Source organism: Heloderma suspectum, chromosome 4, assembly GCF_057233095.1.
Source record: "Heloderma suspectum isolate Gila_16-S chromosome 4, 16-S_ref, whole genome shotgun sequence".
Lineage (NCBI taxonomy): Eukaryota > Metazoa > Chordata > Lepidosauria > Squamata > Helodermatidae > Heloderma > Heloderma suspectum.
Window position 1 is genome coordinate 116,391,636 of NC_139461.1, and position 139,347 is coordinate 116,530,982.

A 139,347-nucleotide genomic window follows, 5' to 3' on the forward strand; every position below is an offset into this window, starting at 1 on the left:
AGCCAGCCGGGCAGGATTCCGGAGGGGAGGAATGGATCGCCTCCCCCCCGTTGAGGATTCTGGGGGGAGGAACAGATCGCCTCCCCACAACTGCGGACCCCAGTGGAGCCAGGTAAGCAGGGTTTCGTACACCCCTAACCCTCCCCCACTCCTTTCCCTCCTTTTCTGAGTCTTCCATATGTTTATACAGCCGCTAGATGGCGCTGTAGTCTAGCTTATTGCAGGTTTTCCTCTTTTCACAGAGGGAACTCAAGCAGAACTCAAGCGCAGTAATTTGATAATTCATTATCTCCGATCTTTTTAAAAATGGAATAAAGGTCATTTAGCATGGGAGACACCCTGGAGGTTGACAACGTCATCTAAAGGACCTGCAAACGTCCATGAGTTGCATGAATCTCAACAGCAGGATAAAAGCTCCATGTGAAGAAGAAGCCCTCAGTCCCAACTCCAGGTGCCATAACTATTTTGTGTCAATCATATGATGCTTTTCACTTCAGCATGGATGTGTATCCCACTCTGTAGCACTTTGCTACCGTTTGTTTAAAAAAAATGGAACAAAAAACTCAAAAGCAGTAAGCTTATGGAAGTGTCCCAGCATTCAAGTGAAATCAGGACTATCCCCAGTCACATCAAGCTTGCCCTCACCAGCAGCAAGGCTACGCCCATCCCCGGCATCCATTACATGTAGAGAGACAGCCCGTTTACGCATGCAGCAGAATCATGCAATACCGCTTTTCCCAGACTGGAACATTCAGACTGCAGGTGGGGGATTGCATGTTTAAATGTACCCCACTAAAAAAAGAAAAGAAAAGTTATCTACACACTGAAAACGTGCATGTTAGGAAGAAAGCAGTGGGGGCTGGGGGCTCTGATTTCAGCACAGCTGTGAATCCATTCTGGGTTTGTCATAACCAGCCAGAACTCTAGAGGAGCTATCCAAAGTGCTGAATCCCATCCCCAAAATGGGATCTGCACCTTGGATAGCTCCTTTAGAGATCTGGTTGGTTCTGACTGAAACCCAGAATGGATTTATGGCCCCGCCAAAATCAGAGCCACCCGCCTCCACTTGAGGAACACTAGCCAAGAAAGACACTTTCTCTCTGTAGAATAAGCTTTCTTTGTGCAAGGAGGGCTTTTTAAGTGGAGGGGGCATTCAAATGTGTCACCTCCTGCAGTCTAAATGGTATAGTCTGGGAGAATCACACTGTATAATTGTACTGCATGTGCAACTTAGTGGTGAATAATGAGCTAGAGGCGCTGCCTGGATCTGGCACAAGCACAGCACCGTGTGAAAACATGCGTTTTTATTGTCTCCAAAGGCCCAAAGATCAATGAACCCAAGACGGAAGAAAGAATTTATTGTTGATAGATACCCACCATTTTACCACTGGTCTGCAGAGTTCCCTCTTGCGCTGAAGAGCAGAAGTGTGGCAGCTGAAAGGTTCAAAGGCGAAACAAGATATTTTCATTGGCCTGATCATTTCTCAGCAGATGAAAGAGATCGAGGCAAATTTTGGCATGAGCTTCACTGGAGAAGGCCATTGTGCAATCTAGAAATAAGCAGAAATCTAATCAGCACATCTTTAGCTATTTGCCAAAGTCAGCAGATTGCGAAAGATACAAAGCAAACTAGATAGACAGATTGTGTGTGTCTGTGTGTGTGTGTGTGTGTGTGTGAGAGAGAGAGAGAGAGAGAGAATTCAAATTTCACAGGTGAATTTCTAAAGGACATTGAATTATAAAGAAAATATGTGGATAAAAACATCAGAAGTAATGTCATTCCTTGGATCAAGTATAAATCAACCTACCCAAAACTGACTGGAACCAATAGACTAAGGGTGCAAGCCTATGCTGGTTTAGACAGAATAAAGTCCTACAACTCCCAGCATTCCCCAGCCAGATATGCTGGCTGGGGAATGCTGGGAGTTGTAGGACTTTTTTCTGTCTGCATAGGTCTGTGCCCTTAAAGAGTTCTTTAAAAAAAAAAATAGTCATCTCTAAATAATATTGACAGTTCAAAGAAAATTGCCAACTAAATCCCCTAATCCACCCCCATTGTACAACAACTTTTTATCCATATTTGGTCCAGCTAGTGCATGCTAGTAAACCAGTTGAAAAGAATCATAGTCAGAGTATATGCAGCAGCTACAACAGGCAACTTTCTGCTTCCACTAGAAGCCACATCTCTGCAATCTGGAGCCCATTCCAGATAATTGCTTTCATCATATACACCTGGAACAGTTGACTCACAATCCAGAAACATACATTGAAATCCATGGTACATCTGGGAGATAATAGCCATTATGACTTTCCTAAGATAACACGGAAAGTGTGGGTCCAAGTTAAGACTAAAGTCACCCAACCCACACACACCCACTCAAGATCTACCATCACCAAACAGCACCATTGCCAGACTGTGCGCAGCAGCCTCAAAACAGGCCTCCCTTTATCTCCAAATCCATCTTCTGTTTGTAGCATCACCAAGAAATGTTCTTCAAATGCATTTGCCCTTCCCTTTACAATGAAGTTCAGAAGTAGCCAGCCGGATCTGCTTGTCTAGGCTATATAGAGAGCCTTCTCTACCTTCAACATCATTTGAATGTTAGAGTTCAGTGGTGATTTTATTAAAGATCATTTACATAAATGAAATGAAATACAATACAAATGATAGTTCTGTCGCTGGAATGTGGTTGCCCTGTTGGTCTGAAGTGATCATTTCATGGCCTACCTTCTGTGATGAAGGCAGCCACCCCTGAAGGTGCTTCATTACAAGTCAGCTCCTGTTCTCACTAAGGGTGGGGTTAAAGTAAGTAGGAAGTAGAAATATGTGTTTTTTAGAAAACAGAAGTATATACCCATCCTCCTGGTAGACCCGTATGGTCTATTATAAATGACCAGCAAGCTGCACTTGTCTTGGTGGGCTGCAAGTTGTTCAGGCCCAATATAAGCAGGTATGATAAGGTTGGATAATGAGGACAGGCTGAGTGAGAAGGCATCTGGTTAACTGAGCCAATTGAATAATTTAAGTACAACCACTCTGCCCCATTTCTTGCTTGCCTGGTCAGCTTCCTACTTGTAGCATGGGCACTGCTATCTGGTTCAAACACAGCAGTTGTGTGTAGAATTAGAATTCTGATGAGTGGGAGCTGTGCTTTTTTTGCCATAATGGAGTGTTCGTCTTCAGGGTTCCAGCCAGACAGACATGCCCTCTTCCAAGATACTCCATTCCATTTTCCCTCCCCAGTTTTCCATTCCTTCCCCCCCCCCCGGAAGACACTTAGCATTCTGTGGCCACTGAGCATGCTCAGTTCTAATTGGGTTGTTTTAGGGTTTCCCTCTTCCTTAGTGTGTGTTTTTCCTGAAGTATTTTTTATACTTCTGCAGAACTTGGGGTCCCCCCAAGCCTCCTGATACCTTGCTGTTATGTGTGGATGTTACAGTTTGGGCTATGTGAAGTTTGGCACTCAAAGAATGAGTTGGTTATTAGTATGTAGGATGTCTGTTCTAGTTCATAGGTGGGGTTTTGGAAATGCACATCATTTCTAAGGTACAAGCTAAATAAATGAATAAATAAATGAATGAAAATAATACAAAGAAAATAGCATGTTTAATCAATAGGTTTGCTTTCTGTGTGTCTCCAATATTGTGAGAAGAACTATATTCATCTCTAGCCCTATTTCATACATTAGACTATATAATCAAGGCAGATGTTTCTGAAAAACAAACTTCACAGACGTTTTGGAGACAGCCAGATAAGCAGCATCTCTCCAGCCCAAGGTGTAACCCTCAGCCTAAAGAGGCAGGGCATATGAGTCAGAGCCTAGTCTACCGCACGTAGTCTGCCGCACGTAACGACCACCCACAAAGAATAAGGCAAACAGTATGCAGATGGACAGAAGCTGATGAACTGTAAGAGTGGTAGGCAAAGTATACTAGCTCATTAAAAAGAGGCAGTGTGTTGTAGTGGTTAGAGTGTTGGACTAGGATTGGGGAAACCCAGGTTCAAATCTCCATTGTTAGCTTAGAAGCTCAAAATCCCCCAGACAAACACACTTCCCAGGGTTGTTGTGATGATAAAACTGGGGAGGGGGAGAACCTTATAAACCGCCCTGAGCTTTTTTTGGAGGAGGAGCAGAATATTAATAAAACAACATGCTTACCTCAAACTCATGGGACATATGCTGGCCATCACCAGTGCCAAAGGCCAAGATGCTGGATCTATTTCTGAAGGATAAGAGAGAAGTGGAGAAGTTGGACAACCAATTCTTTTGCATACCATACACCCCCAAGTGATTTTTGCACTCCCTCCCTCTGAGTGTCTGCTTGGTACCTGGAGGATACCTCCATGTTTTCTCCAGCAAAGTCAGAGAGATTTACCACTAAAAGTTGGCAAATCTTGCCAGACCTGTTGGAAGACTTGCTGGTCAGTCAGTTGTGGGTCAGTAAGAGACAAATGATAGCGGTGTGTGACCTGGCAAAACAGCTTCCCTGCATCTGTCATTTTGTGCAGTCATTAGCCTCTCCTGCCATTTCCCCAAACCATACCATGCCTGTGTTGCCTCATGGCCTGAGTCAGTGTATAGTGGATCCTTCAGGTGACTTAGTTCCATGCCCTTATGAACTAAAGGGATAGAGGCCGTTTACTTGCTGGAAACAACCTCTTGTCTGGTGGGTGGGGTTTGAAAGAGTGATCCCATCTCCGAGGGAAGGGGTAGGCAGAAGGTGGCTCTCCAGATGTTTTGCACTTCAACTCCTAGGAGCCCCTGCCAGCATGGCCAATCGTCAGGAAAGCTGGGCATTGACATCCAAAACATCTGGAGAACTACTTTCTGCCTGCCCCTGTCTTAAGGTACATGGAAAGCAGAATTGATAAAGGATATTCCAAGCCTCATCCCTGAATGTTTTTAATCATAACAAGTTGGACCTGCAACAAATATTGCAGTGTGCAATGCTCTTTTGGGGGTTCCAGCCAGCCAGGCAGTCCCTTTCCCGGATACTCCATTCCAGTCTTCTCTCCCCAGGCAGTAAAATGTCTTGGGCCTGCCTTCACACTGTGCTTTACACAAAAAGCTCTAGCAGCTTATATTAACGTATATATTTGAAACAGAAGTGTCAAATCCCCCACTCTTTTTTAAGTCATAGACATAGTGTTGTGGATAGTTATGGTGACTGAATATGGTTTTTTGTCGTTATTATGTTCTATTTGTTGGTGTGGTTTGCTGTAGTCACCCCCCCGCCATTTTTTTGTTTGGTTGGTTGGTTGGTTTTGTTATAATTGCAAACTAAATTAAATTAAAACGAGAGAGCTCTAGCGGCAGGCTCTGCTGTGAACCCTGGTGAAAACTAGTAAAAGACAGTGGGAGACTGGTAAGGTTTTCGTGAACAAAGAGCCCAAGAGGATGGGCATGTAATCCTGTTATTGTTGTTTTTAAATGCATATTTCTACTTCCTACTCAATCTAATTCCACCTGTAGTGAGAACAAGAATTAACTCGCATTATGCATTTGTTAACTTGTAATGAAACACCTTCAGGGGTGGCTGCCTTCGCCACAGAAGGCAGGTCGAGTGAAATGATCACCTCAGACCAACAGGGCAACAGAAATTCCAGAGATGGAACTAGTATTTGTATTGTACATCATTTCCTTTATGTAAATGTTCTTTAATAAATTCATCACTAAACTCTAAAATTAAAATGATGTTGAAGGTAGAAAGGGCTCTCTCTAATGCCTACCATGTCATAGGCAAGCAGACCCAGCTGGCTAGTTCTCAATTGTAAAAGGAAAGGGGAATACATTTGAAGAACATTTCTTGGAGATTCTGTAAAACAGAGGATGGGTTTGGGGGGAAGGGAGCTCTGCTGATAATCCATTGGTAGACCTTGAGAAGGTGTTAAACCCCACCTCCAAGACTGGTGTTTTCCCACCACTAGTATTGGCAGAGAAATGGCAATTTTGTCGGCTTTTGGCTCTCCCGGTACCCAGTGTTCCCTAGTTCTCAAGGTCAAACAACATGCCACATTATTTGCACAGCATGTAGCTGAGCCTTATATTGTTCCTTACAGTAACTGCGTGCAGCTCTGATTCAGACTGGGACCAGCGCACACCAGGGGAGGAGGATTAAATCTTGTCCCCTTCACCTGTTTGTGTCTCGAAATCCTGCTGCCCCCTCCAAGAATTAATCAAGACTTTTTTGTGTTTTTTAATCCCCATGCAAGGCAGCGGTGGGGGGGGGGGAGATTTGGGGAAGCAGACGGATTAGTGATAGGTTTGTTTGCTTGTTTATTGCATTTCTATACTGCTCAATGGCCAAGGCTCTTGGGGTGATTCACAAAAATTAAAACCTGAAGATACAACTGCGAGCACCTGGCAAAACAGCGCACAGCCACACGTTCCCTCAGCGATCCACCATTTTGCATAAAACAGGAGTTCATTCTTTTATGTCAAGGGCCTTTTATGCAAGTGGTGGGCATAAAGTGGCCATTTATGCAAGATTATAGGTTTAAGTGGCACATTTATGCCTGTAATCTTGCGTAGATGGCTGCTTTAGGGCTGTCATTTGCGTAAAAGGCCCTTTACATAAAAGAACAAGCTGCCATTTTTACTCAGAATGACAGCTTGGCAGAGCAGTGAGGGATCTCTGCACTTGCCCAGCTCAGTGCTTGCAGGGTCTGGCAAGCATGACGGTCCACAGAATGGAGTCTGGGAGGCTGAGCGGGGGGGATCTGCTGGACTCCACCCCCCTCTGTACTCCCATGACATCCCTAGTTTAAACCCCCTGATCCCTGCGCAAGCTGATCCCTGTGCATTCTGAGATCTGGGTGGGGGGAGCGTGTGTCTGTGCCTGTGGGGGAGGGAGTGTGCCTGTGTGTATGGAGGGTAAGTGTGTGTGTGTGTGTGTGTGTGTGTGTACAGAGGGCACTGTAGTGGCAAATCAGGCAAATTTTCCATATTTGGACCACCTTGCCCCTGCTTTATCATTAGGAAGTTCAATAATTAGAAGCTCCCAAGAGAATTCTGGATTAAAATATGCAATTCTGAAAACCAATGTAACTCAACTCAGGCTTCTGGCACAGGAGTGATTAAATCTGTCTTATGTTTGCGGCGTTCCAGATGGGAGACAGAGATGCTAGGCAATAAGTAATTGATGATTAGCTCATTGGTACTTTTTACTGATAAGAAAGGAATCCAGACAATAGGTGCCAGTTTTTGTGTTTGGGGCACCAAGCAGTCCATGATAGATAGGCACTCTGTCAACGCCCACGTTAGATTTACAGTGACCTAGCACTCCCAGAAATGTAAATAGCCAAATAAAGCAATTAAGTGGATCATAAAAACAATAATACAATCAGATAAGGTAACAAGAGGGAATGTCTCAAATCGTAAATATAAGGGATATCTTTTTAGAACACATACTCACAAGACAAGATGGAGTCAGAGAAAGAATTCTTGAGTCACAAACACACCTGTAACATATCATGAGATTCCAGAATGTTTTTGTATGTATGTGGTTGTAAATATCAATCTTATTAGGAATTTAAAGTTTAGCAAGGTTGGACATAAGTTATTTAGGAATGAAAATGTATCCTTGGGAATGTATTTTAGTGGGACATAAATCAATGAAGTAAATTAAGCTAGACATGTTTATGACCAGGCAAAGAGTATACAAAGAAGATTTTCAAAATGCAATATTCTTTTGGATCAGCTACCCCCAACTTCTTGCTTATAGACAAGCCTGATAAGCCTAAAGCTAAAAATTGTGTTTCACACAGCTTGAAGCCTTGACCTAAGATAATTCTGAATGTATCTCAATCTATGGAAGTATACACTTTGTTATGTATCAACTTTAATATTGTTATGCTCATACTTTTATAGTAAAGAAACAAAAGGCAGATCTTGTCTGAGACAGTGATTTCTAGAAAATAGAAAACTCTGGAAGTCCTCTAGAGTGAAGAATTTAACCTTATTCTAAGAGGGCATCTTGTTATGTGAGGTATCTGGATATGTATAGTTAAACAGGTAACCTAGAGTTGCATACATACTGATAACACATTTTGAGAAAACCTCTGAACATGCCACAAAGTATGCATGCATATGTAGAGGGGGGGCATGGAGCGTGTGTGTATGCATGTGTGTATGTGTAGGGGGAAGTGTGTATGTTTCTCACACCCGCACATGAGCAGTCTCCTGCCCTGCATCTGACACCGGATGCAGCCCTCTGGGGCAAAAAAAAAGTTTTGCATTCCTATTGTAGACATAGAGCCAATCTACACTACAACTTTAAACTGGTTTCAAACCTGTTTTTAGTGATTACAGCTACCAAATACAAGAATTCTGGGAATTGCAGCTCTAGGAAGAGGGGCCGCTTGGGCAGGGGACAGGGGTCTCTAGCAAAGAATTCTCAGTACCCTCATGAAACTGCAGGATCCCTTTAGATAAACCGGTTTGATCTGGGGTAATGTAGATTGCCCCAGACGTCTGACTAGATATAGACATAGTAATGCAGGTGAGAAGATCTATAATTTAAAGTGAAATATCTTTGTTTCAATTTTGTAGAATATTTAAAAATGGGAGTAATACTTAATGACTAAAATTTCTCATTGGTAACCCAACCTGTGGTGGGTACATACGTTAGAAATTAATGGACGTATGTCCATGACCATCTATTTGGTTGCAAAAGAATATTAAAGAGCATGAGTGATATAGCTATTACAATAACTTTACGTGTTGAAGAGAATTGGGATTGCAATCTTTTGCCAGCTGTATGAACAGATTCAGTTCATTATCTTGACAGGGGACATCAAGCACCTATATACCTGTACCTGACACCCTTCAGTTGTGTTCATTTTATACTGGCCTCCCCAATGCATCAGCTCCATGGTTTTGTAGTTTCTTTGTAAGAAACTGAAAATCAATAAAGAATCAAGCAACACTTTATTGTTTAGCCACAGGCTCTAACAGTATTAAGAAGTGAACTACTGTTAAAAGACGTCTCATGATTTATTTGGGGGGTTAATTGTTTAATGTTGTTTGTGTAAGTCTTGTTCAGGGTTGTTTCCACTTAAAATGGGGAAATAGCCAGAGGGGAAATCTGTTTCAACTGTACTACAAATATTCATCTGCATCCTAATCTTGCAGACATTTTAACTATATCCTAGTCACGTATGACTATAAGGTTTTGTTTTTTAAATCTATAAATGTGGTGAAAGATGGAGGAATCCTGAATAGGGTTCTTCCAGACAAGGCTTTTATCATGCAATCTCATTCATGGAATTTTATGTCATCTTCAATTAGTCATCCTCCTGTGTGTTTTCCCTCCACTTTCCCCATCTTTTTTTTTTCTTTTCACACAAAAATCCATTAAGGAGGAAAAGGTGAAATAGCTGCACAATGAGGTTCATCACACAAGGCTGAAATCCTGCATTCTTACCAGGGCTTCCTGGTTTTGGTTTCTTTGTGGGATTATGATGGACTCCTTTACATGGGGGACACGTGATTTGAATTTAAAAGTTCCTTTCTCGGCAATGTTCTATATGTTTCATGATACAGCACCATCTAGTGGCTACATTATACTGCAATGCCATCATTACACACTGCCAATATCTTGCATTAATGTTTGTTATTTCCTTAACTCCAATCTTTTAAAAAGCGGGATAAAGCTCAAAAAGCACGCAAGATGCTCTGGAGGTTGGCAGCGTTATGTAAAGGACCCGCAAGTGTCCATGAATGACCAATCATGAGCGTGCAATAAAAGCCTCATGTAGAAATGCTCAATGTCTTTCTATTGGTAGTGCTAGGACTAGCAGCCATCCATGTGGAAACGCCCTAAATTTAGTGCACTGGCTTACAATATATTTCAAACAAAGTAATTGTACAATTGCCAAGATGCTTTTTGTATTGGGGGAGGGAGCCATTGATGCCATCCTGAGTTTCTTGGAGGGAAGGTGGAATATAAATGTGATAAATCATGATGTAATAAATCATGATGCCAGACTTAGAAGGATGGATGTGCCATGTGGCAAGTTTTACAAGCTATTCCAGTTGCAAGTGCATTCTTTTTCTGTTTAATTATAAATGCGAATGTTCTTGCAACACTTAGCATCTCTGGCATGTAGCTCAGTAGCATTTTGCTAACTGTGTTAGCAACATGTTTCCACAAAGACTTTAATAATAAACCCTACATACATTAGGGATACTGGAGAACTCTGCAATGGATTCAAATGAGTTCGGATTTCTATGACTCCATCCTGCAGGTTCCACAGTGGAACGGCTTTTTCCAAGTCTTGTGGATTTTGTAGACTTGCAGACCATTTAACGTTTAGGGAGGATTTGCAGAAGTTCACATTAGTGCTAATGCACATTAGTATGCATTTGTGCAAGTGCAAACAGAAACAAAATTTTCATTCATCTCTGAAAAAAAATCCAATTCCATAAATGCACACATGATGAAACAAAAGACTCTTGACAATCCACGAAACACAGAATAGATTTAACAAAATCTGTACATCCCTAGTCTACACTGTATGCAAATTCATCAATATAACAAGTTCACCCCTCAGTCAGAGAGCGACCATCCCTCACTGGTACAGTGTCACTAAAGTTCATAAACGGAAATTCTGAAACATACTGGATGTCCTCTCATTGATCCACTGCTTTTCATGTTCATGACAGCACAGCACACCCATTGAAGGTAAGGGACAAACTCAGGTTTAGGTCAAGGGACAGAGATCCAGTGAGGGCATGGGGCTGGGGCAGGAATGAGCGCACTGGTACCTGGCGAGACCGCTGACTGGGGCAAGAGGGTCCTTGGCAGTGGGTGGGCTTCCCCTCTCAAGCTATTTTTGGCCAGGACACACTTTCCCCCACATCTGTTAAAGTCAATGGAGTGATATCATCAAAGTGTTGATCTTAAAGAGGAGCATTTTTCTGCGATCGAAGAGAATGATTATCTATTTTAGCATATCCTACGGACAGCAGAATTGTAACTTAGGTTTTTACACTGTAACCCTAAACAGGTTTACTCAGATGTACCCCAATCCAATACGCAAAGCACCCTTTTCATTATAAGACTAGCCTAGGGGAAGATATTCTGGTCTGAACAGGGTGCAAGGGGCATGGGTTTGGGGTCCCGATGAACTCCTTCACATTACTCTCAAATCCCTTTCCCCACAGTGCTTCGCAGAGCCTTCGCCTGTATTATTATGAAACAAGAGTTTCAATATTGTAAGCTAAGGCTAGGGAAGTTAGAGAATTTTGTTTGGTCTGCATTTTTAAGCAAAACAACTTAACTGGCACTTCCTGAACCAAAATGTGGATCAATACAGTTATCCTTTGGACTGCGTGCTTCTAGGCATTTTGCAATGCACTTCTTGGCTTAAAAAATGGATACAAAAGTATGTTTGGGGGCGGAATGCATACAAAAATGCATTTTTAGGGAATACAAAAGTGTGTATTTTAAGGAAACATGCATATGATTTAAAACAAAATGTTATGCATTCTTTTTAAAAAATCGCAGAAAATGGGACAAAATGGACTTCTGATTGAAGACATGCAAAATTTACTCAGACTGATCTGCCCATCCCTTCATAAGCCTCAGTTCAAAAGTCTTCACATGCAATAGCAGGTGGCACAAGCACAGCTCCACAGGAGAATCTCCCGTAAGTGCTCCTTTCCTGCCAAAAATATGCTCAACTATCAGCTCTAATTTCCATGGCATGGATATTAGGGAAGGAAGTGTCAGGATGATTTGGTTCCCCTCGAATCCTATCAGAGATGACAACACTAAACTCCTCCTGAGTGGTTCCCATCTACTGCAAGAACTGGATCCTTTTTGCAATACCATGCTGTGTCACACAACCCTCTCCCAAACTAGGGTGATAAGGCCATGGCAGAAAATGTTGACCCAGATTTTTTTTCCCCCTCTTTTGCCTGGTGGCTAAAAGAAGACAAGAAGAGACTCCTAGCTACGTGATTCATTTTTAAGAGTCACTTTTCAGAGTGAAGTAGCACAGTAATGTGCCTTGAGGCCTTTAGGCATGGGCATTTCACCTGCACACTTCTGGCCAAACTAAGCATTGCAAGGGAAATGCGAGATTTCCCTTGCAACACTAACACGCAAGTCAAACACAAGAGAGACTTGGCAGGAAGGAGGTACCCACAATCCTTCACCTACCTGTTGATTCTCTCCTGCAAATGTTTACTAGGTCATTTATTTATTTATTATTTATTTATTTATTTATTTATCTATCTATCTCCCATTTGGCTGGTCACCCAGCCACTCTGGGCGATGTACAATAATAACAACAGTTTAAAACAATAAAATTCTACATTAAAAACATATTTCTAAAAATACCCTAACCCAACCCAAATGCCTGCCTGAACAACCACGTTTTTAATGTATGGCAGAAGCTCATTAAAGAGGTTTAAACAAAAGAAGATTTAAACAGGGATGGGGGAGAAATTCACTTGCTCTGCATTTGAATGCAAACTTACCTAATACACACTTCCCAAACCAACTCGTGAACCGAAATGCAGGTATATGTTGATAGTCACACTTTTGCAAATTTTGTGATGCAGTTCACCCCAAAAATGCACATTAGGGAGAAGTGTCTGCCAAAATGCAGAAATCAGTGAAAATAGCACACAAAAACACATTTTATGAGAGAAAATTGCTTGCCAAAAAAAATCCCACTTCTGTTAGGGAACATCGAGCAGTAGTGCACTGGTTAATCACTTTTTTAAAAAAAAATTACATTTTTATACTGTCCAATAGCTGAGGCTCTCTGGGTAGCTCACAGTTAAAACCATAAAATACAACTTAACAGGACATAATATAAAACTTTTAAATTTTTGAAGTACCACATAAACCAAAGTAAAACGCAGCAGCAGTTACAGCCCAGGGAAAGCCTGTGTGAAAAGATATGTCTTTGGGAGGTGTTTAAAACAGGCCAGATCTACCTTGTGTCACATCATTACAATCCCATCATGGTAACGCTATATCTCTCTTGCACATTTATACCTTGTAGGACACACAGTGACATTTGTTGTGGTATTTTGGATAATGTGGAATAAAAGGCAGGAAATAACACTACAATAGTGGTATATAGAATGTGTAACGTGCCCCAACAGTTATCAGAGCACTTCAATGCCGCTATAAAACAGTAGTTTAGATCTAGCTGACTGTCAGGGTGGACACTGAGCCCATAGAATCCCAGAGTAGTTCTGATTCTGAGGAAGAGCAGTCGCTCCTGGGAGAGGAGCGCGCTCCTTTTTCCCAGGGCCAACAGCTGATGGAGATTCCTCCCACCGGCATTCCTAGCTTAGATAGCAGTCCTGGGAGTGACAGAGCACGGGAAGCAGACTTGATGGACGCGCGACGCCGATGCAGAGAGCGGCGCCAAATGGAGGGCGCAGAAAGGAGGCGAAGTGCCCAGTTGGCGCGCAAACAATGGCTGCGCCCAGAGGATCCAAGGAAAAAGGGGAGGGACTCTCCCTAGTCCTTAAGTTCAGGGGTCTGCCAGTAATTCCCTTTCAAACGGGGACCAACTGTTCCAACTTAGGGCATAGGTATTCTGCTGCTCATATCTAGTTGCTAACGGTAGAGTTGTTAAATTGTAAAAGAGGAATAAAGCTTTGAAAAGAATCCCTTTGTCTGTGTCCGGACTTGGCTACTGGATTAGACTGAGAGAGGCCGCCGAGGAGCCCTTGACACTGACGTTACATTTTCTGCCTCGTGAACTGCATAAGGGAGGGTTTTCCAGAGGGTGGGTACCACTGCAGACCCTAATGAGGCTCCAAAAATTCAAGCAGCTGTGTTGATCCAGATCAAAAAAACAGTTCCAGCAGTTTTCATCTCCACCAGGAGCAGGTCTTTGGTAAAGCTAATGGGTCTTAATTGCCCATTCAAGACCAAGCCTCCGCAAAATATTTTGCATTACAACAGGGAAATTTATCCCCCCCCCCGCACCCCGCACTCAGCTACTATCAGAATTGCAGCTAACTAAGCTCAGAGGGAACAGGGAATTCTGAGGAGGGATGATGTCATCACCCCGCTAATAAAGACGTGCCGGTGCAGCATCCCTGCAAGTCCTGGCCACACTGCACCTCTGAGTTAATTTGTTCTGCTAAAATCGAGCCTTTGGTGTGTGAAGTCAGTGAATATTATTTGGCTGTGACAATGTAATCTATGACAGTGTGACACCATTTTTGACAATGTAATCTAAACCGTTTGTGACAGCATATGTAATCTAAAATCCAAGCTCCCTTTAATTAAGTAAGGAATGGAGATGGATGACGTTTACCGGTCATTCAATTTGTTTGAAATTCTAGATTTTTAATGCTTAATTTTATTTTTGCAATGGAGTGCATGCAGGAGAACTTCCTGGTAAATTGTGCTCATATGTAATAAACTTCTCCAAATCTGCCATTAGTGTAAACTCTGGAATCCCAGTTTATGTACTTCATCATTTTACTGCTACAAATCAAAGTGTCTGTTCTTAATATGATAGTTGGGTGTATGTGAAAGGTGGGGCTGTATGTTTCAAGGAACCTTGGAGGAGTACAATCCATCACCAGAGACAGAGGACACGTTTTGTTCTCTTCACAATAGCATCCCCAAAAGCAGGACCTTAGTTTCCCCTATAAGAGTGAATGGCAATCCTTTTCTCTGATTTATATGAAGAAAAGTAAACGGGTGTTCTCATCAACCCCATTGGAGTAGGATCTAAATCTGCTCCCTGCCCTTGCAACTCCAGCCAATGAGGATCAAGCATTCTATCTGCATAACCCCACCTTTTCATTGACATCGCCCTATCCTGGATTCTGCTTCTTGGTCACACTGGAGTATGACAAAGTACTGGGAATGTATCAGTTTAAAAATGAGTAAGTAAAAAAATATACAGATGAGACACAGCACAGTATCAGAGGCACTGCTAGGCACAAGAGATTTGGAGCCCAGTCTTCCCACTGGCATGTAAACCCTTCCGCATGTGGGGAGGGGCTAACCGTTCTCTCTCCAGCTTCAATCCCCCTTGAAAATTGCCTCTTGCCTGGCAGTTACGTTGAGGAAAAACACCTTCCATTGGCACCAGTGGACATGCAGGACTCTGTGGAATAGATCCAGGGCCCTGTGACATAGATTCGGGGCTGAGGGCCCATTGATCCAGGCCTAGCAACACCCCGGCGCAGCTCCTGAGTGAGCACTAGCAACTTGGGCCAGCACAGTTATGAAACAGCGATCATAGCGGGAGAATGGTTTCGTGCAAAGCTATAGCACGAGACAAGACTGAATGGAGAATGGCAGGATATTCCAGTGGGCGGGGATTTACCTATACCATCTTAAAGGCATTTCGGCCGTCATGAAGGCAGCCATTAAATGCATTTTATAACTGGATTACAGCTCCCTGCCAGCATAACAGGATGGACCTGTCCCACCTTGTTCAGTCACAGACAACACAAGATGCCTGAGGCAGAAAATCTAAACGGCAACCCCGTAGTCATAAAAACATAACGATCAACTACATAAATGTCAATTTGCTGCTCTTTGATGGATCCCCATAATCTATTGCCTGAAGTAGGCTGCCTTGCCCTGCCTAATGGCCGGGCCACTGGCCCAGTGTTTGGGCTTGGGATACTAATGGCCAGGCCACTGGCCCAGTGTTTGGGCCTGGGATACTGCTGCGGTTACCTTGGCTCAAACCACTGTGCAGCTCTGCATAACTATGGGATCAGAATTTAAAGGGAACTCACTAACACCGAAATCAGTCAGGGTTCATGGCTCACATATGCGTCTCACAGCCTCAACCCAGAGAGCAGATCCTTTTTGTGACACAGTCCCCACAAAAATTTAGCCATTTCAGCAAACCACCCACAAGGTGGAGTCTCACTGATAGGCTATGAGACTCTATGAGAATCGCTGCTCTGCAATGACATGGAAACAGGATGCGAGGCAGGAAAATTATAACCAAGCAGAATCCCACACGCCCTTTGCTTCCTACCTCCTGTGAACCAAACACAATCACAAGAGAAGATGGAGAAGGACAAATCAGGGCCAGCTCAGGTCTGAGAAGGTCCCTGGCAAAGTGTGTTCTTTTGAGCCCCTTGCTGTATCAACCCGCCCAAAGCAGAAGGCAGCAGAAATGCTGTGAGCCACCTGCCATTTTAATTACCCACAATGCCTTACATAGCAGTGCTCTGAGGCATTGTGGGAAATTTAAAATGATGAATGGCTTGCTATTGCTCATCACTACCACTAAGAAAGCCCAAAGACGAGAGAGGCCGTGGGCAGACCCGATTCCAGAACAAGTGCCAGTCCTGCTGGAGTGCTGCTGATGCTCCTGGGGTTCTGGGTACCAACACTGGCCCTGGGAAGAATGAAAGTCAATTATTATTTTTTTGTGAACCGCCCAGAGAGCTTCGGCTGTTGGGCAGTATAGAAATGAAATGAAATGAATAAATAAATAAATAAAATCCACCCATTAGAAATGGGAGCAGGAAGTCTGAGAGAGGATGGAGCTGAACCATTCTTAGACCTCATTTTTATGTATGTGCATAGATATACAAGTAAATGTGTGCTATACATTAACATGCTGCATCATATGTACAACGCATATTCATGTAAAGACTGCGTATGCAATATGCATAGCATTCTGAGATAGCATTTCTTATGCTCACTGCTGCCCTCTCTCACTTCCTGTTTCCCAGTCGCTTGATATTTTAGAATATGCAAAGGGGGAATATTTTTGAAGAGTCAGAGTTGATTTTCTTAGCTGAGGTTGAGCCATGGTTGGCTAAGCAGCAATAGGGCAGCTTAGCCAACCATGGGGCAAAGGTTGCCTCCAAGAATGTGATGTCTTTATACTCAAACTGGACCATTTATTGTACCAGCAGTGGTCCCCCAGGCATGGGTCAATGTTTGGAGCTGGAGTATGGCTCTATGAACCCGTCTGTTGCTGCTATTCCTACTTGCCAGTAAATCTTAGCAGGAGACATTATTACAGGAATTTCTGGAGACATTTTTATAACCCCTTGAAGAAGGCCTTAAAATAAAAATAGGCCAAAACGCATTGCACTTTTTTTACAAATAAGATCTTTGTTCTGGCATCTTGAGATGTTTCTCTTCCATGCATAGGTCTATTTTGAATGCTCTCCCACTTTTGCAGCTTTTGGGTTTTTTGCTACTCCCATGGGCAGCTTGAGTCAGAATGCAGGAGAGTGCTGCAATGGACCTAGAGGGATGTGGGTTTCCAGATAAAGAGTGCTGATCAATGGATCCCTAAAGCATAACACACCATCAGTGTAAAGATGCAGGAGGCAGTTTGGTACATGGAGATTTTTCTTTTCTTTTTTAAACAGTGCGGATTTACACGCACAAATGTTCTGTCATTATTCTTTAAGAAAATAAAGTTACCACAATTTGTGTTATATATTAATTGCAAGAGAGATGGTTGGTGGCTTTCTGAAAGAATTAGAGACAGATCTATCAACAGCAGTTAGACATGACTGCTACTAAATGGAACCATAGCTTGGTGGGCAGAGCACATGCCCACCTAGTCCAGTATTGTCTGTCTTGGCTGCCAGCAGGTTTCCATGGTCTCAGGCAAAAGATGTCTTCTCCATCTTCTGCCACCTGATCCTCTTAGCGCTTTTCTACACCAGGCATTTAATGCGAACTCATCATTCCTTAGTCACAGTTGTTTACAGGTTCTTTAGACAACATTGTGACCTTCCAGCTTCAGTTTTAAAGAGGGTTTTCTTAGAGTGGGGGAATGGAGTATTATTTCTGAAAGTGAAAGAAAATGTATTTTCCTACTTGTGTAGTTTTTTATTCTGATATAGCACAATGCGAACTAGAGGTTATGTAGTGGTAAAGCAGGAACGTGAAATCTCTTTGTGTAGAGCTCAGATCTCAATTCTGTGACAAAACTGAAAGTACAACGGGATTAACAGCCTTGTGTAAAAAAAAGCTCTTAACTGCCTTGTGTAAAAAAAGCTCTACATTAGAGCACATGCTTTGCATGCAGAAGTCCCAGCTTCAATCCCTGGCATCCCCAGTTAAGAGCTTTTTTTACACAAGGCTGTTAATCCCGTTGTACTTTCAGTACAACTGGACTAGGTGGGCATGTGATCTTACCTGGTACAAGGCAGCTTATCCATGTTCTGAGTTGTCCACGTACAAAGGCAATATACCTCTGAACCCCAGGTGCAAAGGACAAATAATAAGGGCCTTGATTATCCTGCTTGCTAGTGCCCAGAGGCATCTGTCTGGCAGAAACAGAATGCTAAATATGGACCTTGAGCTGATCCAGCAACGCCATTCCCAAGTATAGTGCAAAAGCAAAGCACCTACAGGCTCTTTTAGCCATCAGCTGCCTCAGCAATGGAAGGACTTTCCAGGACAGCTTTCTCCAACCTGGCAACCACTGGACGTCTTGGACCACCTCTCCCATTATCCCCAGGCAGCGTGGCCTTGCTGGCTGGGGTGATGGGAGTTGTAGCCTAACACATCTGTAGGGTGCTGGGTTGTCGGCATGGTAGTTTGGGCCTGATGCCTCCAGCTTTGCAGGATAGTTGCTTCTCCTCTCCTGCAGCCCAGCCCACCTCAGCACTGGTCCTGCTCATTTGTTGGACTTGGCACTGACCAGCCTCGGGCATTGCCAAACATGTGTAGTCCTTCTGCAAAACCACTTTGAGCACCGGAAATACCTTATGTGGCTCCATAACTGCTGCTCTACAACTGCTGCTCATTGAGTGTGTTTTCACCATTACCCCCAATCGCTTTAACCACTATGTTTGGTTTCTGGCTCATTTGGAGGCATATTGAACACTTACCGCACCCTTCCCCAACTTGATACCCACTAGATGTGTTGGACTACAACTCTCATAGTTTCTATCCAGTGTGGCCATTGGCCAACACATCTGGAGGGCACCAGGTTGGGAGAAGGCTGACCTAGCACTTTACTTGGGTAGGACATCAACCCCATGCTCAGTCCCCAATGGAACTCCTTCTTGGTTTGACCCACATCCTTTAGCCCAGGGGTGGGCAAAAATTAGCTCTCCAGATGTCTTGGACTTCAACTCCGAGCATTCCTGACTATTGGCCATGCCGGCAGGGGCTTCTGTGAGTGGAAGTCTAGAACATCTGGAGATCTACCTTCTGCCCACCCCCGCTTTAGCCTACAAGTCACACAGTGCTCCTGCACCATCATAGCCTGCAGGGGTCACAAAGCCAGCCTACGTGGCACAGCCACACCATTCTTTCTCCAAGGACTGTAGGCAACAGCAGGCTTCGCCACAGTCATGTGGGCAGCTGACCCAGACACAATTGCCGACAAGATTACAGTCTAAAATTAGACTGTAGATGGAAGACGATAGAAGAGAAAGATTGGCCTCATGGTTACATAATAGGGTTGCACATGTATGAGGTTGCTGATTCACTTCATTTCATTAAGGCTGTGGGGCTGGAGAGAAACTTTAAAGGGGCTTTGAAGAAAAACTGGGATCCGAGGATGGATCTATAGAACAGCAGAATGGAGGGGAGAAAATGTTTAATTTAATGTATTTATGTAAAATATTTTAGGCTGCTTTAAAGGCTATTTAAAAAAAAAAAAACCTTTCATGTGAACCATTTTTTTTTACCTCTGAGTAACCATGAAAGTTAATGAAAGCTAATTGCGTCATGATCCCTAAATTATCACTAATGCAGATTAGCACATGATCTGTCAGTCTCTTCTGCAACTGCCTTGTTGGCACAAAATGCAATGGAAGCAAGAAGTGTGTTTCTAGAAATACCTTGCCCTGTAGGGAGTAAAGCAGCCTGGGCAATCAGGCATTTAAATCAAGTCACCAGCCTCATCTGTTGCAGCAATTATTTGTTCATTGCACATGTGATGAGTCATCATATCAGCACAGATCTTGCCTTGGAAGATAATTCTGACTTTGTTCCAAACAAGAAAATCTCTGGATGTATAAAAAAAAACATTTATCAGGTGCCTTTTAGCTGAAGATCTCATAAATTAAAAATATAAAATCTGGTTCAGTCAAAAAGCTTGTGTCAAATTCCCTGAGACAGCTCAATACAACTCCACAGAAATATCCAAGTTTATGTCAGTAGAATTGTGTCAGAGAACTGTTTGGCTACGTATTGCTCTGAGATCCTTGAAATGTGTCTCTGTGCCAGAAATTCATGGGAGGGGGGAAATTCTGAAAAAAACATTTGTTTGGACTCCCCCCCCCCGGAATTTTCTTCCCCCAAAATCCTTCTTTCAGGATGGTTCATCTCTACCATTCCTCCCCTCTTGGCCCTCTGTGTCATCCCCCTTCCAGCAGTTAATATCCTGTATTCACAGGGCATGCTCAGCTCTCATTGGGCTGGGGGGGGGGGCTTCCCCCACTTTAGGATTTTTTTTCCTGATGATTTTTGTGCAACTACAAATCTTAAGATTTCCCCAAGCCTGCTGATACCCCCTTCTTGTGTGTGGATGCTGTGAAGGAATGCCATCATTCTAGAATCCCTTAAAAAGAATGCCTCAAAGATTTCCAGATGTAGAAAGAGCCAATGCCATCTGGGAGGATAACCCGATAAGTCATCTGTCCTTGTGCACAAGATCCTTATAATGGGTGCTAAAGATTGTATATCTGATCTGATTGAGACATCCTTAATCTTCAAGCAGCCGCAGACAGTATGTCAAAGCAATCCATAATGAGGATGCTTCTGAATGTATTTTTAAACAAGCCACGGCCTCACGCGACGGAGGATGCAATTCTGCCTTCTATTGCAACATCATCTCAGAGAGAAAACTTTGCGGCAAAGATTGCAAATGGGCTCAAACATGTGAGCATATTTTCCAGTTGTACTTCATAGAGGAGGATGCAACAGTTTCTTTTCTTTTCTTTTTCTCTTTGAGGAAGTGATGGGTGAAACTCCCCCTGGCTCAATTCAGAATGGGGTTCAGCAAATAGCTGTTTTCCAAAGAAATCAGAAAATAAATAGCTTGGTTAATTCTGAGCCCACGTCAGACTCTGTTGCACTTCCAATGGATCATCTTGAGGTCCAAATGGCTCCCCTCAACTTCCCCGTGAGCCCCGGAGCCGGCTGGCTGTTGCTGTGGCAGCAGTGACAGCAAGAAAGCCCTCCCCCCAGCTCTCTTTCTCTGTCCCCCTCCCCTCCCCTCCCTGGCAACTGGGAAGTACCCATAGTAGTGGATCAAAGCACCAGGAAGGAGGGAGAGGGAAAGCTCCTTGCCTCCCTCTCTGCTGTCACCATCACCACCGCCACAACAATCAGGTAAGGGGGCAGTTGTTCTCAGGCTTGAATTATAGTCCAAGCTAGAGAAGAACTATTGAGGGACTGGTCTGGTTTGGAATACAATAGGGATGTACAAGAATTTCAGTTTAGTTCACAACCCCATATGCGAATGTAAATTGAAGCAAGGTTTTTTGAAAAATGTTCACACATTCCCGAAGTTGCAATCATGTTTTTTTTTAAGTGTTTTTTTTTAAATGCACACTTTGAAATGCACACATTTTTCAAAAAATGCATATTTTCATGCTTTAGTCAATGGGAGGAAGTGCACACTTTTGAAAAATGTGCACAGAAATGCACACTACCAATACAGTTGCTTTTACTGCCACTTGGAGGGACAAAAATGACAACAACAACAGACTTGGAGGGGGGAAGAAGCTATGGTTCTGCCACTGCTAATGCTGGGCCCCATCCCCCCCCCCCCAGAAACGATTGGAACATTTATCTGTCCTCTGGAGAAATTCAGTGAATTTGTCCATCCAGTTTCCTCACCCACAAATCAAAATGAAATTTTTGAGCAGCCATTTGCACAGCTCTACATTCAAGTCTTTTATAAGACAGCTGAATCTTAAACTTACTCAGAAGTCAGTACCGCTGCATTCAGGAGGATTTACTCCCTAGTGATTACTTGGGGCAGTGGGGGGGATGTCACACCAAACAACACTGCTCTTATCATGCACTCATTTTCCCTCCAAAGTAGTTCAGCTTGCCCTCACTCTTAGACAAGCAAGTGCCCTTGACCAGGAAATCCCCTACACTACCTATCAGGTGCAAATGCTCTCATGCAATATAAAAAAGATGTTCTCATTTTCCTCCCTTGGGGGCCATGGAGTAGACCTGACTAAGGCAAGGCAAGGCAAGGCAAGGCAAGGCAAGGCAAGGCAAGGCAAGGCAAGGCATAATGGGGAACGAACGAGATGTGTTGGACAGGACTGCGCTTGTACTGATATAAGTGTTGCCAAACGTTCCCTAGCACCTTACATGCCCTGTAATGGAAACTGACTCAGGCAAAGTGTGGGCATTAGGGAGTGGAGACATGGACTGAGGGCTGGAGCAGGAGGCTGGTCTGTGGGATGCCTGCTGGTATCAAAGGCTACCACAGCGAAAAGGGAACAATTGTTCTCCAACACGTGCCATCAAGCAGGAAGCACAGATGACGTCTCACCTTGAGCTATAACCCCAGGTTGGCTAATTCAGCCAATGGCAAAATTGCTTTTTTTAAAAAAAAAAATGCAACTTATCACACTTACCAGTTTTGCTGACTTGCATTTCCAGTCTTTACCATTGCAATAAGGCTCTTCTGCGTGACAGCTTGATATGGGCGAGCAGAAAGAAAATTAATTGAAAATTAATTAAAATTAAAATTTAAAATTTAAATTAACTGAAAAAAATTCAAACATTTAAAATTTAAAAAAAAATAAAATTTAAAATTTAAAATTAAAATTAACTGAAAATTAATTGGGGCCGTTTGAGCAGCCCGGCCCCGCGAAAGGGGGGTTTGAGGGTTTGGTCAGGCCACTGGATGGGTTTGTGGCTCCTGGCCCCCAAGGGGGAAATGCTTCTCTCGGAGGCCAGGATAGGACAGCAGGCTTCAGCAGGGGCTCCAGCCACAACACGTCACGTAGCATGGCCATGCACCCTCCTTCACAGAGGGCAGTCCTCTGTCTGAGGCTGTCGTCTCTTTGTAGGGCAGACCAAGCGTAGTATAAACATAAAGAACCTGTTAGCACCTGAGCCATCAGAGGGCGCAGGCAGGCACACTGGTTGCCCGGTCACAGTCTTCCCCACTATCATGAGGGATATTGTAGCTCTATTTAAATTACAGTAGTTCTTCCTAAATGGGTGTCTATATGTACCCATTAGCATATGCACCTTTGATGCAAATCAGTGCCCTCTTTTGTCCTCTTTTGGGGAGATGCACAAGTCGTGTGTCCCCGCCCCCCATTTTTGAGGCAGGATAAGCCTGTCTGGGCCTGTCCTCCTTTCTGCGTACTTCTTTGAAAGCTTCTGGAAGTACATGCAGCATTTTAACGTCACAGCACCCTCTTCTGCCTGGCATCGTGGCGATTGAATGACAGTTCCCATCATCCCCAGACATTGATGTGATGTGTTAAGCCTTTGTGAAGCCCCCCCTATTCGGTCTCTTGTGAGACTCCTAATAATGTCTGAAAGGTCCTTGAGATATCAGATCTGTACGTATACAGGATACTACAATGCAGCCAGAGAGATGAAACTGGACGTCAACGTTATATCAGCAAAGGAGATTATATTGGGCAGCTGTTGTTGTACTACAACATTAGAAAGAAGTAATACTTTTATGCTGTAGTTTTCATGCTTTCATATTTTAGATTGTTTTTATGCTGTACTTGTGGTTTTAATTTTTGTGAACCACTCAGAGAGCTTTGGCTATTGGGCCATATAGAAATGTAATAAATAAACAAATAAATAAATAAATATGGACTGTGCAGAGGGTGCAAGCCTTGGTACTCAAACATGCTATGACGGCTGGGATTGAACATGCTGGCTCTACCCACACTTCCTACCCATGTTCAGCATGACTTCTGAAAGGGTTATCATTTCTACACAGGCCTCTAATCTCTTACCAAAGGCTCAGTAACCTTTCATGCCCGCCAGTGATGCAAGTAGGTAATTTTGGGGCCTAAAGATTTTACCTCGGTGTGGGTTTGTGGGGGGGCTTTAGGTGCCCATGTCTATCATTTCAGTTGTGAAGCCCACTTCTCTTCTCCAATGGTGTATTGGTAAATTTTGAAGTGCAGGCACTTATTATGACAGCCCCTATAGCCAGGCCCTCAAGGAGAGTCCAAAAATTCAAGCAGTTGTGTTGACCCATATCAACAAACCTGTTCTAGCAGGTTTCATCTCCACCAGAAGCAGGTCTTGGGTAAAGCTTAATTGCCCATTCGAGACCAAGCCACCCCAAAATACTTTGCCTTACAACAGGGAACAACATATTGTTGCTGGGAAAATTCATCCCCACCACCACCACCACCATTACTGTGGGGATTGTAACTAAGCTCAGAAGGAACAGAGAATTCTGAGGAGGGTGGCAGATGGCCTCAGCATCCCTGGTAATCAAAAACCAGGTGCTGTGTCCCAGTGAGCCCTGGCTGCACCACACCACTGCCTGGATCTCAGTCCTGAGGTCTACCCAAGATGCATCACTGCTGCCCCCTATACCCCAGCCCTGCCAATCCACATATGCAGCAGACCACAGTGTCCCACAAAGAAGGAGCAGGTCCCCTGCAGAAAGGAGCCTGTAGAGATCCATGCAGAAGCTGGACTAATCTAAGCACTATAGTGTAGGCATATTATACAATTTATTTTATTGTATTTTATTTGTACCCCACCTTTCTACCAAAAAAAAATGGCACTCAAAAACAATTAAAATTCATTAAAACAATAAAACAGTACATTCAAATAGAATGAAAGCATAACAATTACAGGGGGAAAAAGTATTATTAAAAACAGAGCCCAACCCAACAGACCCACTTACAGGCTAAAGGCCTCCTTAAATAAAGTTTGACTGTGGATATTGAATAAACTCCATCGTCAGATCCAAAGCAGCAAGTAAAGTTGTGCAATCGTTCCACATAGTGCAGATGCATAAAGTCTGAAAAGAGTTTTGGGGATTCCTCAAGCATCCCTCCCTGGCAGGCCACAATATATGCCTGACAAGCTGCATTTGGCATGGCGAGTCCCAAATTGTGCTGGCCCGGATTAAAATGTGCAGCTGTCTGTTTTCCTAGTCCCAGGAAAGCATAGCTGTGATATAGCACTAACTGAATAGAACGCTACCACCACGGCAAAAAGCCTTGGTATAAACCCCGCGCCCATCCCCATTGCAAAGGAAATAAAAATAGATCATCCGTAGGTGAATCTTTACTAAGGCTGAAGAAGGAAGTGGAGTTGAGTCTTAAGGAGAGCAGAGTTTGCCAAGGAAAAGGATGGTATTGGTAGGATTATGTCGGATGCAGAAGAGGAATGGGTGATCAGCCAGAAACAGATCATAGGATACTAAGGATCTGTTGGAGACCACAGCACCTGTTGCAGCTGCCGCTTCAGTGCCTACTTCATTGACCTCCACATAGGCTTTGTGAACAACTTTGGACAAGAAGAGTAGGCGGGAGGGAGACATTCCAGAAAGGTTGGCTTTTGATTTGTCAAACACGTCAATCATCCCCAGGGACTGCAAAGTCAAGTTGAGGTCAAAGGTGTCCTCGAGCTTGAACCGGGGTATATACATCTCCACATGATTCCCTCCCATATTTTCAGAGGCAGTCCAGCGGGATAAATTCTCATAGGTCATTGTGTTCTCAACCTGCAGGATAAAAACAGAATTCACAATTAGTGCAAATGGTTGGGAGCTGCCCCTTTTCAGCATGTAACTCCTTTGCTGAGGGAACTGCGCTGGCTGCCTATTCGCCAGCGGGCCAGGTTTAAGGCATTAGCACTAGTGTACAAAGCCCTAAACAACTTGGGACCAGCATACCTGAGGGAGCGCCTTCTCCCTTACCAGCCTGCCCGGTCACTGAGGTCATCGGAGGACATGTTCCTGGTGGCTCCACATGGACCTATGGCCCCCTTCCTTTGGAACTCCCTGCCCCTGGAGGTCAGGCAGGCACCAACACTGCACTGTTTCCGGCGCCTCCTGAAAATAGCATTTTTCCAGGGGGCATTCCTTAGTTGGCCAGTCATGGTTTCTATTGGTATTCTGTTTTTAAAACAGCATCATTTTAATCTGGTGTTTAAATCTTTTTATCCTTTTACTGTTTTATCTCTTGTGTTCACCGCTCCAAAATCTGTTCTAGACCTGGAGCAGTATACAAACATTGTAAGTAAACAAATAAATAAATCATATCAGAGAAGCTCAGAGCTAATAGATTATTTTTAAAAAAAATGTCAGGTAGGGGTGGGGCAATTTTTCAAAAAGGGAAGAGCTCAAAAATGCGAGCCCTCTACTTGAAAAACACCTTTGGTTGGATCTAGATGTAGCGATACTTAGAGATACAGTCCTCTATTTGAAGGGCTATTAGAGGACCGTCTTCTCTTTGAAGGGTTGTCCCATCCAAGTCCAGTTTAAAGATGAAGAGCCATAAGAAAGGGGAACAGGGATCTTGATGTTGCACATCAACTGCAGACTAAGCAAACATGCCAGCTAACTGCTCACTATCTTCCCATATGGTAAGATGTTCGTGGTTCTATTTAAATTAGATTAATTATTCTTAAGTTTGCATATAAATATATAAATTAACATATACAAATTATATGCAATTCTGTGTCCTCTTTCATCCGTTTTTGATGAAGCATTTCTTGGGTTTTTTTGGGTTTTTTGGTTTGTTTGTTTGTTCTTGTTTTTGGCAATGCACAACACTAGAAGAGCACTAGTTATCCAATATAGTTTCTTGCCATCTCGAAGTTACTTGTCTGGCATGCAGAGAAATACTGGTGGATCTTTATGTTTGGTGTTAAAGAGTTGTAAGATCATTTTCTGTGTTAGTTTTAGTAGTAAGGTTAAAATGCCAGTGCCAATGTACCCTGAAAATGATGTACAGGTCATATTTCTTCAATAATGTGTTCATCCGCATTAACACACTTAGATACCTCTGTAATATGGAACAGGAAATTGGTCAGGCCAGTGGAAGGGTTTTTTTTTCCAGTTAAACTCTGATTGATTTCATCTGACCTGAATCCTTGAATTAAATGTGCTACATATTAAATGACAGGCGGTAAATAGAGATAAATTGGCATTCCATATGAAACAAATGCAGAGGTGTTTCTTTCAATTCTGTCATCAGGCCCCACTTCTTCTCTCCATACTATGTTCCATCAGCACCCTCTAGTGTCTGTAAAGGTGCACAGCTTTTAATCATTATCACTGCAAGCACACTATTAAGGTGCTAACCAGCACACTCCTATGGTCCAGTTCAGACATAATGACAACCCATGAGTTCCCCAGGCTGTGCAGGAGCACATGTTTTTGCTTTGTTTCCAGTTTACAAAAAAAAACAACAGATGTGCAAACCCAGAACTCTGGATTGTTCAAGGAGAAACAACCCAGAGTTTTATCCCATGGTTTGCTTGGGAGTTAAAACTCTGGGTTGTTTCTCCCTGAACAACCCAGAGTACTGAGTTGGCACTTCACACAAACAACCCAGGAACAGGCATTCCTGGGTTGTTTTATTAACAGGAAACAAAGCGGAAATGGTAAGTGGTTGGGAGGCAGCACTTACTTGCTCCTTCCCATGCGGCCCCAGCTAATCATGGGTTGGTTAAACATGGTTGGTCATTACATGCAAACCAGGTCTATATCTACCCTGAAGTAAGCCCCACTGAGTTCAATGGAGCCAGGTAAGTGGGACTGCAGCCTACGTCCCATTTTTCTCAGTGGAATTTAAGCAACCTAATGGGGTATAGGAGTGGAGCCTTGACGTAAAGTTGAGCCACAATAAAAGAGAGTTTTCATTGGCTTTCAGGGATTAATTTAATACTTATTCTCCTAACCATAGATGAGATCAAGTGCGTTTTGATTAACAGAGAAAAGGCTGTTGTTCTGATAGAAATCAAGAAAGTGAGGAAAGATATTTTATTTTATTGTCTGAATTAATTAATTCATTTATAATATAATCATTTAAATAAATCAGTTGGATTAAATTATTGTACAGTTGCTTTCATATTTCAAAAAGTAGGTCATTTTCTTTTCTGTCCCAGGTAGATTCTAACAAAGATATTGCCCTGGTTTGGATATACATATCTTGGCTTGTTAAGTTGAGATATGCATAAGCCTGGGTCTGTGCATGCCATCTCTTCCTTCCTTCCTCCTTTCTCTATGTGGCATGATGGGATGCTTCCTGCTTTAATTAACCTTAGTTTCTCATTGTGTCTGAACCAGGAGACCACGGTTACCAGGAACATGACAAACTAGGATCCAAAACCATGGTTTGAAGTTGGTTTCAGAATTTGGTTTGTTCTGATACTGGGATGTGTAATCTCCTGGTTTGGATGTAATGGGTTAATTAAATTGGGAAGTCTGTGGTTAATTGAACCAGGAAGTTTCCAATCATAGCACACCAAGAAAGGAGGAGGGAAGAAGTGGGCACATGATTACTAAGTTACGGCACCCAAACCTGCAGTGTATAGACTTTTCATATGCAAAATTTGAATTTTATCTAAAATTTTATCTAAAATTTGATTTATGCTTTGGGTTGGCATATGCAAGCCATTGGTTGGCATATGCAAGCCATATGAGACAGAAGGGAATATGTTCCTCCCTTCTCTTCCTGTTGCATCCAGTAACCAACCGAAGTAGACGAAACGGACAAGGTATACAAGAGTGATTTTCTGGTCCAATTTTGAAAATTAATTTAACATAACTGAATGTTCAGAGGTTATAGTTATGGTAATATTTTTTATCCCACTGACGAAGACCCTTGGGGTTGAAACGAGTCTGGAACAGGTTGATGTCTATTAGTATAACCTATTATATGATTATTTCAAATCAGGAATGTTAAATAACCTTTGGGACTGTTGATTTTCCATTTTGGGACAATTTTATATGACTTGCCATATAATTAAATTTTTATAACTACTTTTTACACTTTGTATTACAGATTTGTTATTTTATCTAATTTGATTAAAATGTATTTCATGGTAGCTCCATCCTAATCTTGCACTTTATAAGTTCTCTTAAACCCATTTTGCTTTGTGTTTTAATGGATAAACATGGTGGCTTGCTTTTGATTTACCTGTTCCAGATCACCGATGTCATTCGGCAGCATAATGAGCATGGACAGCACTTCGCCAACATATGGGAGGCAAAGGATCTGTGCGTTCATCTCCCCTGTGTATCCCATCTTAAAAATACCTTTCTGATGCATCATGTGCACAGGTTTGCTTTCATTCTGTTTTGAAAGTTAAGACATAAAGACACACATTTAGCAAATGTGCACATATTCTCATGCTGCGATTCATCAAGCAAGAAGACTGCATGCTGTCAACATTCATTTATTTTATAAGTTGATGGTATGAAGTCTATGCTACTATTTAGTCACACTGTTCAAGCCAATTTCTCAAGTGGTTGCAGCTGGTAGAACAGAAGGGCTCAACTAAGGATATAATCTATTAACCTTGATTTTAAAAATCCCACTTCAACCACAAATTAGGTGGTGTTATGCTACCTCACAGGGTTGTTGTTGGATTACTGAGCTAATGTGTGTGACATGCTTTGAACATGTGATATGCACTCAATGTCTGCTCCAGCTGTCCCTCTTTGCCAGAGGCAACCCTTATTTTCTGTTTCCTATCTGTGGTCAAAACACTGTCCCTGTTATTCTTTTTGGTGAGATTTGGGGGATGTCACTCTGCAACTTTGGTAAATATTGCTGAATTTTTTTGAGTTACGTGTGCTCTGTGATACATTCAGCCAGATTCATGCTGAGATTCAAATCAACACTTCATTCATGCTAATTTGTAACATACTTGAATCCGCCTTGAAAGGCCACATGTTCCTAAAAATTCATTTTCTCGGTTCTGCTGCAATACCTCATTCAGCCTAAAAGCTCTTTCTACGGTGTCATTCGGATCAAACTGGTGTTGCCAAGTTGCTTTAAAGTAGATGGCATTTGCCAGCACCAACACAGTTTCTGGCCCAATCACACCTGGTGCAAAAAGTTTGTTGATGTGTCCTTAGAGAAAAAGAATTTTGAAGTTAATGTGGAAAAATTAAAGAAGACGTTTCACACCTTTTGTGGGTTTCATTGCTTGAATGCTGAGCATTGCAAAGATATGCTCTCTGTTTTGCAATGCGCACAGTATGTAGGGATGCACCATAGGCATCTCTACATGAATTTGCCTCTTGTTCCATTGCCATCTAAGGTGCACCTGGTGGGCACATGTGAATCAGGATAGGGCCTTCCCAGGGGGCAGTTTTCGCAGCATAACAGCAAGAAAGGGCTGACTTCTCCTGTTTTGCTGTTTCATCACTGTATTTTGGCAGCAAACCGCAGCTTGTTTTCCCTTAACAGGGAAAATCTGTCCTTTCTGGCTGCCTTCAAGGGAAAGCAACGGAAAAAAATGGAACGGGGTAGGGGGGCCCTGGTTTTGTCCAGGCCTTCACATATCTCCAGGCCTTCATATATTCTCACACATTTTAAGAACAGAAGAGCCCTGCTGGATCAGACCAAGGTCCATCTAGTCCAGCATTCTGTTCACTCAGTGACCACCCAGCTGCCTGTGGGAAGCCCACAAGCAGGACATGAGAGCAATAGCACCCTCCCACTCTTGTTCCCCAGCAACCGATGTACACAGACATACTGCCTCTGCTACTGGAGGTAGCACATAGCCATCAGGACTAGTAGCCATCAATAGCCTTCTCCTCCATGAATTTGTCCAATCCCCATTTAAAGCCATCCAAATTGGTGGCCATCACTGCTTCTTGTGGTAGGGAATTGTATAGTTTAACTACATGCTGTGTGAAGAAATATTTCTCCAGCCCCTACAATTGTTGCAGCTAGGACAGGATGGAAGAATCTGGCCAAAACTCAGAATGTTGACCCATACATGCACTTTCAAGCTCTGACGTGGGAAACTGTCACCCTATTGGTGGCCTGCCACCCATCAGTTTTCATGGAAGTGCTCAGTGCCCAGGGAGATGAAGAAATTGGGTGGCTTCATGAGCCCACAGGGTATCCTACATGAATTCTCAAAATTGCAGCAGAAGTTTTCCCTACCTAAGACAGCTAGGTGACAATATCTACATATAGGCACAATCCTAGGGCGATAGGTGGCCTCCTCCGAACTCGGAGGCGACCGCCTATCCAATGCAGGGCAGGAGAAGCACAGAGGGGATCGTTCCCTCCATGCTTCTCCTGCCCTGCATTTGTGGCTAGACAGCCAATTTCAGTTGTCTAGCCACAGGAAGGTGGAGTGGAGGGGAGGCTGCCAGACGACACATAGGATGTGTCATACCAGCATTTCCGCATTGCCTGCCCCAGAATGCCCCCTAGAACACCCCGTTTTGGCCACTTCGCACTCCTCTTCTGAGCGCAGAGTGCGAGGCCATTCCATGTACATTTGTATCCAGATATTTAGAAACATCATCCTCTTTTCATAGATGCAGCATACTAGTCAGTACTTCATGTATAACATGAATTATGTTGCTAGGGCATGGAAAAGTGATAGTGGATGTGTAGAAAGGAATGAGTGGACAGGTGGGATATGGGCAGGAGGGAGTGTCCACTAAGACTGCAATTTCTTGACACCTATACATTGAATGTTTCATTAGACTACTAGATGTTTCGTTATGTACTGATTTTTTAAAAATATATTCATAGAACAAGTTAATTATGCCTGTAATATGTTTTCTGTCATCCATTCTAAAATGTTGGTTGTCATGCAAAATGTTGTTAAAAGGCATAGGAACACTGCCCCTCCACACACAAATAGGCCTACAGAATCATGTGAGTTGGAGGGTTCCTTGGAGGCCATCTAGTCCAACCCCCCGCTCGATGCAGGGCATCCAGAACTGGAGCATCCCCAACATATGGCTACCCAGCCTCTGCTTGAAGACCTCCAGCAAGGTAGAGCCTGTAACCCCTCTCAGTAATGGGTTCCAGTTTTGCCTGAAGTCTCTGATTTGTTACTATCGTGTCATGAACCTCAAATCCAGCCCCCTGAGCAGCCTCATTGAAGACCTAGATGAGGAAGAGATCCAGCCTGGTCTACTCAGGGGAGAATCTTCAGCATCTCCTCCCGTGCCTTCTGCCTTCCTCAGATTCTGAGGTTGAGGCTCTCTTTGGGTACCATCTCATGCTCCTCTCCCTGGTTGAATCCAGCAGCTGCGAAGCCATACAAGGCCGGGCCCATTGGGAGCTATCTGTGGTCCTGACTTCTGCTTCAAGTGCTTTGCCTTTGCCTGGCTCCACCTGCCTGGAAGAGTCCCTGTTTGCCTGTTTCCACTTCCACGGCAAGCCCCAGACCCCAAGCCCCAAGCCCCAGCAAGGCAATGTACCCTCAGGCGTTCTTACCCTGGGTCTGTCTGTCGACCTCAAGGTTAATGGTCTCCCTTGCTTCTTCGGCAGCATTAAAAAAGTCAACTGTCTGCAATATGGCTCGGTACATTTCCTTAGTGCACCTGAGATATTCCTGTAGAAAAATAGAAAAATAAATAAATGAGAAATAGTATGTATTTTCTAGATGAGGGGTTGTTGTTGTTGTTGTTTTTAACATTTTACAGCAGGGATGGGAAACTCTGGGCCACAGGCCAAATTTGGCCTGCGAGGCCATTCCATCCAGTTGACGGAAACCTTGGGGAGGGCCTTGCCCCCTCTGAGGAGGGAAAGGGATGGGAGAGCCACTGTGCTGTGGCACCAAGGAACGTTCCTCAAGACTGTGGCTCAGTCAGCTTCATTCCCCCCTCACCTTCCCCGATTAGGGAAGAGAAAGGGGTACGAAGCTGGCTCAGGACTCAGCCAGCACCTCAAGGAGCGGGCTGAGCCTACTTTGCTCCTCCCTCACCTTCCCCAATTGAGCACGGTGAGGGAGGAGCAAAGCCAGCTGCACACTCAGCTGACACCTGGGGCATCTCTACACCAGCCTAAAGTCCTGCATGTAAAACAGGGCTTTCTGCTTCCCTTTTAAAGGCAGGATCACAATTACTCCCTTTTTCACATGCTTCCTTTTCCCCCACCCCCTTCCCCCTCCTTCTCCCTGTATCTGAGTCTTCCATTATCTGTCATTGATCTTGCTCTTCTTCTTGCCACTTTTCCTCACAGAGGGAACTCAAGTGAAACACAATGGGGTAATTTGATAGCTCATTATCTGTGATCTCCTTAAAAACAGAACAAAGGGCATTTAATGCAGGAGATGCCCTGGAGGGTCACGGCGTCATGTAATGAGCCCACAAGCTTCTGTGAGGGAGCAATCTCAATTGCAGGATAAAAGCTCCATGTGAAGAAAGCCCTGGACTCCAGGCGCTGGTTGTCCCTTCGTCCATGCAGAGAGAGGTATGGAGCAGTCATTCTATGTTTCTCTCTGCATGGAAAAGGGGGCAGAGAAAGGCACAGAGTGATCGGAGAAAGGGAAAGAGGAGCGGATGACATCAGGGGTGGCGCTTCAGGAGGGAGGGGGAGGTTCCCAGAAGGCAATCTGGCCTTCAGGGCCAATCTGATTCCCCACCCCTGGTTTAGAGGTACCAAGCACTTGGCATGGGTCCTGTTTCCCAGTGCCCTGCTGAAGTCAGTTTACCTGGAGAAGATTCAATCCATCAGGCCTTCCCATAGAAAAGAAACCTTCAGCACTTGTAATGTGGTGTTGACCTGAGCCTCCTCTTCTGGGGCATTGGGGGGGGGGGGTGCTAAACACTAAACCAGCCTTTCCCACCTGGAGCCCTCCAGATGTGTTGGACTAAAAGTCCCAGGATCCCAGCATTCTGGGAGTTGTAGTCCAACATATCTGGAGGGCAACTGGCTGGGAAAAGCTGCACTAATGCAAGGCAAAGGTACACAGCTGATTTACTGAACCATTAAAGATGCTTCAGGCAATACAGTTCTCCTTTGTGGCCATAGTGGACTCTTTTTTTATCTAAGGCATACATAGGAAGCTGCTTTTTACTGAGCTAGACCCTTGGTCCATCTTATTATCGACACTGACTGAAAACAGGGATTGAGCCTGGAGCCTTTTGTGTACAGGGTGTGTGCTCTACCAGTGAGCTGCAGCCTTCTTCTGAGAGTCAGACAGCACTTACCTGAAGAAATGTATATCCTTTTTGTATGAACAAATTGTTGGCCAGGCTCAGCTGATAACCGTGACTGAGGTTATTCAGCTGAAACAGGAGTTTCTTGAACTCTGAGGAGGTTCCTCCTTCCTAGTCACATTATGAAGGAAAGGTTACAGACATTTAAACACACACACACACACACACACAAATACATGAATGTCTCCTCAGATGTAAAAAAAAAATGTTTGGCATAAATAGTTCATTAAAAAGCTCCATTTACTTCACACCGATGGCTAGTAGATGTTTCTAATTCTATATTCCATTTATGGCTTGTATGGGCCTGAAAGGGGTCACTCATCAGCAATAATTTCCCAGTCAGGCATCTAGTAGCTACTAGGTTGGATGGAGATTTAGTTATCCTAAGAGTGGATGCATTTATTTGTTCGTTTGTTTATGTATATTACATCCCACCTTTCTGCCAGAAATGGTGTTCTAGGCAGCTAACAATAATAAAATACAGGTCAAAAACAAAGTCTTAATTTAAAAAATAACATAAAAATAGATCCATAAAAATACACAGCAATAAAAGAAATAGACAATACCCAACCAATTAAAAAACCCTTCAGCAACAGACCAGCTTACATGCCAAAAGCCTGCCTGAATAGAAATGTCTTTGCCTGACAGCAGAAGGACAACAGACAGGGAAAAAGCCTAGCCTCTCCTGGCTGGGAGTTCCAGATCCTGGGAGCAGCCACCAAGGAGGCCCTTCCTTCTTTCCATACCAGACACACCTCCAGTGGTGGCAGGACCCATAAAAGGGCCTACCCTGAAACTCTTAAAACCCAGGCAGGCTCACATTGGAAAATGCCGTCTTTCAGGTAGCCTGGTTCCAAGTCATATTAGTCATGACTAATTCAATCCCCATTGATTTCAATAGGCCTACCTTAGGTTTGACTAGATCTGGATCCAACCCACTGAATTTAGGGTTGCCTATGTTGTGAGCCACTGGAGATTGCTGCTGCTGTCCATGTTGGTCTGTGTGGCGCCCCTTGCTGTGTGTCCTGGTCCCTCCCTTTGGCTGCTTGGCACAAGGGTCTTTCCCTTCCCCTGTGGGTCTTGGACCCAGTGGAGCTGTGTGTGTGCTCCCTGCAGGCCTCCTGCCCAGGAAGGTATGTGGGCTCTCTTTAAGAACATAAGAAGAGCCATACTGGATCAGACCAAGGGTCTATCTAGTCCAGCATTCTGTTCACACAGTGACCAACCAGCTGTCGACTGGGAACCCACAAGCAGAGCATGAGCACAACAGCACCCTCCCACCCATGTTCCCCAGCAACTGGTGTACACAGGCTCACTGCCTCTGGTACTGGAGGTAGCACATAGCCATCAAAACTAGTAGCCATTGATAGCCTTCTCCAGGAATTTGTCCAACCCCCTTTTAAAGCCATCCAAATTGGTGGCCATCACCACATCCTGTGGTAGCAAATTCCATAGTTTAACTACGTGCTGTGTGAAGAAGTCCTTCCTTTTATCTGTCCTGAATCTCCTTCCTTCCCATTGTGTGTTGCCTTCCAGAATGCTCCTTGTGAGCAGCATAAGGAGATTTGAACCCCTGCCTGGCAGAATGCCTGGGAACTTTACCGGGGTCAGTGCTGTCTGTGCCGCTGAGGCTGATGAACTGAGGGTACGGGGGGTCTTTCTGTGTGTTGCGCATGTCGTAACACAACTGGCGTGTCCCTGTGAGTGTGACTTCATTGACTCCCTCCATGTGTGAGTGGCATATGGGCATTGTTACTGGCACAACCCCTCATTGGTGGGCTTGGGCAATGTTTCCAGAGATGCTCATGGGCATGTCTGCCATTTTTATGCCCATTTCTGATGTCCTGTGTAGTGTGTTTTCCCTCCCCTTCCTAGGCTGAGCAGATATAAAACATGGCAGCCATTCTGCTGGCATAGTGGCAGTGTTTCTCCCTGTTCCCCCTATGTAATTGGCAGGGATGTTGTACCTCAGGCCCATGGGGCAAATTTGGACCGCCTGTGGGCCAAATCCAGCCCGCCGGTGTTTCTCCCAATGGCCATGTCTCCTTACGCTGGCCCCATTCCTTTTCCCCAGACCACTGATGGTTTAGTCATGTCCTAGCTTTTGTGTGTTTTCTTCCCATTCTAAAATGTTGAAATACTTCTTCTAAGGCTTTGTTACTGGCAGTAAGAACGTTAAGCTAAAATATGTTGGTGTTTGGGGCCTGCCCCCTTTTGCCCTTGGCTCCACTCACCACTGGAATGTGTGTTTCCACACACACACACACACACACCAGATAGCTTTTCCGGAAGTGAATGTGGCCCTCAGCCTGAAAGAGATTCAACTGCATATAGGATTGCTCATCCTGACTTGCTCAACACAAAATGTCTGGCTATGGGTTTGGATGACACAAAAAGATTTCACCCACAACTTAATCCTACGGATGTTTAAACAAAAAGTACCTGTGGATTTTCCACTGGAAAGTGATGTGCACCCTCCAACCCATGTTCTGACACAGCTTTTGGCTTTCTTCTCTCAGAAGCAGGTGGTAGCCTAGTACGTCCTAGAGTTCTATCAAAGTGTAGGGCCTATGAACAAAAATCGGGCGTAAGCAATGTAAAGCAGGACATGGAGGGTTGGGGGAATCCCATTTCTGGCAATTTAATGCAGACAAATGACACCCAATAAAAAGATTATTACAGCCAAGATTATTACAGCTAAATAACACCACCAACCAATTACAGCATTGGTTGGTGGTGGTCACTGTTGTTTTTAAAATAAGACATGATATAAATATGAGAAATAAACAATTTACAGGATCACAACCACTGGCCTCAGCAGGTTGTTACAAATGCTTTAAATATAGCATCTAGGGTGCAGTCCTATCAATTGCGCCCTCAATGATTGGAAGCCCCCTGAACTCGGAGGCTTCTGATCATCTAAAACAGGGAGGCAGGAGTGGTGGAGGCGATCTTCTGATCGTGGCATTTTTTGCTAGATGGGCTTTTTTGCCCATCTTGAAACAGCGCTTCAGAGGGAGAGGGAAGGAGTCTGGGAGAGGCTCAGGATAGCTTGTATCCTGGCCTCTCTGGTCTCCTCCCCTCCCCGCCCTCCAGATCACCCCCATTTCCCCCTCTCCAAGGTCGATTTTACAAACCCGGAGGACAGCTATCATGGCTCTTTCCAGGCCAGCTGCAAGGAGGAGTGGGGCAGATCTCTGACTACCCCTTCCAAGGTTCGAGCACTGTCTCCGACTTCGGAGGGAGTAATTCTCACTATCCCATGATCCCACAGACAATGCCTAGAGGCCGTAGGATTGCTCCCTTAAACACTGACTTGGGGCGCAATCCTATCGGGATTTGTGTCAGCCTCCAAACTCAGAGGCTAACAGAAATCCTATGCAGAGAAACAGGAGTGCGGTGGCAATCTTCACCTCCGTGCTCCCCCCACTCACATTTTAGTTAGATGGGCGTTTTTGCCTGTCTAACTAGGGCTCTACAGAGGGGGAGGGACAGATCCCCTCTGCAGCTCGTATCCTCACATCCCCAGTCCACTCCCCTCCCTGCCCACAGAACGGCCCCCTTTCCCTTTCCTCCAAGGTCTCTGGTTGCGAGGGGGAGGGGGCGGGGAGCTTGGACTCCAGGGTCCAAGGTTGGAGCGGTGGGTCCAACCTCAGATCCAGGATTCAAAAAAATCCTATGGCTCCCCAGATGCTATCTAGGGGTCATAGGATTACTCTTTTGGTTAGAAAGCGGTTTTCCACTGTCCAAAACACATTTAAAAGTTCATATCTTCAGGGAAAGTACTTTTAGAAAAGTATATTTTGAGAGAAAGTATATTTAAAAATACACATGATTTTTTTTTTAGATCCATGTGAAATGTTGTCTTTGACTATGTATTCAAATTTGTATTTACAGATTTAAATGTGTATTCAAAGGCAAAATTTCATTTGTGTGTGTGTGTTTTTAAAGAAAATTCATGGATTAATGCAGAAATAGGACAGAACTGACTTATGAGTGAACACATGCAAACATGACAGAGACTGGAAACAGATTCACTTGCCCATCTCTAATCCCACCCTCCACCCCCAGTATAGGGAACAAAGAGCTTCAGCTATTGGACGGTACAGAAATGAAATGAATGAATGAACTGGCAATGACCCAGTTCTGACCCCTGGGACTGCTACCCATCCTGTCTGGTCTGGCTCTGTAAGGGCACAATCCTATGCATGCTTAGACCGAAAACTGCCCTATGATGCCCAGTATTCCCCAGCCAGCCATGATGGGAGGTGTAGGACTTTTTTCTGAGTAAACATGCATAGCATTGTGCCCTAACCCATTGAATTCAATATGCGAGTAAACGTGGCTAGGATGATCCATCTCGTAAGTACATCTTTTTGAATGTACAGAAGCGGTTGGGTTTGCATGCAGGTGAAAAAAGTTGCAAGAATCATGTCTCCAGGTGGTATTCAGTTCTTTATAAAGTCCACTTTACATCTTTCTCTTTTCTTTTATTTTTTACAAACATCTACTGGGTTGTTTTGTTTTTAACAAACTAGCATCCATTAAAACAAGAGTGGCGTGAAGCCTCACTCTTCCAGCTGCACCAGTGACACACTGGCCCTGAAAATACTTCGGTCAGGAATAGTTCCTCGGAACAGCACTGTGGGAAGTGAAGCCTTGTGTGGCCAAGTGAGTGTTCCGCTTTCTGAAGTGGGCTTCACTGCCATCTCTTTACTTTGGGTACAGGGAGGGAGGGGGAGCAAAGGCAGTGGGCAATGGTTCCCCGGATTCCAAGGGTGGGGCTTCCTCCTCCAAGCCTGCTGTCTAGGGTTTCTCCCTAGGGTGTGCTCACTCCCCTTAGGGCTTCTCCACACGGAGCTTTTATCCTGCTATTGAGATTGCTCACTCACGGAAGATTGCAGGTCCTTTAGATGACGTCATCAACCTCCAGGGCATCTCCCGCACTAAATGACCTCGATTCCATTTTTTTAAAGACAGGAGATAATGAGCTATCAAATTACAGTGCTTGAGTTCCGCTTCAGTTCCCTCATGAAAAGAGGAAAACCTGGAATAAGAGGAGCTAGACCACTGAGGCTATATAATGAAACATATGGGAGGGGGGAAGGGAGGGGGGAAAGGGAGCAAGTGTAAAGGGAGTCCGTTGTGATCCTGTATTTAAAACAGAAGCAGAAAGCCCTGTGTTAAATGTTGGATTTCAGGCTAGTGTTGCGATGCTTCTAGTCTCTGGATGTTCGGGGTCCTCCTCTCCTAGGCCAGTGGTCTTAAGTGGGGTGCGCACACCCCAGGGGGTGTGTAAGACGATCCATTGGGGGGTGAGCCGACTGATAATTGAGCAGCCTCCCACTGCCCTGACGAGCTGCCATTGTGTGCAATGATGGTGGTGGCGGCAGCAGCAGGATGGGACCAGAGCTGAGAAGGAAGTTCCATGGCGGTTTTCTCTCTGCTCCAGTCCTATCCAGCTATGACAGCCATCAAAACCAAGTATCGAAATAAACTGAACTTAGAACCAGACCTTCGAACTCCTGTTTCACAGTGTTACACCAAGATTTTTAAAAATTATGGAGCATTAATGTATCACATTACATACATCACGTCACATGTATCACAATGTAATGAATCACATTGCTTTCACTTTTTTTAGTGAGAGCAAAGAGGTTTATTGTACCATTAATACATAAAATAAAAAAATATTTTTAAAATATTGTTTATTTCATCTTTATCTCATCCTTTTTGAATTTCTATTTTTTGTGTATGTTTCATAATGTACATAATATATTAGTACAGTAGTACATGTATATCATTTATAAATAAATATACCTATATTGGGGGTGCATGCTCAAAACCTTTTACTGACAGGGTGCACGATCAAAAAGGTTTGGAGACCACTGTCCTAGGCTATCCCATCCAAAACCAGCTCCAGGAGCTGTCAGGTCCTTACAGCTCTGGAATTTGCTTGGAAAGATTAGAAGCAGCCTTCCCAGACCTGGTGCCACCAGATGTTTTGGGCAACACCTCCCAGCATTCCAAACTATTGGCCATGCTGGCTGGGAATGATGGGAGTTGAATAGGGTGGCTATTCATGAATCACCCCCAAAAGAGGAAATGCATCACACACACACACACACACACACACACACACGAGGGCACCAGTCTGCACATGTTAATTTCTATGTATAGGTGTTAGGAACAATTATTATAATCTTAAAAAGAAATACAGTAAATTTCACCATAGCGTGGAAGACCGGGACCAAATGACCTGTGTGCCTGCCTGTTCAGTCTGTGAGTATCTCCACACCAGCCTAAAATCCCGCATTTAAAACGGGGCTTTCTGCTTCCGTTTTAAATGCAGGATCACAATGAACTCCCTTTTCACGTGCTTCTTTCCCTGCTCCTTTCCCCCGTTATCTGAGTCTTCCTTATGTTTCATTATACAGCCACTAGATGGGGCTGTGATCTAGCACCTCTTATTGTGGGGTTTCCTCTTTTCACAGGGAACTCAAGTGGAACTCAAGCACTTGTAATTTGATAGCTTATTATGTCTGATCTTTTAAAAAAATGGAATAAAGGTCATCTTGTGCGGGAGACACCCTGGAGGTTAATATCATCATCTAAAGGACCCACAAATGTCCGTGAGAAACCAATCTCAATAGCAGGATAAAAGCTCTGTGTGAAGAGGCCCTGTTCAGCAGTTGCTGATGTGCAACAGTTCTTGCAGTTCATTATCTTTAAACTGGAATTGGACAGGACAGACCTTTAAATAGAGGACTCACTTCTATAAAGGAGGACACAATGGGCAGTATCCAAGATTAGTCTAACTTAAGTCCCATTCATTGCAGTGGGTCTACTCTAAGTAGGACTAACATTGGATACAACCCATGGCCACCCTAGAGTTGAAATCCAAAACATCTGGAGGTCACCAATTAGGGAAGGCTGGATTGGAGGCTGTAAAGCAGCCTTCCCCATCCTGGTTCCCTCCAGATGCGTTGGACTACACCTCCCAGCATGCTTCAGCCAGGAGGGCACCAGGGAGGGGAAGGTGTTGTAAGGCATATGCAAGGGTCAGGAGTTCTGCTCACTGATAATCAGCACCAGATATCAGAAAGGAGGCAACCTGGGAAAAAGTTATAGGAAGAATGCAAAGGTACATTTTTGTTGATGCTTACCTTTTCCATCTGAGTTTCAGTGTTTCCCCTGGCACCTTGTAGAAACATGCTCAGGGCCACTGAGATACTCAAAGGAGAGAAGAAGATGTTTTTAGAAACATCACTTTTATTCAGTTCATTGTAAAGATCAAGGCCAAATGCAGTAATTGCTTTAGGAAGGGAATCACTGGCGAAACTAAAATCCATGACTAGCTAGGATAAAAAGAAAGAGAAAAAAATGTATGAGTAGATATGAAAGGAACTGGATGCTCAGGTTAGTTGTTGAACTAGTTTTGTGATACTGCAAATATAGGCTTGGAAAGACCCACCCAAACGTCTTTTTTCCAGGCAAGAGATTTTCCAAACCTTCCAGGTACTGGGTGTGGTGTAATATAGTTTGGACCATCTTTGCACAGCAATTAAAAGATAAACAGGCTGAAACATATCTGCTACAGCTTTTCACAGCAGACCTGCAAGATAGTGTGTATTCCAATTCAAACGTGCAATTGTTATTGTTTTGGAACTACTATGCAATTGAATTGCCAGGGCGGCGAGCGGGGGGGAGGGAGCGGGGTACTACAATGCAAAATCAAAAGTGTAATTGATGTTTTAAAAAACCGCTTTTCTTGGAAATGACTTCAAGCAAAATAATACTAAAAGATATGAAATGGCAGTCCATTGCTCCAGGAGTTAAAATAAGCACTAATGAAATCATGTAACCAGTTGTTGCTTTTACTGAGTTTTTGGGGTTAGTAACTGGAGGGGGCGGGCAGATCGCTACCTTATGCTTACAATCTAACATTGTAACTGAGCTCAACTGGCCATGGACTTACTGTCTGGCTTTTATTAAATTACTGTCCTTCAATTATCCATCTGTAAAAACAACAACAACAGTGACCTACCTCACATGGTTGTTTAAAAGGCAAAAAACAAAAAACATTTTTAGAGCAATTGGGCCATTTCAAAAGCATCCTGGATGCATCAAATACAAATTAACTTTTTCTCCTCCAGGATGAGTTCTGAAAAAGCAGCAAGTTTCCAGCATGGGCAGTTTGAAGCAGAAAAAAAGAAATTATACAGAGGGCCTATTGTCTAGCGCCTGTGACATCACTAACACAGCCCCCACTGCCCCAGTCCCAGAACAGTTCTGCAACTGTTTTTTAAAATGTTTTTGTGTGATTTTTAAGAAAAGTGAAATTAACATTAAATGTGCTAATTTAATTTAAAAAATAAGATACTGACAGCCTCTCTGATGGATGAAGGGAGGAGCTAAACTGAGTCCTGATCCAGCATCAAGTTCTTGGAAAATACAACTATAATGCAAATGGCAAAGCCAAGCTTGCGCCATAAGTGAAAAATCTGCTGTTCAAATCCTGTATCTGTCTTCACCCAAATAAATCTTCTTCTGTACCCTTGACTTTAAGAATAGGTTGTGTTATCAGTCTAAAGGCACATTCCTATGCACATTTAGACCAAAAAAAAAAAAAAAGTCCTATGACTCCCATGGCTGGTTGGGACATGCTTGGGATTGTAGGACTTTGTTCTGTCTATACATGCATAGAATTGCACCCTAAACCAGGTTTCCCTGACCCGGTGCCCTGCAGGTGTGGTGGACTATGGGCTTCTCTACACGAGGCTTTTATCATGTGCTTGTTTGGCCACTCACAGATAGGCAAAGTGTCTTGGAAAATCAGCAAAATGAGTAGGTGTAACTTCTTTGTGTTTTAATATAAGGACATGAGGACATGGCGGTAGCCCCTTCAGAGGTAGTTGATGACCCTGCCAAGTTTCACAGGTAGGTCCAGTGGCTTTTGCCGCAGGTAAATGTTTCCCAGTATTTCTCCAGCTGCTGCTGCCCAAGAAAAGGATACACCATCTGGACAGGGAGTGAGCCAGCCTGGCTATTGGTGCTGCTGCTCCCACCAGCACCTCGCCCACCTCTGCCCATGCCAAGAGTAGCACCATGGGAGGTGGTACCCCTAAGATGCTTCATATGTATTGTGTGTAGTGCTTTGCTCCACAGTATATATTGGACTGTGTATGTGCTGCTTTGGCCACACACAGTTGGCTTGTGCACAATAATGTGTATGCTGCACTCACACAGCACACACACACACACACACACACACACAAAAGAAAAGCAGATACAGAAAGAAAAACTACCTCCACAAGCTAAGGGGTGGGCGGAAAGGGAAATAACACTATCTAAAGCCTAATAAAAGAGAAAAGGGGTGAGGGTGCTTTTTTTTGTTTTTTTAGGAGAATATAGATGAAGAGATGAAAAATGGGAAGGAATAGCAATTGAGAAGGGCGGGGGGAGCCAAAGAACAAGCAGTAAACAAAGCAAGGAAACAAACTGAAGCCTAACAACTGGAAGAGAAAGGTTTTTTAACTTATTTTTTGTTTTTAAAAAAGAATCTAGAAGAAGGATTGAAGGGAAAGGGAAGACTAAGAAATTTAAGGGAACGGACGGAGCAATCCTATGGCCGCTAGACAGTGGCGAGACAGCCATAGGATATGGTGTGTTCTGGGAACTGACCTCAGAGCCTGTGCTCCGAGGTTGGTTCCCAGAGAACTGACCTCCCCCCATGTCCGCGCTGCCTCTGAGACAGCCCCATCCTCCACGCTCGCAAGACGAGAGCGGAACGGCCAGAAAGGGGCGTGTCTGGGGGCATGGAGAGCGTAGGTGCCTGTACGACACATCCTATGTATCGTACAGCAGCCTCTTTCCCCACTCCGTGCTCCCATGGCTCGACAGCGGCAATCGGCTATCTATCTTAAAAAGCAGGGCAGGAGGAGCACGGAGGGAACGATCCTTTCCGTGTTTCTCCTGCCCTGCTTTGGATAGGCAGACGCCTCTGAGTTTGGAGGCAGCCGCCTATCTCAATAGGATTGCGCCCTTACAGAATCTAGAAGAAGGATTTAAAGGGAAGGGAAGACTAAGAAATGGAACTGAGAAGGGCTGCTGAGTAGGCACTGGGAACTGCTGCACAAGCACAATCCAGTAATAAAGACCTCTCCACCTTCTACCAACTCTCTGTCTCTCACTGGGAAACAAAAGCAGAATCTCCTGTTCTATACAACTCCTCCTCCACCACTGTGATTGGAGACTGCTGGGTTCAAAGTTCAGCCCTATTGGCACCTAAAGATTCACTTGCCAAGGCCAAGTTCCTTCTTCCCTAATCTTAAGCAAATTGTTATATTTCCCAGACAGACTGTCTGGCCTTCAGAATCATCCGGATTGGTCCAAAGTGATCCAAAGCAACTCGGATAGATCCAACCCATTTTGGACTGATCCGGATCTGATCCAGATCCTGACCAATTTGGATCCTGACCAATTTGGTCCGAATCAGCCTGCTTCGGTTTGGAATTCGGATCTGGAACCAAAGTGGTGCACAGCCGTAATAAAATGCTCATTTGAAATTGTTATACGTAACAGTTGTGTGCTTTGTAGCATATCTCACCTTCCCCCAGGGTAGGGAAGTTTCCGCCAGATCCTAAGGCCACAAAGCCACCAAAATTTCAGTATAGGTTTGCATTCTTTACAAAATACTCAGATGGAATGGACCGTTTGGTCATTGTATCCCTTTCTTCTTTGCTTTGAGTCATAGGCATTTTCCACCAGAGTAGGAATTCTTAGCAGAGTGCACAGACATCTCAGCACAGACCCTGCTTGTCTTTTTCCTCAAGTAGGCTTCCTTCCCAATGCAAATCGCACCTTCAGGGGGACGATTTTCATCAGGACCACAACAGGGCAGGGGAGCTCTCCTGCTCTATTCCCTGCAGTCCCACTGCTGTTCTAGCTCCCCTGAGGCTCCTATTTACTTTTTTAAAACATGTGCATTAATTGTGTCCACTCAGATAACATCATGTCTTATTGGGCCATGTGGCTGCAGGCATAAACACCTTTCATACCTTTGCTTCCAACATTATAGACCTTGCATCTTGCCCTGAATTTATAAGTTGGCATTTGCTTTGTACCCCCTCAACTGTCTTTAGGCTGCAGTCCTAGAGACCAGCCTTCCCCAACTTGGTGCCCTCCAGATGTTTTGGACTACAGCTCCCAGGATTCCTGGCCAATGGCCATGCTGGCTAGGGCTGATGGGAGTTGAAGTCCAAAACATCTGGAGGGCATGAGGTTGCGGGAGGCTGCTATATCTAGAAGTAAGTTCCATTGAACTCAGTGGGCTCATTTCCAAGTAGACAAGTACAGGATCACACTGTTAGCATGTTCTAAAAGAGTTTGCTTTGGAAAAGCAAAATCATTAGGCATATCAATACTCAGACAATTAAAATAATATTTACCTCCTTGTCTGCTGGAGTTAAGAGATCAGCTTTACTCAGTGCTCTCTCTTCAGCTTTCTGGGGGAACTGGAATATAAAAGTGATTGTCACACCTAGTAATTACTATTCCATCTGCAGATGACCTCATGATGCTTTCATCCTCTTGCCACACCCATTACATTTTTGAAATTTAGATTTGATTGCCCACCCATATATGTGTGGTGAATTCTCTTTATTCTAAAATATCATGAATCTGTCTTACAGTCAATGCCTTTTGGACAGGCTTCCTGCAATCGCATGGAATCACACCAAACTCAGCAGAAGGTATGGAGTATGGAAACAAGAGCTTGCCCAAACAAGTTATAATAAGCTATAAGAATCGAGAGAATGAGCAGAATTGATTTTCCATTCCACTGCCTAGAGTCGCTTCTCTCTTTAGCTCTTTTAAAGTAACAAGATCCTTGTTTTAACTTGGAATTAAAATATTTACAGGTCAACCCTATGCATGTCTACTCAGAAGTAAGTCCTATTGAGTTCAATGGAATTTACTCCCAAGTAAATGTTATAGGATTGCAGTCTTAATTAGAAAGATGTCTTTTGCATGAATTCAGCAACCAAAGCCAGGGATGAAATGTTAGTATATCATTAATTTTGAAGCTTAATGATAATAGACTAGTTAGCTTAAAATGCATTTATTTATCACATTTGTATCCCAACCTTCCTGGCATCATCATCATCATCATCGCAATCACCATCATCATCAGTGGTGGCGGCAGCAGCGGCAGCAGTAGAAAATTTCTAAACCACTCCTTCATCTACAAAGGATCCCAGGACCACGTACAAAACCAATGCAATATAGTAACAACAATAAAATTACAAGAATAAGAGGCATACAAACCACTCATCCTGCAAACGAACAGTCCATCGCACAACAATTTAGACAGAATTAAAATGTAAAATTTAAAAAAAAATTAAAAATACCCAGGCAAACATTTTAATTTGGAGCCAAAAATAATACAAAGTTGGTGCCAATGGTATCACTCTCAGGAGGGCATTCCAGGATTAGGGTGCCACCACAGAGAAGGCCTTCTTATTTGTAAATGCTTCGCATACTTCTCCCAACAATGGTACTTGGCAAAGGGTCTCCTCTGAAGATCTTAATGCAAGGGCAGGATGATATGTAACAAGTGCCCTTTCAGGTATTTGGGCCCGAAGCCATTTAGAGCTTTAAAGGCAATAACCAGCCCTTTGACTTGGGCTCAGCCTCAGTAGCAGATAAGAGCCAATAATTCCTTCGGAATTGGTGTAATGTGGCTCCATCTAGTGGGGATAACATGGGGATGTGGGTGTACATGAAGCCAAGGACTGGGCTGGCACCAGGAGTAGCTTATCCCAGCAGCTGATGAGTCTTCCTTCACACACCTTGTGCCATCCCCAATGTGGATGGTGAGAGGCACATGAATGAGGTGCTCAACTTGTCCGTTGCTCCCAGGACCATCTGAGTCAGTTTGCGCACCATGTGCTGCCCCCTTTGGGATGACAAGTGGTGCGCGAAGCCTGGAAGGAGGGCCTAACTGAGCCTATTATATTCAGTTTACTTAACCCAAAAGAATTTCATTTATTTCTGTAGCACAAACCAGGAGCAAATAGATTAAGGATACTTACTGTGTATATGAATATATATGTAAAAAGGAATACACTGAAGATTTCTATTTTTGAAAAAATTTGATCTCTTCATTAGTTATGGATGGTATGAAATTGTGACTGGTATAGAAATACCCATTCACAAGCTCCTTCCCAGATGGCTCCAATCACCAGCAAACATATTTTTTCACATAACTCAATTGCTTTGTATTTCCATATGGAAGGTGCCAGACGACATGACACAAGCATGAGATTCAGGTAGCCAAGTTCCGACAAATTGCTGCCTACTGAATTACCAAGAGAATTTCCTTCTTCTTGTTGTGTGGGTATTGTTTTGCAATGTCTCCATAACGACACCAGCCAGGTCCAAAACTGCTTAAGGCTGTGTGAGATTTTCCTGAGAACAGGTGAGATGCTGCAGTCCTTGAGTCAAAAGCCTTACAATTTAAACTGCAGTGGTGTGGGAAAGCGGAGACTTGTAGTGCATGTACATTTTTCATCACTTGATGATTCACAGATGACTATTCAGAAAGCTTTGGGCCTGCACTGGTTTGGGGCAATACAATGATTTGTTTATACCGTATGTGAACCAGCCTTGTGAACTGAGAGATCAGCCAACTTGTGTAGACTTCAGTTGTTAAATGCAAACATCTTCTCTCTGTGATGTGCATTACAGATGCATGTGCCTCACATGGTGTCTCATTATTTGATGACTTGCACTTGCATATATTAACCAAAGCCACTGAAAAACTTCTCTTTGAGCTGAAGTGTCATGATATGAAAGTCCCATCTGTAGTATGTGATCAGTGGCAACTCATGCAAGTCACAGCTGATCCTTCCATTATCATGTGATAAATATGTGTTTGCAGTCCACCTTGGAACTATTTGAAACAGAATTGATATATAGCACTCTGCATTGTGCTGGTAACGCTACAAACGGTATGGTTTTTGTGGCTGTGCACATATGGCTTAGTTCAGACATTAATGCCAAACCATGGTTTTGTGCTCTCTGAAAAAGCATTTTCCCTTCTCCACCCACATGGTCCGATTTCCCTTCTTAGTTTTGACTTCAGCACATCAAACTCAACAAACTATAGTTTGCACAAGCCTATTCAAGCATTCTTTTAAAACAGGGGTGGGCAACATGTGGCCCATTGCTGCCCCCCCGCTCCTGAATTTTTTTAAAAAATTGACAAACAAAATGGGGCTCTGTAGCAGCTACTGAGTGCTGAAAAGGTCAAATTACAGGTCAAAACTACAGAGTGCTATGGAATGGTTTGCCTCTGAATTTTGGTGGCAAACTGGCAATTCTCTCTCTCTCTCTCTCTCTCTCTCTATATATATATATATATATATATCCCAATGTGGCCCCTGGGGGGGGCAGAAATGGCCCCCAGACCTCCTCCAGTTGCCTACCCATTTTAAAAGGGCACTTGGCTAGACGAGGGGTGAGTGTGGCCATGTCAAGTCGACCCACTCACCAATGTCCCAGACATTATGTAGCCCCTCCCTTAGCATCCATGCTTAAAGCACAAATGTCTGTACAGAGAGGCCTTAATGGATACAGCTGTATGCACAAAAGCTACCATGCGAGACAAAGCACAGGGTTCTAGTTCGCGTGGAGATCTTCCTGCATACAGCTGTACGCCCAAAGGTCTCCTCCCTACCGGTGCTCACAATATATGCATGGATTGAGGGGAGGGGTTACATCAATCCCTCTGTGGCGATTCCACATGCACAATATGTAAATAGTAAAGGTTTGCATAGATGTATGGTGGCTGGTATGTATCTGGAATGATTGACAGGTGAGTGTGAGGCGGGGTTTGGCAGAGTGTGGGCAAGAATGACAGCTTGGCAAGTGGAAGAAAAGGGGAGCGGCTGAGTGAGAATGGAGTGCAGTGTGAGTGGGGGAGAGCTTGTGCAGAAGAAGGTGGGGTGATTGCTTCTAGAGAATCAGATCCGTCTGGGAGGAAGATAGATTAGGTACAGCTAGATAAGTCTGCGATGAGATTGGGAGAGAAGAGTGAGAACATCTAGTTAGTCTGTGAGCTAGAGAGTGTGTCAGATAGTGTGAGAGAGTATGAGAGGTTTTAAACATAGAACTAAAAACTAGAGTTATAAGTTTATAGTGTTGGCTAATTTTAATCATCGTTCCTGATATCCTTTCCTCATCCCAACCCAGTTCCTATTTACAATCCTGTTGTACCAAATAAACCTGTTTTCAATTTTTAAAGTTTCCTTTTTAGTTATCAGGAAGGGTTTCGTGGAATAACCCCGTGTGCTGGACACTTGGTCTGTGCTACCAAAAAGAAAGAAAGCAGCTCAAAAAAGGGTTATTGGTGGGAGCAATTGAGAGAGTGGTGAAGCATCACAATACACAAATAGGGTGGGTGAGAGCCTAAAAGCAGCAGTGTGAGGAGACGCAGGGCCGATCTATACTTACAGTTTTTTAAGCTTCCAATGAAGTTTCATCCCCCGTCTTTCACATTATGCCGTCCCTGCTTCGTATTGGAACTGCAATTTCCCACTTCCCTGCTACCGCTTTCAATACCCTGATATTCCAGTATTTTCCTTTCATGTGCTCTGCTCTTCTGTGTTCATCACTGTATAAGGTCATAGTCCCCTCCCATGCCTGCCCATATACAGCAGTGTTTGTATTTCCCTCCTGTCCAATCACAGCTCTCAATGCCCCCATGTGGTCTTCTGGCTACTGACTGCATAGCTTCCTCAGCACTCAAAGTTTCATCACCAACAAGCAAGGGGCTGGATGTGCGTGCGCTTGTCTGATCTCGGAAGCTCAGCAGGGTCAGCCCTGGTCAGTACTTGGATGGGAGACCACCTGGGAATCAGGCTTCCTGCAATGAGCAGAGGGTTGTTCTATCCCTTCAAATGACACTAAGTTTTACCTCCTCCTATCCCCTGCTTTTTTTTTAAATTAAGTCAGTATCTTCAAATCTTCAAGTCTTCCAGTCTTCAAATCTTTGAATAATTGGAGCTTCTCCAGCCCAATTTCTCTGCACACTTGCCCAGGCAAGTGTAAATTTTTTCACAGTCCCCTCCATGCTCGCAGCACGGAAAGAAACACACACACAGATCTAGGCAGACAGTCATCACTATTCACAGACTAACATCAATAAAAATGTCCGTGGACAATTTTAACATCATCTCATGAGCGGCAGACAAAAACAGGACAGTCTTCGAAGCTTCGAAGACACTAGCAGCCCCCCCACAAACCCGAGCGCTGGGTGCTGCTGCCACCCCTCTTCCTCGCGCCGGCTGTCAAGGGCTGACGCAAGGGAAAGGGCCTCAGCAGCCACCCCCTAGCCTCTTGCCCTGGCCTCCAGCAGGTGCGGGGGGAGAAGAGGATAGGTGTTTCCTTCTTCCCTCCACCCCCACCTGCTACAGCGGCAGTGGCAGTGGCAAGGGACAAGGTGGTTGTTTTCCGTAAGGCCAGGAGAACTTACGGAAAATGACCTGCCTCTCCTGCACCACTGCTGCTGTAGAAATGATGGGGGGAGGACGAGAGGTGCTGCCTTCTTCCTGCTGAGGGAACTGGTGTCCGGGGGGGGTGGAGTGGCAACTTCCCACCGGGTTTCGAGCCCCAACAGCAGGCTCACGCCATCCCTACACACACACACAGGAATAGAGGAAGAGAGGGACCGTGGTCGGGGAATCAGCAGAAACAGGAAGAGTTTCTGCTCCTCCAATGAGAACTGCCTTCTTTAAGAGCAGGAAATCAGCACAGTGCACGAGTGTGAACCGTGCTTGCGCATTCGATGAAGTACTGGAACAGGGAAACAGGGTGAGTGTGAATAATCACGTTTTAATGCGATGGCATTTAACTTGCCAGTCTACCGAATTCAGTGGGCTAGCAGACACAATGTAGATCCTCCCACACTGACCAAAGCACCTGACCTGGTGACTAGAAGCAGAATCGTGAGGTGGTCAAAAAGGCTTCAGGTTCTGTGAAAAGTGCCTTTCATTCACGTAATGACAGGAGTCCAGCAATGGGGGAGGGGCAAGTGAGGGGCTCTTTGTTTGGGGGGGCACTTCCCCCCCTCTCTGGCACTGCCCCTGGTCTGAAGCATCCTACAGCCACTCAGTCAATCTCCCATGGAGCAAAAGTTTGCTCCCTTAACCAAACATCTTCCTGAGCCATATAATACAGCACCTACTTTAAAACTTAGGGGAGGCAAATTAAGAGACCGTTCCTGGTCAAGAAGCCTAAACTTGCCATTGATATTCACTGCCCTTTTCAAGTCTAAAATACTATCTCAAGAACTTCAGACTGGTGATCCTAAATAACTTGGTCTTTTCAAAAAAACAAGATTTTGAATCCTACTTTCCACCTCCTGCAGAACAAAGGACAGTGTTGATGATAAAAACCCACTTCTGGGCCAGATTGACACCTTGTGACATATCATTACTATCCCATCATGGTAACATTATATCCCTCTTGCACATTTATACCTCATAGGACACACAATGACATTTGTTGTGGTATTTTGGATAATGTGGAATAAAAAGCAGAACATAACACTACAAAAGCGGTAATGTGTAATGTGCCGCAACAGTTATCAGTGCACTTCAGTACCGCTATAAAGCAGTAGTGTAGAGTCCCTGGTATCTGAGACCAAATTTTAAGAAGTGAAGGGGGCATGTTTATTCCAAAATATATATACCCTTTAATTTTGACAGTGAGAAAAAGACACTCAAGTTTTGCAATGCTTTATTTGGAATGCCTTGAAGTCATCTAAATTATCAACCACAAGCAGCAGGAAGGCAGTAAACAAAACAAAAATGAAGTTGTTGTACTGTTCTAGCACATTAAAGTCGAATCCAACTCTATTACAGGCTTCCTATTTCACAGAGATTTTCTTTTCCCAGTGCCAGAAACAGTATCTAACAAAGGCCAGGCAAATATAAGTTTTTTATTATTCCAATAACGTATTGGTGTTTTAGTTCCACAAGTTTTTAAGGTCTGAGGAGATTGCTGTGAGCATTGGCCTACCTAGGCGAAAAATTCCAATAAAGTAATTAATTACCATGGATACGTAAGAAATGAACTGCATTATTTTGGAGAAATAACACAAAATTATGTACGGATTATGTACAGTTTTAATGCTGCATATGAAAAGCATAAAAGAATGACATCATATAAAAATTAAGTTGTACAGCCTGTCTGACAGATGAAACTGCTGAGATTGCCTTTCAATATTTTATACTGGGGTTTCAAAGGTTTACAGAAAAATGGTAGTAACAGATAATATAAATCAGACTTTTTCTTAATTAATGATCCCGTCTAAGGAGAACAGAATCTGCCAGCGAAAACAATACAGCGAGTTTTGTTGTGCTTAAAGAAGAAAAGAAACGGATGGTCACCTTTGAATTCATCTTTGTGTTGCAGGATCCGGTATCCTGGTACATCGCGGGAGTCTACCCCTTCTTCAACTACTTCAAGGGAGACTTTGTGAATGATGTGGGACAGAACTACCCCTTTGGTCTCTGACATTTGGGAGAAATCTGACGCACTTTCATCGAACATGTGGGTCATGCCAAGGCTTTCTAAAATGGGCTTGAAATCATATTCCCCTTCCACTTTGAACTTGGGAAGAAACACGTTCACTTTCGTGTTTGCCATCACACTCGGATTGGTCCACTGTAGCAGCTTCTCCGTGGTGAGCTCCTTCTCAAGCTGAAGATGTAAGGGAAGACAGCAAGCAAATTAGAATATCTTTGCACATAGTGCTCCATGCACTGTCCGATTAGTTGTTTAGGATGTCACAATTAATGGCTGTGGAGCTGTGTAATACCCTGATCTTACAAGTATACATAACTATGACAATGTATACCAGTCTTCCGCAACCTGGTGCCCTCCAGGTGCGTTGGACCACAACTCCCATAATCCACAGCCAGCATGGCCAATGGTGTACAAGAAAGCTACAGCAACTTCTCATGCAAGGAAACTAGCACAAATCCATCCTACAGTGCTACCCACCAGTTGCAACCCCCTTAGGACACCTTACTTACAAGCTACCAGCAACATGGAGCTGTACTGATTTCATTGATCTACGGCAGGCCTATGCAACTTATGATTCACCAGACTGGATACAGCCCATCAGCCAGGTATGGCAGCCCATCAGCCAAGTGTGGCAGCAAATCCAGTGGAGTGTCTCCATGAGTGATTTACTCTGAGCTGGCCGCATTTGGAGGTCGATATATGACATCGTGGCCATCCAGCAGCCGCCCCAGAGCTTATCAGGGAAAAACCAGATTTCCTGAGACTGCTTAAAGTCCAATTCTTTTCCTTAAGTTGGGTTCTCCATGATATAGTTGCTGTGTGCCCCAACCCCCGCATTTATCTTGGGTTAATTACCAGGGGTGTGCCTTTCACCCTGATCTTGGTCAAGGGGTGTTTCCCGTCCCTGCACAAACCAATTAGTGTTGACTCAGAAGTAACTCCCATTGTGCTCAGTGAGGCTTGTCCCTTGAATGCGCACACCAGCATTTACAGAGATCCCCCTCAATTGAAATAGCACAGTTTAAAGCACAAAGTCCCTAGAAGCTGTAAAGCGCGATCTCGAGGCTCCGATTCTCCTTTGTTTGGTTTATTGCCTTAGGAAGTAACTAAGACTTTCATTATAGGAATCCTGGTCAGCATCAGGTTAGAAAGGGGCTAGTTTCCCATACCTATGTTCCCTCCAGCTCTTTCCCAGCACAACCACACTTGTGTCAACTTCGAAGTATCTCCCATTGTGCTCAGTGGGGCTTGCTCCTGAAATGCAGCTGCATCTGGAGCTTCAGGGGAAAGGAGAAAGGGTGGGAAAGCAGGGGGGAGGGAAAGCCTCTCTTATTGGTTAAACAGCCCCTGCCAGTCAGATGATGTTCACTCTAACCCCCACCCAGGTGTATGTTCTGTGAAGTGATTTTTACTGGTACAGAGCACTCGCTCATGGAGTCCTGCATGGACCAAAGCACAGCAAAGCTGATTCCTTTTTTAAAAAATCTAGTATTTCTCCATTCACTTCTCCTTCCATTGTCGTGGAAACACCCCCCAAGAGGTTTGCCTGGGACTGCACAAACTGAGATGTTGTCAAGCATCAGGCAAAACACAATACGGTGATGAAGGGGTTCACTTGGCTCGGTAGGTCACAATTTGTGCAGGCCAGGTGGACAGTGATCTCACCCTGATCTGTCCATGCAATGGCTCATTGCATGTACACAACTCATGTTGTGTTGATGGTTGTCATCAACTGTATTGGTGCAACATTGTGACATCACTGGTGGAATTCCACTAGTTGTGACATGAGCTGATGCAGTTGTTCATGCACTAGGTCCTGCACCTTTTTGCTGGTGCAGTGGCTCAGAAAATATGACACTAAGATATGACATCCCAAGATATGATGAACAGAACAACTGGATACACAGAGCCAAAGGAGACAAAGACATTTCTTGCTCCCTTCTAAACAGACCATTATGAAGCATTTGAGGTTGAGAATGACCAACATGCAGGTGTTATTTCATCTGCCAAAGGGTTTCTTACCTGTTCCAATCCAGTGGTATCATCTTCTATATCTTTAGGCAGCAAGATTATCATGCTCATATGCTTGTTATAACAGGGGAGTTCCAGAATCTTGATTTTTAAATCATTTATGTAGCCCAGGCAAAATGTAGCTTCCAGGTTCATCATCTGCACTGGTTTGGTTTCCGTCTGTAAAGAATAATCAGAAATTGAAACGAGTTTGCTTGAATGCTAGAGTTGTGGTTCAGGATTCCTGTTGAGCAGGTGTGTATTTGCCTTCACAAATTGGAAATGTGCCTCAAGGAAGGAGTTCTGTTATACTATTCTATGGATACAAGTGTGCATACACTTTAAGTAATGCTTTGGGGAAAGAAACACTTCTAAAGAAGATGGTCCTCCCACTGGCTTTGCTTTGATTAAAATTCTTTACATACAACTTTAATAAACACAGTGTTGTGCAAACAAAGAAACTGCACTCCCTTGGTTATTGTCATACAAGCAAGTACATTAACTCCCACATCATTTCTCATGGAACCCAGGAGCAGAAAAGAAAAGGGGTGGAGGAGAACCACTATAAATAACGGTGAGGAAGAGTGGTTGCGCTTTGTAAATTAACTACAACTCAATTGACCTGACCCCAAATCATCCCTCTGCAGCATGCTCAACTGTAACGTACTAAAGTGGTCATCTGGTTGCACCGACTGCACATAGCCAATCAGTTTTAGGTTTGTGATGAAGATTGTGATGTCTTCTAATCATGTCATATGCTGAAAATTGTTGCGAGCGGACAGGGGAGAAATGATGAGACGACACCAATCAATTTGGGATAAACAGGGCCACATTTATTGATAGATTACAATCTGCGAAGAAAGCACAGGCGGGCACACCACAACAAGACCAACATGACAGGTGTGGAGTGAGGCATTCGTTATCTGTGGCGAGGCGTCCGCCCTCGCCCACCAATCGGACATACCCATTTCTGGGCTGGGAGACCTTCCCCTGTCACCCCCCCTCGAGCCACAGAACCCGAGTGGGTGAGGAGGGTTGGCCTCAAAGGTAAGCCGTATCTCCCAACTGGGGCCACAAAACCCTGAGCCGGAAGCCTTGGGCCTTACCAGTCACCTGAAACGGTGCCTACGAATGCTCACCTGGCCACTTCCCCAGTGGAGAGCCCACCCGGAGCCGCCGGTGCAGCTATGTGACCGGAAGTTCATATTGTTGAGTGCTAGCTTAACGTATGCAGCTCAATGTCGGAACTGCAGTGTGAAGTAGGCAAAAAAACCCAAAGCCTGACCAATGCAGCTAGGAGCCAAAATTCCTACTCGGCCCCCAAAATAGGACGACCAGTAAACAACCCACACTGCAGAAAGGGCGGGAGGGAGGGAGCTGGAATAGCCGGAATGAGGAGGCTGTGGGGCAGCGCGGCCTAAATAGTGGCCGGCTAGACCCGCCCCTTGGAGACCCCAGGGGCGAAGGCCAATGGCCTTCGCCCTTGTCCCGTCCTCCCCCCGCCACCCGCAACAGCCCCCCCCCCCCGCGGCCAGGCAAGCCAGGCGCGGGGTGAGGGCACTTGTGTGCATGATCATAGAATCGTAGGGTTGGAAGGGGCCTACAAGACCATCGAGTCCAACTCCCTGCCCAGGCAGTCTCTCATCCAAGCACTAACCGGGGCTGACCCTGCTTAGCTTCCGAGATCAGATAAGATCAGGCACATCCAGCCCTGAAACATAAGCGGCAAATCACCACTTTTTCCCTTTGCATTAGCGACATAGCCAGCTTGTATCACCTCTTGAACTGGATGTCTATTTAGAGCTTATTTGGGGTTGTGGGAATAGAACCAAAGACTGATTTAAAAGCCCAGAAAAACTCGGGGCAGTCTCCAGTGGTGGCACAGTGCTAATACTAATGTCGTGCTAGTGTAAACCAATGCTGGTGCAACGTCATTAGCACTTGCTAATGCAAAGGGGGAAAGCAGTGATTATGTCATTGAAGTAGCAGTGGATTATGCTAACAGGATGTTATTGGCCTGCCAACATTGGATACTACCCAAGGACTTACATGTCATATTTAATTTCTGTTTTGAATGTTTTAGTGAAACACATGAGTGTGCCATTATTTTGAGTGGGAAATGGCTTCTTTCATACCTTGTTTATTCTAAAAGGACATTCCTTAGTTTGCTCCTCAGGAAATTTCTTCATCCAGTTAGTTAGAAAATAGGCTGCATTGATCAAGACGATCTTCGTCTGGTCATTGACACTTCCCTCGATTAAAATGTTCTCCATTTTACCTGTAGACCCATCGGCAAGAATACTTCATTAAAAGATTATCCCCAAAATACCACAGAGGCAGGGCTTGAGTCAGCCCAAGTTAGCGCTTGTAGACAACTGCAATTCAGGCACCTCCAGAACAGTCTAGATCCTTAAAGAGGCCATTAGATGTTCTGAGGATGCAAGACTGCAGGTTGCAGAAGTCTTGGCCATATTACAAAGCAGCTACACTGTCCTCTAGGCTGGCCCAAATGAACTATACATACCCTTAGCATTGTAGTACAGCACATGCTTTGCAGAATGCCCCAGATTCAATCCCAAGATCTCAAATAGCAGGGCTGGGAAAGAGCCCTGCTAGAGACCTTGCAGAGATTCTGCCAGTTAAGGTAGACAGTTCTGGGCTAGATGAACCAACGGTCTGACACAATTTACGTTAGCTTCATATATTCACATGCAGGATGGATGCAGACAAAGAGCAGAAGTGGTGAAGCCACTAATGACCAACTTGAGAGGAGGAAGGGCACAGTGATTGTGTGAATGTTCTGACATGTTACATGTATGTAGTAAGAATCCAGTGCATCACTTTTGGAATCCCCTTAGGATTGGAGGAGACAATCTGGAGGTGGTGAACTTCTGGAGTTGTCAGGAAAAAGACTTCGCCAGGTAAGAGCCACCCCTTCCCTTTCTGCTCCTTCTATTGTTTACTTTTCAGCAGATCACAGTAGTGCTACTGAGAAATACTGCTACTGAAGGCTCACGGTACTGGCCGCCCCCTCACCTTCCCATCTGTGTATTCTTTATTGGGCATGACATATTGTGAATAGCTAGCCTGTGGACAGACGGCCTGCACGGAGGGAAAGGGCTGGAGTTGCCTCCCTCTGCTAGGCTCCGCTTCCCCAGCCCCAAACTCTTGTTTCTGCTAGAAAGCCTCCCACTCCTTCACACACACACACACACAGGGGGGGGAGCGCAGACAGGGGCGGGGAACAAGCCTCTCTCATTTGCTGAGCAGGGTTGATGGGGTTCTACTCCACCCACTCAGCAACATTCAGTTCTACTCCACCCACCCGGAATAAGAAGCGCTTTCATGTGACCCATGAAAGCTGGCTTTTAGGTGCTGTGTACTCCGCCTTTCCCCTTCATGGATCACTGCCTTGTTGTGGCGAAGGGGCTTGCGTAACTCAGTGAAGCCATAAGCTATGCCGTGCAGGGCCACCCAAGACGGACAGGTCATGGCAGAGAGTTCTGACAAAATGTGGTCCACTGGAGAAGGAAATGGCAACCCACTCCAGTATTCTTGCCAAGAAAACCCCATGGAACGTATCACAAGGCTAAAAGAGATGACGCCGGAAGATGAGCCCCTCAGGTCGGAAGGTGTCCAATATGCTACTGGGGAAGAGCAGAGGGTATTTCCAAGTAGCGCCAGAAAGAGTGAAGCGGCTGGGCCAAACCCGAAAGGACACTCAGCTGTGGATGTGTCTGGTGGTGAAAAGAAAATCCGATGCTGTAAAGAACAATATTGTTTAGGAACCTGGAATGTCAGATCAATGAATCAAGGTAAGCTGGAGGTGGTCAGACATGAGATGGCAAGATTGAACATCGACATCTTGGGAATCAGCGAACTAAAATGGACAGGCATGGGCGAATTTAATTCAGGTGACCATCATATCTACTATTGTGGGCAAGAATCCCTTAGAAGAAATGGAGTAGCACTCATAGTCAACAAAAGGGTGGGAAAAGCAGTATTGGGGTACAATCTTAAAAATGATAGAATGATCTCAGTATGAATCCAAGGCAAACCATTCAACATCACAGTAATTCAAGTCTATGCCCCAACCACTGAGGCCGAAGAAGCTGAGGTTGATCGGTTCTATGAAGACCTACAACACCTTCTAGAACTAACACCAAAAAAAGATGTCCTCTTCATCACAGGGGATTGGAATGCTAAAGTAGGAAGTCAGGAAATCACCGGGATAACAGGCAGGCATGGCCTTGGTATACAAAATGAAGCAGGACAAAAGCTAATAGAGTTTTGCCAAGAGAACATGCTGATCATAGCAAACACTCTTTTCCAACAGCACAAGAGGCGACTCTACACATGGACGTCACCAGATGGTCAATATCGAAATCAGATTGATTATGTCCTTTGCAGCCAAAGATGGAGAAGCTCCATACAGTCAGTCAAAACAAGACCTGGAGCTGACTGTGGCTCAGATCATGAGCTGCTTCTTGCAAAATTTCGGCTTAAATTGAAGAACGTCGGGAAAACCACTAAACCGTTCAGGTATGACCTAAATCATATCCCTGATGAATATACAGTGGAGGTGAGGAATAGATTTCAGGGATTAGACCTGATAGACAGAGTGCCTGAGGAACTATGGACGGAGGTCCGTAACATTGTTCAGGAGGCAGCAACGAAATCCATCCCAAAGAAAAAGAAATGCAAGAAAGCCAAGTGGCTGTCTGATGAGGCTTTACAAGTAGCTCACGAAAGAAGGGAAGCGAAAAGCAAGGGAGAAAGGGGAAGATATACCCAGCTGAATGCAGAGTTCCAGAGAATAGCAAGGAGAGACAAGAAGGCCTTCTTAAATGAACAATGCAAAGAAATCGAGGAAAACAACAGAATGGGAAAGACTAGAGATCTCTTCAAGAAAATTGGAGATCTCAAGGGAATGTTTTGTGCAAAGACGGGCATGATAAAGGACAAAGAAGGCAGGAACCTAACAGAAGCAGATGAGATTAAGAAGAGGTGGGAAGAATACACAGAAGAACTATACAGGAAAGATCTGAATGTCCCTGATAGCCATGATAGTGCGGTCACTGAACTTGAGCCGGACATCCTAGAGAGTGAAGTCAAGTGGGCCTTAGGAAGCATTAGTAACAACAAAGCTAGCGGAGATGACAGTATTCCAGCTGAGCTATTTAAAATCCTAAAAGATGATGCTGTTAAAGTGCTGCATTCAATATGCCAACAAATCTGGAACACTCAACAGTGGCCACAAGACTGGAAAAGGTCAGTTTACATTCCAATTCCAAAGAAGGGCAACGCCAAAGAGTGTTCAAACTACCGCACAATTGCGCTCACTTCACATGCCAGCAAGGTGATGCTCAAAATCCTACAAGCTAGGCTTCAGCAGTATGTGAACTGAGAACTACGGGAAGTACAAGCTGGGTTTCAAAGAGGCAGAGGAACTAGAGATCAAATCGCCAACATTCGCTGCATCATGGAGAAAGCAAGAGAATTCCAGAAAAACGTCTATTTCTGCTTCATTGACTACGCTAAAGCCTTTGATTGTGTGGATCACAACAAACTGTGGCAAATTCTTAAAGTGATGGGAGTACCAGACCACCTTACCTGTCTCCTGAGAAACCTGTACGAGGGTCAAGAAGCAACAGTCAGAACCAGACATGGAACAACCGATTGGTTCAAAATTGGGAAAGGAGTACGACAAGGCTGCATATTGTCACCCTGCTTATTTAACTTATATGCAGAGTACATCATGAGAAATGCCGGGTTGGATGAATCAGAGGTCGAAATTAAGATTGCTGGGAGAATTATCAACAACCTCCGATATGCAGACGATACCACCCTAATGGCAGAAAGCGAAGAGGATCTAAAGAGCCTCTTATTGAGGGTGAAAGAGGAGAGTGCAAAAGCTGGTTTGAAACTCAACATTAAAAAAACTAAGATCATGGCATCTGGCCCCATCACTTCCTGGCATATAGAAGGGGAAGAAATGGAAGCAGTGACAGATTTTACTTTCTTGGGCTCCAAGATCACCGCAGACGGTGACTGTAGCCATGAAATTAAAAGACGCTTGCTCCTTGGGAGGAAAGCTATGGCCGACCTAGACAGCATAATAAGAAGCAGAGACATCACCTTGCCGACAAAGGTCCGTCTAATCAAAGCTATGGTTTTCCCAGTAGTAATGTATGGCTGTGAGAGCTGGACTATCAGGAAGGCTGAGCGCCGAAGAATTGATGCTTTCGAACTGTGGTGCTGGAGAAGACTCTTACGAGTCCCCTGGACTGCAAGGAGGTCAAATCAGTCCATCCTAAAGGAAATCAACCCTGAGTGCTCATTGGAAGGACAGATAATGAAGCTGAAGCTCCAATATTTTGGCCACCTAATGCGAAGAGAAAACTCCCTGGAAAAGACCCTGATGCTGGGAAAGACTGAAGGCAAAAGGAGAAGGGGACGGCAGAGGATGAGATGGCTAGATAGCATCACGGATGCAATGAATATGAACTTGAGCACGCTCCGGGAGAGAGCGCAGGACAGGAAGGCCTGGCGTGCTATGGTCCATGGGGTCACGAAGAGTCGGACATGACTGAACAACTAAACAACAACACTCCGCTTTTCCTGCTTCATGTGCCCCTGACAGACCAAAGTGATTTCAAGAAAATCCGGATATAACCAGAAAGCACTTCCCATTCTGTTTCCATGTAGATCCCCCCCCACCTTCTCTCTCTCTCTCTCTCTCTCTGTGTTCTTTCTATATTCCTACCACATGGGGGCACTGAACACCAAACAATCATGTAAAGCTTAAGGCAGCTGTCTTAATTATACTTCAGAGTTGCCCACTAATAGCACATTTATTGATTGCCAGTAGGAAGTATTTGAAAAATGCCAAACATCTGTCACCCACTTGGATAGGGTTGCATTTCCCATTTTTAAAATAAAAAATAAAAACATCCAAACGTGATGACAATGATGATGATTAGCAATGATAATTATGGAGGAAAAGGCTATCAATGGCTACTAGTCATGATGGCTATATGTTCCCTCCAATATTAGAGGCAGTATGCCTCTGTATGTCAGTTGCTCTGGAACATGAGAGCTATGGTGCTACGGCGCTGATGTCCTGCTTGTGGGCGTCCCATTGGAGCATCTGGTTGGGCACTGTCAGAACAAAATGCTGCACTAGATAGGGCTTTGGCCTGATCCAGCATGGCTCTTCATCTGTTCGTGATCACCTGTTTACAGTGTATCCCATTTATAATGTCCCGTTTACCATTAAAATAAATCTTCTAAAAAAAATCCAGAGGAGTAACCATGTTAGTCTGTTGCAAGAAAAACAACAATATGTCTTGTGGCATCTTAAAGACAAACACATTTTTAATGGCATAATAAGCTAACATGAACTAGGGTCCACCTCCTGAAATGCATGGAGTGTTCTGGTTTAGCTGGAAGTTAAACAAATTGGTGACTACTAGTACTAATAGCTAAGCCAACTTCATTGAAACTCCTGGCTGGATTTCACATTGGCCTGGTTCACATGATCACAGAAGGGAAATTAGTCATGGTGGCTTATCCCCCCGCCCCCACACGCCAGGCGTGTGCTCGGTGGATCAGCATAATTACCTCAGCAGCATGGCTCATTGCGACATGTGAACCTGGCCAGGGTGGTTTGTTGTCGTGGGTAACAAGCCACCCAGAACCCCACAACAGCCCATGGGTTCTGGGTGACATGTTAACCATGGCAACAAGCCACCCTGGCTGGGTTTGGATGACATGACAAGCCATGCTGCTGAGGGTAATTATGCAAATCTCTCCAGCACGCATGCGGGGGGGGGGGAATAAGCAACTGTCACTTATTTCCCCTCCGTGTTCATGTGAACCTGGGGCAGGGGGTGTCTCCACAGGCGATTTACTATGAGCTGGCTGCCTTTGGAGGTCATTCGGGGCACATGCGGGCTGATATCCCACAGCCACCCTGGAGCTTTTCGTGGAAAAACTGGATTTCCCGAGACTGCTTAAAGTCCGATTCTTTTCCCTAAGTCGGGTTCTCCACAGTATAGTTGCTGTGTGCCCCAACCCCCGCATTTACCTCGGGTAGGCTAGCCCTGCCCAGGGGTGTGCCTTTCACCATGACCCCAGTCAAGGGGTGTTTCCTGTCCCTGCCTTTCCCAGCACAAACCAATTAGTGTCTACTCAGAAGTAACTCCCACTGTGGTCAATGAGGCTTGTTCCTGAAATGTGCACTTCCAAAGTTACTGAGATTCCCATGAATCAAAATAACGCATTTAGGAGCCTTAAAGCTATGTTGAAGTTGCGTGTCTTTGATGTTTGCTTCCTTGCTTCTTGGAAGTAATTAATTCGCAACTTTGCTCCTTCACAGCATTGGGAGCTTCAGGGGAAGGAGAAGGCTGCAGCTGTGTTTCTCTAATGTTTGCTTAGCTGTAAGGATGGACAGGGGTGAGGGGGAAGCATCTTGCATTGGAAGGTGGGGGAAGCCTCTCATATTGGTTGATCAGCCCCTGCCAGTATGATGAGTTCACTCCAAACCCCCCACCCAGAAGTATGTTACTATGAAGCAACTTAGAATGGTATGGTGCACCTGTCCATGGAGCCCTGTGTGGACCAAAGCTGATTCCCTGAAAAATCTGGGTAATCCTCCATTCGCTTCTCCTCCCATTGCCATGGAGATCCCCCCCGGTCACTGATTCTAACTGAGTCTGGACTGCACTTGTCGGCTTGCTTTTTTTTAAAGTTGGAAACATAATATTCATCATCCTTGGCCTCTACATATCTTCAACTGCAGACTGAAGAACTGAAGCCCTTTACAGGAACCTGGGCTATGCACTGACCTTTCCCTCAACCAAACCTATCCCTTGGGCACCCTAAGCAGCAGCTGATGGATCCAGCTTTCCCTTTGAACCCCTCCTGCCAAGGTTTGCAAACATGAGCCTCATGCTAGGGGGAAGTAAGGAAGGATAAAGCTAGAAATAGACAGAGGAGTCAGAGCAGGAAGAAGATGCTCATTAGAAATATGGTGAGGGTCAGATGTGAGATGTGATCAGGGGTTGGATCTGAGGCTGTTCACCAGCAGAACAGAAACCACTGAGGGAACAGATTTCCCCACCCTGCTGCAGCCCCATGTGTATGCCAACTATCTGCTCTGGATAGTTGGTGGGGGCTCTGGAGAAAATTAGGGGGGGGGGACAGGAATCTGCAGAAAGGTGGAGTGCAAGAGGTCATACTATTGCATGAGTGAAGGTCCGCTCATACCACATTGGATTTAACCCTATGTGAGGAGCAACAGTCTTCCAGAGGTTCCTGAATGACATGGAGAAGAATTCAAGTAGGTAACTGCAGGATGGCATTGCAAGGCTGTGGGAATGTGAAGGAAGCATTGTGGGGGCCTGACAAATCATAGGGGCAAGCAGGGTGGGAAAGAAAGGCCCATCAAAACCCAAGGCAAAGTGGGGAGTGTCATTTTAATATTTAGCCTAGCCTGTTAAAATACCTATGGTAAAATCCACCCTATCTCTGCTAGCACTGATTCAAGGAAATCAGAATTCACTTCTGTGTTTAAGGAGATGAAACAGGTCATTGATTAAGAGTGCACTTGCCATCAGTAAGATCGGAAACAGATTTGTTGATTTGCAGCCTGGTGTCTTCCGTTTTGTCTTTAAAATCTACTTGTTCGAATTCCGACGGGAACGGTCTTTTGATAGAGCTGACAAATTCCTGAAAGATACAAGCAGCCAGATTAAACCCTGGTGTATTAAACCAGCCGTCCCTACCTGTGCGCCTTCCAGATGTGCTGGACCATGTGAAGGATTGTTGGTTTCAGCCCAACAACCCTGCAAGGTAGGACAGGCCTAACTCGGCCACAAATCTCCCCAAAGTAACCCAGTAGCTCTCACCCAGGCCAATAGGCACTGTATTTAGCACTGAAGTTATTCAGAAGGACCACACCAACTGAAGGTTGGGTAAAAGTTTATGGAAAAGGGAAAGGGCAAAGGGAAAGAAATAAGGGAGAGGTGGTAGGTTGTACAGGAAATTACAAGCAAGGACAAACAAGTACAAAACTCCAAACAAAACCAAAATGCCGAACCTCGAGGCGCACACTCCCAAGAGTGAAACAATAAAGCTAGCTAGTCTATCCTATACATACCAACGTATGGGCCTCTCAGGATAGCCATCAACCAGCAGCACATGCTAGTAGCATCAGGGCCAGAAGAGACACCCGCCCCTTCCTTTGCTCTCCTTTCATTGTCTAGCCCTAGCAACTCTAGGCAGATTTGGAGCACCCAATCCAAATTCAGTCTCAGGTCACCCCATCCCACCCTTCCAAGGAGGGTGCATCTTCCCACCAGGCATGGCTGTTATCGCTTTCCCAGTTAGGCAGAGCAACTCATGGCCTTGAGCTGCCAGGCTGGAAAACGACCAAAACTCCTCATCCTCCAGGTGCTGTGGTATACGTGACTATCCCAATGGCCCTCAAAAAGCTTTACTCAATTAACCCATTCTTGACAGACCACAATTCCCATCCTTCTCCACCAATGTCTATTGGTGGATGCGTTGATGGGAGTTGTAGCCCAACACATCCGGAGGGCTCCAAGCTGGGAAAGGCTGTATTATGCTGAACCAAAACTCCTAACATTGAGATGTATTTGGTCAATCCCCCGCCACAGGATTGACACTATTTCAAGAAACTAGCCTTCTATAAACGTTTTTTTCCCACTGTAAGTTGGACTTTTTTCAGTCGCCCATGACAAACAAGCTTCGTTCATTAAAGGCACAATCCTACGACTTGCAACCTCGATGCTTGTGAGCTTCCAAACTTTCTGGAGCGGGCAGGTGAAGGGCTCAGGAAGGGAGTGGCCTGCAGTGGCTGCATCACCCAATCACACACCACCCCAGCTGCCATCTTTGCTATTGCTGTTACCACTGCTGACCCGAAAAAAGAAGCAAGCAAGGGAGCCATCCAGGCTTCTCCTTACCAGGGCCACTGGCACTGTGGTGAAGCCCAAAGGACAGATGAACCATATAGTAGAGGCAACTGGAGTTTTACATGGGCTGGCCAGCATGGTGTCTCTCAACACATGCACCCACAACATCTGGATCTCTCCTGCCCCACTGCACACATGCCACAATGCATGCATGTGATCATTTTTAAATGGATAAAAAACAGGGTGGAAGTTGAGAAAAACAGCTTTTGCATCCCACACCTTGTGACAGGGAAAGACCAGAAGCTCTCAGACTGGCTGAGCAGATAGTTTGAGTTGGCAACCAGGTCTGCACAACCTATTATATAATGTATTATTCTATCCTTTGCAATTCCATGGATCCGCTAATTAGATTAGGGTGCAATCCTATGCATGTTTAGACAGAAAAAAGCACTGCAGCATGCTGGAGTTGTAGGACTTTTTTCTGTCTGAACATGCATAGGATTGCACCCTTAATATATGTAAACTCTAATGCATTTCAGAAGGAGTTTCCATCTATAAATCTGCATTTACTGTTTTTATGGTCATCTGAAATTAAATTTAAATTAAATTTGATATACAATGCTTAATCTAAAAGATATAGGTTATGCTCTAATTCAGTGAGGCCAGGATTTTCTCCCTAATAAAACACTGTAAAACCAATTTCTAAAGCTTGTATACTAAAACCTGAAATATTTATATGATCTGAAGAGAAACCAACCTTTTATAAAAACTCATACATTCAAAAGGAACTAAGATGAAGAGGGCACAGATATGAATTTGTGTATTTTTCTATCCAGTGCACAATATAACATAGAGCATTCCAAGATTCTAGTTGAGATAGATAGATAGATAGATAGATAGATAGATAGATAGATAGATAGATAGATATGGCACTATATCTAAGAAGGAGAAGAAGAATCCTAAGCATTTGCTTGTACCAGAGTTACGTTACAATACAAACAAACAAAGCAAACAAAGCCCTCAATGAATCTTATAGCACCTAAAAGACTAACAGATGTATTATGGCATACGCTTCTATGGACTAGAACCCACTTCATCAGACACATGAAATGTAATCCTCAGTTGACAGGTATGTGACATGGATGTAAAGGAAAAAAATACAAGCTTGCATTAAATGGCAATGACATGCAGAAAGTATGGAGTTGTATTCAATTGGTGTCTCTCCACTAACAGAAGGTTCTTTGATCCCGTGGAGGTTTCCATCAGCAGAATGGGTGGGAGGCAATTTCAGCATCTCACCCGTATCCCTCCCATCCCAAAACCTGCTCTGGAGAGTTGGGGACCCTCAAGTGGGAAGTTGTGCAAGGGACTACAGAGGGGAGGGCAAATTATCAAAAATCACCTCCCTTCCTGTTCTGCTAATGGAATTCTTCACTGGCTCAAAGAGCTTTCCATCAGTGGAGGGACACCAGCTGGATACAACCCACAGTCTGTGACAATTCGATCTCACTTATTTCCACAACAAAACTTGTGATTAAAATCAAGCACAGTGTCTTAACTGGATTCTGCGTTGGGCTGTAGATTCATATAAGACTTTTGTTATCAGTAAGATAACTTTCTCATGGAACAAACCCTCAAAACCTTTATTTAAAAATCCAACAGATGACAACATTTGAAGGAAGTGGGAAATTGTGCTTCAGTCAAAGTTCAAATACATTGTTGGTTTAGGAATCTGCCGTAATTGTGCTTAAATAAATCATAGAAAAGGAAGGGCATGTCTACTAGAAATGTATTAACTACTTTAAAATTGGGCTAAGACTTTTGATTGAAAATCTATAAGCAAAACATTAAGCAACTTTTGCAATAAAAATGTAAAAAAGGAAAACTATGCTGGAACTTAAGGTGTTTTTTTAAAAAAATTAAGTACGATTTTTAAAAATAATATACAGATATTATAATTTAAAGATTAGTACAGTAACAGAGACCATAATGTAATGAATAATGATGGGATTTAGACCACAACAGTCACTGGCCCAGAGAGAAATAGCAATTATGCCTTTAGTAGCTTACCATAGCAGGGTTAAGAGATTTTTCTACATACAGCCGTTTGACCATTTTCAGTGAGTAAAAAGAACTAAGCTTGGCAACATCCATTGTTATTGTTTGGAATCCAAAAGGAACATCTTTGACATCTTCTAAATGAAGGCCCTGTTAACAAACAAGGTTCAGTTTAAACACTGTTTTCAGAAAAGTTCTCTGGAAATACAGATCTGCCAAGAACATAAGAAGAGCCATGCCGGATCACACCACTGACACATAGAGTCCAGCATTCTGTTCCTACAGTGGCCAGCCAGATGTCTATGGGAAGCCCACAAGAAGAGCATGAGAGCAACAACCCTCTCCCGCTGCTGTTCCCCAGCTACTGGTATTTAGAGGCTTGCTGGCTCTGACCCTGGAGGTAGCATCACATAGCCATTGATATCCTTGTCCTCCATGAATTTAACTTATCCCATCTTAAAGCTGTCTAAGTCAGTGGCCATCAGCACATCTTGTGGAATCGAATTTGATAGCTTAACTACAAGGTGTGTGGAGAAATGCTTCCTTTCGTCTGGCCTGAATCTTCCACTGCTGAGTTTCATTGGATGACTGAGTTTCAATGTTCTAGTATTGTAAGAGAGGAAGAAAAAACCTTTCTATTTACTTTCTCCAAACCATGCATAATTTTATGCATGTCTATCATGTGCCCCCTTGCTTGTTTTTTATCTAAACTAAACTGTGCCAAACACTGTAACTGTTCATTATTGGGAAGTTCCTCCAGCCATCTGATCAGTTCAGTTGCCCTTTTCTGCACTTTTTCTAGCCCTACAATATCCTTTCTGAGCTACAATGACCAGAGGTGTACATTGTATTTCAAGTGTGGTCACACCATAGATTTTTATAAAGGTATTATAATATTGGCAATTTTATTTTTAAACCCTTTCCTAATGATCCCTACCATGGAATTCACCTCTTTCACAGCTGCCACCCACTGGGTCAATATTTTCATTGAGCTATTCAACGTGAGCCCAAGATCCCTTTCCTGGCCAGTCACCACCAACTCAGACCCCATTAATATATAGCCCCAAGGCATCTCTTTGCACCTGACACTGACCCACACTTGCCATTTCAATGCACATTTGCCCAGTTTGGGGAGATCCTTTTGGAGCTCTCCACAATCCCTTCTTGTTCTTATGACCCCGAATAATTTAGTGCCATCTGCAAACTTGGCCACTCCAGTGTTCTTCCTTAACCGCAGATCATTTGCTAACTTACTTACAAGCTGATGGGGTCCATATATCCGGGCAAGATATCTTGGAATATCCAGGCAAGATAATTTGAGATCACGGTGCCTAGCTCCCTGTCCACAGGGAACGTGAGAACAGGGATGAAATCTTTTTTGCTGCACAATGGACAAGCATGGGCAAATTTAATTCAGGTGACTATCATATCTACTACTGTGGGCAAGAATCCCTTAGAAGAAATGGAGTAGCACTCATAGTCAACAAAAGGGTGGGAAAAGCAGTATAATCTGCTGGGGTACAATTTCAAAAACGACAGAATGATCTCAGTACGAATCCAAGGCAAACCATTCAACATCACAGTAATTCAAGTCTATGCCCCAACCACTGATGCCAAAGAAGCTGAGGTTGATCAGTTCTATGAAGACCTACAACACCTTCTAGAACTAACACCAAAAAAAGATGTCCTCTTCATCATAGGGGATTGGAATGCTAAAGTAGGAAGTCAAGGAATAACTGGGATAACAGGCAAGCATGGCCTTGGTGTACAAAATGAAGCAGGACAAAGGCTAATAGAGTTTTGCCAAGAGAACACGCTGATCATAGCAAACACTCTTTTCCAACAGCACAAGAAGTGACTCTACACATGGACATCACCACATGGTCAATATCGAAATCAGACTGATTCTGTACTTTGCAGCCAAAGATGGAGAAGCTCCATACAGTCAGTCAAAACAAGACCTGGAGCTGACTGTGGCTCAGATCATGAGCTGCTTCTTGCAAAATATTGGCTTAAATTGAAGAACGTAGGGAAAACCACTAAACCGTTCAGGTATGACCTAAATCATATCCCTGATGAATATACAGTGGAGGTGAGGAATAGATTTCAGGGATTAGACCTGATAGACAGAGTGCCTGAGGAACTGTGGACGGAGGTCCGTAACATTGTTCAGGAGGCAGCAATGAAATCCATCCCAAAGAAAAAGAAATGCAAGAAAGCCAAGTGGCTGTCTGATGAGGAAAGTAGCTGAGGAAAGAAGGGAAGCGAAAAGCAAGGGAGAAAGGGGAAGATATACCCAAGTGAATGTAGAGTTCCAGAGAATAGCAAGGAGAGACAAGAAGGCCTTCTTAAATGAACAATGCAAAGACATCGAGGAAAACAACAGAATGGGAAAGACTAGAAATCTCTTCAAGAAAATCGTAGATATCAAGGGAACGTTTTGTGCAAAGACGGGCATGATCAAGGACAAAGAAGGCAGGGACCTCACAGAAGCAGATGAGATTAAGAAGAGGTGGAAAGAATACACAGAAGAACTATACAGGAAAGATCTTAATGTCCCTGATAGCCATGATAGTGCAGTCACTGAACTTGAGCCGAACATCCTAGAGAGTGAAATCAAGTGGGTCTTAGGAAGCATTACTAACAACAAAGCTAGTGGAGATGACAGTATTCCAGCCGAGCTATTTAAAATCCTAAAAGATGACGTTGTTAAAGTGCTGCACTCAATATGCCAACAAATTTGGAACACTCAGCAATGGCCACAAGACTGGAAAAGGTCAGTTTACATTCCAATTCCAAAGAAGGGCAAAGCCAAAGAGTGTTCAGACTACCGTACAATTGCACTCATTTCACATGCCAGCAAGGTTATGCTCAAAATCCTACAAGCTAGGCTTCAGCAGCATGTGAACCGAGAACTACCAGAAGTACAAGCGGGGTTTCGAAGAGGCAGAGGAACTAGAGATCAAATTGCCAACATTCGCTGGATCATGGAGAAAGCAAGAGAATTCCAGAAAAACGTCTATTTCTGCTTCATTGACTACGCTAAAGCCTTTGATTGTGTGGATCACAACAAACTGTGGCAAATTCTTAAAGAGATTCTTAAAGGTGGTACCAGACCACCTTACCTGTCTCCTGAGAAACCTGTACGAGGGCCAAGAAGCAACAGTAAGAACCGGACACGGAACAACCGATTGGTTCAAAACTGGGAAAGGAGTACGACAAGGCTGTATATTGTCGCCCTGCTTATTTAACTTATATGCAGAGTACATCATGAGAAACGCTGGTTTGGATGAATCACAGCTTGGAATTAAGATTGCCGGGAGAATTATCAACAACCTCAGATACGCAGACGATACCACCCTAATGGCAGAAAGCGAAGAAGATCTAACAAGCCTCTTGTTGAGGGTGAAAGTGGAGAGTGCAAAAGCTGGTTTGAAACTCAACATTAAAAAAACGAAGATCATGGCATCTGGCCCCATCACTTCCTGGCATATAGAAGGGGAAGAAATGGAAGCAGTGACAGATTTTACTTTCTTGGGCTCCAAGATCACCGCAGATGGTGACTGTAGCCATGAAATTAAAAGACGCTTGCTCCTTGGGAGGAAAGCTATGGCAAACCGAGACAGCATAGTAAGAAGCAGAGACATCACCTTGCCGACAAAGGTCTGTATAATCAAAGCTATGGTTTTCCCAGTAGCAATGTATGGCTGTGATTGCTGGACTATAAGGAAAGCTGAGTGCCAAAGAATCAATGCTTTCGAACTGTGGTGCTGGAGAAGACTTACGAGTCCCCTGGACTGCAAGGAGATCAAATCAGTCAATCCTAAAGGAAATCAACCCTGACTGCTCATTGGAAGGACAGATACTGAAGCTGAAGCTCAAATATTTTGGCCACCTAATGCGAAGAGAAAACTCCCTGGAAAAGACCCTGATGCTGGGAAAGATTGAAGGCAAAAGGAGAAGGGGACGGCAGAGGATGAGATGGCTAGATAGCATCACCGATGCAATGAATATGAACTTGAGCACACTCCGGGAGAGAGCGCAGGACAGGAAGGCCTGGCGTGCTGTGGTCCATGGGGTCACGAAGAGTCAGACACGACTGAAGAACTGAACAACAACAATCCATTCAGGGCAAGGATAATGCATCCTTACTGGCTATATGGCGTTAAGGTATCACTGGATTTTTATGGGTTGGTTCCAGATTTAGTCATAGTTAGAGTAGACCAATTGAAATCATGGGACTTAAAGTTAGTAATGCCTATCTTAAGTGTCATTTATTTTAATGGGTCTACTCTAAGTAAGACTAAATGTGATCCCTGATTGGTTGAGATTACTCAGGAAAGGAAGGCAGTCTGGGGCAGTAGGAGGAAATGGTACCAAAACAGCAGCAGACAGGGGAAATAATGCTACAAAGGGCAGCTGCAGCAGCTGCAGCAGCTGCAGCAGCAACAACAACAGGTACACGGAATGGGTAATGTCTTTTAGGAAAGATTTTGAGTTCTCCAAACTCATTTTCTCCCAAACACTTTCACAGGCAAATATTTGCTGTAGCCCTATATCATCTGTCATTGTATACTCTTATGTTCCATTCAGTTGTTTCCTATCATATGTTTGAGAACCTTTGCTGTTGAGAGAGGCCAGCTTTCTTCCACCAAGCCCTACGTACCAAATGTACAAGACGACATTTGAATGTTGGATGCCGTCACTTACCTGTTTCATTTGGTTTGCCATGTCACCACTGGCAGCTTTATATGCAAGAGCCAGAGAGGTTGAAGTGCAAAGTGGAGCACAAATAATATTAGCAGTTTTGTCCTTTTCAGCTATTTTTTTGAATATATCAACTGCAAAAGCAGTGTTTGCAACTTGTATGGCATCCATTGCTGTGGTTCTGAAACAGAAAAGATACATTTATTAGTCAGCCAATCAATCTTATATATAAATGCCATTTTCTCATTACAGAGTTAAGTGAACTTAACCTATTCATGTCAACAGACTTAAATACACTAGTCTACACTGGATTGTGGCCTAGCAGCATAATCCTATGCATGTCTACTCAGAAGTAAGACCCACTGAGTTCAATGGGGCCTAATCCCAGATAAGTGTGTATAGGATTGCAGCCTCACTCTATTTTCATAGTTCTTTAAGCGTCGAAGCCTTCAGCCAAAGAAATTTATTTACTATACCGCCCAATAGCTGAAGCTCTCTGGGTGGTTCATAAAAATTAAAACCAAAAAGTACACAGTAAAACAATACAAAAAGATAAAAGCATTAAAACCACAATATAACAATACAACCAGGATAAAACCTAGCAGCAATGTAGAGATTTAAAATACAGATTTAAAACAGCAGCGCTAAAAGACTAGAAAGTTAAAATACTAAAATGCCTGGGAAAATAAAAAGGTCTTCTCCTGGCACCGGAGAATACAATGTAGGTGCCAGGCAAACCTCACCAAACAGCTCATTCCACAGCCAGGGTGCCACAGCAGATAAGGCCCTCTTCCTAGTAGCCACATGCCTCACTTCCTTTGGCAGGGGCTCATGGAGAAGGACTGCTGAGGATGATCTTAAGGTGTGGGCAGGCATATACGGGAGGAGACGATCCTTCAGATAACCTGGCCCCAAGCTGTTAAGGGCTTTGAATGTTAATACCAGCACTTTGAATTGGGCCCAGAAAAGTCACTTCTCCAATATGTTGAAGTCTCAGGAGCCTGTCATTGCAAGCAGGGAGAAATTGCCCAGAGAAGAAGAAAGGCAGCACAGTGTGGGGGTGGAAGCAATAACTGCACGACAGTTTGCTGGAATGGGGCAAAATTGTGGGGGTGGGATGCTCTCAGGGGGAGCCTTCAGATGCTGCATTTGAGAACTGAGGATTTTGACTTCTCAAGGCAAAAGTGTGCACATTGTGGAACAGGGGAGAGAGGAATAACTCCGCAGGTTGCTGGAACGTGGAGAAATTGTGGTGGGGGGATGCTCTCAAAGGGAGCCTATTATTTGTTCTCCATTCATAATAATGTAGTAGTAGGGGGGAGCCTGGACATGAATGAGGAAACAAGCCTCTCTCATTGGTTGAGCAGCCCCTGCCAGTTTGATGATGTTCAGTTCTACTCCCGCCACCCCACCCAGAAGTATGTTCCTTTCAAGCGCCGTGTGACCCCTGAAAACCAGATGTTAAAGGTATGGTATACTCAGCGTATCTTGCTTCATGTGTCCCTGATGAACCAAAGCTGATTCTATGAAAATACAGATAATACTCCAACACACTTCTCATTCAGGATTGGAGAATTCCAACACTTCTTGTTGTCAAGCAGATCCCCCCTACGTGACTGTGAAGTGGGGGAGGACAGATTGCAGTTGAGGGAGAGACTGAGAAAGATTCAGAGACATAGAGAGCTGCGTTGGGGACTCTATAACTTTCTCAGGAAGCTGGTTGTCTCAGAACCATTTTGCAGGGTACCCGATTGCTCCCCACCAGGCCCGATTGCTGCTCAGGCCTGATGATGTCGATGGATGTGGCCACGCCTACTGACATCATCGCCCTGGCCCCCCACCTTAGCCTTTCTCCATGCCTATGTCAGTGCTGGCCAAGCTCTTTCCCCTGGAGGAACCCAAGGAGGCTCAGCGGACTGGATGCAAAACCTCCACAAGTCAGATTAGGGCCACAGACTGGAGGTTCCCATCCCTGCTCTAAGAGATCTGATAGGAGAGCAGTGGGCATCTGTTGGAGTGTTTTAAGTTATGCCTCCATACCTAGGCTCAACCTGTACTTTTGTAAGGAAATGTAAATGTTATTGAACACAAATAAGCCTCCAGTGACCTCCTTTCCACAGGAAACCAAACCTGGGTAAGCGCTATGCCTCTTGATCCTCTCACCACTCAGCAAAGTGGGGGATAATTGTTTTGCTGGATTGTTGCCAAAGTGGGTAACAGTATTTAGTGACATTCACCCAAATGGTTTGGGCAAATGACTCATGCCACACTCTATGGAAAATTGAGGAATAAACATGGCAGCCAATCAACGTCACCTATTTGGGGTGGAGAACTGGATCTCAAAAACAGAATAATAGAATAGTAGGGTTGGAAGGGGCCTACAAGGCCATCGAGTCCAACCCCCTGCTCAATGCAGGAATCCAAGTAAGATAGCAAGTAATTGCTTAATTGAAATGGTACAGCACTGCTGCAAGGACTGTACCATATCAGTGTGTGGGACAAAGTTATTTGAAAGCCTTCCTGTCTGGAAATCATGGCCCACATGAAATCTTACCATGACAGAAAGAGGGCTGGGCTATAAACTTCCCTTCTGATGTGGTACATTTTCACATGGTGCATAGTTTTCCCATGGAAGTGTTTCTTAAATGATTCCTCCCAAGAACAGTGCTGTGTGTCACAGTCCCCATGCAAGGAGGGCTGTCACAGCTCGCTCTTTGGAATCAGCACTTCAAGGAAGAAATCTAAACAGTTTTCCGAATGGGCAAAGAATGAGGCATGTCAGAAGGCGACAGAAAGTGAGCAACAACAGATGGAAACAAACCATGCCAACGTGAGACGGATAAAGCGACAGTCAAAAAAGCCCCGTTTGTTTCAGTTGTACATTCAGCCAATTTTCCCCTCCTTAACCTTCCCCTGGGAAAGAAGCAGTGGTGTGAGGAGGGCTAGGACCTGTGCCATGGGAATGGTGACACTTAGCGGTAGACTTTGGAGCAGAATTTTAATATTGATTCTCAATGAAGCAATATCCGAAAATCACAGCCACTAAGCCATTAGTCACTGGGAACTCTCAGGTGGGGTGGAGTCAGGGAAAAACTGAAACATGGTGAAGGAAACTGCTCTACAAGCTCAGGCCACATTCTTTCTTCCCCACGCCAGGGAAATGTTAAGTCAGCATCTAACCAGTCGCCCACGGCGTAGCGGCATCCTTGAAGTACAGTTAGCTTGCGATCCCGCCCACATATTATTAAAATGTCTAGCATGAGACATTCTGCTTACTGAACTTTCTATTTGGAATTTCCTTAAGAAATCCTGATTAAATTAATTCCTAGGCCCTACTGATAAATCCATAATCTTCATGGCTGGTAAACTCGATACCAAACCCACCCACCCCCATGCACTGTTAAAATTATTGATAAAATAGCCAACAAACATATAATTTATCTGAAGGACTGTGTGAACAAAACATGGATAACAAGACATGGAGAGCTCTTAGTCTGGACCTCAACTTTTAGAATTCATTTTAGGGGGGTTTCATGTGTTCTAATTTAAAGTCCAGAAGTTCCCCAGCCACCCTACATTTCTTTGCGATGCGTGATGAGTTTGAGGTATGCAGATAAACACTGCGTACATCTATTGCCACAACAGTTTGTACATAGAGATCACTTCTGTGTATACCACTTGTTCATAGCATGAGAAAGTCTACATACCCAGCTCCCCTGAAAGTTGTCATGCTAGTATAGAATAGGATTTCTTTATATACAGAGCAGTTCTAAAGTCCTTGAGGAGTACTAGAAAGAAATAATAGATTTTAGCTATTTGAGACAGAAGGAAAGGGTGCATGGCATTATAAAGTTTAACTCTCAAAGGGTTGTTTGCACCCTTTACCCTTCAATCTTATCTTCCATATTACTGGATCTAATGCTCAATCCTGGTGTTTTTTTTTAATGTAGGTGTTTGATTTGGTGGACTCGGGTTTCTATTTTTCACCTTCAATTCTGACAGATCTTGAAGTACAGTGGTGTAAACCAGGGGTCCCCAATGCGGCACCCGTAGGTGCCATAGCACCTGCAGTGACCTAACAGCAGCCATGAAGCTCTCCACTCTCTGCCCCTTTCAAAAGTTTATTTTTAATAAAAGAAATCTTGAAAAACAGAGTGCCAGGTTCTCCTTCCTGTCCCTGAACCTGACACTGATCAGCTGTTCAGTGGGCAGGAAGAGAAGGAAAGAGTTGTTTCCTGGCCCATCCAGTCTTCTTCTATCCACACAGACTGAAAGGTCTCTCTGTCTGATGCACAAAACATGGGGGTCGGCATTTACATCTTGAAAATGCTATAAGCACAAGCTCATGGCCATAAACTGACAGAAAATGAAGTTTCTTAATACTGCAAGGTCCTGCTGTCCTTGGACGGTTGCAAAAAGAAGGGATCAATGACTTATAACTCCCAGATGTGGCTCTAGGATATGGATGGGAGGGGTATCGACTCCCTCCAGTGACTCCGTGGCAACCTCTCAGCCTCCCTCCCTCTCCTGTTGTTTGCAAGCTCGGTGAGGTGCATCTACTGCTGCACTTGCCTGGGCTATTTTGATGCCCTGGACATTCCATGGCTTCCTGGGCTCATACTGAGCATGTGCGTCAGCTGCACATGCTCAATAAAGCCCGTTCAGCAGGCACTGAGGCAGGGCGTTCAGAAGAACTCTCTTCCTCACTGTCGAAAGGAAGAGCCATGGACTGGCCTGGACTGGCCCTCCTGTGCTTGCGAAGAACCCAGCTTTTTACTCCAAGCCGGGGCATCCACAGGGGCATGCGTATCAGGAGCTTGTTTTAAAGAAAGAGTAGCACTGCATGGGGAAGCAGGCCCCCACAGTTTCTGACTCACTAAACCCATCCCAGAGACTATGTATTGTGGCTTGCCAGGTTCTTTGACAACTTGCCTGTTTTTGCAATCCCAAGAGGGCAGCAAGAAATACAGGAAGTTTATTGAGCTGTTGGTGGGCTGCAATGGCCACATGTTGTGCAGTAAAACATCCTTGGCCAGGACTCACATTACTCCAGGAGCGTGTGATCCATACCAGCATCATTCCTTCATGTGGTGTCATGGTAATTTGAAACATCCTGGACCACAAGGGAGAAGCATACGTGGCAGCTCCCCGCCCCACCATGCTAGCATCATCAACTCTGCTTAAGGATGGGGAGGAGCCACAGCATGGCCTTCTCCTGTGTAGGACTTCTCATATTATACCACCAGCACAGGACGGAGTGCTGTTATTATGGCTCCTACACCACCAGGATAATTGGAGTACCATGCCTTAATGCATATTCATTCATTTGGTACACTTATATTAGCCTTCTACAACCTGGTGGGAGTTGAAGTCCAAAACACCTGGAGAGCACCAGGTTGCAGAAGGCTGACTTATATCCCACCTTTGTTCCGGGACAGAACAGAACACAAGGCTGCATACATGGCATTCAGAGTATAGGTGTGCACCAAAAAGGAGACTAGACTCAGACCTCAGTTTGGCACTTCAGAAAATGGCCTGAATTGGCTTGGGCTGATTCAGAGGCCATCCACTTCGACTTGGATCCAAATCTGAATCTTGAATGGGGAATCCAAATCTTCATGCTTCCCATTGGGTATCATTGGAAATCAATAAGTGGTTATAACATGGGGGGGTTACATTAGTCAGAACTGAGTGAAATTTACAGGCATAATAGCCTCTTATAAGGGAATTAAGGCTGCCAAATTGCAGACAAATAGTTTTGTGCTATGTGCCCTTAAGTTTTGCTTTTAAAAAAGAAAAAGAGAACTGATAATAATGTTTTAGTTTTTTATTTCATGGAAGAATTGAATTAAATTTGCAGCAATAGTTGCTCCTTCTGAGGGGATCATGCCTACCAAGTGTCAGATGAATAGATGCAGGGCACATTCTGCCAGAACAGCCATTACACTTTGGGGGTTTCCGCACACAAAAATGCATAGGGATGGTGGAGAATTCTTCCACGGACTCCAGTGAGGCCGGAGCAATCCCCCCCGCCACCCCGTGAAGTCCCCACGGACCGGATCCTACCTGCCTCCAGTGGTCCGGATCTGGCTGCTGTTGGCCGCTGCTCCAGTGTGTGGCTGCGAATGGCATCCTGCGTAGGGGATGCCATTTGTGTCGCTGCTTTAGCCGTGATAGGCTACGCAAATATTTACGTAACCTATCATGGCTAAAGCAGCGACGCAAATGGCGTCCCCTATGCAGAACACCATTTGCGTCCGCAGCAGCCCGGCTGCGGATCGGCCTGGCTGGTGGCTCTGCGGACACACTGCAGAGCCGACCGGGGAGGATTCCGGCGGGGGGAGGAACAGATCACCTCCCCCCACGTCTAGGATTCTGGGGAGAGGACTGGATTGCCTCCCTCCCCTGCAGACCCCAGTGGAGCAAGGTAAGTGGGGTTTTGTACACCCCTAAAAATGCACTTATCCCCCTATGGGTTTTTGTGTGTGTGTGGGCAATTGTTACAAAAATTACATATAGCATAGAGATGGCCCTAGTTAAGAAACCCGTAACATTTCAGAAGGATAGGTGCAGCATTTTTTTGTGGAAGGTTAGTGTTCAAATTGGGGGGGTGATGGGTTTTTGGCAATTTGCATGAAAATAGTATAAGTCATAGGGGTGTTCTTAAGCAAGAAACCTGCAAAATTTCAGAAGGATAGGTGCAGGGGCTAGGGAGTTATGTTGAATGAAAAGCAGTTTAAGACTATTTTGTGTTCTCCTCAATTGGCACCAAAGTTACAGAAAGTGCAGTAGGACACAGTGGATGATGGAGCACACAGCAGTAGAGACGGAAGGACTTGAATGTCCAGCATTCTCCAAGCAAGCATCCGATGCTGCACCCTCCCAGGTCCCACAGACTCCACCAAACCTCTTGTAAGGTTCCTGCTCCTGGGAGAGACAGATCGAGCAAAGAGCTGTGATACATTACTTCAACATCCCACCCCCAAAGCACTGAGACTGGAGAACTAAAACGATTTAGTTTGATTAGACGTTACAGTTGCTCATTACATAACTACACCCCCTCCTCCCACCCTGGTGTTTTCCTTGTTTGGAGAACTTGGGGAGAAATGTATCAAATTTTGGAGAAATCCCTCCAAATCCTGAATCTTCAGGAGTCCTCAGATTCCAGTTCAGTCCACTTTGGAGGAGCCCCACTTTGATTCAGACATCTCCTGAATCTGTCTGGATCAGCCTGATTCAGTTTGGGATTCATCTGAAGTCAAAACCACACTCCTATTTCAGAGGTGGGTGCCCATCCAGGTCCCGAATTGCTTAGTTTAGCAAAGTTGCTGCACTATGGTCCTTCAGGGCATTCCCGGGCACCACTGACTTGGTGTCCTACAAGTTCATTTTCTATCAGCCCTAACCACCCATAACTGACCTGGATCATTTCTGGATCTTCTTGAAAATTAGGTGATCAGAATCATTTTGCCTTCAGAAAACCCTGAATTTACTGGTGGAGACTTAACAGAGCAGCACATGGGCTCACAGCCTCAGCTTGCCTGGCTACTTTTTGGGTGCTGAGAAGGCATGGTGGTGGGACATGTAACTCAATGTCATGAGGTGGCTCGATCTGATGCCATCACTTAACTCAGCCTTCCCCAACCTGCTGTCCTCCAAATGTGTTGGACTGCAATTCCCATCATTCCCAGCCAGCATGGTGCCCTCCAAATATGTTGGACTGCAATGCCCATCATTCCAGCCAGCATGGTGCCCTCCAAATGTATTGGACTGCAACTCCCATTATTCCCCACCAGTGTGGCTATAGCTGGGAATGATGGGAATTGCAGTCCAACACATTTGGAGGGCACCAGGTTGGGGAAGGCTGTCTTAAGTGGACTGTTTCCAAGTGGAAGATCTAGGAGACTCTTCATTAAGATTTCACACTGATCCTTTTGTTGGCAAATCCATTTGAGATGTAAAAAGAAGCCAAATCATCAGGAAGGAGTAGGTGGGATGCCCATATCTAGCTATATATACACAAAGAGCTTTTCTTCATGAGGCATTTACTGTACACTAATGATTCCTTACTCATGGTTGTTTACGGATTCTTTAGACAATGACATGATCCTCCCTTTTCGCTTCTCTTTTTAAAGAGCATTTTCCTTACCTTTTTTTAGAGTGGGAGAAATGGGTTATTATTTCTGATGGCGAAAGAAAAGGTATTTTCCTACTTTTGTATTTGTGCTATTCTGCTATATCATGGTGCTACCTACAGGTTATGTAGCAGAAAAGAAGGAAATGGAAAGTTATTTTGTGTAGAGCTCAGATCTCAGTTCTGTGACAAAACCAGAAGTAGATACAGCGATTAACAGCCTCATGTAGAAAAGCTAAAATTAAGAGCCTGGCTGTGCATTTATTCTGAGAGGTAAATATTGAGTCCTATATGGCAGGGATGAGGAACGTGCAGCCCTCAAGACGTTGGTGGACTCAACTCCCATCATCCCTATGCTGGCTAGGGCTGATGGGAATTGCACTCCAACAACATCTCGAGGGCCACAAGTTGCCCACCCCTGCTATATGGGGAATATTTAAAAGAGTATATCTTTGAAGAAGAGAATAAAAGCTGAAGAGGAAAATAATTATTTTCCCCCTCCTGTGATTCAAATTCCACCTACACACAGAGGGCTCCTTCACACAGAGCTTGTATCCTGCGACTGGGATTGCTCCTTCACGGAAGTTTGTGGGCTCTTTACATGACGCTGTGACCCTGCCGTGACCCTCCAGGGCATCTCCTGCACTAAATACCCTTTGTTCAGTTTTTAAATCGATCGTAAATAATGAGCTATCAAATTACGCTCATTGGGTTCCGCTTCAGTTTCCTCCATGAAAAGAGTTAAAGTGGCAAGAAGAGGAGCGAGATCAATGACCGATAATGGCAGACTCAGATACAGGGAGAAGGAAGGGAAAAGGGGTGGGGGAAAGGAAGCAAAAGGGAGTCAGTTGTGATCCTGCATTTAAAACGGAAGCAGAAAGCCCCATTTTAAATGCAGGATTTTAGGCTGGTGTAGAGATGCCCAGAGAAAGAAACAGTTTTGGCTCCTACCAGCCTCAGACTCTTACTGGCTTCCCTTCCCCATGCTGGAAGCTCCTTAGGAAAAACAAAGGAGCGGGACGGGGGGGGGGGGGGGCTCAAGGCATGTGGCAGATGACCTGCTGAGGTAATCCCTAAATCCTTCCCTCCCTCTTTCATTGCATAAAGCAGGGATGGGGCCTTCCATATGTTATTAGACTGCCGCTTCCATCATCCCTCACCATTGGTTATGCTGGCTAAGGCTGGTGGGAGTTGCAGTCCAACAACATCTGGAAGGCCACATCCCTTGTATAAAGAACCAATCCATTTGGGTGAACAGCAACACTAGCCCATCATGGGGTCTATTTATTTGTAATGTCCTATGTTTAGAAAAGCATTGAAAGGGAGCAATCCTAACCATGTTGAGAGTGAGGGTTAGTTTTAGTGTCCTCCTAGCTCCAAGGAACAAGCATGAGTCATTTGATTAATAGCACTGGAACAGCTGCATCAGAGATACACACCCATGTGGAAAATTTTACCTGAGATGGAGTCTCTTCTAGAAATCTCATAGTCTATGGGTGCTTCCAGATGGACGGCTCCTAGCACTACCAATCAAAAGCCATTATCCACCTATTCTGTCTTTCCCTCCTTAATGGATTTTTTTGTGGTAAAATGGAAGAAATGTGGGAAAACTTGAGAGGGTTACAAGTGCAAGATATCATTGCCTGGAACCCCTGTGAAATTCCATGAATTATAGCATGATAAAAGCCTCATTTGGAAGCAGCAACTATCATAAAAACACAAACATGAACAAAAAGTGGAGTCAGTTGGATATGTACAGTCTGCTGGATAAGTAAGTTTATCATACTTGTACCACAATAGAAGGTATGATTTGCTTAGAAACTCCCCACTGTCAGAAAAAATACATTCTGGGTCCTCAGTCAATATTATTACTTCAGGTACAGTCACAAAGTTAGCTAAATATTCTTGCAAACTGACAAAGAAGCTGCAGAAAAGCAACAAAAACCATTGACTTTAACAACACCATTTCCTGAATGAGGTTGTGTTGTACGGAAAAGGTTTCCCATATTTTACAGTGGTTCAGCTTCTCCTACAAAGCTTTGCCTACCTCTTCCCTCTCTTCTTCCTTCAAACCCAGTGGACATTTTACAAGTAAAACTCGGCTCTTGCTAGACTAAGGTGCGTTAAAAAAAACAACTCAACACTTACCTCCCTGTGCAGTGGCCCCACTCACTGAACTGAGAATAAATGCTGAAATAAGCACAGCCCAAAGAACTGGTGTTACTGGTGACACTACAGAGCAAGAAGAATGCACTAGTTCACCTGAACCTTAACACCACTCCCTCTTTTGCGGTTGCTCTCTCTTTCTCTTAATCATCCCCCTTGGCAATTTACCCATGATAGAAAAAGGGATTGCAGCTGAACTTGCCAAATATAAAGCTCCAAAATGCCCATAACATGCTCCAGCAGGAAGCAGCCATCTTATAAGGGCTCCCTTTTTTCTCAGGAGAATTTTGCAAAGAGGTCTTTGGGGAGGCAAACCCATACACAATCCGAAAACTATGAAATTAACAGAGATGTTGCCATTGCCTTTGACAGGAGCAAGACTATGCCCTAAAGAAAAAGCTTATTGCTGTAAGCCACTTTGGGAGGGCTTCTGCCCTGAAAGCCAGCCAAGAAATAAATAAATAAATAAATAAATAAGAAGCACCAGTGAAACAAATAGGATTATTCCACTTTCAATCCAGCTTGGTAATGATTCTATGATCAGGTAATGCAGTCAGAAACTAATGCATGCTGAGAGCTATTAGGTTGACAGATTATCTCAGGTTCACATGTATCATAGTCATCTGATCATGGATCTCCTATGTCATGTGTGGTCTGGCCTTCAGAAAATGAAGAGTTACGAAATACATCACCCTTATGCGCAGAAACTCGTAAAAGCAAAGGATGATGTCTCTAGGAGTGAATATCCCCATGCTAGATACAAAACTGCAACTATTCCAATGACAGGAACCGTTAGACTGGAGATCTGGCATTGCATGAAAATTGTAGCCCTAAAAACAGTTTCATCATTTAGTTTTCAGGCCAGCTAATGCCCTGCTACTCCCCAGAAACAGCTAGAGTGGTTTGTTCCAGCATGTTGTGAAATCATTCTTTTCTCCCTAAATGCACTTTAGGATATAATATTAATTCAATGGGACTATCCTAAAATAACACAGTACTTACACTCCACTCTATTCCACTAACACTGTCTGCAACTAATCCCTGGACAGCTGTACCAGGCAAAAATTGGTACCAATTCACTATAAGCCGACCAGTGTTGAAGACTGGATCCCACTGGACACTCTTCGCTTGTTGCCTGTAGCATCAAGTGCAAAAAACTGTATGTGTGAAGCACCCATTACAGCTTAATCACCACTGATATAATTTAATTATCATCTAGTATCAAATCAAGTCCAGTACTTCACACTGGAGACAGTTCATGCATTTTGCCAGAGAGTCATCATAAATGGTCAAGCATTGACATCATGTTTGAAATTAACTAGCTTTAAAGTTCAATCCCATGCATGTTTAGACAGAAAAAAAGTCCTACAACTCTCAGCATTCTCCAGACAGCATGGCTGGCTGGGGAATGCTGACAGTTGAGTGACTCTTTCCTGTCTAAACATGTATAGGATTGCACCCTTAAGAACAAAGGTGGCCAAGACATTTTGGTGCTGTAGGCAGAAAATGCAAATGGTAACCCCCATTTCATGGTGGTAACAACAACAACAACAAAGATTAACAACAATTGAATAATTGACCATTTGGTTCCCTTTAATTGTAACCCAAAATCTGACATTATTTCTCAAATAGGAACCAAAATCTGAAATTATTTCTCAAATGGGATCCAACCTACCCAACAGTAGGGCCCTGTCTGCCCAACAATAATTCCAGTCAGGCTTCCTGAATACCTGGGTTGAATTGACATGGCTGCAACATGATGCAATCAGAGTGGAAGGACAATTATATTGGGCTCCCCATCACATCAACACATTGATTACTGCAGTGGCTGTCCTGTATAATGCAGGGGTGCACAACCTTTTTGGCTCTGAGGGCCACATGTGTTGCTGGCTTGGGAGTCAGGGGCCACACACATACACCCATGTGCACATGCACATACAAATCCCAGCAGTCTGTATGAGGATCTCTGGACAGCCTTCTCTCCACCCCTTCCCCAAGCAACAGATCTCTTTTCCTTGCTGGTAGTAGGGAGTGGAGAGTACAGGTGGTGGGAAATTTAGGGAGGGTGGATCAGGGCATCATTGGAGGGGCACAGTAAAGGCCTTAGGGGGGGGACAGGTTGTGCACCCCTGATACAATGGGTGGAAGGAGATTTAGGGAGAGTAACTGTGTATCAAACCATATGTGATTATGTCTCCAGAGTACTTGCATTTCTGGTTATTTGGAGGTATAAAAAAGTAACCACAACAAATGCTCTTAATTTTGATTTTGAATATATCCAAGAAAACCTCACCATGTCCAAAGCCAGTGAACCCTCAGTGGCACCCCTGCAGTTGGTCCCTATCTGGCTTTGACTGAGCTGAGAAAGACAGCAGAGACCAGGAGCCAATCTACACAAGTAATTTAGCATGGAGGGGGAACAGTTTGATGTCTTTTGCGACACATGAGGTTGTTGCCAATCTGCAACCAACCAGCAGTTTACCTCTTGACAAGCTGCATTTTTGGAAAGGCCTTTTTCTCTGTCGGTTCCACAGTAGTGTGCTCCATCCCCTGCACATTAAATCCTGGGCGTGCCTCTGTGACATGGCTGTGACCTGCCAGTGACATGGTCAGGGTGTGCGGCGGCTCCTTCCCCGCTCCCCACTCCCTCTTTTTCCCCATTTGCAGTAGGGCTGCTTTCACAATAAGTAGCCTCCTTTTCCCGTTCTTAGTATCTGTAGCCCTGTTTCATTCACAATAGTGGAGCAGCCAGTTTATATGTAGTAGACAATAAAGAATAAAAAGAGCAGAAGGAGAAAAGGCAGGCAGCCGCTATTTCGCAGCGGCGATACACCTGCAACTTTGCAGTCACGTGATGCACCTACAACTAAGGAATACACTAAGGGGAAGGAGAAAGGGCGGCCAGTACAGCAAAGGAGCATGGACAGGGCTGGGAACAAGGAGTCGCGCTGGGTCACCCCTTCACAGTTATGCAGCAGTTTGCCTTTTCCATTCGCAAATAGCAGCCTCTGATTCATTCATGTCTCCCCTTCCGAATAGTCCCTGTGTGTGTGATTTTCCTGCATGTTGGTGGGGAGAAAGAGGAGGCTTAGTTCCAGTCAGGGAAGTGGAGAGAACAGCAGTAGCCCCGACTACTGACTCCAGAGAGCTAGTAGAGGGAAGCAATTCCAGCCCTTTCCCTCCATGCAGGATCTAGGCACCTCCTGTCTGCCCACCCGTTGGTCTGTCCCCGGGCTTCAATATTGCTGGTTCACAGTTAGTGGATGTGATGGGGAGAGGTGCAAGGTGAACTATCTGACATTACTAATCTCTTCCGTCAAACTTCCCTGAGCAGTGAAGCATGGAGAGGGGCGGGAGCAAGCAGCATCTATGGGGTTGATGATGTTCACTTCTACTTGTGGGATTCCACCCATTCAACCGCAAAGTCAGGCAGATTAAAGTGCAGTTTGACCTGTGAAAAATGGGTTTCAAGGTTATGCTTATTCTGCATTTTTTGCTTCATGTGGTCCTGACAGACCAAAGCCGATTTCATGAATATCTACATTAAACATGGTGGTGTTTTAATCTTTTTATTCTTTTACTGTCTTATATTTTGTGTTCACCACTCCGAAATCTGTTTTAGATATGAAGCGGTATACAAATATTGTACATATATAAAAATAAACAAACATGAAAGCACTTCACATTTGTTGCCATGTAGATCCAGCCCAGCTCCAATCATATGCGGAGTTGAGTAACATGGGCTTCGGGAGCAATCCTATGGCCGTTAGACAGCAGCTAGACAGCCATAGGATATGCTGTTTTCTGGGACCCAACCTCAGAGCCCATCCTCCGAGGTCGGTTCCCAGAAAACTGATTTCCCCCCACGTCCGCACTGCCTTGGAGGCAGCGCGGAGACACCCCGTCCTCTGCACTCGCAAGAGGCGCGCTGAGCGGCTGAAAAGGGACAGGGCTGGGAGCATTCTGGGGCGGGGATAGCGGATCTGCCTGTACGACACACCCTATGTGTCATACAGCAGCCTGCTCTCCCACTCGCCCCCCCACACACAGCTAGACAGCCAAAAACAGCTGTCTAGCTGAAAAAGCAGGGCAGGAGAGGCATGGAGGGAACGATCCCCCCGTGCTTCTCCGGCCCTGTTTTGGATAGGCGGTCACCTCCAAGTTCGGAAGCAGCCACCTATCTAGATAGGATTGCGCCCTTAGGGATGTCTAACTCTGCAGGAGATCAGGTAGCATGCTAACTTGCTGGAGAAGGCCTGTTGAAATGAGTATCAGGTATTGGCACCCACAGAACTAGAGTCTGACTCCTTTAATGACCCAGTCCTCTAGAAGGTTAAATGCACCCTATACCCATTGAAATAACTGGTCACAGGCATACCTAACTGCATAGAATTGGATTGTAAGGACACCTGGTTATAAGGAGAGCTTCCCAACTTTTCAAGTTCCTGTGCGTGTTTCTTTGACCCTTATTGGTTCTTTTTCTGGCTTTCCTAATAGATTGATTGGGAGCTATGTATAAACTGCTCAAGCACCTAGTCTTAAACGGTCTGCAGGGACTGAAGGTCCTGCATCTTAATGCTTTTCATCTCCTTCCTGGTGTAATCAGAGCTTCGATTATGGAAAAGGGAGTGACAGACAACCTCGAAACTGCTGTAGTTAGGCCCTTGCTAAGGATAATGGGCACCAGTTTACCATTCAGCAAATGGCCATTTCCAACTTCTCCTGTTTATGTAAGACAGTATCACAGATGATCACTTTGCAAATCGCCAGTTGAAATAGTATCTTAAGTTAGATCTTCCAGGAGCCTTTGATATGGCTGGTTGTGTGTTGCAGGTGACAGAGATGCACAGCCTGACATGTGTTCAACATATTGCTCTACAGTGATTTATAGGTTTTGTATATTGAAAAGAAATATCTGTGAGATATGAACTTATTAAAATAATAATCATCTTCCTGGGTTGTATGACTACCTTTGTAACTGATGAAAGCACAGTGCTTTCAGGGCAAAGGACCAAATTACTAGAATGAAAAATATACTTAAACATCAGAATGGCAAATGGAGTGATTCACCAACTACCTCTGTATTCCACTTGGGCAGGTTCAGCTCTCTTGATGGCACCACGTTGGCAAAGACAAGCAGGTTGTTTATTTGTGCATTAATGCTATTACCATATATCATCAAAGGAGCATTTTCCCACAGTGAGCACCTGCTTGTTAAACAGTAAAAACACTATAGGCTTCCCAGGTCACAGTAGAAAAATAATATTTAACCTACTAGTACAAGTTATGTTTTAATGCAGGAAAAAAGTAGCTTGGTGTTGTTGGGTAATTTATGGGAATAGTTAATGATGTGTTCATCCAGCAGCTAAGTATGGACTGTGGCTTCATTACAGCATCTCCAACCAACACGTTACAGTGGTGTTCTATCACCAACCTGCCAATTCTCCAGGCAGATCCATTGGTTTGGATGGGAGTATTCGTAGGGCTGAAGTCTGGTGAGGTAGCAGCCCTTCTGCATGCCCTCCCAGCAGTCTCTGCTGAAGATGTCAGAGACATCTTGCTGCCATTTTGCTACCTGACCTGAAGTGAAGAACAAGATGGTGTCCCCTCCCATTCTATGTACAAACACCGACTGTTCTAAGAGTTGAATCTTACTTCAATACTCAGGATGGGACAGGATCCTCCACCACACCTGAAGGCTAGCTTAGGGGGTGCAGGGCAGGCTGTGTAGCCCACAGCTCTCTACCATTTCTGCCACCTCCCAGCATCTGCTGCCTCAGGTGACTGCCTCACTTTGCCTGATGGTGGGGCTGGCTCTTCTGTGAACTGATTAGGGTTTGGGCTTCTTGCCACCCCAAGATGGGTGGAAGTTCCTGAAGGAGTCTCTAAAGGCCCAATTGCAAATAATTGCAATGAGAAAGAGAAATGAGAGGCCAGATCTACATGGCTGGCTGCCCTTTCTCCTTCTGCTCTGTGTATACTTTATTGTGCACTACATATAAACTGGCTACTCCACTATTGTGAATGAAACAGGGCTACTGATATTATGAAAGGGAAAAGGAGGCTACTTATTGTGAAAGCAGCCCTACTGTAAATGGGGAAAAGGAGGGGATGGGGGAGGAGGCATCCCACCCCTCAACCACATCACTGCCACATCACAGAGGCAAGCCCAGGCTTTAATGCGGAGGGACTTGGCCATTCTGCAGGGGAACCGCCTGGGAGCCATGTTAAGTAAAAAAGACAGAGTAAAAGGACTTTCAGAAAATGCGGCTTTTCAAGAGGGCTGCAGCTGGTTGTCTGTGGATTGGCCAGGACATCATGTGTCCCTAATGACTTTAAGCCACAGCAGCATCAGAGAAAACCTCCCATGGAGACGGGCCCAGAGACAACTAGAAAAAGCTAATATGGCTTTGAATACAGATAAGTAACCCAGATTTGTAGGGACAGTGTCAGGAAAGCTAAAGCTCAGAACAAGCTCTGCCTGGCAAGGGATACTAAAAAGGGCATTTTCACATATATCTGAGCAAGGGGAAGGAAATAGTAGACCTGCTGCACATGGTAAAATGATATGAGGTGACAAGGAGGTACTACTGCCCAACTTCTATTTTGCCCCCACCTTCTCCTAAAAGGGGAACTCTCACAAAACTAATGTGAATGGGGAGAGGTCAGGACTGCACTTCAAGATTGTTAAGGATTAGGTCCAGAAATACCTTGCTACCCAAAATGAGTTCAAGTCTTCAGGGCCAGAAGAATTGCATCTTAAAGTACTAACAGAAATTGCTGATGTATTCCCCAGACGTGGGCCCATCATCTTCAAGATATCCTGGAAAATGGATAAGGTGCCACAGGACTGGAGACAGGAAAATATTGTCCCAATCTTCAAAAAGTGAGGGAAAGTAAGGTTCGGGAAGTACAGGTCAGTCAGTCTAACTACAGTGCCAGAGAATGTACTAGAACAGATTATACAGCAGCATGGGAATCCACTCGCAGGGGCAAGGGGGTGCAACTGCCCCCCCCCTGGATTCCAGTCATGACATCATTCTGAGAACAGTAACAGTGGCTGCTGTGCTGTACCTGCCCCATCTAGCTCTACTTTTAGTTTTCAGCCATGGGACAAGGCTCAGGATAGGACAGAAATTCCTGTAAATTAAACATGGGGAAGCCCTCAAGTTTGACCAGCACTGAGGAAGCACCACCTTGTAAGGCAAAGAGGTAGTAGCAGGCAGCAGCACGATCAGGTTCCTCCATGCCAAAGTAGATCTATTTTGAGAGTGCTAACAGCATCTCATGCTGTGCACACCTGTCCCATCTATCTCTACTCTTCAGTTCCCTGCAACATGGGCAGGTGAGGCCCAGTGAGGGGAGGCCAGTAAATTAAACCTGGGGGTGGCGAGCTGGGATTCTGTCAGTCTCAGTTGAAAGTGGCTGCAATGCAAACAGTAGAATGTGGACTTGGAAGGGGCAGTGAGGCTGGCTTTCTGGCAGGCCCAGCCAGGCAGCACAGCTTCCTGTTAGACCCTCAGTTTGGTAACCTGTGGGAACGCCTGCCTCATGAAGTAAACAGGCAGTAGTATGATGGTCTCTCTTGCTGTGACTATGCAAATCATTGACTTCCCATCCTGTCCCACCTGGCATGGGCCTCTGGCTGAGTTCACTTTAAATTAAAGTGAACAAATGAGTTGTTTTCCAGCCCTCAGGTGAGGTGAGGTGTGCGAAGAATACAGGAACGTCACCCATTTGGTAAGTGTGTGTGTTGCTTACAAGGACAATTCCTGCCAGTTCTAGAATCATAAGGGAAGATGCACTCCTTATGTACACTGGCTTTGTGTGGCTTAAGCCTCCCCCTCCCCCAGTAAACATGCATAGGATTGGCCTGTTAATCTTGGTATGTGAAAGCACCTTAAAACCCTATGCTTTCATGCACAAAGGCTGGGGGCCAATCTTCACGTGTAATTTAGTGCAGGGGGAAACACTTTGAGGTCGTTTGTGACACATGACGTTGTCACCAATCTGCAGCAACACCACTGCTTCACTCTCTAAATGCCACATTTTCACAGAGTAGTTTTACTGGGGGGCGGGGGTTAATGTGGCTCCCAAGCAGTTCAGCTGCAGTGTGCCTCATTCCTCCAGATTAAATCCAGCCTGATGGGTGTGCCATGGATGTGTCTTTCACTTGTAACCTTGGTCAAGGGATGGTGCCCTCCCTTTTCACGCCATTGTTTTGATTTGCCACCATTTTGCAGTAGCGTGTGGAGGAAACAGGTCTGGTTCCTTACCCCACAGTAACTATTTGCCCTACCAGTGTTTCTGCCTCTCAATAGTGCTCTCTGCTTTGCCATTCAGTGTACTTCAAGTCTTCTTTCTTTGGTAGCAGACCACAGTCCTGAGATAATGTGGCTTCAAAGTAACAGCCACTTCACTCTTTTTTTTCCACTGTCTCTCACTATGTCACACCTCCAGCAGCTCACTTTGGAGGCTTCATTCTCGGCACCTTCCTTAAACTATCCCACCACCCCATGTACATGTACACACACACACACACACACACACACACACTGGTTGATCTTTTTTTTTACCCTGCAATCCCCCCAAATCCCAGAAAATATCTAAATTGCTAAATTGCTGTTGCAACATGCTGCAACGGTAAAATGGCTCTGCTACAGCTTCTTGTTACTGGGAACGTGCGGCTGTATTCCCCCTTTCCTTTTGCTCCTTCCTGGGCTGTGGTGTGTCCTTTGGGGATCAAGGCCAGTGAAGCTTTCTCCTGCAGCTCTCTTCTCTGCTGTTCCCTTCTATCTTGCAGTCTTTCCCAGCTTAATCCCCCCCAATCTCCTGAAAGCACTGAACTGGTAAATCGCCCATGCTCCATAGTGCGACATCGAAATCACACTACTTCAGGGTCTCATTACAGTGTGCTTTGGGGGATCAGAGCCACTGGTCCTTTCTCTATCCCACCATCTTTTTGTTTCAGGGGCTTAAGAAGGTGGAGAATCAAAGGTGGAGAAAAATGGGAAACATTGAAGCACAACTGTACAAAATAGTAATGAAACCCTAAAGACAAGCAAATTTGTAGTTCTGAAGCCTGATGATAGCAATTTCATGTATAAGGAATAATTCTAAATCAGTATATCGCTATACAGATACTGCGATATAGTAATTTAGAGCTATTCCATATGGGCAATATCGCAGTATGGCTCTACTTAGCTGTGGAAGTCTTGTTTCTGTGCACAAAAAAGGCGGACAAGTAGACCTCTTGGTGACACACTTACACTGGGTGGGAATGTAGGAAATTTTGGGGTCAGAATGCTTTGCTGCTTTTTCTGGATGCACCCAGGGAGCAAGGGGGGCGGGTAACGTTCCTCTCACAGGTGGTTAATGACATAATTTCAACTGGTGGGACTCTGCCCAACCGACCCCCAAGTAAGGCAGATAAAAGTCCAGTGTGACCTGTGAAAGCAGTTTGTTTGGGAGGTGTATAATCCACTTTTTCTTGCTTCATGTGCCCCTGATGGAGCTAAGCTGATTTCAGGAAAAGCAGATAGAAGCTGAAAAATAATCTCGATGTGTTGCCATGAAGACTGGCCCTGGGAAAGTCATGAAAGAGAACATAAGGGAAAGGGAGAGATAGCTAACTGTCACAGTGACGGCCATTCCAAATTTCATCCATGGGCATCTGCAGGAAGAGGCAAGGAAGGACAACTGACACCCTGGAGGAGATGAACCATAATTTCCTGATTCCTGGCTTTCTTTCTTTTTTTTTTAAGCAAGTCTCTAGCCCTTGTAGAACCCAAGATACGAGGCAAAATGTGCAGCCTTTATTCTGCCTATTCATTTTGTGAGAAACTAGCCTGCTCCCACCTTTTAGCCAATGAATGAAGTCACAGCAATGGTTAACACACCCACTATCTGGGTTTGTTAACCCTTCTGGGTGACTTAAGCCTTTTTGGGGTCTTCCCTATTAGGAAGCAATTGCAGCCTCATAAAAAACAATTTAAAAATTCAGGAGTTTCCTGTAGCTGGGTTTGGGCAGTAGTGTGTCTACCAAAAAACAAAATGTAGCAGCAAAGACAGGAGTTTGTGATCTTTCTAACTCAGGTTTTGTTAATATTTTTCCCTAGTTTATAAACATTTTAAAAATTACCTTGACAATGTGTGCAGATAAAGATCACCATTATTATACCCATATTGCAGGAGGCAGGGCTGTGGCTGAGAAAGTGTGGGTTACACAAGGCCTGCAAAGTAGCCCAGTGTTGTTATTCCCATTTTGTGGAGGGGTGTGAGACAACTCTCCAGAATAGTCCAGTGTTGTTGATGTTTTAGGGAAATGCAGATGGGGCTGTGAAATTGATTGTATCAGCAGTACAATCCATTAAGGGTTAGAAAGGATTGTTGTGAGATATATAGATACATACACACACGTATGAGAACCTGCCAGTTTTAGCTCTCGCAGGAGGCCCAAGTGGAACCTCTCCCCATCTCTCTCTTAGTGTAGGCCTTGGAGCCGAGACAGTCTGCCATGCAGCTCCACGGAAAGTAGTTTTTCCATGTATTGCAGAAATAAAGAAACCTCTTATGAAGGTACCTGAATCTATTGTGTGTTGCCTGTAGAGTAGAACCTAGCAGTAGGCTGCAAGTCGAGCAAGTCACCCTCCCCACCCCCTAATATTAACCATGCCCTTCAACCTTGTAATGGCCTTTGGCCGAAAGGGCCACTACAGGGTGAAGGGAGTCATGGAAAGAACTGAGGCTTTCAGCTGTGGCTGGACATTGTCTGGACACCAGGTCTACCCATTGAGAAACAACAGAGGAGTAGACCTGGTATACAAATTTATCAGAGCCTCGATGTTCCTAACTTGGTAGACCTGTTCTCCAGGCCTTGTCGCTGCTCAGTCACCAGACCTACCAGAAATAGTAACCTGTTCTCTGATGCTATTAGGGCTTTTTAAAAATGTGCAACAATACACAAAATGTACAGTTCAAGGAAAAAATGGGATTCCAAAAGAACACTGCTGTAGTTCAAACCTCAAGCCATGCAAAAGTTGTATTGTCAGCCGATGTAAAAAGTGGCTGATAACAATGTAAAAAGTAAAGTGAGTAGTCCAGGCTTCTCTAGAATCCTAAAACCTGAGCAAGCAGACCCATTTCTTCTCCCACTGCTTAAGTCATGTGTATCTCCAAAACGGGTTCCCCAAAATGGGTTCAGCACCTTGGAATGCACCTTTAGGACTTTGGCTGGTTCTAACTAAAACCCAGAATGGAACTACCGCCCCTCTGAAACTGGAGCCACCAGCCTCCCCTGGGCTACGGTACCAAGGCTGAGGCAGCAGTTCTATTAGGTCAGTCAGATCTATTGGTTCCCAAGCTAACTTGGCCCACCTAGGCTGCCAAGCTGCAGTGACACCTCCCTGGCCATTATTTGGGTGGTGCTGCAGAGCAGCAAGAACCAGTAGCTCCTTCTGCCTGGCAGCTGTGGTGCTGAGTGAGGTTTCTGGGCCCTGCTGTTTGAGTCCCCAGTACTTTATACCCACACCTCCGTGTATTTATTTATTATTTTATTTTAAAGATTTATCCTACTATATTATTATTATTATTATTATTATTTCAATTCCGCTCCATAGCCGAAGCTCCCTGGGCGGTTTACAGAAGTTAAAACATTAAAATACAATATACAAAGTTTAAAAGCCATTTACATAAATGCACACAGGCAAAATACACAAACAAGATATAACTAAAAACAACTTTGAACGGTCAGTTAGTGCCCTCCAGCAGAGCTTACAGAGCAGTTTAAAGAAAACAAGATAAAAAGCAAATCAACATAAACAACTTTTTGTTTAAAAATACATTAAAATAGCTGGATCCAGGAATAACCCCAGACTATGAATGCTACCCATTAGTGCAGGGACAGGCAACCGCAGGAGGTCTGGGGGGCATTTCTGCCCCCTGGGCCCCACTCTGGACCATACCCTGTGGGGCTGTCGAATTACTTTTTCTAAAAAATGGCAGTTTGCTGCTAGGAAAAAAATTGCTTTTTCTCCGCCGCTGAATTTGGTGGTGTGGTAGGGGGTGGCAGAGGCTGTTCGGGGGGCAGGGGGCACATGCGGCCCAGTGTTGCCCACCCCTCTTTAAGGGGAAGTGCAACACCATCCAGAACAGGATGAGCACCATCTCTGTAAGCAGACAAACCACGTACCCACAGAACCTCTGGCTTGTCAGGACTGTGCTTCAGTTTATTGGTCCTCATCCAGCCTATTACTGATTCCAGACACCAGTTCAGCAGTTCCGATTCACCTAAATCTGATGAAAAAAAAGAGATAAAGCTGGGTGGCATCAGCATACTGATGGCATGTTGCTCTGAATCCCTGAATGACTTCTCCCTTCAGTTCCATGTAAATGTTAAAAAGTACAAGGGACAAACTATAAACACGTTAGCACATGAATGTCATGGAGCGAGCAGTCGACCCCCAGTACCACCTTCTGATCAGCCCTCCAGAAAAGAGTGGAACCACCAGAATACTATGCTTCCAACTCTCAACTCAGAGAGCCCATCCAGAAGTGTTTGATGGTATCAAAGCTTACTGGGAGGTCCAGAAGAATTAGCAGAATCACACTCCCTTGCTCTGTCCTTCTCCCAGCATAGGTCATCCTTGAGGGTGACCAAGGCAGTTTCTGTACCAAAAGCAGATCTGTTACCAGACTGAAACATGTTCAGATAATCAGTCATATTTATGAGTACCTGGAGCTGGGCAACCAGCCACCACTTGAGTACCCTTCCCAAGAAGAGGCTGTTAGTGACCAAGTGATAATTGTTACAGTCCTTGGGGTCCAGGAAGGGCTTATTTGGGTATTTATTTACAGTCTGTGTTGCACAAGAACTTTATGCACTGTGACTATGTTCTGTCTGGGGAAAAAATGGCTTGCCAGTGCAAAACAGCTCCAACCCAAAGCTTTGCACCAGTGTGCCATCCAGAAAGTTGTGATTTTTAGCGATTTTAAGCTACAATCCTATACCCATTTACCTGAAAGTAAGACCTATTAAATGCAATGGGACTGACTCCTGAAGAGACATGCCTAGGATTGCACCCTTAGCCTATTCGAAGCCTAGAAACACTCAGTCAGCTTGTACTGAATGCATCCCACAGTGGACCCATTGAAAAAAATTCATAGTGTGCCCCAATTATAGCGTTCCTGCTTAATCTGGACCATCGCTTATGTTGGAAGTGTGGGTGCAACTCAGCTAGCTCCAAAAGAAAAGGAAAGAAAAGGGCTGATGTGTCTGCACAGACAGAGAATAGAGAGAGGAACTTCAAGCTTCGTAGACTGTCCTCTGATCTGTGCTGACCTTCCTTCTGATGCTAGGCTAATACTCTAGACAGGGTTGATGACCTCACTTCCTACTTCCTTCTTCTTCATGCTCTTGCCTCTCTGGGGAAATCTTTTGGGGGTCTCCCTCGATCTTGTGTTGGGGACCTTTCTATACAACATGTATTTCCTGCAATAAATGCAAGCTTCCTTATTCCTTTGACCCAGAGTCTCCAGTGTGATTTATCCAGAGTAAAGCATGCGTCTTCAGCTAGGATTCCACACAGCTCAGCCCTTGTCTGGTTCTTGCTGTTCTGCCAACAACTTAAGGCTGTTGTTCAGAAAGCAAAGCAGTGTTCAGGATGAAAAGCGTGAATTGGAATCCATACAGTTCATCTACTCTTGCTTACTGGGTCAGTCAAAAAAGATGTATTTCATCCTGACCACTGTTTTGCTAGCATAGCAATCCTGTTACTATAGCATAGCATAGTAACAGGATTGAAGTGACTGTGGGTGCAATTCTAGGCATGTTTAGACAGAAAAAAGTCCTACAACTCCCAGCTTTCCTCAGCCAGTATGGCTGGCTGGGGAATGCTGGGAATTGTAGGACTTTTTCTGTCTAAAGAAGCATGGGATTGCACCCTATCCAGATTAAGTAGAAAAATTATTGAGGAGCACTATGATTTTTTTAATGAGTCCACTGCAGGATGGATTCAGTACAAGATGAGTGAATGCTTCTAGATTTTGAATGGATGGCTTAAAAGGCATACGAAATTACTCATTTAAACTTTTCATAGGAATCTGGGCGAGGCTAGTTCATGTTGTTGCTTGCTTCTTCCCTTGGAAGTCGGCAACACGGCTGCATGCATCAAATGTAACGTACTGCCTTTTAAAGTTTTCATTGAAGGAACACACCCTGCATTTCCACATACATTTCAGACACCCATCGGCTTAATCATGCATGATGGTGCCTTTTGTGGCCTTCTAGGAGTGAATTAACTCACAACTGGCATGTACAGTACAAACAGCCACACATTCAGTGTCAAGCATGCTTATTACATCACAGTTTTCCAAGGATGCTTGGAAACATAGGAATCTGCCTTTACTGAATCAGAACATTGGTCCATCTAGCGGAGCACTGCCTACACTGCCTGGCAGTGACTGTCTGGAGTTTTGGGCAGGTGTTTTCCCCAGCCCTACCTGAAGATACCAGGAATTGAACCTGGGATCTTCTATGCAAAGCCTATGCTCTAGCACAGCACCCTTGACATTCTTCATTCATACACCTTTTGCAGAGGGCCCATCTACATGGGAGGTTTTCTCCGATGCTGCTGTGGCTTAAAGTCATTAGGGACACATGATGTCCTGGCCAATCCACAGCCAACCAGCTGCAGCCCTCTTGAAAAGCTGGAAGTCCTTTTACTCTGTATTTTTTACTTAACATGGCTCCCAGGCGGTTCCCCTGCAGTATAGCCCAGTCCCTCCGCATTAAATCCTGGGTGTGCCTCTGTGATGTGGCAGTGATGTGGTTGAGGGGTGGGACGGCTCCTCCCCCATCCGCATTCCCTCTTTTTCCCCATTTACAGTAGGGCTGCTTTCACAATAAGTAGCCTCCTTTTCTCATTCATAATATCAGTAGCCCTGTTTCATTCACAATAGTGGAGTAGCCAGTTTATATGTAGTGCACAATGAAGTATGCACAGAGCAGAAGGAGAAATGGCAGCCAGCCACTATTTTGCAGTTGTGCGATACACCTACAACTAAGAAATACACAGAGCGGAAGGAGAAAGGGCGGCCTGTACAGCAAGGGAGCATGGACAGGGCTGGGAACAAGCTTCCCCAGTCATGGAATCACGCTGGGTCACCCCTTCTGCGTAATACAGCAGTTTGCTGTTTCTGTTCACAAATAGCCTCAGATTCATTCATGGTCCTGTCTCCATGACAACAGAAGGAGTGGCTTACCCACATTTTTCAAGGAGCCGACTTTGGTCCACGCAGGGCTCCATGGGTGTGTGAATCACACCATTCTAAGTTGCTTTACCGAACATGCTTCCCGGTAGGGGAGTGGGGGTTGGAATGAACATCGTCTGACTGGCAGGGGCTGCTGAACTAATAAGAGAGGCTTCCCCCATCCAGGCTCTCCCCCCTTTCTCCTTTGATAAAATCTTCCTCCTGTGTCTTGATAATCTCAGTAACTCCAGGAGTGCGCATTTCAGGAACAATCCTCATTGAGTACAATGGGAGGTAATTCCAAGTAGACACTAATGGGTTTATTGTGGGAAAGACAGCAGTAAACACCGGGATGGGGAAAGCAGCCCCCACTGGAACCCAATGCTGTACAAGATCACTTTAACGGAGGTGTGAATTAGTTACTTCCAAGGCAATAAATCAAGCCATGGAGAATCACCAGTTTGGTAAAGCACTTTACTACCTTCAGGGAATCAGTACTTTAAACTCTCTATTCAGTTCAGGAGGATCTCTGTAAATTCTGATGTGGGCATTCAGAGGGCAAGCCTCATTCAGGACAATGGGGGTTACTACTGAGGAGACCTTATGGGTTTGTTGGGGGAAAGAGAGCAGTAAACACAGGGATGGGAAACCAGCCCCCACTGTAACCCCACGCTGTGGAGGATCACTGTAATGGAGGTGTTAATTAGTTACTTCCGAAAGCAATAAACCAAACCACAGAAAATCCCAGGCTTCAAGGAATTGGTGCCTTAAAATCTGTATTTCAATTCAGGGGGATCTCTGTAAATTCTGATGTGCGCAAGACTCATTGACCACAATGGGAGTTACTTCTGAGTAGACACTATGTGGTTTGTGCTGGGAAAGGCAGGGACAGGAAACACCCCTTGACCTGTGTCACAGTGAAAGGCACACCTGGGCAGGGTTAGCGTACCTGAGGTAAATGCACGGGTTGGGGCACACAGCAACTGTGGAGAACCCGACTTAGGGAAAAGAATCGGACTTTAAGCAGTCTCAGGAAATCTAGTTTTTCAGTGAAAACCTGCAGGGTGGCTGCTGGATGGCCATGGCACCATGTATCCCTAACGACCTCAACATGCAGCCAGCTAGGAGTAAATTTCTGGTGGAGACATCCCCCATGCCTCCCTTTCAGAATAGTCTCCTGTGTGTGTGATTTTCCTGCATGTTTTTGGGAGGAGGAGGAGGCTTCATTCCAATTGGGGAAGTGGAGGCAGCAGCAGCAGCCCCCAGTGCTGACTGCAGAGTGCTACCCGAGGGAGGCAATTCCAGCCCTTTCCCCCTCCGTGCAGGATCTAGGCACCTCCTGTCTGCTCACCCAGTAGTCTGTCCCTGGGCTTCAACATTGCTGGTTCACAGTCAGTGGATGTGAGGGTGAGAGGTGTAGGGTGAACTATCTGACACGACTCCTGTCTTCCATTAAACTTCCCTAAGCAGTGGAGCATGGAGAGGGGCAAGAACAAGCCTCTCTCATTGGCTAAGCAGCATTTATGGGGTTGATGACGTTCACTTCTGCTAGTGGGAATCTGCCCATCCAACCACAAAGTCAGGCAGATTAAAGTGCATTTTGACCTGTGAAAAGCAGTTTTTAAGGCTGTGTTTACTCTGCATTTTTTGCTTTGTGTGCTCCTGACCAAAGCTGATTTCACGAAAATCTGCATTACACATGAAAGCGCTTCACATTCATTGTCATGTAGATCCAGCTCAAGTGATATCATTTCCAAATTGTTGATTTCCAGCGTTTCCTGAGTTCCTCTCCATGTTCTCCCAACACCACCACAGACCTGATTTGTGGCAACACAATTGCAGCTCCAGCCTAATCAGTATGTGTTGTTGTTGTTGTTGTTCAGTCATTAAGTCGTGTCCGACTCTTCATGACCCCATGGACCATAGCACGCCAGGCCTTCCTGTCCTCCGCTCTCTCCCGGAATGTGCTCAAATTCATATTCATTGCATCGGTGATGCTATCTAGCCATCTCATCCTCTGCCATCCCCTTCTCCTTTTGCCTTCAATCTTTCTCAGCATCAGGGTCTTTTCCAGGGAGTTTTCTCTTCGCGTTAGGTGGCCAAAATATTTCAGCTTCAGTATCTGTCCTTCCAATGAGCAGTCAGGATTGATTTCCTTTAGGATTGACTGATTTCACCTCCTTGCAGTCCAGGGGACTCGTAAGAGTCTTCTCCAGCACCACAGTTCGAAAGCATCAATTCTTCGGCGTTCAGCCTTCCTTATAGTCCAGCTCTCACAGCCATACGTTGCTACTAGGAAAACCATAGCTTTGATTATACGGACCTTTGTCGGCAAGGTGATGTCTCTGCTTCTTACTATGCTGTCTAGGTTTGCCATAGCTTTGCTCCCAAGGAGCAAGCGTCTTTTAATTTCATACTTTTCAGGGCTTCTATGCCTTTAAATGAAACAAATCCTCTTTCTAGATTTGGGCCTGTTTTATTCCTTCCTATTGATTCCAGCAGAGATATTAATTTCCGCTTCAATAGTTTATCTGCAAATTGTCCATATCAGGGTTCCCCCACACACACATGCACGGGGGGGAGGGGTTTGCTATCAGTGTTATTTCGCTATTTAAAAAGCAAATAATAATAATAATAATGGGGGCGATCAGTAAACATAAAAGAACTAATATGGGACAATTCACAGAGAGGCTATTCCAAGGGAAATTTCTCAAGAAGCCCCCAGCTGGGATCAATAGGGAGCAATAAAACTGGCTGAACCTGTAACCAATAATCTTTTATTTGAAATTGCCAGGGACCTTTGCTGAATGAAATCTACTTGTAAGACATTACTGAAGGCATTTGGCTATGGGTAATAGCATTGCTCATTAATATAGAACTGAATTAAATTCTGCGTGGAACCCCCCATTTAATTCCACCTAACTGTAGAAAAGCAATGCTTCAGCAGTGTTAAAGGACTCTAAGGTGAGACCATTCCAAGGGAAAGAGTAAGTCTTAAGAGGAGTCTGAAAGGTGGTCAACTTCCCCTAAAGAAAAGTTCACTGAAAATGCATTAAGAATTTACCAAATGAAACATCCCCTATCCATCATTAGGTATAGGATCTTTGAGGTTTTGCTCCCGCCCAACCCATGACTGAATCAGCTTAGTCAATTCTCCCTACTGTACTATCAATAAGGCAAATACTGTGTAATTTTAAAATCCTTTAAATGATCACGGAGTGAGGAAAGAACCATGTGGCCCAAATCCAAAGAACACTGAAGTCCCACAGAAATTAATGAGACATAAACTAGTTACAACTAACTTGACCTTTTGATTTCAATGGAAATTAAGCACAACTAAATTTCCCTGAATTTGGACCCTTGTATAGTCTTTAATATAATGTGCAGTGAAAGATGTATCTTTAATGGACACTGATGGCAAGAAGATTCTTGCTTAAATGAACATTGATAACTGGTGGCTATCAGCTGCTGGGCAGATCCACTTGCCTGGGTGGGAGTGGAAAGAAACAATTTGGCAGTTGGTATGTAGCCAGCAAAGCAGACAGAAGTCAGTTTTGTAGCATTTATTTATTTATTTATTTATTTGAAATTCTTATACCCTACCTTTTCTCCAAAAGGAAGACAGAGCGGCTCACTATATTAATAAAATAAGTACCAGTAAAACAGCAATAAAAACCTACTATCACAATAAAACAATTTAAAATACTTCAATAATAGGTAACCTAAAAACATACAACAACAAGTCAGGAGCCAAATAAATAATGCTTTTGCAAATAAAAAGGTATTTAACTTATGTTTAAAAGTATCTGATGACATTTATTTGCAAGCCAAAGGACTATACAATAAAACCTATACAAAATTATAAAATGTATAACAGGAATAAAATACTGAAGCAATTAAACTAATAAAAATGAGCTCAATTAATCTGAGCTAAAATACCTCTAGGCTTTTACACCAAACAATCATATTTACAATTAACTTTGATGGCAGTTAGGGCTTTAGCATGAATTTTTGAAGCCATTAAGGCCCAAAGTGCAACCTGCTGACTATCTTGAACAGACAGCAGGTAACACATATTTCTTAAGGCACATTCAGGTTGCAACCGAGATAAAATATTCCCAAGAAATTTTGAACACAGTAATGCTTACAAAGGACACACCCAGATAGTGTATCAGATGATCAGATCTCCAGTTTCTGGGGATCCACAACTACATAGTCATTGGTCATACGTGATCTGATGGTATCTGGCATAGAATACTGCTGTTGGCAAGGTTTGAGACTGTAGAGCTGTAAAAGCTTGTCTAAGTCTGGGAAAAGTCAGATCTACCAAGTATGAAGCTCTTAAATTGTTACATTTATAAAATCCATAAAAACTCAAACATTTAGAAGATGAAATGGTCTGCCAATGCAACATAATGTTTTGATCATAAATCCATTTCCACAGCTCTCTCTTAGAAAGTGAAACAAAGAGGTCCTCAGAAATTGAGTATATGAGAAGATCATTAAATCTGGAGACCCATGGTGTGCAAGACTGAAGGGTGATAAAACATAACTTAGATAAAAACTTACCAGATGAATTTTTCAGCTTTCTCAAGCAAATAAGAATAGTGTAGCGTACTCAAGTTCTAATTGAGGGAAAACCGATTTCTGCCCAGACCAGTGCCTATTGAAGGTAATGCCAATATTTTCCAAAGAAAGGAATTGGTTTGAATTGTTTCCAGTTTGGTAACTTGAAAATCATCCCAGCCCCATGCTGAAACACTTTATAAGATTTGGGCAATAGCTTTACCCTGAAAGAGTTTTAACACTGCATTAGTCACAAAACCCCCTGTTGTATAATAGAACTTCAAAACGGTACCCACTGTACATAGGGCCATAAAAATAATCACACCTCTCCTGGGAGGGAGTAGCTTTGTGGAAAGTGACTAATATATGCTTTTTACTTCTGGCATAATAAACTGATAATACTTTAAAGACTAGCTCTATTCTTTCTGGGTGCTTTCCCATGTTCAACATATATTTGTAAGTATATTACAAAAACTCTATAAATCACAATACTCTGTCTTCACAAGGAAAATTTACCCCGTAAAATGTGAAGCACAGAACAATATTTTAAAAGAAAGGGAGGGAAACATAATAAAAGAGACAGGGGCTGTTAAAAAGAATGACACAGACCCTAAATCCTCAGATGGGTGGAGGAATTATACAGCTGGATGACAGAAGTCTTTTAAGTGAGTCAACAAACTACATGCTGCCTTCGCCAAATCACATGGTTAATTCAATGATACTTTGCATTATAAACTTAAAATAGTTGTTAACTCTGCTTAACTGTTGTGTCTTCCTCAGAGAAAACCTGGAATTGGTACTTCTATGAGAGCATTGAAAGCCCCTCTTCACTGAAATTGCAGTTCCATGCCTCTGAGGGGTGTTGTGTGAGCGGAACACGCTCCTTGTTCATTGTCTAGCTGGACAAATGATCACACTAGACATGGGTAAGACTTCTGGATCTAAAAGTGCTTTATTGCATGGCCAGCAAGGCACTCTGTCAGCAAATGGGCAGACAGCCCCAAGTGTTCAGTGGGGCGGGCTTTTATACAGCAGAATACGTCACATATACAGAAGAACTCTAACCACACTCTAGTAGCTGCATTACTTGGAGGCATTCACACAGTCTGTTATCTGGAAAGAGACTGAATATTCCCTCCTTGGACAGTATGGACACTTACCAGCTACTGAGACTCAGTTACTGCACAAAGTACAATGTTATCAGCCTGCCGCCTGTGGGGGAACTCATCCTCCCTAACAATTCTCAGGGACACTGCTGACAGGCTGTAACGTGTTTCTCACAAGACTGTGGAGCCAAGACAGGATGACCTAACGTACAAACATGGAGTAACTCTGGTTCATACTAAACACAAGCCATTCTGGGGTACACATAACATATTAGGGGTGAGGTTAAAGGATTCTTTCCACAGGGGAATGATTACATATATGCTACATCCAGTATCAGAGGAAGCATGCCACTGTATACCAGTTGCTAGGGAACACAACCGGGAGGGTGCTGTTGCATTCATGTCCTTCTTGTGAGTTTTTCACAGACAGCTCGTTGGCCACTGTGTGAACAGAATGCTGGACGAGATAGACCCTTGGTCTGATCCAGCATGGCTCTTTTTATGTTCTTAAGGGCGCAACTGTAAGGGGATAGGCGGCCGCCTCTGAACTCGGAGGCGACCGCCTATCCAATGCAGGGCAGAAGCACAGAGGGGATCATTCCCTCTGTGCTTCTCCTGCCCTGCATTTGAGGCTAGACAGCTAATTTCAGCTATCTAGCCGTGGGAAGGCAGAGCGGGGTTAGGGTTAGGGTGTGTTGTACCAGCATTTCCTCCTTCCCTGCCCTGGAACGCCCCCTGGAATTGCCCATTTTGGCCGCTCCATGCTCCTCTACCGACCGCGGAGTATGGGGCTGTTCCACGCTGCCTGCAAGGCAGCGCAGAAGTGGAGGGGAGGTCGGTTCTCTGGGAACTGACCTCGGAGCATGGGCTCTGAGGTTGGTTCCTGGAAAACCACATATCCTATGGCCATCTAGCTGCTGACTAGCAGCCACAGGACTGCTCCATTAGTTTCTTTTTGAGCTGTTCTCATGCTAAATCCCAGACTATGGTGTTTAAAATGCAACTGCAGGAGTAGGATACTGGTGGTCTGTATAAACACCTGCTGAAAAGGAAATTGTGAGAAAAAGCATAGCTTAGGCAGAGACAACACACACACCACATCTATGGTTCACAGCCGTTTGTTATTAAATGCATGTTTTCTCTGTGTTTGAGAGTACGATAATAAGACATGACAAAGAACAGAAATTGTTCTTCTCTTGCTAGACACAAGGTGGCATCATTACTTCACTAGAACAGAAATGATGAGTTCCTGTAACAAAGCAATTAAGGCAGGCTCCAGAGGGTGGACTAGTCAGGCATTTGCTAGTGTCCCCAGGTCACCAAAGGGCCCACCTTCCCAACAACACTCCCATTTTCTCATTTTGCACAGAGCTTTCAAGACAAGAAAGAATTGACTTGTCCAAGCACCCTCAGCATTTTGAAACCGGTATTGATGGCACTCCCTCTTCACAAAAAGAAATCTCAACATGAGACTATATAAATATACATGATATGTCAGGTTTTGCTTGAGCTAGTTATTATTTATTTACAGAGATGATGTACCCCTGACTGGTGCAAGTGTCGCAGGTATTTAGAGCTTGGGCTAAAGCATGGATGGGCAGAAGGCAGTTCAGGATCTACTGGTGGATCTCTGGGTGATTTGCAGTAGATACATCACTGTCTGGACCTGAAGATCATCTTCAGAGGCCCTTCTTAGGTGCCCCTGCTAAATGAGGTGAGGCAGATGGCTACTAAGGAGAGGGCCTTTTCAGTGGTGGCACCCCAGTTTTGGAATGAGCTTCCCAGAGAGACTCACCTGGTACCTACATTGTGGTCTTTTTGGAGCCAGGTGAAGGCCCTTTTATTTCCCCAAGCTTTTTAGTTCTTCAGTTTTGCATGTAAATGTATTGTAGTGTTTTAGATCTTTAGCCTGTTGCTGGCTTTTACTCTGTTTTTTACTTTGGTTTTATGCAGCAGTTTTAAACTTCTAAAGGTTTTATATTTTATCATGTTGCATTTTTGGATTTTAACTTTTGTGAAATGCCCAGAGAGCTTTGGCTATTGGGTAGTATATAAATATAGTAAATAAATAAATTGGCAAGAATTTCTGACTCCTACTTGTCTAACAATAGCAGCAACTAAAAAGCTTCCCCCAACCCTAAATTATGATAACTGAAAAAGAACACTGGGGGGAAAAACAGAGTGGATGTTTGCGTGGAAGGACTTGTAAGTGTGGCTCTGAACACACATTCCTGTACTGAGCTTGCACTCAGAGGCACCCTGTTCCTTGATCTGTAGCATTTGTCAGTCTGGCTAAGCCATTATTTTGTACCTGCTTCCAGTTGGTGGGTCTCAAGGTTCTAATAAAATACAAAGTAGATTTAGCAAGCCTGAAGTCTTCCCATCCCTGGACTAAAGCATTGCTGCCACCATCAGAACCAGGACCAGGGCCAGCCCTCCCATGAAGCAGACTGAAGTGTCCGCTCAGGCGGCAGTTCTGGAAGAACGGCAGATCAGGGCCAGAAGGTCACCACTACTCTCCAGTCCCGACATCAACCACAGCCACTCTCCCAGCCACCACACAGCTGCCTGGGGGCTTGCTGCGTGCCTCGCACAGAAGTGTCGCTTGCAGGACTGCATGTGCTTGCAGCAACCCACCTCAGTTGGCTCCCCCCTCCACCTGACAGGAAGCCACAGGTGCTGGGTGATGAGAAGGGGGTAACCCTCTCCTCTCCTAGAACTGTGGAACTGCCATGCTGGGTCACCACTGTTCTCCTCCCACCCTCCAGACTCCAGTGTGCTACCTGTTCCCTGCCACCCACCACCTGCCCTAGAGAAAGCAAGTATTTTCCAGCAACAGAGCAGCCACCCCACCCAGTGTCTGGCGTTTGTTTTGAACCACACCACATTCTCTTTCTAAGGGCTTCACCTCACCAGTTTTTTTATCCCACAATTTACCGGGGCTTCCGCTTCTGGATTCTTTGCGGGATTTACACCGGTTCTTTACACTGCCATTTTTTCTTTGGCTGCATAAAGCTGCCTGCCATTTACACTGGTGGGTGGAGCCTGGCTGGATATTATCAGATGTCAGCAGCATTCCACCCCCTCTGGCATAGCCCGTCCCCCCTGTCAGCATGAAATGGAACTTTCCCATTTCAACTTTCTTGTCTCCCCTTTTCATTTCCGCTCCAAACCCTACCCCCTTTCTTCCAAGTAAAGGTGGCCGCTGTAGAGACACAAGAGGACTTCCTCAGGAGTAAGCTCCTTGAATTCCACGAGACTTACTTCCAAGTGAACAGGTGCTAAGGCTGCTCAGCAGTCTCCCAGCTATCCGGACAGAAAGGCCATCGAATTCAATGGCACATCCTTTCCTGTCACTGCCTGTTCGCCCAGAAGACAGCCTCAATTGGATCAGTGAGAGATGAAGCCAAAAGGCTCTCCCCCATCCCCGTGTGCAAGTCAATATTGCCCTTGTAAAAACCAGCAGTAACACTTTTCTTGTTTGAGCATACACTGGGAGAGGGGATTGAGTGGAGAGGGGTTGCATGTGCTCACATTTACCTGTATCACGTAGGGGCTACTGCAACCTCCCCCTGACCCACTGCTGCCCATCTGCTTAGGCATCCCTGAGATGGGGAGCTGAGCATGGCTTGGCTCCATTTTGCTCCTGTCCTTCACACGCTGCCAGTTTGCTCACTTGCTCCCGCCTGCCTGCCTTCCACTTCCACAGCCAATTCGCCTGGAAGCAGCAACTGCAGAGCAGAGTGGAGCGAAGCACCAGCTCCAACCCCATTGTAAAGTGCTGCTCGGGCCCCCAGGGAAATCAGTGGTGGAGGTGGGAGCAGGCAAGAAGGAGAAATGGAGGAGGAGGAGGAGGAGGAGGACCAGGTGGCAGCTGCAGCCAATGTGCCAGATAGGGGAGAACGAGGCAATGCCATTCTACCGTGCTTGCAGACTCCCACCATCTTGTGCTCTGCAGGTAACCAATAGCAGAATGGCAAAGAGGCAGGGTGACATTCCCACCCCATCACTGTCACTGGCGGCATCATCATAACTGCACCCCCAGTAACTGACCAAAGCAGCTCATTGCACCATGGCAGAAGTACATGGGCAGGCAGTGGTGGTTTCATGGCGCAACATGAAAATAATATTGCATAGAATTTCACAGGGAAAACAGGGGGAAGACGTGGGACAGCTGCTGGAGGACAACAGGATCGTGTATTGCATGCAGGAAATACTGTGAATGGAGGACAGCAATCACCTGAAAAAACACCTGTGTGGAGAAGCCCTAAGAGAAAAGAATCCCAGTCACTGACTGGTCTAGAAGATCCTGAATGGCTGGCTGCTTTATCTAGATTGGATTGAAGCTCAATCTAATTTAGAGAAATGCACTCATGTGGAACACCCAGACCAATCAGCAGCTCAGTTTCTGCTCTTGAACTGAACATGTGGTGTGCTTTCAATCTAAGATCAGACACTTCTGTTGTTGCCATAGCTCAGCAATTGCTGCTCATGGGAGAGCAAATGGGGAGGAGAAGAGAGTAATAGGAACAGGAGGAGGAGGAGTGAGAGGAGAATATACATGAGATACAGGAACAAGGCATGCCAGGGACAGAGCAAGGAGAGGGTATGCAACAGCCACTCTGTGCGTGAGTCGACCTAGGACAGCTTAAGAGCAGGGGGATGGTTTTTAGCGGGAGGCTAAATACCAAAAGCTTTAAAAAATGCCTTAAACTCATGATTATGGACTGAGCTGTAAGTCTCCAATCTATTTCCTATTAAATTTTGTCCATCCCTCCCCACAACCTACTAGTAACTCCTTCACTTTGATCTCCAGCTATTGAGTTCTAATGTCTCCTCCTCTTCCATCTGGGTTTTATTGCAACCAGAGCCTATGTGTGGTTACTCAGAACTAAGTCCCACTGAGTTCAATGGGAGTTACTTCCAGTTCCAAGTAAATACTAACTGGGAAGAAACAAAAAATTAAAATGGGGGCGGGGGGGACTGCACAAACCACCATATGAGTAGGGGAAAGGACATGGCCATCTGGGAAACAAAAAAGGAGGATTGGGTGTGTGTACTGGGAAACACAGCCACCTGGTCCCTGCTCCTGATCTTCACCAACCACATATGGTTATCCCACAGAGAAGGAATAGCTTAATATTCAGGCTTTAGTTCACTTTCTTCTCAGCTTTCTCCTAGTCCTTCTATAACACAACCCACCAAACAGCAGACCTTTTCCCTCTCTCACTACAGACTGAGGCTGTCTTTACATGAGACATTTATAGTGCACTCGTGACTGATCACCCATGGAAGTTTGTGGGTCCATTACATGATGCCGTCGTCATCAAGGGCCCCTCCTGTGCTAAAGGACTTTGCAAAAATGCGGCTTCCCACAGGCAAACTCCAGGGTGTCTGCAGATCGGCCACAACAGCATCTGCCACAAAGGACCTCCAAATCGTCCCAATCTGCAGCAAATCACCCATGAAGCCAGGCCCCAGACCTTATCTATATTCAAAGTTATTGTCTTCCTCTCCCCCTTCAGAACATCACTAAGCAACTACTACATCGGTTTTTGACAACAACAAAGCAAGGCCTTAGGCCTACTCAGATACATTATAGCCTCAGAGGCCACACAAAATAAACATTACAGGACAACAGTTATGTACAGGGTATTTCTTCACAATGGGGAATATGAGCAGGGGCAGGGCGGTATAATTATCAGAATCACAGCAGCCAGAGGGGGAAATTTAACCCTTTCTTCCCCTGCTGCAGTCCTGAGAAAAATCCCTTCTCTGAAGCTATTTGCTTTGGGAGGAAATCTTCCACTGGCACCAAGAATTTAAGTACCAAATTATCTTAGGATAATAAAGATGGCTTTTTTGTGCAAACCCAAATCCTAGAACAATGGCTCAGTTTCCATTAAGAAGCTTGGTATACTGAGTCCAATGTCCCAATGCATTCAGTATGTCCCAATGCATACAGTGCAATCCTATATATGTCTAAATACAAATAACTCCCATTTAGTTCAATGGGGCTTACTCTCAAGTAAGCTTGTATAGGATTGCACCCTATATCCTGCTGCTTCTGAAAAGAAAGAAACACCTTGGGTATCTTCATTGACACTGGGGAGAAACTAAGAAGGTCTGCATCATGAAACCTCCTAGTTAATTGTTACAGTACTTCTAAAACGTGCTTGTGTAGAAATGTCTTCAAGCATTGTAATCCACTTATTATGCTAAAGGCAGCCATTCAAACATTTGATGTAATGACTTAAAAGCATAGGTATAGAGAAGAATGTAGGAATGTAGTGACCTGAGCATTCCACAGAAGACAGTAATGGCTGACTAGATGATGATTGTTGCCAAGCTGAATGTCATTACATCTGAACCAAGGTGACAGTCATGGGTCAAGGTGCCTCAAGGAAGAGATGAGTAAACTCACGTTACTGATTATGAGACAGGATCACATGTGATGTTAAGATGTGAAGAAAGATGTCTACGTTTTCTTTTTAAAAAGTGTCTCTGTAAATGTTTCCATACACCACCTAACAGGTTGCAAGACCCGAGGAACAGAACCTCAGGCCCTGGGACCAAATCCAGCCCTCCTGATCCCGATCAGACCCTCCAGGTTTCCCCAGATGGCCAAGTCCTTTCCCCTAATCACCGATAGTTTGGTTGCTTGTGCAGTTTTTTCCCTATTCTGAAAGACTGAAATGCTTCTCACCTAGGCTCTTCAGGTTTAGTTACTGGCAGTTAGAGCTTTAAGCTAAAATGTGCTGCTATTTTATTGGCCCCATCCCAAAAGCTTCTTCAAAATGGAACTGGGCCCTCAGGCTGAAAGAGGTTCTGCACCCATGTGCTACACCAATACAGCAATCCCTGGTATCATGCAATTTGGGCCTTATATCATCATCATTCTGCTGAACCAACTGAAACAACCACAAGGCTTATGACTAATGAAGCAATTATACTGAACTAAAGAGCAGTTTATCACAGCTGAGGTATACTTCCTGGGATTTTCTTGGTCTATAATTTGGCATGTTATTTCCTCCTATATAGGGTAGCAACATATTCTGGTGATGAACAATTTCATTATTGTCCTAGGCTGAGATAGAGCCTATTGAATTCAAATTTTGTTTTCACCACTCAGCAACTAACAGGCTGTGACCAAATAAAGCTTCTGGATAAGGGGTTTCAATAGGAGTTGATACAGATTTTAAAAATCTGTAAATTATATTCATCGCTAACAGCTCCCACTACCTCTGAAATTCCCGGCTTGTGGAGGCCCACCAAAGCATAGGCATTAATATAATTCTGAGGTGATGGTTAACTTTTTTAAATTAAGAGAAATATATATTCATTGGACATTGTGTGAGAGGTTATTTTAGAAATATGCTTATATATTTTCTATGTCAACCCTTAAAAATATTTTAAGTATTGTAAACTTGCCTTGGGCATGGTTGCCAACTCTTGAACTCCTATGTTCTCTTACCTGGGCTCAGCTTAGGGGCAGAGCCATCTGTGTCTGAGGGTAGAGCTCCAAGAAGGTCCAGCCTGGAAAAAAGGCAAGTAAGGGGAGACATGATAGAGGTGTATAAAATTATGCATAGTGTGGAGAATGTGGATAGAGTTTTTTTCCCCTGTCTCATAATACTAGAAGCTGGAGTCATCCCATGAAGCTGATTGGTGGAAGATTCAGGACAGATAAAAGGAAGTCCTTCTTCACATAGCGCATAGTTAACCTATGGCATTCACTACCACAGGATGTGGCAATGGCTGCCAATTTGGATGGCTTTAAAAGGGGGTTAGACAAATTCCTGGAGGAGAAGGCAACCAGTGGCTACTAGGCTTGATGGCTATGTGCTGCCTCCAGTACCAGAGGCGGTATGCCTATGTACACCAGTTGCTGAGGAACATGGGAGGGATGGTGCTGTTGCACTCATGTCCTGTTTGTGGGTTTAACTTCAACAGCTGGTTGGCCTCTGTGTGAACAGAATGCTAGACTAGATAGACCCTTGCTCTGATCCAGCATCACTCTTCTTATGTTCTTATGATGAAGCCCAACAATTTTGGGCAGGTTCAGGGGCCAAGACAATGTTCAGCATTTTTGATAGGTCTTTCAGTAGACCTAGTAGTTTTTGGTAGGTCCACTCGTAGAACCTAATGTGGAGGTGTTGGACCTCATTCAGCCTGAGGGCCAAATTCCAATTTGGACAAGCTCTTGGGGGCTGCATTTCAGTGGTGGGTGAGGCCCAAGGCAAAAGAGGCAGGCAAAAGGGGTGGGGTCAAAAATACTAGCACATTGTAGCTTTAAGCTTTTACTGCCAGTATCTAAAGCTTAGGTGAAGCCTTTCAGCCTTACAGAATGTGGAAAACCTGCACAAAAGCTGGAAAACCACTAAACTATAGGTAGTCAGGGGAAAGGGAGTGTGGCCATTTGGGGAACCCTGGAGGGCCAGATTTGGCCCCCAGACCTGTGGTTCTACGCCCCTGGTCTAGTGGTTTCTGGTGAGTATCTGGGGCTGGAGCCCAGTCAATTGTAGTCTGAAGACACAGCCTAGGGCAAATGTTATCTATTCACTTAATGTGTACAGCTAAGAAAAAAATGGGTGGAGGAAACTTGCTCTTTGCTCCTTTTCTGGCAACTGGTCCAAAACAGAAACATATATCTACACAGGCTTGTAGTGTGGTGTGGTTTTTTTTTACTTAATTAGCAACTTCAGTCCTGAGACAAGTGAACTAGATGAGGTGCAAATCATATCTGACATGACATAACTGCAAATCATATCTGACATATAAATGCCTGTTGATATTTTACTGACTGTTTTAAAATGGCTAGTTTTTCTTTAGTCCTTAAACACATTTAGGCTGCAACCCTCTGTACAAATTCATGCGAGTAAGGAACATTAAACAAAGTATATTTATATTCATTTTATATGTATTCACTTAATACTTTTATACTGCTTTTTTCTGGCTTCTTAAAGTGGTTTATAACAGTAAAAAAATCAAATACAAAATAAGTAACAATAAAACCGGTATAGGTTAAAACAGAAAAAAAAAACACCAGTTCTATAAGCTAGTCAGTAAAGAAGTTATTCTAAATTTTGGGGTTCATAACACGGAGCTTTTATCCTGCTATTGAGGTGGCTCTGTCACAGAAGTTTGTGGGCTCTTTAGATTACGTCATTACCCTCCAGGGTGTCTCCCGCCATTTCCCCCAGCCTATCCCGTGTTTTCCCCAAATGCAAAAAATGTAGCATTTTTCCCAGCTCATGGTACAGGAGTGCCATGACCTCCATGTGAAATTCTCCCACAGCGGAAGAAACCGCTCTGTCTGCCTGCTGTGGGCGTTTGTTTTCAGTTGCTGGGGGTGCAGTCAGGATGACGAAGGCACTAAGGATGGGAGCGGGGTTGCACAGAAGGAGACCCAAGCAGATTTGACAGGTGCAAGGGCAAGAATCGCCTGCCGATTGCGTCTCCTACCTCTGCATTTCTCAATCGGAGAGAGAAGAGGGTAAAATGCCTCCCTGCGACGAAGGGAAACACATCTGATCCCCCACTCCACCAAGCTCAGAAGCAATGTCTCTGTTGTTTCAGAGTACCTATTAAGTTCAATGGGACTTACTCCCAAGTAAGTGTGCCCAGGATTGCAGACTTATTCTGTGGTATTATCTCTACTCAGAAGTAAGTCAGAGGTTTCCTGGGGGCTGCGAGAAAACAGTACAGCAGAAGTTGAGCTATGAAAACAAGACTCCCCCCCCACCCTTTACACACATGCCAGGGAGGGAGGGAGGCGCTCCCTCAGTTCAAACCACATGGCTGCTGTGTAAAGAAACCCTTCCTAATCCTGCAAGAAAACCGAAAGCAGGAAGCTCCGGAAAGGATATGGTTTTTGCGGATTTTTTGCTTAATGTAGAAACACCCATAGTCAAAGACAACATTCCATAGTTTTGGAGCCATACTAGAAAAAGTTAGGCTCCCATCTGTTACTGTCCTAAGACTTCTATAAAGACAGAAAAGGCCATAATACTTGTTGACTGGACTTCAAGTGGCGAGTACACCCATTTGCGAAACAGTGATCCTTAAGGTGTGAGTTGCAGGCTATGTAAAGTTTTCAAGGTTAAAACCAGCACCATAAAAAAAAAGAAAATGGTCACCAGTTTGTCTTGTGTGGCAGATGATCTATGGGTATCTCTACACCAGCCTAAAATCCTGCATTTAAAAGTGGGCTTTCTGCTTCTGTTTTAAATGCATCATCACAACGGCTCCCTTTTTCAAGTGCTTCTTCCCCCCTTTCTCCCCGTATCTGAGTCTGCCATTCTCTTTCACTGATCTCGCTCCTCTTCTTGCTGCTTTTATTCTTTCCACAGAGGAAACTGAAGCGGAACACAATGGGGTAATTTGATAGCTCATTATCTGCGATCTATTTAAAAACGGAACAAAGGGTACTTAGGGCAGGAGACGCCTTGAATGATCACGGCGTCATGTAAAGAACCCGCAAACGTCCACGAAGGAGCCGTCTCAATCACAGGATAAAAGCTCAGTTTGAAGGAGCCCTATATTTTATCTCTGCTGGACTGAAATGGGAGTTTGCTCAATGTTGCTATTTTAGGTTTTGGGCACAATCCTATGTATGTTTAAACAGAAAAAGTCCTACAAGGCTGGCTGAGGCATGCTGGGAATTGTAGGACTTTTTTTTTCAGTCTAAACATGCGTGGGATTACACCCTTTATTTTGTGAGTGTTCTGTATTTTATATTGTTTCTATGATGTGGTTTAAAATGTACTTTAGTTGTTCTGAAAGCTTTGTGGAGACTATTTGTCTAGAAAAATGGGCAATAAATAAAGAAATATAAATCAGGAAAGGAGAGCATGGTGAGGAGAGGATGGATGGTGGCCAGCAACTGCTACTAAGGAGATTGGATTGTTGGAACGAGAGGCAGTTAAACTGTAGAAATTAGGCAGTGGGGAGGAGAGGTGAGGGGTAAACACTGATGAGGGGAAGAAAGTGTTCTTGGGATCCTGTGGAGTGAACCAAGTGAGGTGGGAGCAGTGGAACTGGAAGCGACAGGGGAGACTGGAGACAGGCTGGGCAATCAGGGACAGAATGGCTGTGAGGAGCAGGGAATCTGGCAGCCTGCAATACAGAGGATCAGTATGGGAGCACCACCTCATCATGCACCTGGGCAACACTGCAGCATGTTCCAGGACTTCATCAACAAAGAGGATTGAAGTACCAGGACATGATTTAAGAAGGAAGATAGCATTTAACATGTATTATATGAGAACATTAAGAACAGCCATGCTGGATCAGACCAAGAGTCCATCTAGTCCAGCATTCTGTACACATAGTGGCCAACCAGCTGTCAACCAGAAACCCACAAGCAAGACATGAGCGCAACAGCACCCTCCCACCCATGTTCCCCAGCAACTGGTGTACATAGGCTCACTGCCTCTGGTACTGGAGGTAGCACATAGCCATCAGGAATTGTGAGGAAAGAGTCCTTTAACCTCACCCCTAATGTGTTATGTGTACCCCCCCCCGAATGGCAACACAGTTATAAGAATGCTGTTGGCATCTGCATAAAGTATCCAACAAATGCTTGTACTTGTGTTAAGTCTTAGCCAGAGTTACTCCATGTTGGTTCGCACCCTGTCTTGGCTCCACAGCCTGTGAGAAAGCCTGTCAGCAAAATGTCCTGGGAATTACTATGGAGTAGTCACAGCTCTGATAAGCATTGTACTCCGTGTTCCAACTGTTCATCAGCAACTGGCAAGCGTCCATCCTGTCCAGCCAGCTAACAGGGTAGATGAATGCCTCCAATTAATGTGTCTAATAGAGCATGGCTAGAGTTCTTCCCTATATGTAACGTATTTCGCTGTATAAAAGCCTGCCCCACTGAACACTCGGGGCTCTCTGCCCCTTTGCTGACAGAGTGCCTTGCTGGCCATGCAATAAAGTGCCTTTAGATCCAAGAGTCTTACCCGTGTCTAGTGTAGTCCATTGTCCAGCTAGACAACGAACACGTGTGTTCCGCTCATACTACAATTGGTGATGGTGGCAGAACCCTGTCTGGCTCGATTGTCCCTCTTCTCATAGAATCATAGAATAGTAGGGTTGGAAGGGGCCTACAAGGCCATTCTCCTCCACCTGGAATCAACGCCCAGGTGCCACTAGGTAAGTTCACCTGCGGGATCTTGATTTCGGTAGAGGGTCAGGGAGACTTCGATAAGGGACGGGTCAAAATAAAGGGTAAGATGGATCACAAGTAAACCAGGTGAAGAAAAGTGAAATACTGTGTCATTTTCCGGACTGTTACTGAAAGATTTGGGTTAGAGTCCCGAAAAGGAAAAACAAACAGACTTGGGGTTAGACTCCTTAACGTCAAAAATTAGGCTTTGGGTTTAAGTCCTCAAAGTTCTAAAAAAAAAAAAAAAGATGCTGGCTAGAATCAGGTTTTTGGGTTAAAGTCCCAGAAATCAGAACTTTGGGTTCGAGTCCCAAAGTTCTAAAATTGGTTGTGAATTCGAGTCTCAAAGCTAAAATGGGAAACGTGTTCTGCCCCTTTGGGTAGTCCTTTAGATATGATGATGAAGTCTTTCAGAAATATGCCTGGCACTGCTGGCTTGTCAAAAAAATGTATGTGTATTTTGTGCACTGAAGAGTGGCCTGTCACCTCCCACTCTTGGCTGAATATAGGATCCTTTAACCGATAAATATTAAAAGATTTAAGACTAGTCTCAGAAGAGAAAATTTCCTAGCCAGATGGATTATTGGTACCTTTGGGCAAATGAGGCTTATAAGCGGAGCCAAAGAGAAAAGTGTTTTGCCCCAGAAAGCCTTAACCCTGCCCCCCAGCTCCGCCTGGTTATTTTAGCCGCCTCTGCCTAGTCTGGTTTTGTATCCCTTTTTGAGTTCCACTGTACCAGTTTTAACCCCGCTGTCCCAGGTAGAAATAGAGCTCCTGGCGAGCCTGTCAGAACTAGCTTATTCGTCACTTAGGAGCCCTTTTGGCTATTGATAAAAGGGCAAAATGAAACACCAGGAGAGTTTCTTTTTCCAGACTGTCCCAGTCCATTCGCACGTACGGCGGTATGGACTCAGAAGCTGAGCAGAGTAAACCTCTGGTAGGTGGCATGTTTGTGGACCAGAGCGCCCCGGACATTAAAGAGTATTTTACTCGCCATGTTCCCGGGTGGCAAGGAAAGTCTGTGTCAGAAGTTTTGAGTTTGGCAACGCATGTTTTTAATGGTAGAGATGAGGGAGAAAAGGAGAAAAGAAAGAGTCAGTAGAAAGTGTGAAAATGCTGGCCGAAGCAATTTCTGAGGGAGGATTTTACAAAACGTGAGGGAGAGGACGTGAGCGAGGAAGAGGATGCGGCTGTGGGAGAAGCTGAGGAGGCCAGCCACAGGGGCCCCAGCAGCCACCTCAAAACGCCTGCGACATCTGTAATTATTGTAAACAAGCAGGGCATTGGAAGCAAGACTGTCCCCTCTTGTGCCAAAAAGGAAAAGTGAGTTTGAAAGATTAGTAAGTGCAGAAGGAGAGGAAAGTAGACAATGACAGTCCCAGGGAGAAGATCCATGAATCCCCAACCCCTTCTCCAACACCCAACAGTTGGAAACTGAAGTTAAGTACCCCTTCCTTGAAAATCAAAATTAGAGAAAATGCATACTCTTGTTGTTTAGTTGATACTGGGGCCAGTTGTTTTATGTTAAATGCTAAAGAACTTCCCCTCTCGGGACGCCAAGAGTGGGTGATGAAATTAATGGGGTCCCAAAATTATCAACCCCTTAGTAAAGAAGTCATGGTGTCTGTAGGGCCCCTTTAAAACAGACCATGCTTTTATACTAATGGATTGAACTTACTAGAGACAATCATGAAGACAATCTCTTGCTGTTTCAGTCTTGTCAGGCTTAAGCCCAAGGACAGGCTTCGCCAAGAGCACGTGCTGAATTGTGTGCTATTATAAAAAGAAAAAAAAGATGTCACAGGTTAGCATACAATATGAGAAAGGCAAAATTGTAGCTTAGACTCTACTTGTATGTTTACCAGAAAGGAAGATGTTTTCGAACATGATAATGCAAGTAAAACTGAATGTACAGTCAGAGCCAGAAATATTGGAACAAGGATAACTGTTTTGGCAGTTGGCCTCTGTACACCACCACATTGAAGTTGAAAGGAAACACACCCAGATGGGAGCAAAGTCAGGACTGTCAGCTGTAATTCAAGGGGTTGGACAAAAGTGGGGCACTAATCATTCAGGAAGTGCAGCCAGCGGCCTACACACACACCCATCGTTGGTGGCTCATAAGTAATGGAACGAATGGCTGACAAGCAGCTGCATGGCCAGGTGTGGCCTGTTTCCTGTGTACCCCAGGACCAATCAAGCAGAGAAAAGGCCTGGAGGTGGTTCTGAGTGTTACATTTGCATTTGGTAGGTGTTCATTGGAACCCCCAACATGAGGTCCAAAGAGGTGTCCATGTGAGTGAAGGAGGCCATCGTTAGGCTGAGGAAACAAAATAAACCCATCAGAGAGATAGCAAAAACAGTGGGAGTTTGTTAATCTTTGGGACCTCAGCATAACTCAAGATTCAGCCCCAAAACAAAACGAAGTGGAGTCACGCAGGTTGTATTTTACACCCCGACTTTCTTTGGCACCCGGGTGGCCGCTTGGTAGTGCCTAGGTCACTCCATTTTCTCTTGGCCGACATGCTTCATTCCTTTTCGCATGCGGGCAAGGAAGGATAGGCCATGTGTCAGGCCATCTGTTTCTGTTGTGTCACCTGTCAGTCCCACAATGTAGGACATCTTGTGAAGGTTGCGCAAAGATATAGAGGTCTCTCAAAAGGCCTGTTTTTACATCTGCAAATTTTATTCAAATGTCCAAGTGTCGTAGGTTTGAATATGTTAGAAATCGTGTGCCTGTTTTCTGGATGAGAGTAAAGACATCCCCTTACAGGAGGGCAAACGCTACCACAGTCACTAAGAAACTTTTGAACTTTGTAACTCCTACTAGAAACAGGCGTGCAAAGTGATTAACATTCCCCAACACTTTCACTGCCCATATCCCCTCCACCCCAGTTTGAAAAATATAGAGAGAACAAATGCGATACTGAACAGCAAAATGTCAAAGTTATGTGCTGAGCTGAACTCTAATTAGGTAACTATTTTGCCATTAGCCCTGATGTCTGTGAGGGCCACCTCAAAACAGAAAACACCACTTGTATCACTGGCAGGCCAATGAATTCTTTTTGTCCACACCTCCCAAATATGAGGACTCTATCTACGCTCGTTCATTGACTATAGACGATTGTAAGAAATTAATGAAATGTGTTAAGAACTTTCATTCACAGATTGAAGAAGCACATCCATTGCACCCAGTCATGAGCAGTGTCACAGCCCAGAAGTTAGAGATTAGGTCTATGTGAAAAGACACCAAGAAAAGGAAGCCTGGATCCATCATACCCCATGCAAGCGTGCCATTCCAGCAGATGACAATGAGTGTCAGGGTGGAAACTGAGTCCAGAGAGCCTCAGAGCAGTTCGGATTCTGAGGAGGAACAGCTATCCATGGGAAAGCACCTGGCAGAGATTCCTCCTGCCAGCATTCCAGAGATAGATAGTGATCCTAGCGGTGAGAAAGTGCAGGAGGGGGGCTTCTTAGACGCTCGACGCAGACACGAAGAGCGACGAGCGATGGAGGGCGCGGAAAACAGGCGTAGCGCCCGTTTGGCGTGCAAGCAACGGCCGCCTCCCATGGACCCAAGGGAAAGAGGAAGGATCTCTCCCTAGCCCATAAGTTCTGGGTCTTCAAGTGACTCTCTTTCAAACGGGGATCAACTGACTACCTGAAACTTAGGCTACCCTGCTGTTCCTTGCTTTAGTCGCTGGTGATTAGCATCTGAAAGAGTCATTAACTGGTAAAAGGATAAAAGCTTTGAAAAGAAATCCTTTCGTCTGTGTCTTGAGTTGGCTATTGGAATCTACTGGGAGAAGCCGCCAGAGCGCTCCTGACAACAAGGTAGCCAAAACCTCTGCCTTCTTCGGACCAGGATGAGACGCAGACGACAACGGGGTAGCCAAAAAATCCCACCTTCCCCGGACTAGGACAAGATGTGAGGGCCTGGACAGTAGATAGCATCAAGGAATGGTGGAAAGGCCCACACCAAGTTCTTCTTGTCTCACACACCGCTCTCAAGTAGCAGGTTGAGATTCCTAGATCCATTATTCCCACTGCACCATTGCCAGGGAAGCCGTGACAGACAGCCCTGCCAAGCCAGGGCCCGAAGAAGCTGACATCACAGGATCAAGCCACACTTTCCCTGACCAGGAAACAGGGGGACTTGAAGCAGACGAAAAGTGTGCTGAGTCAAGGCAGGCAACACACTTAGACAGACTCAAGCTGAAATTACAGCACTTGTTCTAAGCATGTTTCTTTACTGTACCCCAACAATTCTAGTCAGTAATCAGCCGCATGCAGTTACTAACTGTAAGATACAATGCCCTTATTTTGCAACCAAACCCATTCCTCTGAGCATACTGCAAAGTTATGAGTATAATTTCTGCAGGAGAGAGAAAGCTGTGTTATTGTTTGCAAAAAAGAATAAGGTTATTTGCAACAAACCACTGACCTCCTGGGTGCAAGATGTCATAAAAGAATTAAAATAAAAAATGGGCTCCCCCAGAGGCTACTTCCCCACCTGTAGATAAGGGTATCCCACATGTGTTCAACAAACTGGCAGCCACTACAACACCTGATCCGATTCCTAGGAGTTGGGGTCCAAACACATATTTACATTTATTGAGAGTTGTAGCTGCCAAAATCAACCACACTTGCCATGTCAGTGCCCACACCCCTACTCATAGCCATGATGGAGTCCCTCTAGTGGGTATCCCAATGACCATTTCACAGTTGGCACAAGCACAACAGTTAAACTTGACATCTCCTGACGTGAATGGCCAGACCAGACTGTCCTTAAGTGGTGAGGTTACTGCCCCCTTTTGTGTTACTTAGCTCCCCGCTAACCAGTCTAACATACATCACCGTAGTTGCAATATATCACTTCAGTTTGATGGGACAAGCTGGACTGTATCTTCTACAGAAGTTGTGGCAGATGTGGTTAGCGGTTGGGCAACTGTTTCCCATAACCTTCTTTATCCCTTTACCCCAAATGTCACCATTTCCACTCTGAGGCTGCCAGCAGGAGTTTGGTGGCTATGTGCACACACAGCAACACTTGCTCTTCTGTCTTTGAGTGCTCCATAGCAGTGTGCCCCAGGGCTTGTTGTGCCAGGTATGTGAATTGCCACAGACCTGCCTCAGGGCGGCCAACACAATAAACACAGTTCGGCTGGGTTTGGTCGTGGCCTCATACCTACATATGGAGTTGCGAAGAATTATGCTGACATCTTGCACCACCTCAATAATATAAACAAAATCTCTAAAGATATTTCACACATAAGCAAGGATGCCTTTACAGACTGGCTGAGTTCTTGGCTTACTTCTACTGCTTGGGTAAGTAAATTAGTTATTGCAATTGTTTTTGTTCTTGTGTTGGTCATTGCTATTCCATGCTTTGTGCAATGTTGTATAGGCCTTATTTCTCCATTATATAAGCGCTGTAAACTTCCTACAGCCCAGTATGCAGCTATGCCTGTAAAATGAAATGTGCAGTTATCCAGTTCATCACCTTAAACTTAAAGAATTCTATTCATGATCCAAGATTGTACAAAGAGTACTATTTGGATCAAAAGGTGGATTATGGAAAGAATCCTTTAAACTCACCCCTAATGTGTTATGTGCATGCACGCACACACCCCCGCCCCCGAATGGCAACACAGTTTTAAGAACGCCATTGGCATCTGCATAAAGTGTCCAACAAATGCTTGTGTTAAGTCTTAGCCAGAGTTACTCCATGTTGGTTTGCACCCTGTCTTGGCTCCACAGTCTGTGAGAAAGACTGTCAGCAAAATGTCCTGGGAATTCAACGGAGTAGTCGCAGCTCTGATAAGCGTTGTACTCCCTGTTCCAACTGTTCAGAGCATGTATAGAGTTCTTCCCTATATGTGATATATTTCGCTGTATAAAAGCCTGCCCCACTGAACACTCGGGGCTGTCTGCCCCTTTGCTGACAGAGTGCCTTGCTGGCCATGCAATAAAGCGCTTTTAGATCCAAGAGTCTTACCCGTGTCTAGTGTAGTCCATTGTCCGGCTAGACAATGAACATGTGAGTGTGTTCCGCTCATACAACACTAGTAGCCATTGATAGCCTTATCCTCCAGGAATTTGTCTAACCCCATTTTAAAGCCATATAAATTGATGGCCATCACAACATCCTATGGTAGCAAATTCCATAGTTTAACTATGTTTTCCGCCTCCCAGCTGAGCAGAGCAGAGCAGAGCAAGTTGCTCCAGCTGGTCCAGGGACTACAGAAGCAGGCAAGCTCCCAGAGAGCGAGCGACCAGAGCGAGCGAACAGGGGGAGCAAACAGGAGTTGGTCAGGGGAGTTCGGCAGGGGAGGCCCCTTTTTCTTTTTTTTTCTTTTTTTTTTCTTTTTTCTTTTAACTAACTTTTTTCCATTTATTTGTCTTGTAACACACACTTTCACACCAGTGGGACTCTGCTTTTAACCTCTACTGAGTAGAGGAGCAGGCACAGGCTAGTCTAGAACAATCACAAAGCTAGACACAAAAAGGGAAAAGAGGCTATGGAAGGACAAGACTCTCCAGTGGTGGTGACCTGCAAGGTGTGTGCAATGTTTGTTTTCTTGCCTGAGAACAACATGGCCTACACCTGCAACAAGTGCAAGTTGATCACGCTGCTGGAGGAAAAAGTAAGTGGACTGGAGCAGCGACTGTCGACCCTCCGGGGAATAAGAGAACACGAAGAGTTCTTGGACAGAATGGGGGAACTACAGCAGCAAAGGGAAGACCAGAAGCTTGAAGAGCAACAGCAAGATGAGGCAGTGGGAAATGCTGAGGTGAAGAAAAATGGAATAGAGGATACTCCTTGGAAAAGGGTGACAGTTAGGAGAAGAAGAACTAGACGCCACTCTGCACCAGTGGAAGCAGTGGAGCTGTGGAACCGATTCCAGGTACTTGCGGATGAGACTGGAGGACAGCCTGCAGAGGAAGAATCACAGGGGAACCTGCATGAGAGTGCGCAAGAGGCTAAAGGTCAGTCAAACAGAGGTGATGAAACCCAGGCCTACAAGAAGAAGAAGAGAAGAGTGGTAGTAGTGGGAGACTCCTTGCTGCGTAGGATCGAGACCCAAGTATGTCGCGAAGACCCATGGACTCACCAGGTATGTTGTCTCCCGGGAGGACAGATTAGAGACGTGACTGAAAGGTTGCCTGCACTCATAAAGCCCACTGACAGGTATCCCTTTCTTTTCATCCATGTGGGAACAAATGATACCGCCAAGCGGAGCTACGAAGAGATCACGTCAGACTTTGAAGCTTTGGGAAGGAAACTCAAGAACTTTGGGGCCCAGATAGTTTTCTCATCCATCCTTCCAGTAGTTAGAAGAGGGACAGAAAGGGAATGAAAAATACTCTGGGTGAATGACTGGCTACGAAGGTGGTGCCGACGAGAGAGATTTGGATTCTGGGACCACGGGCTATACTTCCTGGAAGATGGGCTGTTGGCTAGGGATGGGTTGCACCTCACAAAGGATGGGAAGAATGTGTTTGGCCACAGCATGAAGAACTTCATCAGGAGGGCTTTAAACTGAATCCTACGGGGAAGGGAGATGTAATGTTGGGGGTAACAATGGACATAGGTGGATAACTTCCTCCTACAGAAAGTAGAGGAAGGAACTAGAGGATCGGCTATCCTTGACTTGATCCTAACCAACAGAGATGACTTAGTGGATAAAGTAGCAGTTACAGGAACTCTGGGGGAAAGCGACCATGTTGTACTTGAGTTCTGGGTTCTAAGGGAAGCAAAAGCCGAGTGTAGTCAAACGCGTACCCTGGATTTTAGGAAAGCTGATTTTAATAAACTCAGAACAATGATCAGTAAGGTCCCATGGCAAGCAATGCTAGCGAGGAAAGGAGTCCAAGATGGGTGGAGCTTTTAAAAAAGGAAATTCTCAAGGCACAATCACAAGCAATTCCAACAAGAAGAAAAGGTGGAAGACAACAGAAGAAGGCAATGTGGCTTCACAAAAAGCTTAAGGATGACCTGAAAACAAAAAAGGACACATATAGGAAGTGGAAAGAAGGCCAAGTAACAAAGGAAGAGTACAGGCAGATAGCACAGAATTGCAGGGATGGTGTCAGGAAGGCTAAAGCTGAGAATGAGCTGAGGTTAGCAAGGGATGTTAAAAACAACAAAAAGGCTTTCTTCAGCTACGTGCATAGTAAAAGGCAGAGGAAAGAAATGGTGGTTCAGCTATTAAATAAGGATGGCAAAATGATAACAGATGACAAAGAAAAGGCAGAGGTGCTCAATTCCTACTTTGGCTCAGTCTTCTCCCAAAAGAGGGTCTATGACCCCCCTGGCAAAGGCGAAGTACAGGCTGAAGGGGCAGGATTGCAGCTTGAGATCAACAAGCATATGGTCAAGGAACACCTCATTACTTTGAATGAGTTCAAATCTCCAGGGCCAGATGAACTGCATCCTAGAGTCATAAAGGAACTGGCAGAAGAACTCTCAGAACCGCTGTCTATTCTCTTTGAGAAATCATGGAGGACGGGGGAAGTGCCAGATGACTGGAGGAGGGCTAACGTTGTCCCTATCTTCAAAAAGGGTAAAAAGGAGGAACCTGGGAACTACAGACCAGTCAGTCTGACATCAATCCCTGGGAAAATTCTGGAGCAGATCATAAAGCAATCCATCTGGAAGCACCTTGACAACAATGCCGTGATTCCTCGAAGCCAACATGGATTTGTCAAAAACAAGTCCTGCCAGACAAATCTGATCTCATTTTTTGATCAAGTAACCTCCCTTGTAGACCGTGGGAATGCTGTAGACATCATATACCTCGACTTCAGCAAAGCTTTCGACAAAGTGCCCCATGATATCCTGATGAGCAAACTAGCTCAAAGAGGGCTAGATGAAACAACGATCCGGTGGATCCACAGTTGGCTACAGAATCGGACTCAAAGAGTGCTTATCAATGGGAACTTCTCAAACTGGGGAGAGGTAACGAGTGGGGTACCGCAGGGCTCAGTCCTGGGCCCAGTGCTCTTCAACATTTTTATGAATGACTTGGAGGAGGAGGTGCAGGGAATGCTGATCAAATTTGCAGATGACACAAAATTGGGAGGGATAGCTAATACTTTGGAAGACAGAAACAAAATTCAAAGTGATCTGGATAGATTGGAGTGCTGGGCAGAAAACAACAGAATGATATTTAATAGGGATAAATGCCAAGTTCTGCACCTAGGAAAAAGAAACCAAATGCACAGTTACAAGATGGGGGATATGTGGCTCAACCACACTACAAGCGAGAAGGATCTTGGAATTGTTGTCGATCACAAGCTGAATGTGAGCCAACAATGTGATGTGGCTGCAAAAAAGGCAAATGCTATTTTGGGCTGCATTCATAGAAGCATCGCTTCCAATCCCGGAAAGTACTAGTTCCCCTCTACTCAGCACTGGTTAGGCCTCATCTGGGGTACTGTGTCCAGTTCTGGGCACCACACTTTAAGAAGGATGCAGACAAACTGGAGAGGGTTCAGAGGAGGGCAACAAAGATGATCAGGGGACTGGAAACAAAGCCCTATGAAGAGAGACTGAAAGAACTGGGCCTGTTTAGCCTTGAGAAGAGAGGACTGAGGGGAGATATGATAGCACTCTTCAAGTACTTGAAAGGTTGTCACAGAGAAGAAGGCCAGGATCTCTTCTTGATCATCCCAGAGTGCAGGACACGGAATAATGGGCTCAAGTTACAGGAAGCCAGATTCCGGCTGAACATCAGGAAAAACGTCCTGACTGTAAGAGCAATACGACAATGGAACCAATTACCTGGGGAGGTGGTGGGCTCTCCCACACTGGAGGCCTTCAAGACGAGGCTGGACAGCCATTTGTCAGGGATGCTCTGACTTGGATTCCTGCCCTGAGCAGGGGGTTGGACTCGATGGCCTTGTAGGCCCCTTCCAACCCTACTATTCTATGATTCTATGTGCTGTGTGAAGAAGTACTTCTTTTTATCTGTCCTGAATCTCCCACCAATCAGCTTCATAGAATGACCCCAGGTTCTAGTCTTTTGAGAGGGAGAGAAAAATGTGCAGCAGTGTCCTGCACCAGTTGAGGTTTCTAAGTCATTTTCAAGGGGAGCTCCACAAAATGTGCACTGCAATTATCAAGTCTGGAAGTTATAAAAGCGTTGAATCCATGTAGCAAGGTAAGGCCTGTCAAGGAAGGGGAAAAGCTTCCATATTAGCCTTAGATGGAAAAGGGCAATCTTAGCAACCACTCCCCCACCATAGGCACAGCACTGGGTCCAGGAGTAATCCACAGACTCTGGGCATCTCTATACCAACCTAAACTCCAGCATTTAAAATGAGGCTTTCTACTTCTGTTTTAAATGCAGGATCACAACGACTCCCCTTTTCACTTGCTTCCTTTCACCCCTCCCCTTCTCCCTCCCTGTATCTGAGTCTTCCATTATATTTCATTGATCTTGCTCCTCTTCTTGCAGCTTTTACTCTTTTCACAGATGAAACTGAAATAATGATTCATTTTCACAGATGAAACTGCTAAAGTAATATCTGTCCCATAACCAGGCTGGAAGCCAGACTGAAGAGTCAAAGAAAGCAGCATAATTCAGGAATATCCACAGTTCTTTTAGCACTTTACCCAGAAAAGGAAGACTGGACACCTTGAGTTGTATCCAATGTTAGCCCTGCTTGAAATGAATGGACCGTAAGTTAGTCATGATTAACTTAAGTCCCCTCCAGCAAAGGAGATTGTTACCTTGTTGTGGTGCTGGAGCTTGAGCACCTCAATCATGCCATGAGCTAAACCATGAAGGGGCATCTAAGACAGGAAGGTCATGGCAGAGAGGTCAGACTAAATACGATCCCTGGGGAAGGTAACGGCAACCCACCCCCAGTATTCTTGCTGTGAAAACTTAATGATCAGTACAACCAGAGATATGTCGGTATACCACCAGAAGATGGGACTCCCAGGTCGGAAGATGGTCAAAATGCTACTGGGGAGGAACAGAGGATAAGTTCAACTAGCCCCAGATGTGATGACGCAGCTAGCTCAAAGCCGAAAGGGTGGCTAGCGGCCGATGGTGCTGGTGGTGAATGACGAATCCGCTGTTATAAACATCAACACACCATAGGAACCTGGACTGTAAGATTATGAGCCAGGGCAAATTGGATGTGGTTATTGGGGAGATGTCAAGATTAAATATAGACATTTTGGTGTCAGTGAACTGAAATGGACTGGAATGGGCCACTTCACATCAGATGACCACCAGATCTACTACTGTGGACAAGCGGACCACAGAAGAAATGGAGTAGCCTTCATAATTAATAATAAAGTGGCTAAAGCAGTGCTTGGATACAATCCAAAAAACAATAGAATGATCTCAATTTGAATTCAGGGTAAGCCATTTAACATCACAATGATCCAAATATACGCCCCAACCACAGATGCTGAAGAAGGAGAAGTAGATCAGTTCTATAAGGATCTGCAGCACCTACTGGATAATACGCCAAAAAGAGATGTTATTTTCATTACAGGAGACTGGAATGCTAAGGTGGGTAGTCAAACGACACCTGGAATTACAGGCAAGCATGGCCTGGGAGAACAAAATGAAGCGGGACATAGGCTGATAGAATTTTGCCAAGACAACTCACTCTGCATAACAAACACTCTCTTCCAACAACCTAAAAGACAACTTTATACATGGACTTCACCAGATGGTCAACACCGAAATAGGATTGACTACATCCTTTGAGGCCAAAGGTGGCGGACATTTATGCAGTCGGTAAAAACAAGACCTGGAACTGACTGTAGTTCAGATCGCGAACTTCTTATTGCACAATTTAGAATCAGACTAAAGAGAATAGGGAAGACACACAGATCAGTTAGATATGAGCTCACTAATATTCCTCATGAATATGCAATGGAGGTGAAGAATAGATTTAAGGGACTAGATTTAGTAGATAGGGTCCTGGAAGAACTATGGAAGAAGTTCGCAACATTGTTCAGGAGGCGGCAACAAAAAACATCCCAAAGAAAAAGAAAACCAAGGGCAAGATGGCTGTCTGCTGGGACACTGGAAGCAGCCCAAGAAAGAAGGAAAGCAAAAGGCAACAGTGATAGGGGGAGATATGCCCAATTAAATGCAAAATTCCAGAGGTTAGCCAGAAGAGAGAAGGAATTATTTTTAAACAAGCAATGCGTGGAAGTGGAAGAAGTTAATAGAATAGGAAGGACAAGAGACTTCTTCCAGAAAATTAGAAACATCAGAGGTACATTCCCGGCAAAAATGGGTATAATCAAAAACAAAGATGGAAAGGAGCTAACAGAAGCAGAGGAGATCAAGAAAAGGTGGCAAGAATATATGGAAGATCTGTATAGGAAGGATAATAATATCGTGGATAGATTTGACGGTGTGGTCAGTGAGTTAGAGCCAGACATCCTAAGAGTGAGGTTGAATGGGCCTTAAGAAGCATTGCTAATAACAAGGCAGCAGGAGACGACAGTATCCCAGCTGAACTGTTTAAAATCTTGCAAGATGATGCTGTCAAGGTGATGCATGCCATATGCCAGCAAATTTGGAAAACACAAGAATGGACAACAGATTAGAAAAAATCAACTTATATCCCCATACCAAAAAAAGGAAACACTAAAGAATGTTCAAACTATCGAACAGTGGCACTTATTTCACATGCCAGTAAGGTAATGCTCAAGATCTTGCAAGGTAGGCTCCAGCAATTCATGGAACGAGAATTGCCAGATGTACAAGCTGGGTTTAGAAAAGGCAGAGGAACTAGAGACCAAATTGCCAATATCCGCTGGATAATGGAGAAAGCCAGGGAGTTTCAGAAAAACATCCATTTCTGTTTTATTGACTATTCTAAAGCCTTTGACTGTGTGGATCATCACAAATTGTGGCAAGTTCTTGGAGGTATGGGGATACCAAGTCATCTTGTCTGCCTCCTGAGGAATCTGTATAATGACCAAGTAGCAACGGTAAGAACAGACCACGGAACAACGGACTGGTTTAAGATTGGGAAAGGAGTACAGCAAGGTTGTATACTCTCACCCTACCTATTCAACCTGTACACAGAACACATCATGCGACGTGCTGGGCTTGATGAAGCCAAGGGTGGAGTTTAAACCGCTGGAAGAAACATTAACAATCTCCGATATGCAGATGATACCACTTTGATGGCTGAAAGCGAGGAGGAGCTGAGGAACCTCATGACGAAGGTGAAAGAAGAAAGTGCAAAAGCTGGGTTGCAGTTAAACCTCAAAAAAACCAAGATTATGGCAACCAGCTTGATTGATAACTGGCAAATAGAGGGAGAAAACATGGAGGCAGTGACAGACTTTGTCTTTCTAGGTGCAAAGATTACTGCAGACGCTGACTGCAGCCAGGAAATCAGAAGAAGTTTACTTCTTGGGAGGAGAGCAATGACAAATCTTGATAAAATAGTGAAGAGCAGAGACATCACACTGACAAAGGTCTGCATAGTTAAAGCAATGGTATTCCCCATAGTAACCTATGGCTGCGAGAGCTGGACCATAAGGAAGGCTGAGCGAAGGAAGAGAGATGCTTTTGAACTGTGGTGTTGGAGGAAAATTCTGAGAGTGCCTTGGACTGCAAGAAAATCAAACCGGTCCATGGTCCAGGAAATAAAGCTGCTCACTTGAGGGAATGATATTAAAGGCAAAACTGAAGTACTTTGGCCACATCATGAGAAGAAAGGATACCCTAGAGAAGATGCTGATGGTAGGGAAAGTGGAAAGCAAAAGGAAGAGGGGCCAACCAAGGGCAAGATGTCCGGCTGGGGTTCAGGAGGTTGTAAATTCCTCCTTGAGATAGGGAGTGGTGCCCGCTGCTTTAAAAGAGGCGGTAATTAGACCACTCCTGAAAAAGCCTAACCTGGACCCAGAGGATATTAACAACTATAGGCCAGTGGCCAAACATCCCCTTCCTGGGCAAGGTGCTTGAGCGGGTGGTTGTAGGACAGCTCCAGGCACTCTTGAATGAAATGGATTATCTAGATCCATTTCAATCGGGCTTCAGGCCTGGTTTTCGAACGGAAACTGCCTTGGTTGCCCTGTGGGATGACCTCTGCTGGGAGAGGGACAGGGGGAATGCGACCCTGTTGATTCTCCTGGACCTCTCAGCGGCTTTCGATACCATCGACCATGATATCCTTCTGGATAGGTTGTCTGGGTTGGGAGTAGGAGGCACTGCACTGCAGTGGTTCCACTCCTACTTGGATGGCTGATTCCAGAAGGTGGTCCTGGGGGATTATTGCTCTGTGCCATCGCAATTGTGCCATGGGATTCCACAGGGCTCTATTTTACTCCTATGCTGTTTAACATCTACATGAAACCGCTGGGGGAGGTTATCCGGAGGTGTGGGCTGAGGTGTCATCAATATGCGGATGACACCCAGCTCTACCTCTCTTTCTCATCAAACCCAGGTGAGGCAGTGGCTGTTCTGAATCAGTGCCTGGGCATGGTAATGGACTGGATGAGGGCCAATAAACTGAAACTCAATCCAGACAAGACGGAGGTACTGTTAGTGGGTGGTTTGTCTGCCCGTCTAGGTGATATTCAACCTGTTCTGGAGGGGGTTGCACTCCCCCTAAAGGATCACATTCGTAGTTTGGGGGTGCTCTTGGATCCAGAACTGTCACTTGAGGCACAGGTGAACTCAGTGGCACGGAGCACTTTTTATCAGCTTAGGCTGGTATGCCAACTACGCCCTTATCTGGACAGAGATAGCCTAGCTACAGTTATCCATGCTCTAATAACTTCTCGTCTGGATTACTGCAATGCGTTATACGTGGGGCTGCCTTTGAAAACAGTCCGGAAACTTCAGCTGGTCCAAAATAGGGCAGCAAGATTGTTAACAGGGACTGGCCTGCGAGCTCATATTACGCCAGTACTTTTTCAGCTGCACTGGCTGCCAGTCCATTCCCGGGCCCAATTCAAAGTGCTGGTATTAACATTCAAAGCCATTAACAGCTTGGGGCCAGGTTATCTGAAGGATCACCTCCTCCCATATGTGCCTGCCCGGACCTTAAGATCATCGTCAGCGGCCCTTCTCCATGAGCCCCTGCCAAAGGAAGTGAGGCGGGTGGCTACTAGGAGGAGGGCTTTTTCTGCTGTGGCACCCTGGCTCTGGAATGAGCTCCTTAGTGAGGTTCGCCTGGCACCTACACTGTATTCCTTTCGGCACCAGGTGAAGACCTTTTTATTTTCCCAGGCATTTTAGCTTTCTAAACTTTTAGCTTTGCTGTTTTAAATCTATATTTTAAACTCCTGCACTGCTGCTAGGTTTTATTGTGGTTGTATTGTTATATTGTGGTTTTAATGTTCTATATATTTTAAATTGTTTTATTGTGTGCTGTTTGGTTTTAATTTTTGTAAACTGCCCAGAGAGCTTCAGCTATTGGGCGGTATAGAAATGAAATAAATAAATAAATAAATAAAGATGGATGGATGGATGGACATTCTAGAGGTGATGGAGTCGACCTTGGGGGAGCTGGGGGTGGCGACGGCCGACAGGAAGCTCTGGTGTGGGCTGGTCCATGAAGTCATGAAGAGTCGGAAGCGACTGAACGAATAAACAACAAAACAACTTATGCCCCATTCATTTTAATGGGTCTAGTTGAAGTAAGACCAAAAGTGGATACAACTCCTTGTCTAACTGTTATATATTCGGGGCGGGGGCGGGGGGTATTGTGGCTTAGTTATTGTTTTGAACCTTAAATTAAAATGGCTGCTTTTGCACCTATAGAAGATTTTGATGTTAGTCAACCACTTCCTGGGGTTCTTATGCAGAATGGCTTTCATTCTATCTGGAAGCAAATGAGATAGCCAATGCTGAACAAAAGTGAGCTGTGCTTGTAACTGTTTGTGGGCCACAGACATTTGCCATAATAAGATCCCTCACTGCTCCTGCCTCGCCCCAAACTAAGAAACTTCATAACTTCGAATCTTTGAAGATCATGCCTGAATTAGAAAAAAAAAACCATCGTGGAGAAGCCTCGATTCTGCGAGGATAACATTTTAATTAAAAAAAAAAAACAGGAGCAGGGGATAGGAGGGGGTAAAACTCAGTCTCATTTGAAGGGATAGAACAACCCCCTGCTCAGTGCAGCCCATCCAACTACTGACCGGGGCTGACCCCACTTATCATCCGAGATCAGACAAGCGCGCATAGGAAAACAGCAGAAAAACAGCACAGCGCTCGAGTGTGAACCAAGCTCACACATTCGATGAAGCACTGCAATGGGGAAAATGGGTGAGTGTGAATAATCACGTTTTAACCCGACAGGGCACCGAATTCATTGCGACGGCGGGAGCAATGTAGATCTGCCCGCAGATGATGTAAACGCCTTCCAAAGCAAGCAGGCTATTTCTGGGCAGCAAGGTCAACAGAACACAAGAAATGCACCCTCCATAAAATCTGCAGGTAGGCCCTAGCTTACCTATTCCTGCTCAGGCTGTGGAGGACCACATCAGTGCTCTCTGTGCAGGTTCAAGGATTCTGAGTGCAGGTTTTGAGCTTCTCAACTGGTCAACTATACCAATATAGCAGTTGAGTTTCTATACCAATATAGCTATTGAGTTTCATCACACTGTGGATAATCAACCCTGAGACGCTAGGTGGAGTGACTCTTTGCTATAGCTTCCTGGCCTTGTGCTGACAGATTCTGAACAGCAGACCCTTCTCACATTCAGAAGATCGGTGGCAAGGAGCCTCATGATTCTGTGTTGTACACAACAGTACTAATCAATGGCCGGGAGTGCAAAAGGGAGTGGATTTGGAGTCTGGGGTACCCATAATTAACAGAGACACCTTTAAGCACATATTTTCTGGGACCCTTGCTCCAAAGTTGTCAAGTCTATTATGTATTCTGCATGATTACAATGCAAAGAAGGTCGATATCATTGGATGCTGCACTGTAGATGTACAGTATGGTGCTTTCCAAGGGAAACTTCCTCTTACAATTGTGGAGGCACAAAGGAAAAACCTCTTGGGTTCTCATCAATAGGGATTAGCATTCAAGGAATTCACGCCCTTACTACAGGTCGGCTTGCAGCAGTTGTTAATCAATTTCCAAGGGTATTTTGTGAAGAATTGGGAGAATAGAAAGGGAAGCCAGTGTCACTCCATCTGGATCCGTCTATTGCACCAATTCGCATGAAAGCCAGGAATGTGCATTTTGCAATGAGGTAAACATTTTTAGAGCTTGAGCATCTTATCAAGCCAAGTATGCTAGAACCAGTTACACAGACCCAGTGGGCTACACCCATTGTGCTGGTATTAAAGCCTAATGGAAAGGTGAAGCTGTGTGGGGATTACAAGTGCACTGGGAATAAGGCACTTCAGTAGCATCCATACCCAGTGCCAGTTGTCAATCAATTCCTTGCTGTTCTTGGTGGAGGGAAGGTCTTTGCAAAACTTGATCTGGCCCAAGCATATCAACAGTTGGTTGTTGTTGATGCTACAGCAGATGCCCAAACAATAATCACTCATCGAGGGGCATTCTGAGTAAAGTGTCTGCAATCCGGAATTTCTGTGGCCACCTGTTCAGGCTGATCAAATTGCTAGGCTGACTGCTCCAGATCCTGTACTGGCTCATGTTTAAAACTGGTATGGGGGGAATGGCCAGATGAGGAACTGCCAGAGGAATTTAAGCCATTCAAACGCTGTCAGCATGAGAAGTCTGCCCATAAGGGATATCTGCTATGGGGAAACCATGTTGTTATTCCAGATAAGGATTGTCAAACTATCTTGACCCCACTGCACGCAGCTCATCCAGGGATCATTTGTATGAAAGCATTGGCCAGAAACTATGTCTTGTGGTCAGGTATCAACTCAGATATTGAAAAAACTGTAAATGAGTGCAGTACTTGTAAAGCCACTAGGCACAATCCACCAAGACCACCTATCTTTCCATGGGAAGTGACCAAGAAGCCTTGGTCAAGAATACTGATTTTGCAGTACCATTTCAAGGAAAAAAACTTCTTGGTTGTGGTAGCTTCTTACTCAAAGTGGCTTGAAGTAGTCTTAGTACCATCACAAACAGCCGCTGCAGCAATCACAGCACTGTGCCACTTATTTGCAACCCATGGGTTGCCTGGTACTATAGTCTCAGATAATGGGATTGCTTTAACATCTGCTGAATTTAAATCATTTGCAGACAAGAACCTTATTCGGGCTGTCACCATTGCACCTCCTCATCCCCCAGCAAATGGCCAAGCTGAATGGATGGTGCAGAAAACAAAAGATGACCTGGAGGAGGAGACTGGCCAACATGCCTTGCCACGTTTCTTGTTGCTCAGCATGTCAATCCTTGTGCAACAACAGGAGTCAGTCCTGTAGAGTTACTTATGAAGCGGCGTCTAAAACCTTGCCTTGACCATCTCCAACAGATTTAGATGAAGACACAGCAAACGGGAGCAAGCTCTGGATGCTGCTTTCTCAGATCCTACTCTCCATTCATCACGCATCCCCCCTCCAAGATCAGGTGTTTGCTAGGAACTATGGTGCTGGACCAAGGTGGGTTCCTTCCTCTATCATTGAGGTCACTGGACCTGTGTCATACAATGTCCAGTGTGCAGATGGGTCAGTGTGGCATTACCATGTTGACCAGTTGAGAAGGCATCCTATCCAGCAGAGGTAGCTGCTGAAGACCTATCTGGAACTGATGTGTTTCTCTCACATCCAGTTGAAGCACCAGAACCACTAAGTGATGGGACCAACACTCCTTCCTTACCTATGGCAGTTACTGAAAGTCATCTGAGCAATCTACACCTATTAGTTGAGTGGGGAGACTGTGCCGTGAAAGCGTACCTCCTCGTTGGTTGAAAGACTATGATAGCTAAGGGGAGAGGAATGTTATATATTCTAGGGAGAGGGCATACTGTGGATTAGTTATTGTTTTGAACCTTGGCAGCTCCTGTAAAGTTGGGAGTAGCAGCAGTGGGTGAAGCTTCTGCTAAGTTCGGCAGTTCTGTGTGTGATAAATAAAGGACAGTTGTGTTTGAGGCCTGCTGAATCTTACACTCATTCCCTCTACTTATTCAACACTAATAATGACTTTTTCAAAAGTTGGCAAACCAAGGCTTCCTTCAAAAGATCCAGGAGTCTATCCTTTAAAGAATCATTGACATTTGGACCTAAAACATATTCAGCTATACTAAACTAGCCTTAACCAACCACAGTAAAAAGGATGGGAAGAGGAAAAAGTTGAGTAGTCTTTCAGCAGCACTCATCACCCTCTGCACAGGGGTGCTGGAATGGCTGCTGCTGGTGACAGTTGAGGGAGGAGCCTTCATGGAGGTGACCTTTCAACAGGGCTGATAGAATGGCCCTGCTTCCCCTCTCTGCATCTACGATTCTTGTCTACCTTGCAATGTGGTCTCTCTCAACTACTCTAAATTTTTAATCTAATGGAACACCTGGGCTATTAATAACTTCATTCTGTTATCCACTTAGGGTGCAATCCTATCCAGATGCCCATCAGCCTCTGAACTTGGAGGCTGACGGGCAACCTATGCAGAGTGGGAGGACTGTAGAGGTGAGCTTTGCCTCTGCACTTCTCCCGCTCTCCATTTTTGCTGGACGGGTGTTTTGCCCATCTAACTAGGGTTCTGTGGAGGGGGAAGGAAGGAGGCTGGGGAGGGGTGGGGATAGCTCATATTTCCACACAGAACTGCCTCCTTTCCCTCCTCTCCAAGGTCACCTTTACTGTCTTGTGAGGGGAAAGGAGCTTGGACTCCTGGGTCCCCAAATGCTGTCTAGGGGCCGTTAAAGTAATCATGCTGCTCCACTTTACTGCTCCTTGTGTTGCTCTGTACTATTATTGTAATTGGAATTGTTTTTAATATTGTACTTTAAATGTGATTTAATATTTATATGTGAAGCACTTAGGGATTTTATTATATTAAGTGGTATAGAAGTATCACAAATAAATAAAAAATAATTTTTGTTGTTGTTCAGTCGTTCAGTCGTGTCCGACTCTTCGTGACCCCATGGACCATAGCACGCCAGGCCTTCCTGTCCTGCGCTCTCTCCCGGAGCGTGCTCAAGTTCATATTCATTGCATCCGTGATGCTATCTAGCCATCTCATCCTCTGCCGTCCCCTTCTCCTTTTGCCTTCAGTCTTTCCCAGCATCAGGGTCTTTTCCAGGGAGTTTTCTCTTCGCATTAGGTGGCCAAAATATTGGAGCTTCAGCTTCAGTATCTGTCCTTCCAATGAGCACTCAGGGTTGATTTCCTTTAGGATGGACTGATTTGACCTCCTTGCAGTCCAGGGGATTCGTAAGAGTCTTCTCCAGCACCACAGTTCGAAAGCATCAATTCTTCGGCGCTCAGCCTTCCTGATAGTCCAGCTCTCACAGCCATACATTACTACTGGGAAAACCATAGCTTTGATTAGACGGACCTTTGTCGGCAAGGTGATGTCTCTGCTTCTTACTATGCTGTCTAGGTTGGCCATAGCTTTCCTCCCAAGGAGCAAGCGTCTTTTAATTTCATGGCTACAGTCACTGTCTGCGGTGATCTTGGAGCCCAAGAAAGTAAAATCTGTCACTGCTTCCATTTCTTCCCCTTCTATATGCCAGGAAGTGATGGGGCCAGATGCCATGATCTTCGTTTTTTTAATGTTGAGTTTCAAACCAGCTTTTGCACTCTCCTCTTTCACCCTCAACAAGAGGCTCTTGAGATCCTCTTCGCTTTCTGCCATTAGGGTGGTATCGTCTGCATATCGGAGGTTGTTGATAATTCTCCCGGCAATCTTAATTCCGACCTCTGATTCATCCAACCCGGCATTTCTCATGATGTACTCTGCATATAAGTTAAATAAGCAGGGTGACAATATGCAGCCTTGTCGTACTCTTTTCCCAATTTTGAACCAATCGGTTGTTCCATGTCTGGTTCTTACTGTTGCTTCTTGACCCTCGTACAGGTTTCTCAGGAGACAGGTAAGGTGGTCTGGTACTCCCATCACTTTAAGAATTTGCCACAGTTTGTTGTGATCCACACAATCAAAGGCTTTAGCGTAGTCAATGAAGCAGAAATAGACGTTTTTCTGGAATTCTCTTGCTTTCTCCATGATGCAGCAAATGTTGGCGATTTGATCTCTAGTTCCTCTGCCTCTTCGAAACCCAGCTTGTACTTCCGGTAGTTCTCGGTTCGCATACTGCTGAAGCCTAGCTTGTAGGATTTTGAGCATCACCTTGCTGGCATGTGAAATGAGCGCAATTGTGCGGTAGTTTGAACACTCTTTGGCGTTGCCCATCTTTGGAATTGGAATGTAAACTGACCTTTTCCAGTCTTGTGGCCACTGTTGACTGTTCCAGATTTGTTGGCATATTGAATGCAGCACTTTAACAGCATAATCTTTTAGGATTTTAAATAGCTCAGCTGGAATACTGTCATCTCCGCTAGCTTTGTTGTTACTAATGCTTCCTAAGGCCCACTTGACTTCACTCTCTAGCATGTCCGGCTCAAGTTCAGTGACCGCACTATCATGGCTATCAGGGACATTCAGATCTTTCCTGTATAGTTCTTCTGTGTATTCTTTCCACCTCTTCTTAATCTCATCTGCTTCTGTTAGGTCCCTGCCTTCTTTGTCCTTTATCATGCCCGTCTTTGCACAAAACGTTCCCTTGAGATCTCCAATTTTCTTGAAGAGATCTCTAGTCTTTCCCATTCTGTTGTTTTCCTCGATTTCTTTGCATTGTTCATTTAAGAAGGCCTTCTTGTCTCTCCTTGCTATTCTCTGGAACTCTGCGTTCAGTTGGGTATATCTTCCCCTTTCTCCCTTGCTTTTCGCTTCCCTTCTTTCCTCAGCTACTTGTAAAGCCTCCTCAGACAGCCACTTTGCTTTCTTGCATTTCTTTTTCTTTGGGATGGATTTCGTTGCTGCCTCCTGAACAATGTTACGGATCTCCGTCCATAGTTCCTCAGGCACTCTGTCTATCAGGTCTAATCCCTGAAATCTATTCCTCACCTCCACTGTATATTCATCAGGGATATGATTTAGGTCATACCTGAACGGTTTAGTGGTTTTCCCGACGTTCTTCAATTTAAGACGAAATTTTGCAAGAAGCAGCTCATGATCTGAGCCACAGTCAGCTCCAGGTCTTGTTTTTACTGACTGTATAGAGCTTCTCCATCTTTGGCTGCAAAGGACATAATCAATCTGATTTCGATATTGACCATCTGGTGACGTCCATGTGTAGAGTCACCTCTTGTGCTGTTGGAAAAGAGTGTTTGCTATGATCAGCATGTTCTCTTGGCAAAACTCTATTAGCTTTTGTCCTGCTTCATTTTGTACACCAAGGCCATGCTTGCCTGTTATCCCGGTGATTTCTTGATTTCCTACTTTAGCATTCCAATCCCCTATGATGAAGAGGACATCTTTTTTTGGTGTTAGTTCTAGAAGGTGTTGTAGGTCTTCATAGAACCCATCAACCTCAGCTTCTTCGGCCTCGGTGGTTGGGGCATAGACTTGAATTACTGTGATGTTGAATGGTTTGCCTTGGATTTGTACTGAGATCATACTATCATTTTTAAGATTGTACCCCAGTACTGCTTTTCCCACCCTTTTGTTGACTATGAGTGCTACTCCATTTCTTCTAAGGGATTCTTGCCCACAATAGTAGATATGATGGTCACCTGAATTAAATTTGCCCATGCCTGTCCATTTGAGTTCGCCGATTCCCAAGATGTCGATGTTCAATCTTGCCATCTCATGTTTGACCACCTCCAGCTTACCTTGATTCATTGATCTGACATTCCAGGTTCCTAAACAATATTGTTCTTTACAGCATCGGATTTTCTTTTCACCACCAGACACATCCACAGCTGAGTGTCCTTTCGGGTTTGGCCCAGCCGCTTCACTCTTTCTGGCGCTACTTGGAAATACCCTCTGCTCTTCCCCAGTAGCATATTGGACACCTTCCGACCTGAGGGGCTCATCTTCGGCGTCATCTCTTTTAGCCTTGTGATACGTTCCATGGGGTTTTCTTGGCAAGAATACTGGAGTGGGTTGCCATTTCCTTCTCCAGTGGACCACATTTTGTCAGAACTCTCTGCCATGACCTGTCCGTCTTGGGTGGCCCTGCACGGCATAGCTTATGGCTTCACTGAGTTACGCAAGCCCCTTCGCCACAACAAGGCAGTGATCCATGAAGGGGAAAAAATAATTTACTCACATATAAATCTCACTGTGTTCAATGGGCCTTACTCCCGATGCATACTTGTCTGGAAGCAAGCTCCCCTGTACTCCAGTGTACTTCCTCCTGAGTAAATAAGCACAGGGTCAAGCAGTCTGACAACCAATTCAACCCATATTTACTCACAAGCCCCACTGTTTAATAGGATTTACTCCCATGTAAGAGTGCACAAGATTACTGCCTTACAGCACAACCCTATGCGTATCTACTCAGGAGTAAGCGCCATCGAGGTCAGTAGGATGGCAGCCTTAATTCTGAGGTGCGCAAGCAATAAGCGCGCAATGCCTCCCGTCAGACCGAGGCGCGTCCCATCCCCATACAATCAAGATGATGACACGGTGTGAGGGAGGGGGAAAA

General features: G+C 44.7%; 2 protein-coding genes across 2 annotated transcripts; both read right to left on the reverse strand.

The window, feature by feature from the left end:
- Positions 1-25,231: 25,231 nt before the first annotated feature.
- On the reverse strand, positions 25,232-47,639 carry LOC146347349 (leukocyte elastase inhibitor-like). Its single transcript, XM_084851497.1, has 9 exons — positions 47,436-47,639; positions 45,517-45,582; positions 41,233-41,424; positions 36,509-36,634; positions 34,058-34,177; positions 32,340-32,457; positions 29,857-29,999; positions 29,061-29,216; positions 25,232-25,636 (listed from the first exon to the last, which is right to left on the reverse strand). The coding sequence occupies exons 1-9, from the start codon at positions 47,637-47,639 to the stop codon at positions 25,232-25,234; spliced, it is 1,530 nt and encodes a 509-aa protein (XP_084707623.1).
- A 4,215-nt stretch (positions 47,640-51,854) lies between these two features.
- SERPINB5 (serpin family B member 5) lies at positions 51,855-82,692 on the reverse strand. The gene is made up of 7 exons (XM_084848131.1): positions 82,658-82,692; positions 72,379-72,556; positions 67,681-67,818; positions 64,285-64,402; positions 56,806-56,948; positions 54,683-54,850; positions 51,855-52,834 (listed from the first exon to the last, which is right to left on the reverse strand). Exons 2-7 carry the CDS (start codon positions 72,544-72,546, stop codon positions 52,442-52,444), a joined length of 1,128 nt encoding a protein of 375 aa, XP_084704257.1. The 5' UTR covers positions 72,547-72,556; positions 82,658-82,692; the 3' UTR covers positions 51,855-52,441.
- Positions 82,693-139,347: the final 56,655 nt, after the last annotated feature.

Bases quoted from the DNA above. Each gene is read 5' to 3' on its own strand.
- LOC146347349 (XM_084851497.1), bottom strand. From the start codon at position 47,639: ATGAAAAATGTACATGCACTACAAGTCTCCGCTTTCCCACACCACTGC. The intron at 32,458-34,057 runs GTAAGTGCTGTC...ATTTTTCTACAG, and splicing joins AAGGATATACATTTCTTCAG to GAATATCTCAGGTGCACTAA. The intron at 29,217-29,856 runs GTATTGCAGCAG...CTTTCAAAACAG, and splicing joins GAGCTTTTAGGCTGAATGAG to AATGAAAGCAAACCTGTGCA.
- SERPINB5 (XM_084848131.1), bottom strand. From the start codon at position 72,546: ATGGATGCCATACAAGTTGCAAACACTGCTTTTGCAGTTGATATATTC. The intron at 67,819-72,378 runs GTAAGTGACGGC...GTTTGTTAACAG, and splicing joins TGGCAAACCAAATGAAACAG to GGCCTTCATTTAGAAGATGT. The intron at 54,851-56,805 runs GTATGAAAGAAG...TATTCTTTACAG, and splicing joins GTCCTTTTAGAATAAACAAG to ACGGAAACCAAACCAGTGCA.